Raw genomic sequence first — 127,051 nt, forward strand, 5'->3', positions numbered from 1 at the left:
GGAGCTGTGGCATGAAAGAGAAACAATCTAAGAAATGCTGCCCATTGTTTTGAGCAAGCTCAGACACAGGAGACCAGCTGAAAAAGATGTCTGTCCATGCTAAACAGATAATAACAGTGATGTAGACAGCTTTTCTCTTTTCATCGGAGTTTTACACTTCATCTTTGTGTTTGGCACTGCTGAAACAAGAATTAATGGTTCTCTGTTTTGATCCAAGCTATTTTAATAATTTAGTCATAAATAGTACCAAGGGCTTGAGAACAGGAAGACAGGGAGAACAGTACAGCTACCCCAGGAGCACTGACAGAGCTGTTGTACTTTGAGTTACTGTTAAGCAATACATAACAGCAGAACATATGACAAATTCATATGTATGATCCTATTGCAGGATTGGCTCCTAATCCTAATTATTCCTTTATTAACCTAATCTTTGTACATGGTTAATCCCTTTCTGATGTTATGATTATTTTATCTGCATGTATCCTTATGAATGGCCTGGATTGTTTTACAGATGAAAATATTAAGACCAGATTGGTTTTTTTAGAATCTGCACAAATGCTCTTATCCAGAATAGATTAAAAAAAGAAAAAAACTAATAAGGTTCTAACAGAGATAGAACCATAGTAGCACACAAAAGTGTTATCTGTAATTTATGAGACAATTATTCATAGGATTACAAAACATAATCAACAGCTTTTGAATCTGTAGGAAAGAGGTCCACTCTTTCTGTAGCCATTTCTGTATTTTCCCACCAGCCCCAAAGATTTCAAGATTTAACCAGAAATTTTGTTCATATAAATGGCAGCACAAGCACACAAGCACAAGTTTTGTGCAGAAAAAGTGGAATAAATTAACAAGTTCAAATAATAACTTTGTAAAAATTTACAAAAAGTATGCAAGCATAGATGACTTTGAGAATAATGCTAGTGTTAAAAATATCTTAAGGGGTTTCTTTATTTCCTTTAGAACTAATTCTGAAAAAAATCACTTGTAGTAGTAAAACCATTTTCTTGCACAATTTAGGCAAAAAAGGAAAATGACTGAGTTTTGTTTCTAACAAACAAAATTTATATCTTCTCTTTTCATCTTGGCTTTCAGATACAGAAAACACGTTAAAATGAGTTTTGCATACATGGAATGTACAGAAACCTGTGAAGTATAATAAACAAACAAAAACATATCTGTGCATGTAAATGGGTAAAGAAACCCCATTCCTTCAAGTTCTTTGTATGTGAGAAGCTACCTTTTATGACCAATAATCAGTACTCTACTTAAAAAGCCAGCTACCTTTCCTCTGGTAGGACTCTTACCTGCTTTTCTGAGCATTCTCACGCACATGTCTGCGTGTATCCATGCACACACACAGAGATTACAATGCTTTTATACATGCAGAATCAAATAGTTCAAGGGAATTGGTGACAAGATGCAAACCTTTCATATCTCTGCCATTATTTTGCTCATTTTAGTAATGAAAAGACATTACTATCTGAAGGCTGTTTGTCAGAAATGAATAGGCTCTCTCATTCCAGGTCACTGGACAACTATCTGCATCACAAATGCGCTTAGGAACTGAAGAATGGAAGACACTATTGAGATCCTGATGGACTGTCAAGTCCAACTCTCTCCATCCCAGTCAGCCATGCATTAGAAATTTTGTCCAGAACAGCCTATGGTATAAGCTTCCTTGCATGTCCTGCATACCCAATCTACAAAACACCTATGGAACTCTATCACTGAGTAAAGATTCCCTATAAACAAAAACCTCAGAAGGTATAGCTTGGGGAAGATGTAACAAATCTGGAAACTGCAAACTTTCCTTCAAAAGAAATTACCTTCTGGAGTGACTAAGTAGCCCTCTCCTTTACTTGCCTTACAAAATACATCTTCTGTAAGGATAATTAGGCATGCATGCAGATGACATACAGTTTTACTACTGAGATTTAAATATGAGCTGTTACAGTGTGATAGATCTCACCCTCATTAAAGTATCTCTTGCAGATAAGTATCTATGAGAGAAAATTAATATCATGATTGCCCTGTGTGACTCACACTGCCAGGCTGATATGGTTCAGGAGCTGCTTCCAGGACATGTCAGCTCTGCAGGCTGCATGACCACATGAGACACCTCAAAGTAACTTGTCCCTGTTTGAGTGACACTCCTTTTCAGATAACAGCTGAGACCTCACAGAGAGGCAAAGCCTGCAATACCTGTTCTGCAGATAAAAAGAACTTAAGTCTCCCACGAGGCAAACCCAGCTGATTCTACATGCAGTAATATAAAGCATATTTTAAATATAATTTTAATTATTTCTCTGGTATAGATACAAGCACTGAATTTAGTTTGTCACAGAATTCACCAATATTTATACATAAGCTGACACATAAAAAAAGAAACACGACCTAAGTTTGAATTGTACTTGCAGTACAGCTGCAATTTAAGTATTTTAGTTATTTCAGCCTAAGAAAGGTTTGCAACATTCCAGGGCTCTTAACTAGAACGTAAGAGATAAAATCTCACAAAGAAGAAATGGCATGACTACGTATTTACAGAACTGCTTCACCAATAAGTAAAAATAAATGTTAGATACAACTATAGGCAAATAATGTACTTCCCTGTCCAACTCTAAACAAGTTGATTTTCTGGATGCAGAGATCTAATGGCACTTTATGTGTGCATGAAATGTAGAATCACAGAATATTCTGAGTTAGAAGGGCCCGCCAAAGATCACTGAGTCCAGCTCCTGGCCTTGCACAGAAAATCCCAAGTCACATCCTGTGCCCAAGAGTATTGTCCAAAAGCTTCTTGAACTCTGTCACTCACCCAGCTTAGCGCTGTGACCACTGCCCTGGGGATCCTGTTCTGGTGCCCAACCACCCTCTGGGTGAAGAACCTTTTCCTGATATCCCACCTAAGCCTCCCCTGGCACAGCTTCAGGCCATTCTCTCAGGTCCCTCAGGTCCTGTCACTGGGCACCAGAGAGAAGAGACCAGTGCCTGCCCCTCCTCTTCCCCTCACCAGGAAATTGTTGACTGCAATGAGGTGTCCCCTCAGACTCCTCCAGGCTGAGCAGATCAAGTGACCTCAGCCACTCCCCATACGCCTTCCCCTAGAATTAAAGCATTAATGGAAATTTTTAAATGGCTAAATGGTAGAGGCATGAAGCACAAGGAGGTGTAGCAAAAGGAACAAGTATTTTTTATATTTTTGTTTATTGAGCTTCTTACAGATTTATTGCACAAAACCATGTAGCAAATGAAGACCACACACATAATCAGAACCCTTGGTCTTCCTACTTTTGTTCTGTCAGTGGACAAGGCTTTAATAAAACCACATACTATTTTAAATTTACCAGTAAAAGAAATTTTTGCAGTCTAGTTTATTACTGTGCCCATAAAAATTCATCAAAAGGATGAAACAAGTATGTCTGTATGGCCTTAAAATAAAACACTGTGTTCAATTTCAGGACAGGGATTTTTTTTAAAAAGCAACGGTAATTATCTAGGGAAGTCAAGGGAGGAAGGAAAGAATAAAAACGTTTTCCTTTGCTGTTATCAAAATGCTGGCTGAATATAGTAACGGAATTAAACTGCAATAACTCCCATATAGTCAGGAATGAAGAATGTCCTGAACAATTGCAGCTAAACAAAAGGTTAAACTAATTATGAGCTAAGTCTCAGTTTTTAATAATAATTAGGTAACTGTCAGTAGACAATGAAAAGAAATCATCTGAGGTGGAAAGGAGCTGGATTTAGATTGCCTAATCAGTATGGAATCAGGAAGAATGGACAATGACATTTTAGTAGGAAATGATTTAATGGAGAAGAAAGGAAGGACTGGATGAACTAACTGAAACATCCATACACACCTAAGGAGAGACTGGTAAAGAAAGGAAACACCACTACTGAGACAAACAGTATTTTTTTCCAGTAATTAACAGAATTCCAGGTCTGTCAAGAATCACCTTTTTTAGGAAACTACCCCTCTAGTGAATGAGTACAGCATGTAAAAATTTTGAAGAGAGGCAAAACCAAAGACCTACCTTACTTAAAATGGGTGACCTATGGATCATTTCAAATAGGATGTGACGATAATTTTGAAGTATTACGTTTCAGAGTAGTATTTTGCAATCGAGGCAATTTCACCATATTCAAACTACAGCCTCAAACACTGCATTGCAATCACTGATAAAACTGAGCCAGATAAAATAGAACAGCAATTTCTTGCAAAACCGTCCTCACGTGGAAGAGTTTTGAACAGCGAACATGGTGCACTCTTCCTCCTCAAGGGGGGAATACATTACACACGTAACAACCGAGGTATCGTGAAGATGACCAGAGACTAGCCAGCTTCCAGAAACATACCGCAAATTTAATATATCTATTCTAAACCACCTCCTTGTAGGGCAAACTCAGCGCACCATTAAACCGCGCAGAGTCTCAAAAACTGAAGTGTTGGACCCGCGCTGCGCTGGCTGCGCGTCGCTTTAGGACGCAGGCCCCGGCCTGGCCGCATTCCCGCCGACTCTTCCCAGGCGTTCGGCACTCCCGAGTGGCGGGGCGAGCCTCGCCCGCCGCCACTTCCGACTGTCACCCGGGGCAGACGGGAACCGCCCGGCCGGGCCCCGAGCCGCTGGCCCCGCCACCGACCGACCCAGGGCTGGCCCCGCCGCAGGAAGCGCCTGCGGGCCCCGGGCCCGTCCCGCTCCCCCCGGGCGCGGCGCTCACCTCCCTCCCGCGCAGGCGCGTGGGGCCGCGGGAGGCGGCGGCGGCGGAGGCCAGGCCGCGGTTTCCCGGCAGGCGCCGCTCGCTCCCCGCCCGGCCGGCTGGGAGGGTGGGAGGGCCGCGGGGCTGTAATGGCGGCTGGCGGCGGCTCCGCGCTGCGCTGACACCCGGACCCGCTCGGCGCAGCCCCCCCGCCCGGCCCGCCCCCTCCTCCCCGCCCCAGCCAGCGCCGCTCGCCCCCTCCCCGGCCCCTGCTCCTGGCCCCCGCCGCGGGACGAGGAGGAGGGCTCCCCGCAGACAATGGACGAGCACCCAGGAGCCGGAGGAGGCGGTGGGATGGCGGCCGCCCCGAGACCACAGCAGCCGCCGCCGCAGGCGGGTGGGAACATGAACCTGCAGTCGGGTGGGGGCTGCGTGGGGGCTGGAGCCGGCGGAGGAGGAGGGCAACAGCCACAGCCCCAGGGCCCCGCGGCCCCGGCCGGTCAGGAGGCGGCGGGCCCCGCCGAGCTGTCCCGGCCCCAGCACTACACCATCCCGGGGATCCTGCACTACATCCAGCACGAGTGGGCTCGCTTCGAGATGGAGAGAGCGCACTGGGAGGTGGAGCGGGCCGAGCTCCAGGTACGGGGGGCGAGGGCGATCTGGGACTGGCCCGGCTGGCTCCGGGGGCCGGGCCGCGCGCGGCGTGCGGGGGCAGCGCTGCCCGGGCGAGCGGGGTCCGCGGGGCCCCCGAGGCCGAGCCGGTCGCCGTGGCCCGGGGACGGTACCCGGGTGAGGTGCGGCGGGCGGAGCGGCGGTACCGGCGGAGGCCCGAGCCGGGCTCCCTCCCCGGGGCAGCCATTTTGGTTTGTAGCATGGCGCCCGCCCGGCTCCGGAGCGGCCCCGGCCCCGCAGGCCGCTCGCCCGGCGCCGCCGAGCGAGGCCCGGAGCGCGGCCGGGGAAGGGTGGGCGGGCGCTGCCGCGGCGCTGGGCTGTGACCCTCTTCCCCCTGCTACCCGCCGGCGGGGCGAGCTGCGCTGCGCCTTGACAGCTGCGGTCGGCTCCCGCAGCACAATGACTCCGGGGCTCCTCGGCCCCGTGCGGGTTACTGACAGCAAGAGCCTCCGGGCCTGGGAGGGAGCACTGACGCCTCCCTGCAGCTCAGCGAGCTCTGGCTTTGGAGGGAAAAGAGGGAGTTAGGAGGCGGCCCTGCCTCCCGGGCAAGGGCAGGACGAGGAAAAGGAGTTCAGGTAAATCGTAAGTAAAAGACTTAGGCAGGCATGCAGTTAGAGACAGGTCGAATCTGTTCTCTCTTTCTTTCGGACTCGCTTCTTTGGAGATCTCATATCGGAGAAGAGCGAGGAATCGATAAGTCTGCGGTGTGGTCATTTCAGTATACAAAAAAATACCAGCTTTGCCTCAGGAACGGAAACTGAATAACTTTTCAGGATAGAGAGCAAGTGTTGGAGTTGCAATATACATTTCTTGCCACTAATGTTTGCTTTTAGTAATAAGGTAATTTTACTAATTATTTTTACAAGTAAAAAAAAAAATCATGCATAGACTATTACCAGTTTATGAACAGATTGCGAAATCCACTGAATGGGAGGTATCCGCACAGGAGCCATTATCTTTTTATAGGACAGAAATGTACATAATAAAATATAAAAAAGTATTAGCAGACTTAATTGCTTCCAAAAAATTTTTTTGTGATTTTTGTACTGAGTGAATGTTTATGGTCTTGAAGTAACAGTCCATCAAATTGCACTGCAACAGCAGCCGGTGTTTGCAAGGCATTTCCTTTTGGGTTTCAGAACCAAGAAGTATATCTGAGCCTGGGCAATTCTCTAGGAACTTCTTGGCTCTATAGTAAGCATGTATTTGGCACTATTTTTGTTACAGCTATAATTAAGAAATAATTAAAACCCCAAACCACAATTGAAGAGGTTTTACTGTTTCTTTCACTTACTGCAAGCTTTACCATTTTAAACCTCGTGAAATGGCTGAATTTAAAATCCATGGTGAACGTGGGTGGGTGTTTTCAGCCGAGTGCAATTGGCTGTTTCGCCTGTTTTCTCTTGCGTGTCAGTGATATAGTGTTACATTTATAAATAAGTTGCTTAGTGTTATTCAGTACCAGACAAAACCACCTTGAAATATTTGTTTTAGGTATGAGCTTGTTACTTTAAAACAAGGTACTGCTGTACCCTAACATGAAGAGTACTCCGGAGACTTGAAAAGTTGTGTCTGACTAAGTGGTTCTTTGAACTCACGTGGCCTCTAGACTCCCTGATGCACTCTTAGCCAGCTCTGCTGCTTTTTATTTGTGGCTGCTGTTTGTTGTCCATGGCCATACCATTTCTTCTGCATGTCTGTGGAGGTATGGTAGCAGTTCTGACCATGATTATGTATGTGTTGATTCACATACGTGTGCAGATGTCATGGCACTGAGACAGCAAAGTTGCTGCACAGTGCCTTATGCACAAGGGTGTTTTTGGTTGGTTTTTTTATAACTTTGGAAGCCCGGGGTTGAAGTGGGGGAGGACATTACCCTTGGATTTTAGGTCTCAGCCTATACAATAGTGAAGACTGATACAGAAATGTGTGAATGTTTTTTGGAGATAGATGTTTGCTAGGTCTGTGGGGTTTTTGGTTTGTTCTGCAACTTAATTTGTGAAGTAACAGCATATTTTGTGGCCAGTAAAACTGTAATAGTTTGGACCCCAAACAACAGTTTTGTCCCTTGAAGCTAAGGAGAATGTTAATCATATGTCAAGTGTGAAATTTTGATGATAGAGGCCTCCTGGGTTGAAAGGAAGACAGGAATTCCATAGCATGACAGTAGATAATTTATGTGGAAGTGGGTGTTGGATGATTTAGCTGCAACTCTCCTGATGCAGGTAATTTCATTCTTATTTCTTAATTCTTTCAAGATGACAGTAAACTCTATGAACGGTGCTTCTCAGTGCTGGCCATTGCAAGTTCTTTATAACTTTGCTAATGATGCTTTATAAAAAGTATGGAAAATGAAAAGGACCTAGCAATATGTGTGATTTCATTTATGTGTTCTGAATAGAAGAATTTATTATTCTGAAGCAGAAGATACTTTCTTATCTGTGGTATGAAGTAATGGGTCTCCTGTGTGGTTCATCCACCCACCCCTTTTCTTTACATGTGTAGTTCAAGTGACTGGAGGAATTGGCACCCCTACTAGGAGTGCTCTTTGCATAGAAGGGTGATAGTGAAGGGAGAGAGGATCCGCAGTAACAGTTTATTCTTTCTGGGTTCTTGTAATGACTTTTTTGTTGTTCTTGTTCCACCAATGAGACATGTTTTTATAAATAAAGCACGTGGTACTTCATTGGGTTGGGGTTTATGCCATGGCTGTAATGACTGCTAGAGGGTCTCAAGCCTTTTGGATCTGAAGTCTTGTACTGGTAGATTGAGACCTACATTTACATCAGACTTTGAATCTAAAATGTTAATAGTTTTATGCTATCTTGCCAACTTTTCAGGTGCATGCTGTTCTACTTGTTTGCAGAAGTGAAGCAGCATAATCATTAGACAAATCTTTGTGCAAGCCAGTATCAAGTATAGAAATGTCAAATATCAGGAGTGCAGTACTTGAAACATAGAACACCTCTTTCCTTTCCCTTGTAATACTGGCTGCTGCAGTGACTTCTCAAGCTTTCATTGGTTGCTGTGTTGAAAATAAGCTGTCTGGCCTTATACAGTGTCTTTTCTTCACTGCAAGTAATGGACATGATCTGTTCACTGTTTAGTGAACTGGAAGATTTTCACTGTAGCAATGTAAGTTTGATCTGCCGGTCTAATGACCTTGATGTTGGTCAATAATGACCAGCTGTTACGCTGAGATAAATGGTCTTTTCTAAGACATGCATGCACTTTAGAGGAGTTACAGCAAGTCCATATTGAATGTTATGTATTTGTTAGAAATAACTGTTTGTTCAAGGTGATAAGTGGCTCCATAGTATCCTAAAAGAAAAAGAAACTTGGATGGGAAAACATTGTAGAGATGCACAGAAACTCTTTAGGAAGATAAAGTTGTGTCAAAAAAGGAGTATCATAGGAAAGCTTGTAACTTTGGGAGATCCACAATTGAGAGATCCACTTTCTTATGGGGCTTGCAGGCTGATAATGCTTGTCTGGAATAGAAGTCTAAATTGTGCAGTTTATTCAGGTTTTCTGAACTGGATGAAAAGTAGATTGAATATTCTCTGGTACTTCAGAATCACACAAGAATACATTGGGAGAGAATTGCCAGTAGATGCTACTTCCATATGCTTTAATGAATAGGTGGAATGATTAAGAAACATAAACACTCAGAACAGAATATATGCAATTTTGGTTTACACATTATACAGCCTCTCAGGTAATTTAAGTGTGCATAAAGATTACTATGACTGTTAATACATTTTCTGTCCTATAAAATGACACCTTTGCTGGTGAACAACTGAAGTTCCTAGTCTATCTTATTTTATAACTACTTTTTTCCCCAAATATTCAGAGACATTATGGAAGCATAGTTTCTAATATTCTTTATTTAGGTGTTTAAAAATTCCATACTACCAAAACCTATAGATTTCAGATTTTACTTGCATGCCTCCCCACTTCCCTTTCTGCTGGGAATGACGGAGCAAAGTAATTGAAAAAATTTTATACAGGAAGTTATTTGAAAAGAAATGTATCTTCAGATAACATATGTGAAAGTGTTGATATCATGACTAAAATGGGATCATGTTCAGAGTGTATATACAGTCATGCTGTACTTCAGCATTTCCGAAGTCTAGCAAGAATCAATAGCTGAAATACTTACCTGTATGTTCCTTGTTTAGTTTTTTACTGGTTTGAAGGAGGGATGAGGATAATGTTGGGAATGTTTCTCTCTTAAACTTGGAGGAACAATTAATTCTTTTCATAATAGACTTTGCCTTGCTTTTGGCTTGCAAAAAATTTGTTTTGATGGTAGATTGCAAGTAGAAGTGGTTATGAGGGTTATAGAGTGGTTGTTAGTTTGTTGGCCACAATCTGTGTCTCAGCAACTAGGGGGTATACAGTAAAAATTAGTATTAAAAAGAAAACCCTGGCTTTTCAGGAATTAGTGGCATTTTGTGCAGGGGACTGCTGTAAATGCTAACATTTTCTTGGGTCAGAAAGTGTTCGGATAAGTTCATGGAAGGAAATTTCCTGTGGGTGTCTAAAAGATACTGTCTTTTTGATTTATAACTGTTCAGAGATTTGAAATGTTTTGTGAGATTTTTTTCTTTTGTTTTTATGCTAGTCCTGTGGAACTGCCTGTTAGCCCGTGGTTACAAGTGGCATACTGAGGCTGGGGATCTATCGGTCTGATTAGACAAGCTGTTCTTGTATTGTCTTGACCAATAAGGTACCTTTGAAATGGAATCGTATAGCAGTTTTAGCTTGAAGGAATGTTAAAGATCATATGGTTCTAACTTCTTTGCCATGGGCAGGAAAATACTTTGATTGTTTGACAATATATTTAGTGCTGTTTCAATACTGTTTTTCTTAAAAAAACAAACACTGATTGATATCAGGGCCATTAATTGTGATATAATATGCAAAGGTAAGGCAGGAAATTCAGATGCTGCTGTTGTGAAATGCATGGTGTCTTTTAACCACATGATTGTTTATCAGCTGCATTCTGTGTTTATCAGTTGCATTCTAGATAGTTGGAACATGATAAACTAATAAACTGCTATTTCATTGGATCTTACAGGTGTATCTCTGTATTTATTATTCAGTTAGCTTAACTAAATCTAAATCAATCCTTTAAAAAACCCCAAGGGATACTAGATCAACACTGACTGAAAATAAAATTAAGTTGGTAGTAAGAAGTTGCTCAGCATTCTTATTTGTGGTAGTTGTAAATGCCATGAGGTATGTGGGTAATGCATGCATCAGAACTGTCTAACTTCTGTTTGTGCAAACTGTTCAGGTGCTTGCTGTAGCAGGTGTGCAGAAGATATCGTGGTCCAAATAACTAATGTTTACATGATAGAATATTTGACTATTTAATACCTTTTTTTTGTAATGACAATTTTTTTTCTGTATAAAATAGCATACATATAAGAAGTTAAAACCCAGAAGCTTCTGTTCATTAATCATTTTTCTAAGGTAATGGTGAAAACAGCTATGTATTTTATGGAGTTAAGTTTCTTTTAAGTTTAAAGCGCTGAATTGAGAGTTCTGTGTATTTTGGGTAGAGGGCAATTAGACCTAATCAAGGGTTTCCCTACTGTGGCTTCCATAGCTGTTTAGTCAACTACATTAACAAGCACAGCACTTCTTGGTAAAACTTCAGGTGCCTGTTCCCTGAAGTTTGGAAGTCTGTTCTGTGTGTCTGGGTAAATACTGTCTTTCTTCATAGGCTTCTTGGCAAGACTTCCAAATCAAAGTGTGCAGAGATGCTTCCTTTTTGTATATGGATAACCTCATTCTTCCGATTTTATTTTTGATTTAGATCTTTAACATTTCTATAAAATTTTCATGCAGTATTCACCTCATGGAGGCAAAACAATAAAAGAGTGCAGGACATGGAGTTACATTAAGCTCCATGTAAAAACAGGAAAAGGAAATACCTGGATAGCTCTGAGGTTTATGTACGGGATACTGGTCAGTGTAGTAGTTGTGTAACTTTTTCTGGAATATTGTTTCTTAAAGCTCCCTTCTAGCAACACTTGGTATAAAAGTGTTTTTTACTGTGTACTAATTGCCTTTTCATAAATGATTATTTGCAATAATAATACTCTTACTTAGAATCAGTGCACAGAACTGTCATTTTATAACAGTTACTCCGGTGAGGTTTTCTTTTAGGCACAGCGTAGAAGTATGTGGCAGATAAGTTATATAACACTTCCTGGTGAAGAATTTACTTCTTTTTTTTAAACACTGGGCATACATTTTACTTTTTAGTTTCATTGTAATTTTACCTGCGCATATTTAATAGCTTTTGGGGAAATCTCATTTTGGAGAATTTTTTGAGAGGGTTGAAGTATCTGTGGGTGTAATTATTTATTTCATGCTGAAAGTAGGTTTTGAGGTAGTGGTGGGTGTTCTTCATCCTTCTTGTAATTTAAGAAATTAGGGAAATGTGATAATGGATTTATTTTTCCTAACTGATGAAGAGATTGGCTAGGGAAGTTGGATCCTCCAGTGATTTGATGGATCTTCAGGACAAATGTATGACTTGCAAGAGCTTTGTTTGCCTATCTGATGATCGTTACTTTTTGTCACTCAGACTGTTCTTGAATTATCCTAAGCCATGTTTAGCAGGAAACTTATTTAATGATACCTTTATCTTCTTTGCCTTTATCAGTGCAACTCAGAGAGGTATTAAGAACTAATTATGAAGCTGGTTGTTCTTCAGTACCAATCCTGAAGGTACAGCATAAATTTAAGCAGCTTATAGGTTTTTCTACAGTATCTTCTACAGTATCCACTATAGTGTCTTTATAAAAATGTCAGATTAGAGGTAGCCTGTTGTTGGCAATTAGAGGTAAAAATACATTTCTATGATTCTGGAACAAATTCCACTTAATGGGAGATGAAGTGTATTCCTAGGTTTATTTGAAGTTACTGTGTATGCAAAAATCCTGCAAATGTTGGCTGTAACATTCGGAAAAAAATGTGCTTCTCTGAATGCTAATTGAAATGATCCTGAAATAGAGAATGACCTTCAGTAAGTCCAGATGCTGAGGTCTTTCTGATTATATATTTAAATGGGTTGATTGCTCTAAAATTTCTTCCGGTTGTTCACCTTGTTTTCTTTTCACCCAAAATATGGTCACTTCTTAACCACTGCCAAATTTGAGGTTGATGATCCGATAGTACTCCTCCTAGAAGGAAAAAAAACCCAAAGAAAGTCCCTTGACTTTATGCCAGTGACCACTGTAAGAAGCTGGAGAATGCTTGACTCCAGTATTTAACTTGAAACTGTGGTGGTTTGTATTCCTTGAGGATGAAACCCCAGTGTGCTGGAACAGAATCTTGCTATATGCCTTGAGACCCTGGGAAAAGAAAAGATCCTGCTTTGGCAAACAGAAGTCTCAGAAGAAAGTTTAAGCAGAGCATTTAAACAGGTTTACAAATTTTATAACACCTATTCTGTTTCATATCTTCAGGCAGGTTAGTACAGTTGTATTGGTAGAAGGCAGGACTACTGTCTCTGTTAACTCCCCGATGAAGTGGTGTAAATTAGTGGTGATGTTCTATGCCAGGAAGCCAGATTAACATTTAGGAGGTGCAAAATACCTGCTCCTTGTCAACTTTCTGTCATGCCTCACTGAAAATACTGCATTATACACTTTTATTTTAACTGTCTGACTCTTCCATAACTTTTATTCCATTCACTTGATTATATTAAATTTTGTTATTGTCACTGTTGCCATTGCCTTAATGCAAAGCTCTGTACATTCTGTAAGATTGTTCTTTTATATATATATATATGTGTGTGTGTGTGTGTATTTTTTTATATGTATGACTTCTTACATTCAAAGACTTTATTAGTTCCTTGGTCCCTTAGGAATGTGTGCTACTGAGGTACACTGATATGTGTTCATCACTAGAACAGCCTAAGTCAGTTAGATCGCTGTGTTCACAGTCTGCTGTGGATTATGCTTTTGTCTTTATTCCTAAGTAACAAGTAGGTGTTCCTGATTTTGGAGAGGAAGGGTACAGTCTTGAGGACGTTTTCCACACTGCAGATCCTCCCTTTCCTTTTGAACTCTATAGTGACTGTAAGAACCTGCCACACTACAAAGTGTACAACTTCACTCTTATTTATGTGCTCCTGTACTACAAATACTAATAATGGTAAAAAGAATTAGCTTGATATTCTAATTTCTATTTAGTATTAACTATCTAATGAAGCTCCAAATGTGGCATTTTGTCAAAAGTAGCTTCATGTTAATGGAATAATATGTCAGCATAGTGGTGCTGACAGTAAAGATATTTTTAATTTAACTAAATTCAAATACTGTCTTTTGGTGTATATATATAATTAGTCTTATTAATTGTAGTTGTGACTTTATTGGAAAGAAATTTCTTTTACTAGCAAAGTGTATTACCAAAAATGTCAAGTGGTTTAAAAGACTGTATGTGAATCCTTTTAGGTAGTGGTAGTCCAAGGTGTGTGTAACTACTTTTGGGTTTTGTTTCAAAGATGTTATTTGCAAGATTCAAGCATTTAGGAGGAATACAGAAAATAGAGATGATAATGACAGAATGAGCAACTGCAACTGAAGATGAGCTTGTGCTGAAATAGTCATGCTGAGTTGTTGTCTTCCAAAACTTCTGTGAATTTCCTGCTAAAAGAAATTAATAAAACCTCTGAATAATCCTTGGCTTTATAAGTGCTATAAGGGAGCTATAAATACAGAAATTGGGAACTGATTTCTGTCTTCTGATCTGTGCAGAACTGGCAGAATCAACATGGTAATATAATGTCTCATTGTTTAGTAACAGTTTTGAAAAGAATGCTGAAAATTTGACATAATACCAGTTTGAGGTCTGGCAATAACATCTTGAAAACCAATCCATTTAGAATTCAGTCTTCTTGCTAAATCAAAAAGCAGTCTGAGAGGTAGCCTTATTAGGTGCATCACTGGATTTTACAGTTATTCAGAGTTTTTTTTTAATTTACAGTACAAATAGTTTGATTTAAGGGCTATGACAGAGCAGACTGGAACTTCACCTTAAAAAAATAAATCCCAGTGAGAGTGTGATAGATGTGGGAAGCTGGGTAACTGCTTTTTGTTGTTGTTTCTTGTTTTCTTTGTGTGGCATTTTTTGGGGTGGTTTTGTTTTGAGCTTTTATTTTTTTGGAGTTCTTGTATTTTGTTTTGGTAAAACAACCAGAGAAATAATCAGGCAGCAAGTGCAAAACATACTGACATAATTTTTATACAATGCAAATTTATGAATCTTTCTGCATGGAGACACAGAGGAAATTGAAATGGATTCACAAGAAACTATCTGTTGCTGTAGTCTAATCTACTGTTGTTGAGTTTGTGTGTTCTTCCCATGCTTTTTCTTAAGGCATCACACTTAAATGAAGAACTGGACCCTTGGAACTAAGGGATTTCTTGGTTTCTTGGTTAAATGAGAGGGAAACCAATGCTGTAATAGGTGGAATGTAGTTAACATAGCTAGTTCTACTAGGACAGGCAATGACCTTTTTTTTTAATAACTAAAGCAGAGACCTCAACAGGTTATAGAAAGCAAGTGTAAAAGAACAAGTAGTTTAATAGTTTGTTGCTGGATTGTTGAATATACCTGTCCAGGGCAGGAAGCTGTTCTTGAAAAATTAAAAGTCAAAGAAAATGTGCAAGAACTCTTGCAATATAAATTCTAAGACTCAACAATTGCAAAGTAATCCTGACCTTTCTTGAAGAATTTTCCTTACAGTTGTTCTGGTTCCATTGCGCTTCAGTCTGTTTTTTGCAATCAGTTTGTACCATAAGTTGGGGACATTCCATAGCATTATGTGAAAATTGCAGACCTATTTTGAGTACCCTTATTATTTATATTTCAGTACTATAGAGAGAAGATAAAAGCATATTCAACAGTTTCTTTTGAATCTCTGATTATTGTTGCATGGTTAAATATGAGAGGTTGGGTCTGGACAAACAACTACTTTGGAGGCTTCAAAGTGAAGTGAAATTTCTTTAGGCATTATTTTAGCATTACTTTATGTTGAACATGTCATTAATAAATGACATCAATGATGATGCCAAATGTTTTCAGGATACATGCTGCACTGTGGTGACACGGCCTGTGATGGCCAGGAGTATTTCTCAAGTGTTTGAAACACTATGTAATCTGTGGTTACAGGGTATTTTGCTGTTGGTTGTCGAACCTGGTGCCTTGACTCATCCTTGTCTACAAGCTTGTCTTTGTTTTCATTAGTTTTTCATTTTATTTATTGGAAAAACTAATGTGAAACAAATTAAAATTCCATAGAAAGTCTGTTAAGAAAATATATTGAGGATTATTAATTTTACTTTGTGACTCTAACTTCAGGAAATTCTTTGAGGAAGGATACTTATATTGTCAGTCTGAATTGTAAAGAGAATTAGTTTAATTTGTGTTTGCTTGCAGAGCTTTCTTAAATTACTATTAGGAACATGACTACCTTAAAGCATTTGGAGCTTGCTTTCAAACATGTTTCATGGATTACTTAACCTGCTTACAAAATGCAGTTGAAATATGGTGTTCAGACTCTTGATAGAGTAGTGTTTATAACTAGTAAGTATTACTTTTGCTGCTTATGTTTTACTTGGCTGTTTGATTATCTTGTGTGATGGCATTCGATATTTGAATGGAAAGATTGTAATTCCTCAGTAGAATTACATTGATAGTGGTGAAGAACACTTGGAGATAAAAATGAGTGAGCATTTTTTGAAGTCAAAATGAGCATTTGTGTCCACTTAGATTGTGTAGTGGCTTCAAGCATTCCTGTTAACTGTCAGCTGAATAAAAAATAATGCCTGTTTAATGGCCTTCAGATAAAATTTGTTGGATCTCAGGTCTGATGTGTGATTTTGGGGAGAGGGGGAGAGCTTATATGTAGGGACAGTGACTGATACTCTGGCATTGTGACATGGAGCATTTTGGTAGTTCTTTTACAATCTGTTGATGATAATGACCAGATTATTTTCTTTTCCTGAAGTTAATGTTATAATTGAGTGTTACAGAGTAGTACAGAGTGCTTTCAGGAAGGTGAAAGTTAGGCAGGAGCTTACTTTTCTGAAGGAGTATCTCTGGGACTGAAATTGAAAAGGAAGACCAATTTATAAATTAAACTGTGCTCATTTTTTCGTAAGTTTTAAACTGAAGCTAAATATTATAAGCCTGTTCTTGCACGAAGAACACTACTACAAGAGTGGTCAATGAATGATAAACTCCCAAGGCCACTTGCATTTGTTATTGAAAAAAAAGGTTTTATAATTTCCAGTTTTTAGTCCTTGAGGAAAATGCTACCAAAGTGTGAATCCATTGTTTTTAGTGCCTTCTACTTCTTTTGGACATGTAGTCTCTCTTTTTTTCCCCCTTACATCCATACTCCATACTGGATAAAAGTTTATGAAAAGAGAGTTGGTTTACTTCGTTTAAAAACCATGGTATTTAGAGGGTTGTTAGACTTTAAAAACATAATTATGAATTGTATGAGTTTTGTTACTGTACTGTTCTAAATACCACTTTGGTTAAGAGAGTGGCTGTAAAAATCCTAAGAAAAAATTATTCAGTGAAAAAATTCTCAGGAAGAGTGACAGAAGGAAGGCAGTCATACGCTGAATGTTGTAACTTACAAGTTTGACCCTAACACAGAAGAGGATGGAATTTATGGCTGGATTTTCTCCAAGTTGGTTGAAGAAGCTGATTAAACTTGACAGTACTGGCCCTGTAGTGAAGAGGCAAATCTTTGAATGGGATTCATGTGGTGAGAGTTGGAAAGAGGAAGGACAGGTTAAGGACTGGAGAAAGTTTTGCAAGCCTGGTCTTTCCCATACTCACTGCAGGACTGATGGGGACTTAGGGATGAGTAAACCCTCTTGTATGTCAGCTGTGTCATTAACCTCCTTAGAGCTAGCTGGGTTTCTTGTTTCTGCTGCTCTTGTCCAAAGGTTGCTCCAGTTTGCCACTTTTCTAGTGGTTAGGATTTGCTTTAACAAGCTTATCAGAAACTGATCACTTGAGTCTTTGAAAAAAGTGTAAATTGGGGAGTGAGAAATGATCATCAGCTCAAATGGAAGAGATCTGTAAAAATGTAACCTTCAGGAAACAGCTTTGCTGCTCTTAGTAGTTCACTATCTCCATATTTAACTGACTGTTCATAAGGTTGTGCAGAAAATCACCTTCTTTGTTTGCAAATGTTGATCAGATGTACACTGGTATTAACTAGTTGTTAAAATCTTTTTTTTCCCCACCTCTTTAACCTGAGCTTATTTTATGAAGCAAAGATCTTCTGTTAAGATATGAGGCGTTGTTTCTATTTTTCTTGTCTTCCAGTTATTTTTTATTCTACAGGGTCTTTAAAAGTAGTATGTCTTCGAAACACATATAATCCTGATGTTACCAGTGACATCTGTTGTACTGTACAACTTAGTAGAGAAGGAATCTCAAGACTTTAGTTTACAAAATAAAGATTTATTTTTATTTTTATATATATATATTTATTTATAGTAGTCAAGGTATCTTCTTTTAGTCCTCAGTTGACAGGTTAAGGATTAATTGCATTCACAATAAATATATAAGCATAATCAGATCTGTAAGAATACACTAAAACACGTGCTTTTAGTTGTTCTGAAGGAATTGGAGTTTCAAACTGTGCTTGTTGAAAACTGAAGGTGAAGGCTTCTCTTGCGTTCAGTTTCCCTTTTATGAATGGGAACTGGAACTTTGGTCACTGCACAGATGTGTTCACTCTTAAATGACTGTTAGGAGTCAAATCTTCCACCTCCCTGTATTTTTTAGTTTTCCAAAACTGTTCTACTTCACTTTCAGCAGAATAAACACCTAAAATCAAGATTAGATTAATATTATTGTGTGATAAAATGTTCCTGTTGTTTTGAGGTTTGTGACATGCCCTCCTAGGATAAGCATACGCTTAATGTGTGCACTGAGTAGTTTCCATGTATTGCACTTCTTTCAAAATTACTGCAGGCCTTTCCTACCATCCTCCTAGAAGTCTGAGTGGACTTCAGAAAAACAAAACACAAGTGGTGCCATAGCTGGCATTACTTCACATACAGTTAAGTTTTTTCAAAATAAATTTATAGAGACTAAGAGTTTACAATGTTTAGAACTGAAATGGCAAGGAAGTATTTTCTGAGTGTGGTCCTGTATTGGTAAACTCATTAGAATTTGATTGTTTGAATTGTACGGGAAAGTGTTAGTGTTTCAACAGCTGAGGAGGGGGCTCTTGATGAGTCTTCAATGCTTTACCATCCAGGTTTCTTTCATGCCTCTTTTTCCCTTTAATACGTTTCACTAGGTTTGAGATGCTGAACAAGTATTTTAAATACTGCATGTCAGAATTCATTAATAAAATAAGACTATCAAATCCTATCTGGATATCCTAACTGCTATATAACCTTTAGGTTATGTATGCAATTTTACGTCCCCAAAATGCTGTAATAACTTCCCTCTTTTTTCTCAATGGCTTAGAGAAATACGTTTAATCAGTGTGAAGTTTGTCAGGCTTTTCTGGGCAGTTTAAACAATAAAGTGCATTTTTAATGTGAATGCTGCCATGGTTGGCACTGTATGAAGTGTAGGGAAGAATTCCAGGAGTTTCTTTCAAAATAAGGGGAGGAAAAAAAATCCTCATTTTCTTCCCAGGAATCTTTTCCTTTAAATTTTGATATATGAGTTTCCAAATGGTATGCAATATTTTTAATAATTTCAAGTTATGTGTAAGTAATTTAGTAAACTAAGTATTCTGTTACACTTTCATCAAACAGTATAATTGCATACTAGGGATGTGGAGTATCAGTAAAATGTGATTTTAATTATTCCTATAATTTAAGGGAAAGTTTCTTGTTTGAGGTCTTAGAGTTTCGGTGAAAGACTGTTGATTGTTTTGAGTATGGTCAGACTTCCTATTTAAAAGATGAAACCCCTTTCAACTACAAAATGCATGTATGTCTTAAATGCAACATGCTGTTGAAACAATACTAAGTTTACAAAGTGTAGAATATTATATATTAGAATTTTTATTTGTTCCTTTCTTTTTGTGCATTTTGTAGTTTTTTAACCCCAGACAATTCTTTGTCCTGGGATCCATACTGTTCAAGTAGCTATTCAGTAATTCTTTTTATCATTGAATTCTATCTTGCCTAGTTTCAGGCATTATTTAATGCATCCTTGCACAAATACAAAGTATGTGTCACTCTAACTACTTCTCAAAGCTCCCTGAATTCACTTACATAATAAAGCTGAGCAAGTTGGTGTGGTGGTACTCTTACGTGCAGCTGAGGGCCAAGGTGTAAAGGGAGCCCAGAGGTGTTTAAATGTCAATTTTGTAGAAACACAGTAGATCTCAGGGCTTTGTGAAAATACTGAAAATACAAAAATCTACAGGCTGGTAGAAGAGAAGGAACCTGCCCTGAAAATTAAAGCCTTGGTTTAGCTTTGACGAATTGGAAATGCAGTCCTTACCTGGGTTGAAAACTGTTCTAACAGAATCTGTGTACAACTAAATCCAGCTGGATTTTTGTAAGATGTGAGTGGCCATATTTTTACTTACAGGACTATTACATGCTTTATAAAAGAATGTGGCTTTCTCCTCCTTAAGAAATGTTCTTGCTAATACATATTTAAAAATGCATTTTGATTGAATTTTCAATTCAGAAGAGTTAAGACTTGTATTTGACTTTCTTAGTCTCTCTGCTCATGTTTTTTAAACCCTTCAGCCTCAGATATGCAGGTTATGATGTTATGGTCAGTTTAGGCTGAACTGAGACAATGTTGTCACTGAAAGGGGTTGTTACTTCAGTATCCTGTTTGCGCCCCTTGTGCCAGCCTGGTTACTCCCGTGGCTTTACAGACAGAGTAGGATTAGGAAACTGATGTGAGTCAGAACCAAGTAAAAAATAAACAGAATGATTTTCTCAGTAGACTTCATGTGTGTCAACACAAGCAGCTAAGTCAGCACAGTAAAAGGAACAGAAATAGGAGCAGGAGGAGGATTGTTCCTCTTGTATCAGCCTGGGGACTTGCAAATCAGTTTTAGGCCGTGGGAGGAATTCTGTTGTAACTGGAGAGGGTGGAGTATGGGGTGGAAAGGTGAGTACAAAATTGTTGTGTGCCATTTTGTTTCCCAGTTTTTGTGCTACACAGTCTTAAGTCATCAGTATATTTACAAATTGTATCAAATCTATCTCTCCTGAGGGCTGTTTCAAAGGAAATGAGTATGTAAGGATTGTGAAAGTTGTATTATGTAGATATATTTTTTGAGCATTTGTCTTTGTGTATAGAACCTAAGTTCATCACCCCTGAGGGCAATTTGTTTACTTTGTGCTTTTATCAACCCTGAGATTTACTGCTTTTCAAAAAAGGAGGTGTGTTAATACGTAGGGCTCATGGTCATGCAGTGTATCAGGTTTGACACTTGTCCTTTCTCAGTTCAGAAGGAAGGCTGAAGGAAGCAAGCTGATTAATTCTAGAGCAGATTTTTGGTGATCTGATTCTTGGTTTTGTATTGAAGGTCTTGATGACTAGGTATTCCTCAAGTCTAAATTGATTTTCTGTGTTTCTCAAGAGTGAGCTCTTAACTTCTGCATGGCTAACTTGTGCTGTGTTTTAGCCATGTGGTGGTTACAATGAGAAAAAGTAATAAATCCCAAAATCAGTCAAACATGTATGCAAACAATTACAGAAAGCAATTCTGATAAAAGAAGTCTGATAATATAGACAAAAATGTCAGAGTCTCAACTGTAAAGTGCATTCTTCTGTGGTAACCTTTCTGTTCAACCTATTGGACTCTGTAAAGATTGTTATAAATACTGTTGTATAGAAAAGTGGGTTTTGGGCTCTTTTTGTAAAGCAAAATTTTGGGATTTTATTTTATTTTTTTAGATTTTATTTTTATACTGTTATTCTGTAGTATATTCTCAAGATCATGTAGCTCATTAAGCTCTTTGATTGAAAAGTGTGAGGTCTAGGCAATACTTTCAAGTATGGAGACTTGATTCTGTGTGGCTAAGTACTCCAGAAGCATTTCCATCATGAAAAAGTTTGGCTGTGAGCATTTAGGAAGCAGATGCCTCCTTCTGTGTAGGTTACAGTTACATTATTTTCCTCTCTGAGGGTGAAATAAGGGTCAACAGTTGCAGCTAAGATTTGTCACTTACAAAAGGGTGCTGGCCAATGGAAGAAAAGTAAAGGGGAGAAGCCCATCACTTACAGAAGACCTTAATTTTGGAAAGCGTTGAGAGCTGCATTCAAGTTAAAGGGCATAGGAGCTTTCATAACCCTCATTAGATAACTACCAGAGTAGTTCTGAGTTTATTTTTGTAGATGGGGTCTGTGGGCAGCCAGTAAACTCCCAAGTGTTTGTAGTATGCTGTTGTGCATATATGCAGGTAACATTTTTTAAAAAAACCCACATTTGTAACTCTTATGTGTGCTGTGGAACAGCTGTGCAATTGAGATAGTATGTTAGGCTTGGAAATTGGTCAGTTGCTGCCCTAGGTACTAGAGGAGTTGAAATTACATGTAATTGTAGTTTTCTGTAGAAGGCTGTTGAGTTTCTATTTGATTAATTTTTGGAGTGTTTTTTCGAATCTAGCATAGTTGCAGTTGAGTATAGTTGGGTTTGCTGATTCTGGACCTTGTTCTCTACATATCTGTGCAATCAGTACAGTCTTTTTGGGTGTGTTTGGGGTTTTTTGGTGTCAAGTTGGTGTTGTTTCCTCCCCAGTCCCTCCTCTCTTGCAATGCGCTTTGGTTCCTTACTGTTTCTCACCAAGTGCCAGTGGTTAGTTGAGTGCTTTCATGACAGACTTTTAACTGAAATACTCATAACTGCCTTCTTCTCACTAGGATTTTAATTGATTAATCAGTCGTTAGCTTATGCAAGGTAAAGAAACATATTTTAATTTGGTTCACCATAGAGCACAAGGCCAGAGTGGCTAAAATCAGGGTTGATGTGTGAAGTCTTACAGGGTAGTATCACACTTGGGCTCAAGAAAGGAGCCATGCAAGAATACATCTTTGCAATCACCGTGGTTAGGCTGTTTCAGGCTGTAACCACTGAGTAATGAAACTGTGCAACCACGCCCTTTACAAAAATGTTCACGGATAGATTGGGTATAGCACTTCCTCCCTTATCCCCATGCCTCCTTTGCTAATGAAATGGTGGTGGTGTTCTTGGTCTCAGTAGAGCAATGTGGTCTCTCCTTTACTTTCCTTATTCTAAATCCCTTTTCCAATAAATTTTATATTGAATCTAGTACTGAATTAGCTATTCAGTGGCTTCAGTCAATTTAAAGTCATAGAGAGGACAAATGCGTTTGTAATGAGGTTTCTGTAATGATGGCCAATCCACTAATGTCATTAACTGTTTAAATTTTGTATTCCCACCTGCCAATTCCCTTGTCTTCCTTAAGATTTTGGCTTGCAAAAATCAAAACACAAGTCCTTTCACTTTGTAATGAAGAGACCATTTTTTTTTCCTCTACAAACTTACTGTGTTTATTTTTTAACTCTAATTTTTTGCGCTAGTTGAGATGGCTTATATATTGTGCTGAATTTATTATCTTCTACTAGGATAGGAGGCAACTACGAATTTTCCTTGTTTCTTTTTAAGTTCGGTGGGTAATGTGACTGATGCTTTGAAAAAATAAATCATTATTTTTCTTCATATAGAGCAGCACACTAAACCCAGTTGTCCCTTGATAGTTTAAAATTCAGCTGTTTTCAGTACTAAATAAAATGTGAATCCATAAAATAGTTGTTTCCTGTATAATGGATTTGTAAATTCTGTATTTGAATTTATGTAATAATTTTTTAATCTGTTCAGTATGGTGGCATTAAAAGGTGAATTACTAGTTGCAGTGTACCTAATTTAACATAGCTTTTGGTTTGGAAGAAAATGTATAATAGAACTTATGATAATAATGCTGTAAGGACACAAGTGTGTGCATATATCAAAATGTTTCATATGGTTGCCATTTGTGCCTTGTAGAGTTACTACACAGGCTTTAATACCTGTTCATCTTGAACAGAAAATAATACTCAGTCTAGGGTAGAAATACTTTTGTTGTTATTGACTTGCTGAAATAATGAATACAATACAGTTTTTTTTTTCTTTTTCTTCCTTCTTTTCTTCCTTCTGTGACAGACTTTGTTGCTTTATTTTGGGTACAAAAGGGAATAAAATATGTTTTTGCTTTTTTTGTGTGTGTTTTCAGGCTCGGATAGCGTTTTTACAAGGGGAAAGAAAGGGCCAAGAAAATTTGAAGAAAGATTTAGTGAGAAGAATAAAAATGTTAGAATATGCATTAAAACAAGAAAGGTAGGTATACAAATTGTTTAGTTTTTTTCTGACCTGAAAAACTTAATAGACTTAATAAAACTTAATAAGAAAGATGAATTCCCTTACATTAAGTGAAATGCCTTATTAGATGATTCTGATTTACTTTATGTAAACTATCTTTAAGGTTGGTTGTCTTCACCTTGTGTTTTCTAACAAACTTTAGGGTCTTCTATAGTAAAAAGTTGCATAATTTTCAAAATGTTTGGACTTGTGTCTTAAATAGACAAACAGGATAGTTTCTCTTTTCTGGGCTCAAGTTATGGTATACTGTGTAAGAGTGAACATACCCAAAGGGCTCATACCTTATTACTATACCTTTATCTGTGATTCAGTTATATTAAATTGGAAAGGATGAAAAATACTGCTCTCTTGGTCCTTTTCAACAATGTTGTATGTGTTGCATGATGAAAACTATATTTTGTGAAGGAACAAAATTGTTTAAAAATAGTTTTTTTCATTTTAAAATTGGTGGGTTTTTTTCATTTGGTAGATGCTTGCATATTTAGCCTCATTAGGTGTGTTTTCTGTAGCATTAATTTCCTGCTTAAAAAAAAATAAAATTCCATTCAGTCTGTACAGGCTAATGTCCTTCAAACCTACCTTCTTTTGTTGCCTGATTATTTCATTTAACCAAAATTGGTAGTTAATTTTGTAAAATCACATGGGAAATTATCTTGTCAAGTTCCTATACCTTCAATAGAGGACTCAGTTCATATTTTTAATTTTATCTTGCCTCTAAAAAATAGCTGAGTCCAATGGTGAAATATCTTGACAAATCAGGCAGCAAAATACATAGGCTTTATTTTTGTATTTTGATTTTGGAAAATTTCTGCCAGAGTAAACTTAAGATTTTGTAGCAAAATGTGGTGAGGTTTCACCTGGATATTTTTAAGTTAGTTGTCCAAGCATAAGTATGTCTAAATATATTTTACATTATGGATCACTATTATGAGTAAGGGACTAGTATAGAAATAAGTTTCAGTTGTTTTTATATTAAAACCTAATGTTTTGGCAAGATGGCTTTGTTCTTCTGTGTGAAGTGTCCAGTGTAGAGGTGCTTCAGAAAACATTGTATGTTCATACAGAAGGCCATATCAACACATCATATATTTTCTAGTGAAGTAATAGGTAGAAAGGATCTATTACTTCATTCAACCCTGTCCTTTTAATGGAAAGTAACTCAAAGTTTCCAGCCAGTGTATGGCTCAAAGTTGCACTGTCATATGGATATCTACAGGTAATGTACAAGTCACTCCGGGTTAAAGGCAGATGAAAGATATGCAGGGTCTTGGGGTGTAAAGAACACTGAGCATATCAAAGAAATAATATGCTATTATGGCAGATGCAGGTGTCTTGCATGTAAGTAACTTTCTGAAGTTGAAGGAAAAGCTTTTGCTTATTTTGGCAGTAATGAACTGTGTGCTGCATAGGGACTTTTTGCAAACGTACACCATTAAGCAGTGAGAATTGCCTGCTTATTGAGATAAATCAGAGGCACTTACCTTCACTCTGCAGGTGAAATTATCCTATAACAGGATGCATAATTTGAAGTTGAATGGCACTGGTGAACCCTCAATCCTTTCCTGAAATGAAGCTGCCTTTATAGTCTTCCCATGAAATTCTAAAATTCATCTGATGGCTAAGAAACTTGTAAATATGTACACCAGAAGAATAACAGCAGGAACATACTGTTTGCTTTAGTTCTTGTGGCTAGTGGGTGCAATCCAACACTGCAGTAGTTTTCAAGAGGAAGATCCTGGCTTAAGTTCCAGCCATAATTCTCATGAAGATTGCTTAGAAGTGGGAATTGAAACTTGAGTTGACTGGTGAGTGTGTGGGAGGCAACGAGGAAGCTACAAATGCTCAGTAGTTTGAGGGGATCTAACTGTGAAAGCATGATGGATTGAGTAATTGAAAGCAAGCAGGTACTGACTTAACAGTAAATCATCCAAAAATTATATTATGTTAGTTTCGTGCTTGTTGCACTCGGTATTCGGGATAATAGACTTTATTTTTTTGTCATTGTTCCCCTGAGTGAAGAATCACAACTAATGAAAATACACCAGCTCCAAAGCAAAATAAATTCTGAGAATTTCAGACCTGAAGATTGTTGACAGCAAATTTCAGTGTTGTAGCTGATTCCCCCCACCCTTTTTCTTCTTTTCTTCTTGCTAGCTCCCTGATGCCATCAAAAAGTTTCATGCAGTGAAATACCAATTAGAAGGAGTCAGGAACAAACTTATTCAGACAACTGTTGTGATTTCTCAGAAAAAGGTTATGAAGCAGAACATCAATGTGTGCATTAAATAAAATGCAGTAGTTGTTACAAAGTAGTTTGATATTTCTAGTATTTATCTCTAAGTATGTATAATACTGTTTAAGACAAGTAAAACTTTATTATTTTAGTGTTCTTAAATGCTTTGATAGTTGATAATTTTTAGTAATAAAATAAGATCCTATGCAGTTATGTGCATGGGGTTTCTTTGTTTTTTATCTAGTGTGTGTTCTTTTATGGTGCTTTGCAGACCCAGCCAGATGTTTTCTGTTGTGTGCTCTGAGCCACTCTGAGCTTTGTTATCATAGTCTTTAATGAGACTTGCTGAAATCATAAAGCTGTGGCTGTATTTTGGCTTCGTGGGCTTTGGACTGGAGCTAACTTACACCTTTGCAACTGAGTGGTGTGATTTAACAGTTAAATAGCAGGAAGCAGTTAAATCAAGTTAGGGTATTGTTTTTACTCATGGAAACCTAGGCTTAGATAAGTCAATACTCCAAAGACTGAAACACTGCCCCTTGTAGAATTTAGTTACTCTGTGGTGTGGAGTGACTGACTTGTCAATGACATTGTAGCTTGTTAGTTTTTTAAGGTATTTAGTAATGGCCCCAACAGGGAAAGGAATAGATGTATGACTATATAGTTGATTGGAATTTAATGAGATTAATTTTTGCTGTGAAATTGAAGTTGTGATGTGAAAGACAACTGGTCTCATTGCATACAGCAATATATTCTCTTACTTATAGTGGCTAGTCATTGGTATAATTCTAGATCAGATACATTGTCATCTGTGCTAATGACCAGTTAAAGTAGAATTTAACTAATGTTTTGTAATTGTAACTCCAAAATGGAGCAACTGCTCCTAAATAGTATGTCATAGCTCTAAATTGAACAAGTTTAGGTTGCCTTTTCAATTATTGGTGTGCTTTATTGGCTTCACTTATGAATTGAGCAAAAAATATTTTGTCACCTTTATTTGACTTCAATTATTTTCATTTTGGTTGTTCAGGGTTGCTTGGGGTTTTTTACCCTCCAAATGGACCAGTACTTTATAGGGCATATAAATCGTAGTACATACTTGTAAATCCCCAGCCTAGCTTGGCGAGTTTCTTAAAGGGGTTTAGGTTTTTTTAATATCCTGAGGCAGGTACATGGGAAAACATGACAAAGTTCTCAGGAGATTGAACAGCAAACTTTAGAAGGTAAGGGCAAATTTTAAACCAAATATTCAATCAAGAGAAAGCATTTCACAAGGCATTGACTTAGCAAAATCTAGCCCATCCAACTTCAAGTTAACCAGATAGACTTCAGTTGTCTCAAGCCAATAATCATTTTCTCCAGTCTCTCACTGTACTTCTCATATTTGAAAAGCTTGGTGGAACATTGCCTTATTACAATGTGCCATGAAGTTTTGTCTCTCAGTTTAAACAGAGGACCTGAGCTAGACAGTCTGACTAGTGCAGGGATGAGCTATGAACATATTCATAAATAGTTTAAAAATATGATTTTGTTTAGTTGGCAGTCGTATCCAGGTCACAAAAAGTCTTCAGGAGCTTTACAAGTTTTTAGTTACAGTGTGATTGTCATGAAATGAGGGATTTTATGTTACTAAAAAGGGTCAATAGTGCCATCTACTGACAGTTTGTTAATGAGACTTCCCAATTGCAATTTTAGCAAAAATTTGTGTAATCTTGAAGAAAATCCTTGCCATCAAATATATATAAGGCACCATTTGAGTGCCAACCTGTACTTTCAGTTTGAAAAGACTTTAAATAATGGCCCAGGCACTGGAGAAGGTTTTTTGGAAATCCTTCATTTTGTCCAGCACATGTTCCATTATGTGTCTATACTTGAGAAGTATCATATTTGAGAATAGTTTTTATGATTGATGGGAGCTAAGTGTTGTTCAGTTATTCTTAAACCTGTGGTGAAATGTTTCATTTGGAGTGATAGACAACTGTATTGCTTAGAGGGTTCTTCAAAATATGGTTACTAATGTTTTTATGGATATTTTTCACTTTGGCTCTACTGCAGAACACCCAGAGCTCTGTACCTTGAGATTTTGAGTATTTTTGCAAAGGATCTCTGAGGTAAAAATCAAACTGTGAAAGTTCAATGATAAAGTTTGAGAATTCCAGGGTATAGGCATAGGTATTTCAGATGAGATTCCTGGTTGTAAAGGGAGCTGAAGATATTTTGATAAGTAACTTGGGTAGAGGATATTCAAAGGCTCACACGTACTTTCATGGAAATAGTATCCCCAAGACCAGTATTTTACAAAGTGATGGTGTTTTGCCAGTTGATGGGGGTGATGGGATGGACACACACCAGTGGAAAGAATAATCTTGTTTTACTATTAATATTGAGGGAACGCAAACATAAGGGGATACATTTGATAAAACAGTAAGCATATTACTCATTTGGCTTCAGCAACAAGCAAAAATAATCAAGGTAATATGTCTAATCATTACTGTATGAGAGAGAGAATAGTGATTGAGAAGGATGCATCACCAATTGCCTAAATACTTCACCATCATCCAGAGTCACAGTCCTTTTGCAGTGAGGACCTGGAGAAGTCTTCCCAGTAATTGGGGAAATCCTATGTGGTGTGTGTCCACTCACAGGAGAGGTCTCAGGTTTGTCCAACAAGGGGTCCAGCTTTTACAGTCCCAATTCAACAAGTCCAAGTGACTTGTTAGCCTTTTGTGCAGAAAACATCTGGTTCTGATGGCACGCTTCCTAACCAGCCAGGGCGAGGGCACAGGCCATGGCTGGGAGGCTTTTTGCCTAAAATATTCCACTAACAAGTGTCTATGGATAAAGGTTGGGAGGATTTCTCCTACTAACAAGCCTTTAGGGACATTAGTTGGGAGAATCTCTTAATATATCTTACACAAGGTTATACAGATGTCTCTACAGCAGCCAGTTTGGCATTAAGAACAACTAATATAAATATTTTGATCATCTATTTTTAAATCAAGAACCTGGATGGTATTAATCACATCATGCTCAAGATTCATCTTTTAAGTCAACTCAGGCCTAGGCCTGCTGTTGAGGCCTTAGCATATCAGATGGAGAAGGAGAAATTAGGGTTAGGGAATCAGAGATCAGAAGATGGGAAGGACTGAGGCGCATTTGTATAGGAGGACTAAGTAGAAATTGGAAGCTAAGCCTCCAGTCAATGAGGAGGAGAAAATCCAGAAGAGAATACAGGTGATGGGAGAAAAAACCACTCTAACATGGCTCTTCTGAGGGATACATATCATAAGCAAAGGCAGAGCAGGAGACAAATAGAAGTGGAAATCAAAAGTGGTAGGGTAGGCAAGAACCCCAAATAAGTTCATTTGTTGTGATGTGATTGGCTACCTATGACAGTGGTAAAATTACAACTATGACAACTGGAAAAATTATTTCTGCTAAGTTCTTAAATCTGCTGGTTTTTGAAAGGTTCTTTTATTAGCTGATACACAGGAAAACCCCACGTTCTTGGAGAACACACTAAACGCTTGTCTGTAAGTTACTTGATAATTGTGAGAAATTGTCAAAATACTATCTCAAAACTGTGTTCTTGAAAGACTAGAAATAATTGTTTGATGCAAGAATTATCACAACAATTCTAGCTGGATTAATTTTACTATGTTGGTATGGTTGCCTTAAATGGAAACAGTAGAATGTTTTGAGTTGATCAAAGTCTTGTCTACTAATTAGATAAACATCTGCATACTTTTTCAGGGCAAAATATCATAAATTAAAATATGGCACAGAATTGAACCAAGGTGACTTGAAAATGCCAACTTTTGAATCAGGTAACTTTTTAACAATAAATTTTTGTCTGTTTAATTTATTGCAGCTTTCTTCTCTGCACCCCCCTCTTAGATCTGTTATAGGGACTATATCTGGGGAAGCTATGGGGTAAATGGGGTAAATATTTTTTAATCTGAAAATCAAAATTAATTGACTTTTTTTAGTGGAAGCTCTGAATGTTTTTATTGTAAATCAAGGAAAAGACTCCAAAGAAGAAAAATTAGGCTATCCTAACTGCTTTTCTGGAGTGCATCTGATTTTGCTGTTGTAAATATCAAGTTGATAATACCAGTTTTGCTCTTCAAAGTATTGCAGATGGAAGAAAGCATTTCTCCTAACAATACTGGGCTCTTTAATAAGTTGAATTGCATTTTACTTCTTTTGAAATGTTGGTCTTTGGGACGTCTTTGGCCCTGTATTTGTATAGTGTGCCTTAAAATTGTGTTCTACAGATTTGTAAGCTGGCCCCTCCCTTCCCTCCCACCCCTTCTGCTTTACAAGTACCACATTTTGGGTACATCTATACCCAGTTGAAACTAGAGATCATTATGAATATTTCTGACTTGATGGGAATTTTTGTTTGTGTCTAAAAGCAGTATAAGTTAGATGTTAACTATGACACTGTGTATTTCAGAAGATACCAAAGATACAGAGGTTCCTGCAGTACCTCAGAATAGCCAATTGACCTGGAAGCAAGGCAGACAGTTGCTGCGACAGTAAGTAGCATTGTTGAATATTGGTGAATTCTTACTTTTCCTTGCAATTTGAGGAGCTCTGTGAAACAGAGTAACTGAGGTGGGCAAATAGTGATTTGTTCTTCAGGACCTCAGAGTCCTAAGCTTTAAACAGTACAGAGTAAGGTTTTCCATGTGAGAGGGATAGCGAAGCTTATTTTTCCTTAAATGATACAACAGTGGCATTAATTTTTACAGTGAATACTAAGATTCCTTTTTCATCAAATATCCTTTCCTCTTTCTTTCTTTCTTCTCTTAACATACCTAGGTATCTTCAGGAAGTAGGTTATACAGATACAATATTGGATGTACGCTCCCAGCGGGTAAGGTCTTTGCTTGGGCTCTCCAATTCAGAACCAAATGGTTCAGTAGAGACAAAGAACTTAGAACAGATCCTGAATGGGGGTGAATCTCCTTCATCAAAACAAAAGGGACAGGAAATCAAAAGGTAAGTGAAGAGATAAGAAATGCATGAAGTTCGTTTTGCTTAGTCATTGATATGTACTGGTCAGTTTACACTGAACTTTTGGCTGCAGAGTCTGTGAACACCTGTGAGTGTAGCTGACCACAAACAATTATCAACTTAACTGAAATTGATTATGCATAAGAACATACATGCCTATTACATACATACATGTATGTTATAATAGCATGATATACAGGAAAATTGTGTGTTGATGTTAAATTATGTAATATAATCACTTTGGAGTTGTTATTTTAAGGCAGAAGTCTGTTGAATGGTGCTTTTGTAATAAGGACTTAAGCAGATGTAGAAACTTCTTCATTCAGCGATTTCTTGTTTTGCTGGTTTTTATGTTCTTAAGCTGTCAGGTAGCAATTTTGTTTAATCTGGTTAAGCTTCTAAATCTCTTCAGAAAGTAAAATGGATTCTCTCTTAATGTTTTTATTTATATAGGAATTCTGGTGATGTTCTTGAAACATTCAATTTCTTAGAAAACGCGGATGATAGTGATGAAGAAGAGGAGAATGACATGATAGAAGATATTGCAGAAGGAAAGGAAAAGCATCGGATAAATAAGAAACACAAAGTAAAAGATTTTTTTTCTTTTTATAATAGATCTGAAATTCCCTTTAAAAAAGGAATTTTTTTCTCCAGAGATTATAGAAATATGTAATGTCAAAGTATTTGTTGCACTTTTGTTATCTGAATGGATTATACACAGATGCATTACTAATAGATTTGGTGATTTACTTAATACATTACATTGCAAACTTCAAAACAACTAACCAGGCTATTTGCACATATGAATGCTCATTGGATTTTCCTGAATAGTTGGCAGTATGAGCTTGGCTTGATGCAAGTCTTAAATCTCCAAACTGATTTGTCAGGAAGGGGTTTTCACCGTACCTTGGACTTCTGGTAAAAAGATTAGTAAAGCTTTGACTTGAATCCCTTTTTTACTATAAAAGTCTGATAATAAGATTATCAAGTAAATCTCTAAGCATATATGAAGATCTTACACTTACTTTTTGACTTTTGACAAAGCTTTTTTTTTAATTGAAAGCAAAAGGATAATTTACAATTATCTTTATTAAAAATGGTCTCTTTCTGCAAAAGTAAGAACATTTTGCAAATAATGTCACGTGGAAAATTTCCTGAACTGAATAATAAAATAAAACTTTTCACTGATGCCTTAGTAGAGAGTTTGTTTGTTTTGTTTAAGGTGAAGATATGGTTAGAAATAGTAAAAAGACAGTTTTCTTAAAATGCTCTATATTCCAATCTTATGCTTAACACTGAAATAGAACTTTAAAGCAAAAAGAAGGAAAGGCTTCTGGACCAGTAGAAAGCATAGTTTGTAAGCTTTCTTTGCAGAGCTATTGATAGGGCAAGAAAATCAACAAAGTTGTCTAATTCTTGTCTTAAATAAAAAAGTGAAGGCTGAGGTGCATGGAATTTTTGTTGCTAAAGCTAGTGTCAGTGTTCTTTTTATTTCCTAACTTTCAGCAGACTGCACCGCTCTCTTTTTTGTTTTGATAAACCAACTGAGATCACAGTTTCTTCTACATTTTAAATTGAAAATATTTTCCCCTGCAACAAATTACTCAGTGAGAATAGCCTATATATCTTGTAACATAATTGACTAGAAAATCTGTTTATGATTCAAATGCAGGAAAATATTTATCTTCTTGCAGATTGGTAATGAAGGTTTAGCTGCTGACCTTACAGATGACCCTGATACTGAAGAAGCTTTGAAAGAATTTGACTTTTTAGTGACAGCTGAAGATGGTGAGGGAGCTGGAGAAGCTCGAAGTTCAGGAGATGGAACAGAGTGGGGTAAGACACTAATAAAAGCATTTAAAAATAAAGGAAAACTTGTTCATGATACTTCATGAGAGTTTTGTAATACTTACTAAAATGGTGTGGATGTGTGGATGAATGCGGTGATAAAACATTGATGCTTAGAAAATGATAGATGGTATGGTGAAACTTTCAGAGAGATATATATTTGTACGTATATACCTTGTTGTAGGAGAAAGTACAATTGTAGTTACATTGCTTTCAGGTTTTGTTTCTGATTTCAAAACTAAGAGGAGAATATTTTTTTTTTCGTTAGATAAGAAAGGCTAGGAAGCTAGGATTCTGAATGTTTTTATACCTGGATTAAATTTGCTTTCAAATACAGTTTTCTTTTTTTTTTTTTTTTTCCTTTTTTTTTTTTATATATATATTTGTTTCTTATCAGGACCTTCAAACTTTTTGTACCTAAGTTAAATTAATTCTTGGGTGTACTTGAAAAATGGACAATTAGTTATTTTATTTTTCTGAGATTTTTAGATATTGTTGCTAATATGGCTTGTATTACCAAAACAAAAAAAAAAACAAAACTATTTCTAATAGCCCTACCTTTTATTAGTAACTTGATGTGAAACAAAATATGTTAAGTCAGTAATTTCTGCAACCTACATGTTTCAAAAGAGGAGATTGAAAGGAGAAAATTTGTATAGGAAAAAAAATAGTGATCCAAGTAATGGATATCTGCCTTTAAATGGTAAATTGACTGTCTTAATTTCTGAACTGTGATACAAACAATTTTGTATTTACATACTGTAAGTCTTAAATTGTAAGCCCCAAACTGCCATTAGATCATGTTGTTTGAGCATTTTATGTGACAATGAAGTCATACTTCAATACACATCCCAGTGAGCAAAGAAAATATAAAGATTTACAAAAATTAAGTAATGGCCCATCTTCCAGGAAAATAATACAGTCTTGATTTTGAAGGTAACAAGGATTTGAAACCATTCTTTCCTAAAAACTAGTATCAAAGGATTAGTCACCTTTATTTTTAAAATTCAGTCTTATTTCTAGTTGGAAGATGAAGCTGAACAAGTTGTTACCTTTAGTTTTAGTAATAAATGTCTATTTATAGTATTATTTTAGTTGCTTGCTGTTCCCTTTTGAAGTTGATGTTATTTGAGCAGTTTCTTGCTGATTTTTTCATTTAGGCACACAGGCAGATCTCTTGGTAAAAGATGTCTAGTAGCACCTGAAGCAAGAGTTTTTGACTTTGCTTGCAACATCCTTTCAAATATATAGTGATGTGGAAAATTGTTGTTCTAGTATCAGTCTTACTATTATATATAAAAGACAAGATAGTTTGATACTGCAATTCATGCAGCCAAAGATTTATCCATGGCAGACTGCTGAAACCTACTGTGTTGAACTAGCTTGTCCATTGAAATTCCAAGTTGTTGTTTCCAAGGATTGCTTTCCTGTGTGTTCTGTGTCTGGCATTTTCTTAAGTAGTTACCAAATTTTAAGGTCTCTTAAAAATCTAATTGACCCACCACGCTTTTCATAGAGCTGTTTGAATGTTTTATATAACATTTTAAATGAACCCATAACAAAGTGAGGCAGAGCATTTTGGGATCTTGTACACACTTGTGACAGCTGACTAACTGCAGCAATCCCATTGCTACCAAAAAACTTGTATCTGAGACAAGAAAATGGGAAGGAGGAAATAAAACATAAACTTAGTTTCATCTTGCAAAGTATGTTCTCAGTTTTCCTGTATGAAGACAATTTTAATAAGTTTTTAATATTTTGTAGCTTACTATTTAAATCAGTCAAAGACATGCCTACAACTGTAGTAGCAATATTTTTTTCACAGGATGTCACTGATTTTAGTACAGATATTCTTTCCTTAAATGGGTATTTAAGGATACAGTCCATCAGATCTTGGGATTGTGTTAACTTTCTAAAGATCAGTGTAAATATGACAAGACTTCTTTGTTAACTATCACAAATAACATTATAAATACTGTCCCACTTAAATAATTTCTAAAATAATGCACGGCCTAAACCGATTTATTTTTTCCTGTCATGTTCTTTAAAACTCTAAGAAACTTGTTATTTCAAATATCTAGATCCATCCAGTTAGTTTTTTATGTTGAAGCGAAATTTAATTGAAATGAATATGTACTATTACTTCCTGAACAATTGCATCAATTATGAACTTGAATATTTCCGTTAAAATCCAAATTTTACTTCATAATGTTGTAGTTGCTCTGTTCTGTTTTCATAGTTTTTTTCTTTCTTCCTGTTTCTGTTTTCCTGTCATTAGCCTCCTTCTATCACTTCTTACCTTTGCAAATATTTAAACATTCTGAAAAAAAATTTAATATTTACTTCTCTAACTGGCTATAATGCTTTTATTTCATATCTGGAAAACATCTGATGTATAGGCTCTAAATATATTGCCTAGTTTTGCTTTAGTAATATTTACAGTACTTAATTGCAGAGTATTAGTTGTAGGTCCAACTTTCAATATCCTAAAGTATTTCAGCACCAAATTTGATAGTTACATTTTTGCTGTTGATGACTTCTTCACACCTGTTGTTTTGAAGTTTGGATTGCATTTCTTTTCTGCTGTATTATGGCTTTTTATGGACACATTATATTTCATGTAAGTGCCTTAGTTAACATACTTTGAGTGTTAAATTAATTCCAAACATTATGATTTAAAGTGTCCTGTCATGCAACATGTTTTACTTAGGAACAGCTTATCTTCAAAATAGTGAAAGATGAGCAAGTTCAAGCAGTGTTAAATGAAGAGTCAAAGTGATGTGACATACTAAAAAAAAAAAAAGTACAGTTTTAGATTAAAAAAAATATAAATTCCTTGTGGTGATTTAGTATCAAGAAAAAATGCATTTATAACTTCAGTTTGCTTAAGCAAACAGCAATATATACATATTATTAAATATTGTGCTACATATTGCAGATGGCACTATGTAGTTTCTTTTTTCTGCTTATGGTTTCATATGTTCATCTCTGGATTTCTCTTCCCCATGAAACACAAAAGTTCTCTTTACAGATGGACTATAAGTCAGAGAATGACTGTGCCCAGAATTCTGGGTGGCAGTGTGTGACTGAAATTCACAGTCGCTTGGGCCATCTTCAAAAAAATTTTAAAAATAGAAAAATTTAAAGCCAGCATTTCTCCACCCAGTTATACAGGTCAGTGGACATCCTGGGTCCTCTGTGCTGTCCTGTGTCAGTGTAGGGCAAAGAAGGTTACTCTTGGGGGCAATTGCAGAGGTCTTCTAGTTACATGGCTCTGTTCTGAAATAGCCTAATATATCTAGGCATGCTGGAGAAAAACACTGCTGGGTTTTCCTGAAAATCTTGTTTGAAATTTATTTCATAGCCTACCCAAATATTCCTGGATATTTTATCTAGTTTGCTATTTACAGCCTACATTTTTGCAGCCAACAGTGTTGGTTTTGAATATTTATGTTTGCAGGCTTGCGCTTTTCCTGTTTTCTGTTGACTGAATGAGCCCAGTTCCTTCAAATTGTTTGTCTTGATATTCAATGCCCTATTTGTTTTGCACTCTGCAGACATTTTCTAAACTTCCAGTGTAGTACACAGACTGAACATGTTACTTCAATTTTGTCTTTATCTGCACTGTCCCGGTTTAATGCACCACACTTTTTAAAATGTACCACAATTACATTATTTAGAATAGCATTACATTGATGTTAGATGTGGTCATCTTCTGGTTGAGTTTAATTCCCTAATCCTTCTCTGAAATGCTGCAACCTAGCTGATTTTTTTTCATTTTATTAATGGTGCTTTGGAATCTTATTAATTTGTTTTAATTAGATTTTAATGGAATTTTCTTTTAATTGAGTTTTAGTGGTTTTGATTTTTTTTCCTCTTTGATTGGGCATGTTCTCTGACTTATCTTTCTTTGCTTCTTGTGTTTCCTGAGTAATCACTCTTCCTCTCTGTCAATGCTTAGGCTCAGTGATCAGAAAGATTGAGGTCTTTGTGTTAGCAGTTTGGTAGATGTAGCTGTAGTTTGGTGTAGGATGTCATTGTTCCCTTCTCATTGCCAGAGTTCTTTGTGGACAAGGTCAGGGGCCTCTGCCATTATGCTGCCATTTCATGTTTCACTGCCTTTGCTATCTCTGTATTCCACTTCTGATCAAGATTGTCATTGAATGATGGTAGATGCATCATTATCCTAGGGTATCTGTCTGCTCATTCCTTGTCATGTTTTGTCATGAAATATGTACTTGGAATAACTCCTGTTGTTTTTATTCTAAATGCATGTTGCTTTGTTTCTGCAGTGTATGACTCCTCTTGTGTACTTCCATGATTGTAATGGTTATAACTTCAAAAATGGGTACAATCATATTTACAATATGATTGTAATAGAATATGATTGGAAGTTGGGAACTGAGGAACTAAATCTTGTGATTTTATGCCTAAAGCATTTGTGAGTATAAAGCTGAACTGGCCCACAAACCAAGTTTGGTTACTGCCTGGTTGTCTACTAGCAAAGTGTTTCTGCAAATGTTATGTTTATCTTTTTAGTAATTCTAAGTTTCCAGAAATGTTTGAGATGGATAGTTTAGAAAAGTGGAGACCTGACTTTTCATAAAGAAAAATTAACTCTGCAGTATTTGTCAAAAAGAAAAATATATGTCTTCTGAAACTACTGTGGAATGTTGTATTTCTACTAATTATGATTTAATTTCTGGAATGCAGTGGGATGTCCACCTGTGCAAATTACTTTTCTTCATCTTTATGTGAAAAACTGTATTTATAGACTTGTTTCTCTGGTTATATGTAGGAGCAAGATTTCTTTCTTTTGCATGTAGAATGAATGCGAAAGGATGCATGGTAGTCTTCATGAATAAACTGGCACTGACTTACTCAGCTTGCATTTTCATGAAAGATATAGCATGAATGCTTTTATTTGCTTATTCAACACTGGCTGAATAATTTCTTAACTCTGTCTTTCTAAAGATGCAGTAATTGTTTCTGAATACCAATGATTTCTTGTGTATTTTGAAGTATCTAACATAAACAGTTACTTATGAAGTTTAATTTGTTTGCTCCTTGGTAACAAATTAACATACAATTTTCAAATATGTAACTGATAATATACAGTAACTTGGAAAACTGTATGAAATGGAAGTTGGGTCTTTTATAAACTTAAAACGGAGACTGCACCTTTAAAATAAAGATTTATTAATAACTTTTATTAATGCTCTTATACAGCTATGACAGTAAATCACCAACAGCTTGCATTGCCAATTGCTGATTTGTTTTCTTTTAATAATATGCTGCATGTAGACAAAGATGACCTGTCCCCAACTGCTGAGGTTTGGGATGTAGACCAGGGACTAATAAGTAAACTGAAGGAACAGTACAAGAAGGAACGAAAGGGGAAGAAAGGGGTAAAGAGTAAGTGCAGATTCTGAATCTTGTAATACAACACATTTTGCCTATTTAAATAGAAGACGTTTTTTCTCATGAGTTCTGTTTGTTGTTGTTTTTTTTTTTTTTCCATTAAGCATCATTTTCTGTAATGGGGGCAACCAACTTTAACTTTCTACCTGCTGAATGTGAATATGTCAAAACCTGTGACAGCCATTTCATAAATGAGAAAAGTTGAAAAGACAAAAATTCAGGGTTAAAGAGGTGAAGAAAACTAAATGCAAAGAAATGTTAGTGTAAAAATAATTAACAACTTGCATTTTGAAGACATTCCTACACTTAAGAAGTTTTCTGAAAGATTAAAACTTCATCTGTTTCTTAAAGTATAATACTGTGATACTGTTGTGGGACTGGTGATTATTGGGCTTTTTCTGTGGATGGTAGGGTGGGTTTCTCTATTTACTTTTTGGGGTTTTTTTGATTTATTTTAATATGAGCTTGAATCAGTTCCTATTTATGGGCTTATAATTATTTTTACAGCCCCAGGCATAGAGAATTAGGAAATGCCTGTAATGTAAATACAAACTTTTTGGTGGCTTTATTTGGGAGATAATCTTTATTTTATAATGCCTTTCACTTTTCTGTCCATTTACCAACATTTTATTTGATATCCCTTTACTCCCTAAGTTTTCTGACCAGTTGACCTATTTTAACTATGTAGTTTAAACCAAAATTCAGGGTTGAACTACGTGATAAAAATGCTTTTGGAAATTGTTATCAACTATAACTATAAAGTTCTTAGTGCATAAAGTGGTATTAAATCTGTCATGATAGAATGGTTTGGCTTGGGAGGGACATTAAAGATCATCTAGTTCCAAGCGCTCTGCCATGGGTAGGGACAGCCACCTGACCAGGTGGCTCAGAGCCCCATCCAAGCTGTCCTTGAACACTTCAGGAATGGAGCACCTACAGCTTCTCTGGACTCCTGTTCCAGTAGTTCATTACTCTTACAGTAAAGAATTTCTTCCTAATATCCAATCTAAACCTATCCTTTTAGTTTAAATCCATTCCATGTATCTGGACTCACTCCATGTCCTTCCTGTGCTGGCACCCCAGAGCTGATGCAGCCCTGCAGGTGGGCTCTCACCAGAGCAGAGCAGAGGGGCAGAATCCCCTCCCTGGCCCTGCTGCCCACACTGCTTTGGATGCAGCCCAGGACACGTTTGGCTCTCTGGGCTGGGAGTGCCCATGGCTGGGGCATGTCCAGCCTCCCAGCCAGCAGCACCCCCAAGTCCTTCTGGGCAGGGCTGCTCTGGGTCTGTTCATCCCCAATCTGTGCTGGTCCTGGGGGTTGCCCTGACCCAGGTGCAGCACCAGCACCTGGTCTTGTTAAACCTCAGGAGATTCCTGTGGGCACACTTCTTGAGCTTGTCCAGGTCCCTCTGGATGGCATCCCATATTGCTTTAGAGAAGCTCCCATGGTTGCTATGCTTTTATTTTGGAAGTATTTTTTAACAATTTCTGGAGAGAACTAGTAAAAATTTTTTTCCTCAGTTTGAAAAACTGTATGGGTATACACTAACTAAATTACATGATAATTAAAATGCAACACTTCCTGATGACTTTTGTAATTATTAAGATTTTAATTTAACAGTTACTGGTCAGTTAGTGCATGTTGGTTATTTTTTCAGCATTTTTGCATGACTTGTACATACACATAAACATAAAAGCTTTGACAAAGCAAAGATTTTTAGTCTTTGCTTTAATGAGAGCCTGTATTAGTCATCTGCATGCCAATGTGTATCAGCACTAACATGTAAATCAGCCTTAACATGATATCAAATTTGCATGAAATATTTGGTAGGATTAGATATTTATTTTTAATACCAAAATGGACTTATTTTACTTGACATTTTCTTATTAAATTCTTTACATTTTAGACATTTTGAACAACAGTGACTGCAAAGTAACAGAAAGTTTTGTTCATCTAAAGGAATTTAGAAATCTTTGGTTCACAGAAGACAGTATTTAGGAGACAACTGTGTGTGACGGTGCTGAGAAGTGACATAAGTCATTATTTAGCGTTTTGAGTTTGAATTCTCCTTTGGGAAACCCTGAACACATATAGTCTTAAAAGGTGGTTTGTGAGATTCTTTGCTTGTCACATTCATGATGGTTTCTGATGAAAAATTAGCCTCTACATCACTGAGTTAATTGGATGAGAGACCTCCATACACAGAGTAAAAGTATGCATTCAAGGTTGGGCAAATTTATTTAAATATGATTTTGTAGACTTTTTTTCTCAGGTTTTTAACATTCTGAAACTGAAAATAATGTTGAAGGGCTTTTTTATTCCTGCTGCTCATGTCTGATCATTTGGGGTCTTCATCCTGAATATAAATCTCTTCCTTTACTCTTCATTGTTTTGACTTCTATCAGAATTTGTTTTGAGTACCATCAGAGCTTATCTGCATGGTAATATATATCATCATAAACATCAAACAAATGTACATTAAATGTCATCTTTTGCAATTCTTTGAAGACAGCACAATAAGACATTCTGATGGTTTCTTTTGTTGGATATGCATCTGTAACTGCCATAATCTGTATTTACACTGTAACATAACTGGGCAGACGCAGCCCTGGCCTCAGGTATGGAAACTTTTATTCCACATGTACACAGAAATAAGTGAACAGAAGTAGATCTGATTCTATATGGATGCTTCTCTAGGCAGTATCTCTGTTTCCTTTTGGGTGGAATATCTTAAGGTCGTCTTCTGTCAGCGCATATGTTTTTGTTCAGTAATACTCTTGTTTGCTGGGGAGAAAGAGGGTGTGTCCAGGTAGTCACCATGTTATGCTGAACTACTACCTCTTTATAAAAGGATCTTTAAAAATACCCCACCAAAACAATAACAAAAATCCACCACCTCACAACTTTAATTTCCTTTATAATGTCAGCTGTAAAATAATGCAAAATCTGTTTATTGAAGAGTTCTTTTGTTAAAAAACCCCAGAAGCAGAGAAACAAACCACACCTATCTAGGACTTGCTGTGATACATAGCTAAGGAGTTAGGTTTGATTTCTACAAAAGCAGGCTTCTCTTTTTAGTAATATGCTGAATTTAAGGCCTCTTTCTTGCCCAAATTTGATAAGATCAATTTTGGCAGGTAAGTCAGGGGATGACTGTTTTTCAGATGCAGCCTGTCACCTTTGCAGGAGAGGAGCTGTTACATAGCTCATTTCATTCTATCAGATCAGCATGATGTGTTCTCAGTTTGAAAGTTTTCACATCTTGTATATATGTATATGTATATATCACTGTTGAAATGAAGATACTTTTACTGTTTTTCCATAGCTTTTTGTGCTTTTTTTTTTTTTTTTTACTTTCCTGCTCTTTTCCTTCAGTTTAATTTTTCTTACAAAACAGTATCTGTCCCATTCACTTTCCTACCCTTGATTTCTGGAAATAGTTTAATAATTGATAGGACTGAAAAGAGATCTGAATTTTACCATCTTCATTACCATCACCTGTTCTTCACATACAAGGTATCTCTGTGTTACATTCAGACTTGGACTAATACATCTTGGACCTAATGGAGCTCTGCTTAAGGCTTCTCAGACTAAAATTTTTCATCACTTAATATTCAGTTATCTGTTTCACTTTTGATCTCTGAAGGACAGTACACTGAGATGGTACTGTAACTTTTGCTTCTGTTCATACCAGCTCTATCAATTTTTTTGTCTTTGGCTTTTTTTGAGGGTAAAAAAGGGTCATTGCGTTTTGTGCCTTGAACATAGCTGCTTATGCAGAGACGGCACATTCTTTTCTTTAAAAATCTCCTTGTAACATTTACAATACTTGAACAGTTATATGAGGGTACACTTGCACTTACTTGAAAGCAGAAACTTGTACAGTCTTCTGTAGTGGTGGTACAGTCCTGAATATTGACACATTTTTCAGCATGAAATGCAGTTTGGAACAGCAGCTGCTCCTTTGTAAACTCTCTGTATTGTATGATGATTGAGGACTGCTCTGAGGTTATGCCTGAAGCACAAGAAGTGCCCAAACATACTGAAAAACACTAAAAGGCAATGCTATCAGTCTCCTTATTAGTGACAAACTAAATGAATGGCTGCTTAAAGGTAGCAGAGCAGAGGGGCTACTTCTAGTTTCTTCTGAGTGTGCTTTGAGACAAACTTCTCATATGTTTGGCATGAAAGTACCTTGAGAAGATTCTTTCAGTTCAGATAGAGTAAGAGCTTGTGAGCCATTTATGGCATTTTGCATCAATGTGTTGAACAGTGCATGCATATCAATGTGGAGAACACAAGTGGTGTTTTCTTGTGGAAAGCAAAGAGTTCGTTAAAGTAAACAGTTTAGGGTCCCAGTCATGACTTTTATCCTGTCATTTCATTGATTGCTCTATAATAGCTTCAAGAATATATCTGCTCCTGGTCACCGTAGGTGCCTGGCTGATGCCTGACTGTAATAAAGACAAAGACAAGCTTTGTAGTCTGTATGGTGTAGAGATCTGTCCTTTTTAAGAGCGACTTTTCTTATGTGACATGTCACCTGCTGGCTGCAATATTAAGTACTATACTTTAGAAATGAAATCCTTTCAGTATAGTGCATGTTAGAAAAAAAGTGTGTTGGTTCAAAAGAGATTTCTCATTATTATTTTACATTCACTTCATCAGCTGGGATCACAGGTTTCTAGACATTCTCCTAGAGGAGAGTGAAACGAAACTAAACTGCTCAAGTCATCTGTTTTGTGAGGAAAGCTTTTGGAAGCCAGTTTTATTCTCAGATTGCTTCTGGGTAGCAGTCTTTGTATATTTATCTAGAATGCTAAGTATTCCATGAAGGAAAGAAAAAATACCAAAAGCAGAAGAAGGAAATATAGGGAGTTTTATTACTTGGCAAGATGAGAATGTTTTGCAAATATTAATGAGAATAGTTATATAGCATTGTTTTAGGGGTATGTGGGGTAAACTTCCTGTAATTCTTCAATAAATACTTTTTGTTGTCATCCCTCTCTGCAGGGAATTCTCCATTATCTTTAGAGAATTCTGTTATTCATAGACACTTACTTTTGAACACATTGATTTGAACCAGTAAGATCTAAATTGATCATATACTTTATGAAAGTATATTTTAGTGTTTAACTGTTCAAAAAAAATGGTTCTGAGTTTGATAAGTCATTTGTAATCATAGTGTTTACATTTTAAGTTTTTGGCAATAAAGGCTTTGGTTTAGTTTCAGTTTCCTCTTTAATAAATGTGAGACATGTCACCTCAATATAAGAACTTGTTCACTAATGCTTCCTTTACTAAACCCTGCTTGCAGTCCCAGGAATGGCTGTTTTACTGGTTGAAATGTGGTTATGACTTTCATCATTATGGTTTGTTTTCTTTAAAGAGGTTCTCTCTTCAGCTTTATAATTGAAGCTTGACTTTAGGACATGGAAACTATGAAGGTGAAAGCAGGAGTGGATTTAGTAATTCAAAGATATTTTAAATTATACTTTTTTTGTTTGCTGATGTCTACATATTAATTAAATGTGCATATAATTCAGAATGCTTTGTTTCTAGAAGCTTGCTTTTATAGTAATTTTAATATAATATACATCTACAGTTTCATACAGTGGTGGAAGCATTCTTGCTGCTGTGTTTAACCAACACTTCATACAATTTAAACACCATTCAAAGCAGGGAAAGTTAATTGTTCGTTGCACCCCCATTATGAGTTGTCTGTACTTTTGCTCTCATTTTTAAGCTTATTTTTAATTAGCACTCTGTTTTTTAATGTTAAATTGTTTAGTATAGTTAAAGTTGTGTAATATTATTAGAAAATGTTTAATTCATATGTTTTTTGTTTAATAGTAAATGTTCTTTTAGTATTTGGCTTGACTTTCCAGTAGGGCTGTAAGATGATTTTCTCTTTCCTACAGGAAATTGTAGAATAGATCTACAGAACACAAAGGAGTTATTCTTTGATTTAGTGAATTAAAATTGTTTGCATGTAGTTTTCAGATCTGGTGTATTAACTCCTGCTTTTGATTTCCAAAATATTACTAAACAAAAGCAAAGCACTATTTATTTTAAGGAGGTCCCATCAGTAATTATTCTTATTTAATGGGTTTTTAGACTTCAGTCAAGTCAAGCGGTAGCAATCAAATGAATTTTTGCTGCTGACATTAATTTACAGGAGTCAACAGGACAAAACTTCACGACATGATAGCTGATCTGGGCGATGATGAGATACCCCACATCCCTTCAGGAATCATTAATCAATCTAGGTCACCCTCTTCTAGAATGACTGATCATGAAGGTGCAAGAGCAGAGGAAGGTACAAAAAATTCAGCTACTTACTATATTTCAGGAGATTTCTTTTAGAAAGCACACGCTTTAATTTATTATCCCCTCTGTAAAGCTGAATGCTTTACAGAGTTGCAGTTGCAGATTGCCACATTATTATTTTACTTGCAATTCTTCCCAAATGGTTTTATGAGAATATGGCTTGAGTTTCTGTGGCTTTTTATAACTCACCATTATTTCATGAGTTTTTTTAAATAACTTCATGTACAGCAGTGTGTTCTGACACTATTCACTATTAAATCCCTGTTTGGAGACACCCCCCGCCTTAGCAAAACCTTTCACAAATAGGTTGTTATTTATTGAGAGAAAAAAAGGTGAGTATTAAGATTTGATGCACAGTTTGGATTTTAAAATGAAAAGTGGTGATTTCAGTTATGGGACTAATTAGTCTCTTTTCCTCAAATTTAATGTTCTCTTTTATAAAATTCCCTTGGTGTACATACACAAATTTACAAGGACGCTATGTATTTAAGTTTCAGGATTATCTTTGGCAATGAAAATTAGTGGCAAGCTATTATATATAAAGTCAAAAATCTTGTATTTCTCTTTAAAGTTTTTTGTTTTAAAAGAATGATTTTCCTGTTATTAGATTTGAAATTAGAATACCATTATGTAAATTTTCCTCTGCTTAGAACATACTCATTCAAAATACTCCAGTGTTTTCAGATTTGGCTCTTTTAGGATGATCTGTGACCCATAAGCCCCAGCATGGTATCAACTGTAGCAGAAATAGAATTTGCTTTACTACTGATTCCAGGAATCGGTTCGTTCTCCTGTTCTATTTCACCCTTGGCCTCACAAATACCTGTCAACAGGCAAGCAGAAAACAACCCCAAACCACATTTCAAGGAGGCTTTTTTGTTGCTCTCCCAAACTGTCATTTTACAACAGTCATCTTATTTACTGCCTTCCTTTTCATCTTTGTTTTTATTTCCATCTTCAAGATGAAGCAGTATCAAATTTACTTGTGGAGTGCAATTGAAAAAGCTACAGATGAAAATCCACTTGCTAAAACTTGTAGACATATATTTAGGTTGCTTTTAGGTTTAGTATTTACATGCTTTAGGTTGCCTTTTAGCCATGTTTAGGTATTAAGGCCATGTGACTCTACAGTTACAATTTTCTAGGTCTGTCTTAGGCTGTTTTTCTTAGGCCATACATGTCGTACAAAGGAACACAGACACAGACCTTGTTACAGACAGGGATGTTGTCTCAGGTAGAGGCCTTACATCTAAAATAATACTGAACAAAATATTTTTGAAGAAATAGATACTAGATTTGAATTTGATAGGGACTAGCTTTTATTGCCTGGTTCTTGTAGCACAAACACTATGTTAGCCTTCAAGTAAAGAATGTTGATATTGTTCAAATAAACTGCTTTCATGTTTATATTTTCATGCTGCTTAACGTGTCCATGTGTTTTTAACTTGTCAGTGTAGTTTGCTCTTTATTTATTAAGAGTAATAATATTAATATCTCTGTCATCTTATCTGCTCATTTTGGTTTCTGCATAGTTTTAAATTTGAATATTAGAGTGCAAGTTCTGCTATTTCTATCCTGAATGCTATGTGACTTTTGAGTTTTCGTCTGTACCGTATGGTGCAAAGCTGCAAATAAAACAGGCATTGTTGTATTTGAATTCCTTCTAGGTGTGTTACTAGGCCAAATACTTCATTATCATAAATTATAGATTTTGCACCATGCTGTACAAATACAGGTTTTACTCAATTATTTCTTCAGCTGTGTTCTAAAGGCTAAGATTTTGCAGATAACTTTAGGCTTTCTTCCTGGGATACACTAGCCTATGCTGAGGAATTTTATCAATCCATAGTTTTCTTGTGACTGTATGGAAGTTTTATGCCACACTTCAAAATATTACAGTTCTAACATAGTGGTTGATAATTTTTTCTTGAAGGGGGTTCAGGGAGGAACTGGCTCCAACTGGTTTGGAATATCTCTTTTATACCTCTAAAGGTGTGAGAGTTTGGGTTTGCATTTTTTGTTCTTGTTTTTTGTCTGTTTGTTTGTTTTTCACTCTGAACTCCCTGGTTAAATATGATGTTATGCCATAATCACACTTGATAATTTTGGCCATGAGAAATTGGAGTTTCCATTTCAGCATATTCTGTTACTTTCAGAAAAGGTATCAGCATGATTTTCCATCCGGTGTAGAGAGAATTACTTTCTTCACTGGTTGTTTTTCAGTTTTAATATCTATCTATTGCAGGGCTGTCAATCTACAGATTGACAGAAAAAAAGCAGTAACAGCTAATTGCTTGGGTATGAACAGCTGCTTTTCACGTACCACATATTAACTTTGTGGGAAACAAGGTTGAGTTGTCCCTGTTGTACAGTAGACAACAACAGCCTATATGAGCATACATATCTGATCAGAGATTAAAGCAGTTTCAGTTTGTACAAGTATTACTGCTTGATTTTGACTTAATTATGTATGATGTCAAGAACTTGAAGGAAAGAAGTGCTGGTAACGATTGGCTAAGCAAATATTTAATTATACGATTTTATATTTAAATATTTATTTCACCTAGTTTCACCTACAAAAGGACTTGTACAATCACATTTTAACTTTATATTTATTGATTGCAAACTCAGTTAAGCATTTATATTATGCTATGAGAATAATATTTTATTGTGTGTTAGAAAAATTTTATTTAACTATCATTTGCATATATCTATTGATACATTGTTTTGGTATCTGAAGATCTGGGTCTTTATTTTTAGTAGCTGTAACATCATGCATTTTTCATTGTGTTACTATTCTGCCTTTTCTTTTTTTACAAAAGCGGTTTGCAGCCATTTTTTAAACTTCTCAAATATGCCTGACTTTAAAATATGAAATTCACAAATAAATTATAGAACACACTGTACATACATACGGGCAACTTTAGTATTGAGAAGTAGTCTTCTGAATTTTGACTAGCATTAATTTTGGAGCTTTAAATAAAGAGATAGTGACTCATGCAAACAAAACTTGATGAATTTGTAGGTTCTTGATGTGGTGGTCCTTAATTTTTATTATAAAGCACACGAAAGTTGATCTGTTAAGGTCAGGTGACATTAGTTTCACAAAGAATTAGTATGACAAGTTACCGGCCTTACCTAAACCTTGTGGGCCTGTCCTAAAGGAGTAACAGGAAAGTAAATATGTGTTTTGTAGGAATGTGTCTTTTTTGAAATAGAAATGGTTTGTAGTAGACTGTCAAATACAGGTTTTTAGTAAATTACTAATGGAAATGAAAAGCTTTTTCATATAAGAGCATGGTAAGCCATTTTGGGCTGTTAATGTAATGTAGCATTCTTCTAAGTCAAACTTGTATAGATTGTGAATATTTTTAGAAGAGGTGATTGTGCATAGTTAGAATATTGTTTGCTCTTTTAATTTAACGGTTGTATTGGCTATGCTAATGAAGATACATTTCTTAATAGTGTGATAGTTCCGAAGCATTAAAACCTGTTTTATTCTTGAGAAGTGATGTATTTAGATCTAGCTAGACTAGACTGGCTTCTCTTTGCCTAGCCCTAGCAGTGGTGCCAGGCATCTATAACTTTACACCTGGTTTCAGTCACTTTTGTTCTGTGGGAGTGGATCAGAGCTAGGTTACCATTCAGATAGTGGCCATACAGAATAAAGGAGATGTGTGTTTTAAACAGGAATGTGTTAATCATTAGTCCTCTTGCTTGGAACTACTTCTAGAAGACAAAACACCCAGGAAACTGGAAACTCTACTCTGAGATTGAAGGGTTTTCTAGAAGGATAAGAAATACGGAGTGACATTCAAGTGAGGCCATAACTCAGTGAAATTCAAAAGATCAGAAACACTGCCAGATCAGTGAAATTCAAAAGTCAAGCAAATTTCATTTTTCAAGATGTCAAGTATAATTTAACATATTTTGCAGATGCTTATACTTAGCTAAAGTTCACACAGACCTTAATTTTACATACTCTACTTAACAAGTGTTGCTGTTTCTGAGTGGAAAACTGGGAAGTAAAAGTGGCTTCTAAAATGTGGTGAAGCATTGCAATGTTTAAGCCTTCATTCCTGTTCCTTACTGCTAAGTAGATATTTGTGGGTTGAGGGCGATTTACAGAATCATTAAGGAGGGTAAAAAATATGGGTGAATATTTTAAACTTTATTATTCAGATGTGAATTCATAGTGAATAGCTATATATAAACTTTTATTCATTCTAAATGATAATTAACAGAAATGTTAAATTTTAATTTGAGGAAGGCATAGCTAGACAACATGCGTATCAATTGAGTGTACTTTAAAATTAGAATCCAAAATTATGCTGAGAAACTCAGAGAGGAAGTGAATAAATAATAGATGTTTTCATTTTTTCAGTTGTCTGAGAAAACTCAGAACGGAAGAGATTTTTTGCAGGAGTCTTTTGCCTGAGTGATTAAAAATATTCAGTGTACAAGTAGAAATACTTGACTAGTATAAAACACAAAGACATTTGCAAGTGGATAGAAGGCAGGAAGCATGGTATAATGAATGAAAAACTCAGCTGAGAATTTGGAAACTTGGGATGTACATTTGGTATTGCAGTGTAAAGTAGTGTCAGTCAAGTCACTTGTCAGTATCAACACCTCTGTAAAAGTAAGATGAAAACAAATGATGAAGCATGATACAAGAGTTGTGTATATAATGTGTGTGTGTTTGCACATGTGTGTGTGTCTTCATGCTCTTGGTTTTTGTTTTTTTTTTTTAGTTGGGGCTGTATGTAGTACATGCAAGTTCAATTTTAAGCTCTCTTTTGCTGTTAAGTGATGAATAATGCAGCTTTTCATCAGTTTGAATTACTCTGTTGAGACTTAAAGAAATTGTTTTGTTCTTTGTAGCTGAGCCAATAACGTTTCCACCTGGAGGAGGCAAGTCATTTATTATGGGTTCTGATGATGTGTTGTTAAGTGTACTGGGCCTTGGAGACCTTGCAGACTTGACAGTAACAAATGATGCAGACTATAGTTATGATGTAAGTGCAATTTTATTTTAAAATTCTTTATACAGTTTAACCAATAGTAGTTGGGTCCCCTCTCCTCAACCCTGAACATTACTTATGCACTTCTTTAGTAAAAGATGTTACTTGGAATGGAAGAGCGCCTTGCGAATAAGCTAAGTAATTTGGGTTACCAGAATTGAGTGAGATGACTTGGGTTTTTTTCTACATTAATAATTTAATTCAGATTTTGTCACTGGGAGGGGAAATGTATTGTGACATAAAATACATACTAATGTCTTAACATGACCAAAATGACAGTTACATATTGAAATGGAGTGTTGAGTAGGCATGGCATGAAACACAAATATTGATATTAATTTATTTATTTGCTGTCCTTTGATGAGTAAGTAGGGTTAACAGCATACACTGTATATATAGTAATATATTTCAGATGTAAGCTTTTAGGGGGTATTTTTATTATAATCCAGAGTGTTCTGACATTCCTTTGACTATATTCATTAAGCTTCTACCAATAGTGTTAAACGAATTTTTCATTGGCTAGTAACATAGGATGGCTGGTTAGGGAAGTGTTCAGGTAAGTTTTGCATGAAGTATTGTATTTAAAAAGTCTTGTATTAGCTTGACTGCAAATTGCAACTTCATAGTGTATTGCTGTATTTTGTGAACTACAAATTCTTTATAAAACAGTGTGTAGCCATTTTGCTTATTCCGAGATGGAGGGATATTTAGCGGCAAGCCAGGACTAAGCTCAGAAAGCATTGCATTTATTATAACTGATGCCAGATAACAAATGTGTTGCATGAGAATCTGTGCTACTTGTGACAAACCTGACAAAACAGTTTTTGTGGTGTGAAGAGTGATGCAGAATAGAGGTTACCTTTGCTCTTGGGAAACTTGAAGCATACAATAGCTGATGAATACACAAATACGAAGTGCTGCCTGAGCTAATAAGAAATATGCAGTGGCAGCACACATTTGTTAAAGGTTAGAAGGTGTTAATCATCCTGTAGATTAAGTTGATCTTACTTTTTCAATGTAGTTGAATTTTCAAAAATTTTTCACTGAAACCCTTAAACCCCTGAGGTTCTTTAATTTCAGCTTGGTTTGGGAGCTGAGTGGGAAGACGTTATTTCATGCTCTAATATCTGGTGTATAAGGAGACAAAAGATAGAAATAGAGTTTTTCTTACTAGACCATTTGCTGAAAATGAGTTGTGATTGACTATGATTGTCACTCGGTTTCCCTGCTTCTTGTCCAGTCCTCCTTTCCCAGTACTCATAGGATATTTTCTTCCTTTTAAAGCATAGCTGAAAAATGCACAGTGGCTTCTGACTGTGTGTGTCAGAAAAAAAAAAAAACAGGCATAAAATAACACAGATGGCAACTTTTTTTTTTTAATATATTTAAGATGACACTGTCCTGTTATGACTTTGAAGAGGCTGGAATTCAGATGCTATTAGTTTTTCAGGACAATGTTTCTTTAGGTTAAAAATTCCATTATAGTTTTTAATTGCTGAAGTTGTTACCTCATAGCCATGGATTTGCAGCACAGTAAGACCATGTCTTGCACCTGTGATAGAGTACAAGAGCATGGTAGTCTAATGCCCTTGTAAGCTTAGGTGAAGTCACCTCCTTTTCCAGTATATCTTCAGACAAGGAGGTATGACACTAAGTTTATGTGTAAGTAAAACAAGAACAACGGAAAAACCTCAAACCAGAACACTTAATGCATTTGCTCCCAATAGGTCCATGCTCTTCAAATAGCTTTTGTGAGCCATTAGAATGCATTAATAAATAAAGCCACACAGACTTCCATTAGCTTTCATGCATCACTCCTTGATGAGTGTTGTATTTTGAAAAGGAGAGGATATGAATACAGGATGGGGGTTAAGTATAAATCTTAAGAATTTCAGCTATAAGTCAGAAGATTTCTGTATGCTTGGTTAAATTCAAAGATTGTCTCCAAGACTAGTCATCTGGTAAACAGTAGTCATCTCAAGTCATGTCTTTTTTATTATCTAGTTACTTATATTGACCTCAGTGTATGTAGTTGTTTGCATGCTGAGGGAATAATGGTGCCAAATCAAATGCCCGCATTTGTATATTATTTGATTCCATAGCACCAGAGAATGGTGTTTTTCTGCAGTATGACTGACTAAAAAATGAAAAGCTTTCCTTTATCAGAGCCTGTAAACTTGGAAATCTCCAATAAGTTACAACATTATGAAGGAAAAAAAAGTAACATTAAAACATAAAAAGACACTGACTGCAGTTATTAATTATTATTCTCTAAATTTTTTTTTTGCTGTTGGGGAGTACTAGTTTGACATAGGGAGATGCATGTCTCCTTACAGTGTGTTAGGATTCTCTTGACTGCAGGGGCAAGGAGGATCTTCATTCCCTGATACCTTTTTTTTGGTGGGAGGGAGTTGTTTGTTTTTGTTTGTTTAGCCTCAGGTGTTGTTTCAGTCCAGTTTGCCTGTGCTTTACAAGGCAGAATGGGTTGTTTGATCCTTCTTGGTCTTTAGAAAAGTCCTCTAAAGTCCATGGAAAAAGGGAGGAGCAGCTAGTGAAGTAGTCTGTCTTCTCATTACTTTGATTATCTTGACAGTGTGTGTATACATAAATACACACTTAGAGTAGAGCATCCAGACTCCATGGGTCAGTGTGTCCATCTACACCTTATGTTTTGAGAGGCTTTGGAGATGTCACATTTTCAAACATTGATATATACTGTCCCATTTCACTACTTTTCCATTATTCCTCTGGCCTACTTTGTGAAATAATCCCACATTTATCCTTTGTAATTATCAAATCCCTTTTCCAAGTCCTTGACTGTGTTTCTGTGAGGCAGGGTTGGGTTTTTTGGTTGTTTCTTTTTTGGAAATACATTACTGGTTTACTTTTTTTCTTAGAGGTTGCAAGGACCTCGTTGAAGATGTATCAGTTGTTCTCTTACTCTTGCAGTAAGGATATCAAAATCCAATAGAATCATGGATAGGGAAAAGAATTTTTAAAAATTGGTTTATATATAAGTAGATTTATAGTAAGTTGTAGTGGTGTCTTCTAAAAGAACCATGATGTTTCAGTCTATTTTTAAATTAAACTTCAAAGCTATGCTTAAGATAGGAAACGTACCTTACTTTTCATAATTTGTGTAAATTCTATAACCTTGCATTTTAGCAGATTTTTCTGTACTGCTGAAAACAAAATTACCCTTGCAACAGTCCTTTAAAGGAAAAAAGAGAAAAAAAGAACAAATTATTTTCATGTTTTGAAAAATAAGGATCACTGTATCCAGTTCTGATTCTCTCGAATGACTTTTCATCACAACTGTGGTAGATATTGTTGGTGGATGCACATTGCACCCAAAAAATCGAGTCTTCTGCATAATCTGGAATATATCATGCGCTAAAATTAAGGATTGCTATTTCAAGATTTTGGCTTTAATTTCTCTAAGCCCCAGATCACCGTGAACAGATGAGGCAACAAGTTAGCTAGGTGGGTGAATGCGTTACGTAATGAGGATTTAAAATATCAAAGGACTCTATTTGCTAGGAAAATACCTTTTTTTTTTCCTTTCCTTTTATCCCCTTCTCTTGTCCATTTGGGGAGGGAGATAAATCAACAGTTCGGTCCAAGTTATGTTTAATGCAGAACTCCAGAATTCCACTCTGTTCTATTTCCTAAAAGAAAAGATTATTCTTTATATGAAGGTTGTATATAACATGCAGTGTAGTGCTAAATAACTTAAATCTCAGTAAAAATATTGCAGTATTCAGTGTACTCTGAAGTAGGAATATTGCAAACAAAATGCTTTGTAAAAACAAATGCCTTGTTAAAATGTATGTATATTTATTTCTTGGTTGGTATTTAAAAAAACCCTAAAAATTCAGGTTACATGTCTGGTATAACAAGTTTCTGTGACTTGGTTTGAATTAGGTAAAGTTTGCACTTAGGACAAAAATTTACAGTAATATAACGGAAAAGCAAGTGTCTGCACATCTGTAACTCAGAACAGTGAATTTTATTGTGTGAACCTCTTTGTTTTGTTGGTTGGATTTGAATTTGGTTTGAGTGAGTAGTGATAATTCAATCCAGATTATAGACTTGGTACAAAAATAGTTACTACAGTACATGTTACACTATTATCTGAATTATCTGAGTATCTGTCATTTTCAGTCCTGACAGATAAAAAGTAGTAAGATTTGATTAGCTGTGGGAGATTTTAATTTCCTATTAGTGTTTCTGAAATTAGTTGGAGATGTCAAGCTCTTCTGGCCTACAGTCGATAAACATGCTTTAACAATTACATGCTGAAATAGATAGTGTGTAAGATGAAGGATACAATTAGCTTCCATTTGTGTAAGACATAGGATACAATTAGTTTCCACTCATTCTTAGTTTGCTTATTTTGTTTATTTTGTTCATCTAATTCAAGTCAAATTTCTAATTTTGTTCATCTAATTCAAGTCAGATTTCTAAACTACCTTTAGGGGAAAGAGAAGTAACCAGATATGTTCTTTATGATGGAGGCTTAGGATGGGATGTAGTCTTTTGAGGGTCTGTTTGCTGCATAAATATAAATTGTATTCAAAGCTGTAAATTAGTCTTATGGAATCACTAGAAGGGCTTGAATTTTTCTGGTAACTCTTCTGGGTTACCTATAATTACTATTATGCAGCTGTAATTATTGTATTTTAGCCTAACAGTCTACAGGTTAAGAGTATGAATTGGATGTTCACAGTGTGTAAATGTAGAGTTCGCATGTATTGCTTCACAAAGCAGCTAAGTTATTGTCTCACAGATACATTTGAAACTCATTAAAGACTTAAATATTTGTGTAATGTTATGTTTAAAATCATGACAAATGTCTCTTTAAAATTTTGATTAGCTATTTCTATGTATATGACTTCACCTGTGGAAGTATTCAAGAACTATGTATGTTTCTTGTCAGCCTTAGTCAAGTTATTCATCTGAGGAAGATCATTCACCAAGCACCTCAAGTGCATTTTTATTGTGTTTAAGTGATAAATAAGCTTTTGACAGCTATAATCTCTTCCTTGGATGCAGATGACATGATACACAATAAGACATTTCTCTTTCTTCAGGGAAGAAGAGTTAGTGTCATTGCACAAAAGGATTAAAATCTGTTCTGAAAATCAAGGCTTTTCTGTGTGTTTGACATTATGTATCATTCCAGCCTGGGTCAAAGGAAACTGTTATAACAGAAAAATTGGCTGATTGTCTGGCTGGCCAGATAGGGTTGTAGATGTATACAGATAAACCAATAGATAAATACATACATCAGCTAATATATTAGCTGAATCAAGCATAGGCTGTTTTCCAAAAATATGAGGGGATATGTATAAAATCCATATTTTAAAATCCAAGATAAAATTACTCCTTTCGTTTTCTCTTTTTAAGTTGCCAGCTAATAAAGATGCCTTCCGAAAGACATGGAACCCTAAGTATACGCTACGCAGTCATTTTGATGGAGTGCGAGCATTAGCTTTTCATCCTGTAGAGCCTGTGCTGGTTACAGCCTCTGAGGACCATACTCTAAAACTTTGGAATTTGCAGAAAACGGTTCCTGCCAAAAAGCAAGTATATGGGTTTTATAAAACATCAGTTGTGTTTTAAATGCCTTTGAAATTGATTAAACTCTTATATTTTCAAGTTTTTCAGTAGAGATTTCATGTGGTATAATAACTCTTCTTTTTCTTTCAGGAGTGCCTCTTTAGATGTAGAACCCATCTACACATTTAGGGCCCACATGTGAGTGTTTGACATTATTCATGGCTGATAAACATATTGTCATTCATAACAGTATATTCTCTCCTGTAGGCAGTTACCAATCAGCTTTTTTCTCTGTCTCTCAATAGTGGACCGGTATTGTCATTGGCAATTAGTTCCAATGGAGAACAGTGTTTCAGTGGTGGTATTGATGCAACCATCCAGTGGTGGAACATGCCTAGCCCTAGTGTGGATCCATATGATACCTATGGTAAGTACCTTTTAAAAGATAAACCATTGTCTTGAGCATTATTTTTCCACTTGATATTAATCTATTTGCTAGAGCTTTTGTGAAGTATTACTGTCATTTCTCAGCTACGCTGTATGTTTTCAACTACTTATGTGTGGCAAACATTAGTTATTTATTCCTGCTTGCACTGATGATGTACTTTGTGTAAAACAGTAATAGGGAGACCTAACAATTCCTAAGATATATGCAGTAAAGAAAAAAAATAATCATAGCTTATATTTTTGAGAAGCAAAAAATTTTTGTATCAGAATTACAACTTCTTAATGATTATTCATTTCTTCTGATGGAAATTTGCCAGAAAACACACAGGTGTGCTCAGATTCTATGTCCCCTGTTTCTGACTTGCATCTCAGGTCCCTAACTTTAGATATCTTTTATTTTAGATATCTCTAAAATTAAATAGCTGATAACTGCTTGGAAAACTCTGCATTGATTTAAAAACCCTCTATAAAAGGCAACTATAAAGTATCAGGGAGATGAAAATAAGATTCCCAGCTCCACAAGAAAAATTGGTCCTATTTTTGTTATTAGCGTGCTTGAGAGTTTTAGACCATACCTATGTGTCAGCAGAGTATGCTGAATAAAAACTGCATCAAGTAAGCATCCAGTGTTCAAGTAGAAATCTGATTTTCTGCACCTTGTGTAAAGGAAGGGCTGTGATCAAGCATCTTTAAGATGTTGAATTTGGAAGGAAGAAATAAGAGGGGAGGTGGTAACAAGAATGTACAATTCTGGGAAAAGGAACATAGTAGTTTGAGTTGTTTCTGGACTTTTTTTCCTTGGCTGGTTTGGTTCGGTAGGTTTTTTTGGTTTGAGCTTGTTTGCTTGTTTTCCTGGTTAGATGGGTTTTTATTGAGAAAGATAGCAGTGGTTGTGCAAAATGACTTGTGTAATATTCTAGCTGTTGCTTAAACAGGAAGGGCAGGGGAAACATGGTTTATGTGGAATTTAATTTATGTTGAGGTACAAGAAATACTTAATGCTTCTTCACTAAAAAGGTTTCTTTTCTGAATTTTTTTCCAGAGCCAAACGTTCTAGCTGGCACATTAATTGCTCACACAGATGCAGTCTGGGGTCTTGCTTACAGTGGTGTAAAGAATCACTTACTCTCTTGTTCAGCAGATGGCACTATTAGGTTATGGAACCCACCGGAAAAAAATCCCTGTATTTGCACTTACAATGGAGAGAAAGGTAACTTTTTGCAGTGGTTTTGAAAATCTCTTATGAGGCAGCTGATCATGCATCCAGGCTCATTATCTCCATTTATCCAAACCAGGTAACATAGCTAAAAGAATAACTTGTAATAAAATAATCATGGTGCTGTAGCATTACTTTAAAGAAAAGAGCAAAAATCTTCTTTAAGTATGACCTTAAAAGTTTAAACTGTCAGGAATTTTTAGTGTTTTGTTCTTTCTTAAGATATTTTTTGCTCTTTCTAGAGCATGGAATACCCACATCAGTCGACTTTATAGGTTGTGACCCTGCTCATATGGTGGCATCTTTTAACACTGGCAGCACAGTCATCTATGATTTAGAAACATCCCAGTCAGTGGTAATGTTTTCATCACAAGTAGAATCTGGTAAGTAGAGCTCTTCTGTAATAAATACCCATCTTGAATGAGGTACCTATTATATTATTATGGTACCTCATTGTATGGTGTAGTAAATAAAAAAGTTTTACTCCTCTACTGCATCATTAAGTTTGAAAGATGGTTAGAGGCTTAGAACAAACACTATGGAAAGGTCTTTTAATCCCTCTATTCTGCTCTTGTGAAACCCTGCCTGGAGTGCTGCATTCATCTCTGGAGCCCCAACATAAGAAGGACAGAGACATGTTGGACTGAGTCCAGAGCAAGGCCATGAAGATGATCCCAGAGCTGGAGCACCTCTCCTGTGAAGACAGGCTGAAAGGGTTGGGGTTGTTCAGTCTGGAGAAGGTTCTTGGGAGATATTATTGTTATCTTCGAGTACCTAAAGGAGCCTACAAGAAACTTGGAGAGGAACTTGTTTGTACAAGGATATGTGGTGACAAGACAAAGGGGAATGGCATCAAACTGAAAGAGAGTAGATTTAGACTAGGTATTAGGAAAAAATTCTTTACTGTGAGAGTGGTGAGACACTGGCACAACTCACTGAGAGAAATTTGGGATGCTCCATCCCTGGGAAATGTTCTAGGCAAGGTTGAATGTGGCTTTAAACAATCTGGTTTAGTGGATGGTGGCCCTGCCTGTGCAGGTGGGATTGGAACTAGATGATGTTAAAGGTCCCTACCACTCAAGCGATTTTATTACTCTATTAGCAGGATTTGAAAGTAGTTAGAGGTAGTGAAAGCAACAATTACTGTTCTCTAAGATTTCTTAAGATTCAGTTTTCTGATTTGTATATTAAACCACAGTTTTCATTATATAGGCTTGACATGGAGGATGTCAAGACAAGTAGGTGAATAATAGGTGAATTAAACAGAATATTTAATTTAGTGTCAAATTCTGCACAGCTTGGGATTAAACACACTTTCTGGTAGAAGTTTGTATAAATCCTGTTGTTGCAAATAAAGTTTCACAAGAGAGGTAGCTCATCAATAATTAATTGCATGTATTTGATGAAACTCTATATGGAGGAGACTTCTTTTTGTGAACCTCCAAAAGTGTTTTGTAAGGAAAACCTCCAGTTTGTGCTCATTCCTTTCTATAAAATGTGATCTAAAAGAATAATGCAAGGGGGGAATCTGCTTCTCCCGTCTAAGTAGTGTAGTTCACTTTAATTATTAAACTTACAGACTTCAACACAGGTTACAAAACTGTGTAAAAGCTATCTTATACATATCTTCTGCAAAGCCTGGCATTGAAGAGAGAAGGAGCATCACAATTTGGAGAAATACCTTTTCTAGTTTGAAGAAAGGCTTTTACATGGATTCAAAAAAAATTAAGCACAGAAATTAAGATACCAAGATAGTTTTTTTAAAAGAGTATCCTGTAGACTTCTGAAGAGATTTTAAACCATTCATTGCTTAAGTTGAAGTCACAAATGTACGTGACAGAATCTAAGAGGGTTAGGTTGACTTCAGTTACTTGGATTCTCTGGTCTAGTAGAAGGTGTCTCTTCCAACCCAAACCACTCTGTACCTCTGTTTTGTTTTTTTTTTTTTTTTTTTTAATCCTGCAAATGAAATATATTTCGATGCGGAGGTGTAAGACCTGTGTGCTAAACGTAGATTACTCATGCTGCAGTCTGTTTCTACTTGGCTAGTGCTGCCCTGCAGTACTTGCTGGGTTTTATCTCTCAATAATCTTTCATGGGTGTAAACTACTTGTAAGCTTTAACCTTACAGTACTTTGGCTAGACTCTACCTCATTTTGCCCCATCCTGTGAAGCAAGAAGCTTTATTTCTTAGGAGATACATTGGTCCTAAGATATTACTTACATAATGTTAAATAATATGGTAATCTAAAGTGTAATGCTAAAATGCTGTCATTTTAACTTTAACATTTTCTTCAAGGCAGATTAATATTCTTTTATTTTATTTTCAGGTGTACAATCAAATAATCATATTAACAAGGTAGTAAGTCATCCCACACTTCCTGTAACTATTACAGCACATGAAGATAGACACATCAAATTTTTTGACAACAAAACGGGTAAGGAAAAAAGATAACCTAATTTGTATATATGAATATGTTTAAAGAAATCTGGGTGGCATAGGGAGAATCCGTTTGTAGAAAACTTACATAAAACAGAACTTTTGGTATTTCTAAGATTAAACCTTTTCAGTACCTTCTCTGTGAAATAGTGATACCTGTTGCAATTGTGACTTCAGAAGTCAGAAAACACTCTCAAAACAGGCAGAGATAGTTGTAAGGGAGAAGAAAGTGGTCTTTAATTTAGAGCTTTCCTAATCTATAGAGATACCTGTGCTATGTTCCTTGTTTGATCATTTCCATGCTTTTAACTCTAAGCATGTGTCAGTTACATTTTTCAACACTCAGTAGTACAAAAGATCACTTAGTAACTATTAGGGCAAGGAATAACCCTAAAATTCATAGTGGTAATGAAATCCTGTGTTATACATAAGTTGTTGATAAGGTTTATAAAGCAGAAAAGGATCTGGAAGAAAGAGGGTAAAGAAGGCTATAGGAGAAAGCTGCACTGTCTGTCATGACAAAAATTTTAAAATAATTGTAAGAACAAACTTAAACTTCGTATTTGTGAAATTACCTGTCACTTCCTACGTGTTACCTATCAAAGTTGGAAGGAAAAAAAACCATTAAGCTCACTTTAAGTAAGCATGTGCAAAACACCTGTTTGAAGTGTTTTTGGTTTGGTCCCAGGAGGGGGTGGTGTTCCTGGGATTTTTGTTTCCTAAAGCAAAAAAGCTGGACATTTTTTCCACTTTGCACCTGCCATGAATGTATGTATTTGAATTGTGGTCATTAAATGCATTGCATTGATGTTGCTGAAATTAAGATTTGTTACTTCAAAGAAGCAAAGAGTAAGGAAAAAAAATCTGCATGAAGAAAGAATTGGGTCAAAGACGAGAAACAGAGGGTAGAAGTAAACGGTCTTTTTGTGGAATAAAATATCTGCGTGTCTGGAGGTATCAGCAGTATTTCAACATAGTCATCTGAACAGCGAACAGTATATTGGCAGTTAACTGACGTTCATTAATTCAGGTTATTAAACATGAAGGCTGACGAGGAAGAACTGGAGATCTTAAAAGACAAAAAAGCAGGAAAATTAAATTCCATGTGGATAAATTTGAAATTATGCATGTAAGGAAAAAGAAACATTTTAATATAAAATAATAATTACTGGACTAACTGGTCTTATTCAAAGTAAAACCATGGAGTTATAATAATAGGTTAGATAAAAATATTAGTTTGTTGCTTAGCAGTCAGAATAGCAAAATGCATATTAGAAGGAGTGAAAGGAATAAAAGGCAAAAGGGAACATTTTTAATACCTTTGTATGAATATTTGAATGAAGTCTCCCTTATCTCAAAGCCAAATTAATATGTTTCAGAGAATGTTTAGAAAGATGATCAAAGATCTTCAGTAGCTTTTAGCTTCTTCAGGAAGAATATTAGAAACTGAATAGGCTGAGATTCTTCAGGAAGAGGAGCAACTGAACAAAGCTGATATATGTTCTTCATGTTGGTCATGGTCTTACAACAGGGATGTGTTTGCTCTCTTTTTCAACACATGAACTGAGGTTAAGTTGCTAATCCCTAACAGGTGACAGACTCAAAACAGGAGAGAGGTAGTGATTCTTTTGTGTGGTAAAACATTCTGGAATTCCTTCCAAAAAGCATCATGAGGTGCTAAAAGATGTTATTAGGAGTCCAGGAACAGAGGTCAACATAAAGAAGAAGAGTACTTGCATTAAAAGTACTTGAATGCTGAGATAACTGTTCTGGTTTGTGACATAACCAAACAGTTAATTATTAGAAGCTGGAGAGTATTTTAGGCAAGCATCATCTTTAGTTGCTTTATTTTTTTCTCCTAGCAATGACAAAGATGGACCATTGATATGGCTTAGTAAGTCTCATTTTACAAAGCTTCATCAACACTCTCCTACTGAGGCAGTTATTAGGACGTTTGAGACAAAGGTTCTCACGTAGTCATTTTAGGTCTTCATTGTTGATGCTGCCAGTAAAGATGCCAAGTGGATAAAGATTGTTTACAATGGGAATACCTTTTTGAGAGTTGTGTCATTTGCCCTTATGTTTATACAAGAGTCTGCAGTTGAAACTTCCTAATTTCTAATGGAATAGGAACATTCAAATATTACTGGAATCTAAATAAGCATGTTGTCTTATATTGTGTTTAAGGGAAATGGGTTGGTGATTTTTAAATAAACAGTACTTCACAGAAAATTCACTGTTTGTTTTTCTTTTAGGTAAAATGATCCATTCTATGGTTGCTCACTTGGATGCTGTCACAAGTCTAGCTGTAGATCCTAATGGAATCTATTTAATGTCTGGAAGTAAGGAGTTTTGTTTTTTTTTTGTAATCTACATGTTCTATATAAATTATGCATTTATAATGCACTGAATTTCTGACAAATATAACCTTGTCTTTTTCCTTTCTTTCTTTCCTAAACAGGCCATGATTGTTCCATTAGGTTGTGGAATTTGGACAGCAAGACATGTGTGCAAGAAATAACAGCTCATAGGAAAAAGCTGGATGAATCAATTTATGATGTAGCATTTCATCCATCAAAAGCATATATTGCCAGTGCAGGAGCTGATGCCCTTGCCAAAGTATTTGTGTGACATAGTAGAACAAACCTGCATCATAACAGCAGGTCTGTTTGGACAAAAAAAGAGGGAATGCGTCACTGCCATCAAGTATAAGGTTACCAATAAGACACTACATCTGATCTGCCTGAGTGGAGGCTCTTAAGTGGGGCAGGTAGAAGTTGGTGAAAAGTCACCACATCCTGAACAATGTCAGGCTCATTCATTTAACTGTAATTACTGTATTTGGGGGGGGGGTGGGGACAAATACAAAAAAGAAAACCAGTATTTGTAGCCTTGACTGGATATGAACTGAGCGTATGTCTGTTCTTTAGGTGTCTTTAAGCAAACGTGGAGTCTGATCTTACAAAAGACTTTTATTTTGGACTCTGTGTGCTGCCTTAGGGTTAGGAATGTGGTGCTCTTGTGGGGGGAAGTGAGCTCCAAGAGTAGCTTTCTTTTCATCTCTTAGTAATCTTCTGTTTATCAGTTGAATGCCACAGATTCCCCTTTTAAACTTTTATTTTGCTTTAAAGAAAAGGAAATTTAACTTAAAATATTTTAGCATTAGTTGCACAAAATGTTTGGATAAAATTCTAGTTTTTATAAGTCTTTTTATATATTTAGCCTGTCACAACAGTGCTCAAGATTGTATTGATAATGTTTTTCTGCATTATAGAACCCTAAAACACAGAGATCTCACTGACCCGCTGCCGTGTAACCACAATCTTCCCTTCTTTTGCCTAATACAGCTCAGCTAAGTCCTTGCTTAAGGATGCTAATTCATCATCATCACCACATAACTGTCTTCATAAATAAAGGACTGTAAAATGTGTTCAAATGAAACACAGAGGGGTTAACACCCCTGAATGAACTCTTAAAAAAAATTAATCTTGGCATCCTATCACTATGTGATATTTTGTACATCTTACTGTATTTACGAGTTTATTTATCAAGGATTACCCATCTTGCTAATGGCCTATTGTTATTTATTTCACTTTTTGTTGGTCTTTATATCCTTTTATGTAGTGTGTTAAAGGGCCCTGTATTTCTGTTATGGCACTCTTTGAACAGTCTAAAATAGATGAAAAACTGGGACATTTGATAATTCTAAAGTTGCAAACCAAGAAACTCTTCTTCCTCTGGTTAAGTACCTGGAGTGGAGTTGATTCCAAAAAAAGAATCTTGTTTCAGAACTTTTGGAGTGAAAATTATTTTTATTTGCATTTCAAATAGAATACAAAAGTAGTTAATTCAAGATTCATAAATCTGCTGTGTTTTGACTAGTTACTCCCTGCTTTTATTTTATTTTTCAGATGTGCTTCAGTTTATGGTGTAACTAAAAATTTTGTTTGTGTAATGCATGATTAATACAAAAAAGTATTTTTTCTAGTCTTCCACAAAACTTTTCTGATCAGTTTGCGAGTTTTGATGAGTTTTGTAAGGTTTCTGTTTTACAAACTATGAATCAGCAAATTTTTAAGATTGTACCGCATAGCAAAAGTACAGCTGTTGAAAAATAATGTATATAAAATGCATATAATAAATATTAAATGGTGTACCTGTATGTTACTGTTGGCTACATTATTTTGTGTTGCACAATTTGAAAGAGTCATTCTACAAATTACTAAATTAGGTTGCAATTTTAGCAAAATGACCATTTGTTTATTACGCTTATAAGCTGCTTTGCTTTTGCAAGATTGTAATAGTTGTCTGGATATTGAGCAACTGTTCAGTTTCAAGCAGCAGTACCCACATATAAGAACATGTTTTCACAATGTTTTAAAAGATTTTTACAAGAACAAATTGAAAATTGCTGGTGTATTATTACAGCCCTTCTAAGATGATAATCTCAGTATTTTTTTCATTAGCTTTGCATATGAAGTGATTCTGAAGTGATTTGGGAGCTAGAAAGATACTCTGTTTTTATTTCAAACTGCCACTGAATAGTTGTGTTGAATTAAAAAAAAAAAACCAACTAATTTCTAAATGCCTAAAATTTGCCCATATATCTTACCTTTGTCCATTTCTTTCCAAGTCCTCCCATAAAGTTGATGAACAAAAAACTAAACCTATTCTGTGATGAGTCACTTTGCTCCAAGTGTATCAGCAGAAACAGACTACCACAATATGAATATTTTAATATAAAGCAGTATGTTTAGGTATAAGGTAACTAAAGCTAGAACATGTTCCTATAAGTGGTTTAACTGCATTGTTACATGTAAGTTTCCAGTTTTTCAGTAAGAATGTATTTCATGCCATCTCATGTCAAGCAAATTAGAACTAAAAAAAAAAAAAGGAAAAAGGTGCTCATGATAGTCAGTTATATTTTGGAGTTAATTTTGTTTTAGTAATAATGTTACATTGCTTGAAATGTTACAGTAAATTATAATTGTTTAGGACTTGGAGAATTTTGTCCTTTATCATGAAGATTGGGGTGAGGCCTTCCAGTAATTGCTTGTAGGACACTAAGACTTTACTTTTGAAAATAACATTCAGCTGATTTGCACTTTTTGTTCTTTCCAGTCTAAAGCATTCAACTAATCAACAGACAAGAGAGTCTTTGAATTTTATTGCAAGTAATTTAATAATTGCCTTTTCTGAAGCCAAACATTGTTTCTGGCAGCTTTTCCAGACTGCTGCATTTTAATGCTTAAATAAAATGTGATTGTTTAATAAACATTACCATGCATAACATTTACCTTTTTTTTAATTGTATTAAAATTGAAATGATAAAAAAACAAAATATTTGCTTATTTTTCTTAACTGAAATCTTAATGATCATCTAAGTTCACTAATGCATAGTGGATCAAATGCTGTAGTGAGGCATCAGTTATTGAATATTACTGATAATTTCTAATACATCTTAGTTTATTTGTTGTGGGGTATAACATGCTGAAACCTTTATTTGTTGGTTTTGCATTTTTTGAAATGGAAGAGCTATAGTACTGGTGATGGGGAAAATGGTAGTGCTGAAAGAAATGGTTTTATTTAGCAAAAACACCTCAGCTTATGAAAGCATTTACTTCTCTTTTGTGAGACCCAAAGGACTGGTGCTCAGAACCTGAATGGAAAGATATCTGAATATATTTAATAATACCTGTAGCATTTAGGGTGTGATTGATAAGTCTGTTACCAGACTTAGTCTCCATCTTGCTTTTCATTGTAGGAACTGCTTTAAGCAGATCAGTGGTGACTGTAGTCCACTGTAGCATAAACAGTAGTATGCCATCCACATAAATAGCGAATACACATGAAAATGTGTAACAAGCCCTGGTTAAGGACCTTCCCTAATTTAGAAATACTAAGGACAAATTTATTTGCCAGGAGAAAATGGGTAGATTTTCCAAGTGGAAAAACTGGGCTTGAAGTTACACTATCAGTGGCCATCCATTTCACATATTGTTTGCTAATTTATTTTGAAACTGATAGCACACTCTGTCCAGGCATGCTCTTATTGTTATGTGTTTAATTTACTTTGAAACTCATTGCACTCTGCTCCAGCACTTCCCATCTCACATCAGTGGAAAGCCCCTTGCTCGCACACTGCTGACTCCTTGCATTTTTGTTCTGTTTGATTTCACAGACTCATAGAAAGGCCTCGGAGGGAAGGGACATTGGAAATAATCCAGTTCAAGCTTGTATCTCCACCATGGACAGGGGCAGCTTCCACTAAACAGGTTTTTTATTGCCCCGTCCAACCTGGCTTAGAACGCTTCCAGGGCTGGGGCATCCACAACCTGTGTGCCAGTCACTCACCACCCTCACAGTAAAGAATTATTTTCTAGTACTCAATTTAATCTGTTCTCTTTGAAGTTTGAAGCAGTTTCCCCTTGTCCTGTCACCACATGCTCTTGTAAAAAGTCCCTCTGGCATTCTTACAGGCTCCCTTCAGCTACTGGAAGGCCATCGTTAGGTTAGCCCAAAGCCTTCTCTTGTCCGGGTTGGCCAGTCCCAACACTGACACATGCTCCATCCCTTTGATCATCTTGGTGTGATCATCTTCCTCTGGAGTCACTCCAGCAGCTCCATGTCCTTCCTGTGCTGGCACCCCAGAGCTGATGCAGCCCTGCAGGTGGGCTCTCACCAGAGCAGAGCAGAGGGGCAGAATCCCCTCCCTGGCCCTGCTGCCCACATTGCTTTGGATGCAGCCCAGGACACGTTTGGCTCTCTGGGCTGGGAGTGCCCATGGCTGGGGCATGTCCAGCCTCTCAGCCAGCAGCACCCCCAAGTCCTTCTGGGCAGGGCTGCTCTGGGTCTGTTCATCCCCAGCCTGTGCTGGTCCTGGGGGTTGCCCTGACCCAGGTGCAGCACCAGCACCTGGTCTTGTTAAACCTCAGGAGATTCCTGTGGGCACACTTCTCGAGCTTGTCCAGGTCCCTCTGGATGGCATCCCATGGTATCCCTCAGGTGTGTTGACCACATCACTCAGCTTGTCACTGCAGTGCTTGAGCATATATATCTCTATATATACTCTTGAGTGTATATATCTCTATATATATATACACACACACATGTATTTATGTTCTGCCTTTAAGAACTTTTTTTAAAAAGAAATAACAAAAGCAGAAGGCTTCAGAATTGTTTTGAAATGCTTGTTCTGAGATGAGCGTGTATAAGAATGTTCCATTTTCATACTTGCTCTGTTGATACTTTGACCATGTGCACCCTTGAGTCTAATGCAGATTAAATTAGTAACAGATTTTTTAAAAGCAATAGTTCAAGCTACAACAACTTTAAAATGTCATAAAAATGTATTGGTTTGTTTTAAATTTTTAATATAGAAACAAACATTAAGTTGATGATATAAAACAACAGGCTTTCTTTTTAGTCTTCCTCTAACGTCTTTCTCCTGGAAGGTCATGTCATATTCCAGATGACTTGAGTTGAGAGGATGACTTCATAAGCTCGGTGCACTGTTGTTGCCCACCTGCTGTGGGTGGAGGGAGTTGCTGGGGCTGGCTGGGCTGTGATAGCCACTTCTGGCCTGGAACAGAGCAGGGCTGCAGGAGTCCCACAACAAGCTGAGAGGAGGCAGGGTGGGAGAGTTTTGCCCTCTGTGCCTTCAGACATCATGGTGTTGGCAGAGAGGGAGAGCTGCTTGTGTTGTCACAGTGTTCCCTGAAGCTTGTCTCCACCTTGCCTTGGCTGTTGGGAAGCTGTCATTGATCCTGGTGTGTCTGGAGTGGTCGATTGCATCTGGGCACTTCTCAGACCGTGCCTGATGACTGCTGGAGTTTTGCTCATGCACAGCAGTTGGCCAAAGGTATGTGATTTTCCATTATGAAAGGAGGGCTGCCCAAGGTGATGATACTCTTGAGTGACTTTGTGGTGACTGGCCTCATTGCCTTTTTAAGCACCTTTTTTTCTATTGTTTCAGGTTTAATTGTTTTTTCTATTTGTCTCAGTTGCTCTTTTGGACCTTGAAATGGGTGGGTATCTGTTTTTTTTTATTTGTGGGCAGCTGGGGGCAGGAGCTTAAAACCAGAAGCTCTTGGAAGGGCCCTCAGCTGCTCTGCATGCACTGGTGCTATGTTGGAGTCTGAATCATGACTCTGTCTTACGAGCCTTGTGCTTTTGGTGGACTGGCTGGTAGCCAGAGGTTTCCCCTGGATTCCCTCTGCTGGAGTTTTCTGGTGTTAGAAATACTATTATACCTTAACAAAAGCAAGTCTTTTTAGAATACTGATACATCCCAGGTGACTGACTCTGCTAATTTTAATAAACATTGTTTTCTATTAAGTTTTAGCTGGCAGGTGCTGTACAGAAGAATTTATTAGAGGCTGGAAATATTTTCCACAGTTTGAATGGGGAGCCCTAACACCTGACAGTTTCCATGGTACACATGCATATTCTGTCAGAAATATTTTTTTGGCAGATATTTGGGCATAACAGAAGCAACTGATCCTGATCACTTTCTCCTAATTGTTTGTGTTAGTCTAGTCTCTGCTCAGATTTGAGCAAATCTGACCACTGGAGATTAAATTCCACGTTGAAATATTTGCTACCAACATGCTGTGCCAGACAGGCCTGAGTTTTTTTTTTCTAAACTGGCTCCTAGTCCTCACCAGAATTTAGTTCAACAAATTTGTGTATCTCACCTAATTTAGAGTGTTTAGATGAGAGAAAGCTGTTTTCCATCTAGCTTTTCTGAACAAGTAATATATTCTTAAAATGCCCAAGGGTGTCGAGAATTTCAGAAACTACATAATAGTGAATTTGGTTTTCATTTGAAAAAAATACTATTTTGATTATGTAGTTTGTTTGATTTGGAACTTATCAAAACTTTCAAAGTAGTGCTAAGTTAGTAATTTTTCTGATTTTCCCATCTAATTGAAAGTATTTTCTTAAATCTTGCCAGTCTTTTTCTCAATCTTTTGACTTCTTGTTGTCTCTAACTTGTATTCTTTGGCAGATAATTGTTTACCATACTTGTAATCCGATCACATCCACCAGGGCAGAAAAATAGTTTTATATCCCTTTGCTTACATTCTGCCATACTCAAATTGCTGTTAAGAAGTAAAGGCCGTATCTGACCTCGGCAAAGGTTGGAAAAGTTTAGTTAACATTTGCTAGCAAAAACAGCAGTGCAGGATTCCCATGCTGGTGTCTTAGGAACTGGTCCAGTGTGAAGTTCAGCTGTAGGTTCAGTTCTGGCCCGGGGCTGAGGGTCTATTCAAGCTGACAGCGCCGGGCTCCCAGGAGCTGCTTGGCAGCAGGGAGCGATGCTGCCTGCTCCTTCTGGCTGTGGCAAACCCTAACCCTTCCCTTTCCTTCCCTGTCCTGGCATGGCTAAAGAGTGACCCTGCTGCCATTCACAGGCAGCTGCTCTGGGTGTGGAATGCAGAGACAAATAAGACACAATATTTGTTTGTGTATAGATGCAGATGAATGTAAGTGAATCAGAAAGTAATGTAATAGTAAATACCCTTAATTTCATGAAAGCAGCTTATGATCAAGGACACTTCACTAAGCAGTCTTGATTGTTTGAAAGGAAAGGAAATTTTGATCTTAATGAGATTAAATTTAAAGTGGTCATTTGCTTCAAAGCAGAGATTAAATCCTGGGATTTAATCATAGACAGCAAATTTTCAGAACCTATTCTTCCTTCAGCTGAAGCTAGATGCAAAATTTTTGAGGCCATTGAGGGCAAAAGAATGCGTGCTTCAGTGAGTAGACATATATAACTGAGAAGTGGCTCATACTTCAGTTATAAACTGTTTGCTGGAAGTTTCCATGTGTTTGGTGTCTCTATTTGGATGACAGGTGATCACAAGATATTCAGCCATGTTCTGCTTCCACTTCCCAAAAATACCACTTATGTTTACTGTCCCAGGACCAAACCAAAACCATTGAATTTATTAGGCTGTGGATTTAAGTCCCCAGTTTCCAGGCAATTTGCTTAAGAATAAAGTTGATTGTCTTTGACAGTGTGCTCAGGCCTTCTGTGACACTTGCATGGAACAGAGATATTTTCTGTCATTTTTGTGGCTTTGATATTTTCTGGAGCTGACTTACCCTTCAAGGTAGTGAAAGGAAGGAAAATGCTGACAAAATTGATGGAGCTGGATAGTGATATCAAGAATTGCTCCATAAGGAAAAAAGCTTAAAAGCAAGGCATAAGCAGTTCTTCCCACTTCTCTTCTTCAGAACAGGGAAGGTAAAAATACTGTATTTTATGGGGCATGCCTAATAGAAGGGAGAGCTTACATGGCAACACTAATATGAAAGGCAAATGGAAGTAATTAAAATATTTACTGGAGAATCTACTGTTCTGATGAGACTATACTAATGTGTCAAAAAATCCAACTCTGTTCTTTCTCTCTTCCCACTTCAAAATTGCTTTGTAAGTTGTAGAGAATTATAATTGTTGCCTTTTGATGCAAATTATTTTGGCTCATTTCTGCATAGCTCTTTATTGGCACTGATTTTAAAAGGCATAATACTTTTAAAGTGACTGTTTTCTCTTAAGAATTTTAGCGTGGTCTTTCTTTTGGGTCTTTCTCATTCCCTACCAATTCAATATTAATAGTTTCACAGTGATAATAAAGGTTGGTCAACTTCTGAGACCCATTTTGCATTCTGCTTAAGGATATAAAGCAGAAGGCTTTTGTTACCAGGTTGCAGGTCTGGCTATATGAAGACTTCTCTGCAGTTTACTGACCCTCAGTCCTGGACTGTATACCTGCTTTTCATATATATACTGCACTTGTCAGAGCTAGAAATAGCCATGCTATCAACAGATGTATATACAAGATGATTCATGGTAAAGACAGGACATAAATGCCTAAGATTTGTGCAAGGTGCAAAATTTGAGATGCAGAAACACTGGCCTAAGTTTCCTTGTGAGACTGAGAAAGACATATTGCCAATGACAAAGGAAGTCATACTCCTTTCTGTTATAGCCTGCAAGTGGAGAATTTACCCAGGAAAGATCTTGTGGCAGGGAATGCTTCTAGTGCTCAGGCATGTGTCCTAACCAAAGCATGGCTGTAGGTTGTAGCTCTTCCTGGAAGTTATCATGGTACAAAAAGGGATTTCAATTTATTTAGGACAGCAGATTTGTAAATTTAGATTGCTCTAAGTGGGAAGGATGAGTTTTGAACTGTGTTAACTACTATTTCATGTAAAATTCCAAACAGCTGCATGGGAGTTACAGTTAAGTACCTAAATCCCTAACCTCAGAGTTTTCTACTCTTTTCCCAATGAAGGAATCCTGATTTTTTTTTTTTTTTTTTTTTCTTTTTATATTGATGTGATATGTCATCAGGACTGGGATTGCAAATCCGAGGCCCCCTGAGTGTGAATACTGTTCAGAGAAATATGGCATAGAAAATCACGAAGTGGTTTCAGTTGCAAGGAACCTTTTAAAGAACATATAGTCCAGCCCCTTTACAATGGTTTTCCTTAGTCTCACAAGAGAACAGAATTGATCTCCTGCAGTCTGAAATCTTGACTGACAGCCCTAAATCTGCAGCAGTTTTTCCCACTGGAGTTTGCATAACTGATGGTAGCTGCAGCTCTCTTCACATTCTTTGTACTGCTTGGTCCGGCAGCATAAAACTGAATCCTTGTCTGTGGCTTTACTTACCTTGTTTTACAAACCAGAGCTTCAGCCCATGTCTGCTACCTTCTGCCATGCTGTTCCTCCTCCAAATTTGCCTTCTACTTACAGCACAGTCCATATCCCTTCCACCCTGCCTCTGTATCTCACCAGGTCTCAATCCTTTTGTCTGTATCCCAGCAATGTTTTTCCCAGATTGAAACTGTGCTCACAAATGCTCGCTGGCACATAAACATTGTATCTTTAAAAAGTACTTTCTATACTCCCTGAGTGTAATGGGAGTGTATGAAGGGTGCAAGTAACATGGCATCAGCACTCCTGTGAAATGGAAATATGTGGAGACTTAGCTCTGCAGCTTTCTGTGTCCCAGGGATGTAAATCTTCTTTTTGTCTGATGAATGAATGATGTGAGTTAAAGCTGCCTATTTCTTTGCAACAGTAAAAGCAAAGTAGTAGAGAAAATGTGCTTCTATCAGCCAGCACACAATTTATATTCAGATGATTTAACTCGGGTCATAACTAGTATGAACAATGACTAAAACTTTGATATTGACTCAATCAAATTAAAATATTTGTAAAAATAATACCCTTATTATTTGAGAATGATTGGGAATTTGAGATTATACAGTTAGGAAGTATCACATACCACTTATTCAAGCTAAACTATTTGAGGTTCATAATAAAAAGACTTCTGTGTTATGAGATATTAAAACAGACAGCAGCAGTCCCAGTTTTCTTGCAATAGGTATTTCTATAAAAAGTTTATAAACTAAATTAAATTTTTGCACAAAGTTGATACAGCATATGAATTTATACAGCAAAAGCTTAATGCTCTTACCTATAAACACGTAACAAAATTAAGGATAACAATTACTAGAAAAATACAAGGCATCTTTGCCATTTATGTTTAGAGTAATATATAGCCAGTTATAAGTTATTAAAAGTGCACAGCAAAAGCCCAATGAATGCAATCCTTTCTGTACCACTCCATAACCACTAGAAATTTTACAATCGATAGTGGGGGAGAGGAAAAAAGGGAAACCCCAGATTGATAGGGAAAGTGCTGTTTTGTTTTCTACTATACATTTTATTTGCAAACCCCCTTTATTTTCTAAAGAATACTTGGAGTACGTTATTCACAGCAGGACTCTGGAATAACTTGATGAATAAATATATCAACATTACTAGGTATGTAATCAAATTAAAGCCTTTTTCAAGAAAGCTATTCTGTCATCTTCAGAAAACCTCACACATCTATAAAGGTGTTTTTACTACCATTATGAAGCTGTTATTCTCTAAACTACTAAATTCAACTTAATGTGTCTGCCTACTCTTTTCTGACCATGTAATCTGATATAAATCCATTAGGTTTGAAGGTTTTAGATACCTCTGGACTTGAATTTGAATGCTTTCAGTTCCCACTGTGTGGTCTCATTTAATCTCTTGGCCCAAGATTCCTGTCTCTAACTGTCTGGCCAATAACAACTTTGTCAAATCAAGACAGTACAAGGCAGCAGACAGGAAATATCCGGTTGTTGGTTGTATTTGGAATATCGCTGTTGACTTCAGTGGTGCAGGAAGCAGCAGTAGTAGCAAATATATTAGGATCCAGATTCTCAAAGAACTACTGTGCCTTAAATACCTTTAAAATTCTGTGCCAACAGAACCAACCAAATAAATCCACAGAAATCTGTGGGCGTAAGATTTGCCAATATTGATGTAAAATTTGCCGCCCATATCCAGCAAAACCCCAACTAGTAAAAATAGACTCTTTCAGCTACAATCTGTCATATCTTTTCTTAAGCTGCCTGGCAATAATGGATGTTGCACACCAGGAGTGGTGAAATTACTTTGTGTTATCAGAGAACTCTTGGAAAAGATACAGAATTGTAAGCTACAGAAAACTTATAGAAGGTAGTACCTTGTATTTAAAGCTGTATTTTTTTTAACTCCTAAGAAGGAATCTAGCAAGTGTCAGAAAAAATGTCAGAGCTGTATTATTTCCTCCGAGTATCTGCTATTCTTAAGTGCACGCTATGCAAAGCTTTGAACTTCAGGCTGCTACATGCTTGTTGAAAATATGAACTGTTGGCCAAATTCTGCACTTTTGGATCAAGTACAACTTCTAACAAGCTCACAAGAATCTTTGATTAAAGAAACAAAAAGTAGCCCTTCTTCTTCCTCTGTATTATGATAGCATATATAAGAATAAAACATCTGTACTTTAGAGGGGCCATTTCAATTTCACAATTTTTAGTTTCAAATAGTAATAGTGAACAGCAGATTTTTTTATTGTTTAGAGTCCAAAAAGTCTTTACAGATGCCTCTAATAATATCAGGAACCATCTGCTCCAATCCTGTGAACTCCCTGGTGAAGAAAGTGTGAGATTCTCTTGGTTCAGAAGCCATTTCTTTCAGATCATCCAAAGGTGCCCAGGCAACACCAACAGAGAAGACTGTTATTCCTACAAAAAGGAAATTTAAAAAAGACCATTTTGACTGTAGATACAAGAAAACCAGCCATTTCTACATTAATGAATCAATGTGGATTTGAAAAGCATGTTTCAACACCTGCAGTCTGTCAAAGATAATTAGATTTTGCTACTAAATACCAGGAATTAGATTTGTCTCAGGAAAAATCCTGAAAGAAATGCGAGGTATCATAAGAGCTAATGTCTGAGTTGTTCTTGTAGTAACACATAGGACTGTAGCAGTTACCATGTCAGTCTTGAAACATAAGTAACACTGTAAAATGATTTTGAAAGTAAGTTTGGTTCCTTTGTGTATACTTAGTGCCTTTACATACTCATACTTCAAGCATCATCAGCTCAATGAACTTTTTGACCACAACTGCTTATTCCCTTCCTAGATGATGATGGAGCTACTTGGCTCATTATTCTTACTCTGCTGTTTGGGGAAATGAGACTGGGTATATGTTGATCCCTAAGCTGCCATAAGTGAGTCTAGTCATACCTGACTCTGTATTACTGGTTGCTGGGGTCTTTTTCACCCTAATGGAAAACAGTTCCTAGGGGCTTACATCTTGCTGAATTCAAAGTATGATACTTTGCAAACTTTAAAATCTTAACATTTGCAGTGCAGCAGAAATAGGATGGATCAACTTCCACTGCTTTTCAAAATACATAATTTACCTGCTTTTTGTGCAGCTGCAGCAGGTCCTGTAACATCATCATAAGACTGACCATCAGTCAGAACAATGAGGAAATTCTTGTTAGGTCCATCTTTCACTGGCCCAAACACATTCCTGGTTGTGAAAGAAATGGCATCGCCAGTGGCAGTGCCGCCGCTCATGTACTGGATGTTGCGGATGGCCGAGAGGACCTTTTCCTTGGTGACGTAGTCTGTGAAGCTGAACTCGGTTCTCTGGTTGTAGGTGAACTGCACAGCTGCAACCTTGGAGCCGATGTCAGAGATCTCAAAAGCTTTTGCCACGTTGCTCACAAACTCAAGCACGAGGCGGAAGTTGGTCTCTCCAATGCTGCTGGAACCGTCTATCAGGAAACCAATGTTGACGGAATTGTAGCAAGTCTTGCTACACAACATCTGCTCATGTGAGCACAGTTTTTGGACAAGAGGTTTTACATATTTGGTAGTACCAAACCAGGTGGGCATTTGGTAAGAGAAAAAGCCATTGTTTCGGCAAACAGCCTGTTTGAAAACATAAATGGAATGGGTGAATTCCAACTGAGCAGTTCAATAGATAAAACTCAGACAACTATGATTTTTCTTTCAAAAGCAGCTTAGAAATGAAGCCTCATGGTGGGAGCGTAGGATGGGTTTTTATGTGCTTATCTTTAAAGAAATTGAAACAGCTGCACTCAAAGTCAATGTAAACTATGGTACAGCTTATTTTATCCAGTAATAAAGACAACCCTGCCCCTCAAGCTATGAAAGTTTTCAAATAATTTAGCTTTGTTCACAAGAAGTGCAACAATTGAAAACTGTAATTTTGTTCTGTGTACGTGAACAAAGTCATGGTACTAAATAGCCAAAGGATTGAAATTTCTGTATTTTTGCTTATACACTGAAAATTAACCTCTGTGTTTTCCCCTTGAACTTGGTAACACCTCTGGATTTTTAATCTATAATATGTCACAAACACAGACAGAGTTGGGTAGAAGTATAACTCCAGGTCATTCAGAGTAAAATTTCTTTTCCCCTAGCTTCCATCAGATGCACGTGAAGTACAAGGTAACTGAAAAAGAGGTTAAATTCACAATCAGCTCTCCAATTAATCCAGCTAAGATCAAAATGTGGAAGGTAGGACAGGCCTCAGCCACTAAAGGTCATGTCTTCCTGGGCCTGTACAAGGCAAAGAGATCTACAATAGGAGAGATCTAGAGTAGATATTGGGAGGAAATTCTTTACTGTGAGGATGGTGAGGCACTGGGACAGTTTACTCAGAACAGTGGGTGCCTCATCCCCAAAAGTGTTCAAGGCCAAGCCTGAGCTAGCTGGTCTATTGGGTGGTGTCCTTGTCCTTGGCAAGGGGGTGGGAACTACATGACATTTAAGGCCCTTTCCAACCCAAACCACTCTGTGGTGTTTCTCTAAGTGCGTAAGGGTTGGACCTGCCTGCAATACCTCTGGGGTCAGCAGCTAGATATCCCTAGAAGAAGCAGAGCTTCATTCTGTTCATGCCATTTCTGCTGAAATTAGACATCTGCAACCTCCCTGTGGAAAATGACCGGCTTTCTCACTGCAGAGTAAGTAAAGACCAACTGATCAGAAAGCTCATGTGGGAGTAGGTGATTGGTATTTGAATTCCTGCTTCAACTCAAAAGGAGCAAGATCCAAAACTCTGCATACAAGATCAAAGTCCTCTGCACAGACTTGCTAGGATGTGTTTTTCTATATTTTCTGTCCTCTTAGTAATGAAATAAGTAAATAATTATCCACAGAGCAGATAAGAAATAAGCACCTCCCTGTCTGCTCTTTCAGGAGAGAGAATGTATCACGTCAGCATGACATTGCTCTGGCACATTCAGCCATACCTGAGATAGGGGAATTTCCTGCACTGAGAGTCTTCATGCAATTACAAATTCCAGGAGATACAACTTGGCCAAACTTCTGAACTGGTAGGACAATTGTACCTTTGTGTGTCCCCTTTAGCAAGGAAAAATCTCCAGTGTTTCTTTAACCTTCCTTCTGCTCATCTTTTAAATCACTTATGAGCAGGGATAATTTAATCAGCTGCTTTGAGAGAATATTTTTATGTCTATACATCTATATGAGTTATTGTATATACATATATTAGTTCATTAGAATTTTACTGTAAATTCTCCAGAATTATATTCACGACTGAAAACCAAATAATAGCATTCTTTCTTACTTTGTCAACAAAACCAATGTCCTGTACCATTCCCAGCTCCTCTGTTGTGGGCTTTGCTACAGACACAATGAACACGTTGACTCCAAATTCTCTGGCCACTATGCCGGCTTCTTCTAGATCATCTGAGGGCCAGCCATCCAGAAACACTACAATGATCTTAGGAATTCCCTTCCGTGCTCCATTTTCCAAAGAGAAGAATTTCTGAGCTGTGTACTTCAAAGCTTTGCCTTGTTTTGAACGGGAAAAGAATATGAAGAAATAATGCATACAGTGATGGTACATTCTGGGATCAGCTTCCCATCTGGAATTTATGTTATAACTACAAGACTAAGCCAGTGTAGCGTTGAATTGGTGCCACAGGAAATTTGATAATAATGGAGCTTGGGCAACCTCTAAGTCAAAAACAAATCACCCCAAATCAACACCCCTCCCCCTCAAAAAAAAAAAAACAAAAAACAAAACAAAAAAAAACCCACAGATAAGCTGAGGTGGAATTCCCTGAGATATTTTTTTTGCTCATGGGTCTAGTTTTCTACTAGGAAGTAGGTATATTAGTACCTGCCAAATGAATTGGAAGAAAGAAAGTTCAGGAGCTACCTAAATTTAGCTTGTGAAATGCAACATCATTAGATGCTTAGTTTCTGTCTGGCTGGTTTTGTCTGTGATAATTAATTTTCTTCAGATTAGCTAGTAGGGACTGAGTTTTGGATTTGTGTGGAAAACTGTGTTGACAATAGAGGGATGTTTTTGCTATTGGTGAGCACCTCTTGCACAGTGCCAAGGCCTTTCCTACCTCTTGTGCCACCCTGCCAGTGAGAAGGCTGGGGGTGCACAGACTTCTCAAAGTGTATTCTCAATTCTCAAATTCTCAAAACAGTATTCTCAAAGTGTGGATTCTCAAAATATCCCAAAGTGACCACAGGGATATTCCACACCATATAATGTCATGGCCAGCTGTGGGAAAAAGAATGAAGGAGAGGGGACATGTGGAGTGTTGGCATGAACTGTTTGGTGAGCTGGAGCCCTGCTTTCCTGGGGATGGCTGAACACCTACTTAACCATGGGACATGGGGAGTGAATTCCCTGTTTTGCTGTGCTTATGTGAGTGGCTTTTGGTTTCCCTAATAAACTGTCTATCAAGCTACAGATTTTCTCATTTTCCTCTTCCCAGTTCTTCCCCCATACCACTAGATGAAAGTGAGCCAGCAGCTGCATAGGGCTTGGTTGCTGACTGGGGCTAAATCATGATGTCTTCTCCCCACCACTTACTCCTTACTCCTAGTCTAACTCTTTAATTAGCCAGCCAACAAGAAAGAAATACAAATCTTTTTATGGATTTGTCTCAAGATATCATTCTGTTACTAGTGAAAAGTCAATTACTGTTAAAATGCAGGAAGCATTATACAAGTATAAACACTTTTACTCTAATTAAATGTGTAACAAGCATGCCTAACTTCTAGAAATTAAATGTGAGATGTGACAATGTTCTAGTGGAAAATCACTGAACCTGATTAAGGTAAGTGTGGCATCTAAAACACTTTCTGACCTATGTGAATTATAGGAACTTCAACATTTACACACACACATATACATATATATATATACACACACACACATATATATATATATATATAAATACATAGAGAAGTAATTTCTGTTTTAGGGGGAATATGAACTCACCTGTATTGGAATTGCCTCCTCTGAAGCCTAATTCCTTTATGGCAAACAAAACTTCTTTTGTAGCAGTAAAGTTTTTCAGATAGAATTCAATTTTTGGATATTCACTGTGGAAAAATAAAACGGAGTAATAAGGTTCACTTTTCATACTAGCATTAGCAAGCTAAAACACACTTGGAATAGTTTTGCTCATGATAATATATAGTCTTCTCTGGATTTTAATACTAAAATGTAAGTATGCTTCTTGCTTAACAAGTCTTGCAATCCTTAGCAAGAGGAATTATCTACCTGAATGGATAAATTAAGGACAGCCTGATTCTCATGCTTATCAAACAGCTGAAAACATTAGGTTGAAAATACATAAAGAAAAAATATGAACATGCCAGATGTTAAACTAAATGCATCTATGTAATTCAAGATTGTCTGGTTTTCTACTATTTGTATGACAAACACCTTCCTCATAAAAAATTCCTGCATAATGCAGTTTGAGTTTTTTGATTTGAGAAGTTCAACGTATGCTAGCTTATGACTAAGAAATTAAAGACTTTAAGTATTCTGTGTTCAGATTTAATTTTTAATTTACAGTAGAAAGCAAAAACAAGTGACCAGTTACAGTTTGAAAAATATCAGCTGTAATAATTTATCACTTGGTAAGAGCAGGTTTTTGTTTTGTACATGTACATAGCCATTAGAGACTATTCTCTCACTACAATTTTTAGAAACTGGCATCTCTTTTGCAGGGTGTTTCCCGCTGTTCCATGAAGAGATGCAAAGCTACAGCAGAAGGGCTGTGAAAAGTCCAGCTGCTCTCTAGTCAAATATCAGAGACAGAAGATGTTCAAATTTGTCATGTCCTCTCAGATGCACATCTCAGCATAGCACAGAGCAAATGGTGCTACAGCTCAAGAGTTTCTTTCCCTTGCTATTCATCAGCCATTATTGAGTGATATTGTTCTGCAAAAGGAGAAGTGATACATTAATTTATTTCTTTTATCAATTACTCCATTATACATTGTGTAAATCTGTTCTTACCTGGCCTGTACAACTCCAACATGAGGCCCTTCTGTTCCAATTCCCAACATTACAGCTACTTTTCCAACAAAGTTTTTCTGCAAGTTAAATCTACGTTGGCCAATGTTGTAGCTTCCATCAATGAGAAATGCAATATCAGCTTTACAGTCTGTGAACATCCAAAATAATTATACTTATTAACACCAAATAAATGTTAGGATTCTGCTTTGCAAGAGTTAAATCTGTGTGTTCTTACCTTTGTTTCCAGCCTTTTTATCAAGAGTCTTCTTAGGTCTTTTACCTTTGGTGAAAAAAACAGCATGGATCACTTAAGAACAAGAAGATGAATGGACTGAAGTAAAACAGAAAAAGCTCTGACTCCAAAAATTACAGTGCAATCTATCTGCAGTAGGAATTGTCAATCAGTTTAATAATTAAACTTGTGCTTCTACTGCTTTGCTCCATGGAGAATATTCTTTTTCAAATGAAACAGCTTAACTTTCCTTTCTATACCTGTCTGACTGATTAGTGAGTTGTACAAAGCCAGGTGAATTCTGTACCTCACCTTCCCAAGTGCTACTGTTCATCAGTTAGCAACCCTGCTGTACAACGGACTTTTAATGGTTTGGAAGCAAACCATGACTTAAACTGTCAACCAGGTGGTCTATTCACAAGCAACATCTAAGTCCAGTATTTATACTGCACTAACCTTCATAAAAAGGGTTTAATGCAGCAACTTTCTGTGGTGAAATACACATAACAACTAAATTTCTGCTATGCATGTCCTGACAGCACTCAGCTGTTCAGCAATTCTGTCAGAAGGAATGCATTAACTCTGTCTTCTCCATTGCTTAAAAAGAATGAACATTGCCTGAGCTCATGAACTCTTACCTTCCTCTGTGTTATCTCTATTACTTTTCAGAAATCATTCTATTTTTTAAAAATTTGCATGAACATTAGTGAGATCAGAATCAATCTCCAAGATTACATATGATTCCTCTTTTTTTTTCTGGTGAAAGATACATTGCAAAACCAGATACTACATCTGTTTTCTTCTTCAAAAACAAATGAGTCTCGTGAAACATGTTCTCTTAGCCAGGGGCTTGCACGCTGCAGTGCATCCTATCTCGAGGTGCTTCCCTTGCTGCGGACACCACGTACCTGTGGAAGGACGGGCTGTTGACACTGATCGCCCAACTGCTTCAAGAGCTGCTTTCTTGGTGCCTGCTAAAATAAGAATACTTTTACTGGATTTCAGTGTATTTAGATGAAGTTACAAGTGCTTGAAGAATTACTGTACTTTCTTTGTCATCTGCCATTACCTACTCTGGGAGTAGGACACGAGCCTTTGGTGTAATCCAGTATTGCGGTCCTTGTTTTACAGGTAATTAATTTCTGCATTTGAAACAATAGCAGCTGATGAGCAATTATAGCATATATATCTGATAAGAGGTTTTGAGCTGTAGTAGCCATTATTTCCAGCAGATAAAGAGAGGACTTTATCTGGAGAACTGGATTTCACCTTCACCCTCACCAAAAGCACCTCTAATTCCAAGTTCTTAGCTAGCAACTGTCAATGAGCACTATACAGGGAATACTGGTATCTTAGAGATAGTAGGCTGAATTTTAACTTGTAAACAGTAAGAGCACATTACAGAGATGTGCTTCACAAATTTTCTATACTAGCAAACACACACCAATATTTTTGAAACCACAACAACATACACAACCAATATGTTTCTGCATAGGATTTTATGAAGGTGGTTTAGCCTCATCTGTGTGGCAAAGCATGACAACTGGTTTGCAATTAGGCAATTAATAATTAACAACTACCTCAACAATGGGAACAGAAACTTCTGGACAAAACCACTACATTGCACTGTAGCTTAATTACCATACTACATGTAAGTTGATGTTATTACTGTTTTTGGAGGGTCAGTTTTGTCTTTGCATGGAACGGTGAGCAAGGTATTTGAAGGGCCTGACAAAGTGCTGTTGCCTGCACAAAAGCAGACAGAGGGAGAGAAGGGATAAAACTAAATGGCTGGAAGTGGCAGGAGGACTGGACTGCAGTGGCAGGACTGAAGCACTGACTTTGATCAGCTTAAACTGTCATAGAACTGTCAGCTGCCTGCTATCATGGCATTATATTCTAAATAACTGACCCATCTTTATGTATCAGCTTCTGTTACAGACTAGCTACTCTAGCTGGAATAGTTTCTCTTTAGGTAAAAGACGAAAAAGGAAGTTAAAATAATGAATTAGAAGTGTAAACTTCTACTGCTAAACAATCACTTTCTTTATGCATACAGAAGCACTGAGAAAGTGTCCCACAGTTCTGCCAGAGCTTCAAATATAGTTTGCAAAACAGTAAGTGCGATCCACCTACCAGTCACTGAGAAAGATGAAGCCCATCTAGAGAGCACCTGAGACTGGATCCCATTGGCATTTACAGCAGGGTAGCTTTCTTGTCCTGGGAGAGACTGTACCCTTACAGCTCCTCCTGTGTTGGTAATCACCCCACTAAGGTCAAAAAAGAGTTGGTATAAATCAGACATTTTAGTCAAAAGAAAATGCAATACAGGTAATACCATCATTAGAATTTTTGTCACTGGCCTTCTCAAAAAGATGCAACAGAGGCAGGCAGTTGTGTTCAGGCTAGAACAACCTGTAAATTGCTGAAAAGACTTTAGAAGAAATTATTCTACAGAGTATCATGCAGATTTATTTTAAAAAGTCAGGAGAGCTTAAAATTCTGGCATTTAGACTAATGCAGAACAGTGATGCTTCAGGCCATATCAATTCCTAAGTGACAATAAGAAGCATCAAAACTGTCAGATCTCTTTTTATGTGAAAGAGAGAATAACTGAAAGAACAGTTATTATTTTTAGAGGCCAAAAGTCAAAGCTGAACTTCTCTAAGGGGGAGCAAAACTTGATGCCTCGTAGTACATGGGCAGGTACAGCTCAGTGGGAGACAAGCAATCATTTCATGACTATTTAAACACAGCAATGTGTGCCTTTGTGTTTACTTTTTGAGTCTGTTTGGCTTCCTGTTTGAAAAGACAACATGGCCAAATCTGATTTAACATATTGTGAAAATAGAATAATCAAGACCACGGTTTAGAAAACTTTACATATGTTTCTGATGAGATCTGGATATCTGTGGCAAAGGCAACTTCCACATAAAATTCTATTTGGAACAGTGTTAAAAGACATTAATTCTTCATGGATGTGACTTGCATTTCTAAATTGAACCATGATTATATACATTTAATTCTTCAATTTCAAAATATACAGGTATATTCTAATCTAGGAATACTTTATAGAGTATATAGACAAAGGAGCTTTAGTAAGATTAGCCTAAATTAATTTAAAATCAGATTATAAAGCTAGCAAATACAAACAGCACTTTCTAGTTCTTCAAAAAAACAGTGAGATAAAAATCAGATGAGAGCCATTAACTGGTTAGTTTTAAATGACAGGAAAATTCAGTAAGTCAAAATTATCTTTGAGAAAAATGACACCTAAATGTACTTAGACTATTTCACTCTACTTAAAACATAAATGTCTTCTCCAGTACCTGGTTCTCTTATGCATTCAAGCCTTCACTAGTGTGTCAGTCTTGGTGGATAAGGAAATGTATCAAATAGAATGTGTTTAATTGGAACAGTTTCTATTTGAAGTTTGCACTTGCAATTTTAGTGAAGATACTTTGGGCTTACATCAGCAAACCAGATCCATGCCCACCTTAGCTCCTAAGAGCTCCATATCTCTTCTACTTTCTTGGACTCACAACTTTGAGTGCTGAACTGAGCTCAAGAAAAACATTCAGATTAAAAGCTCAGCCTAAGAAGCATTCCTGGAAACAACTATTTAAGCTTATTATAGGCACAATTTGATCAATGTTGTCTACATCATTCCATTTTGTCTATTGGTCTTTACATTTTAATTGCAACAATAATAATTAATTAAATGTCATTGAAACTTCTAGAGGAAAAATAATAATCTACCACTAGGAAAATTCGGAAGCTTTACAGTGAAGAGGGAGTAGATTTATTTGCTCCTTATCTACTTGTTGGAAATACAATTCTGTATTTGAACACAAGTCAAAGTTCCATGCTGCCTTCTGAAGATACACACTTTCCATACAACAGTTCTGCTATTTTTAATGCAAGTGGGGGCTGATATTGGATGTGAATGTAACATGACCTGTAACATTATGAAAGCTATTCCGTCTTTCTTGCTATTTTGTTCCGTAGGTGAAATAACAGTTTAAGGCCATCTTTTACAATCTGATCAGTTTTACCTGGGATGTTTCTTCAGGTAGGCCTACTCAGAGTGCATGTTTATACCTGCTGACATGGAGCAAACCATATATTGCCAGTTTATCTTTGTATTTTGAAACAGATTGGCATATTCCTTTCTGCAATGATTTATGATTGACTTTTAAAGGAAGATTCATCCTGTGTGGGTCTGCAATGGTTTTTAAAGGGTGAAGAAGTGCCTCTGCATTCCTCAGAATGACTTATGTCACTGCAATCTGCTTTGCTTTTCACTGCTTTGCTCCTGTGTGACTGACTTGCATACCATGGCTGTTTTGATTAAACTGGAGCTCAGATTTTCCAGGAACAGCTTTCACTTTGCTACTCATTATGTTATATGCTGCTGCCAGTGCTGCTTATCAGGGGCTTTATGTAAAAGCTGTCAGTCCATTCTCTTGCCTAGCTTGTTAATAACAACCTGTAATTTATACCTAAATGGTATTTTTCACTCAAAAATGGACACAAACACAAAAGCAGATACACAAGGCAGTAATCCTGTACCTCAGTGCACAACAGCTTGTGAAAGAAAGAGTACCAGCCAAGGGTAGAAGAAAGGTCTTATAAAATATAGGAATTTCGGCTAAAACATACTTAAAAATCTGAACTGAATCAAGAAAAATCACATTAAATGCAAGGTTCTTAAGATCCCTGTGCACTTCCTCAGTGTGCAAGAACTGTTTCTTTGCACTATTGGAGAAAGAGATACAGGGTGTTGCTGAATTTTGAATTAATTTTTCAAGAGGTCCACACATCAGATCTGATGCCTAGACCACAAAGAGAGTCTTCTGGCCATGGGAGGTGAGCCTTATAGATGTAGCTGTGGTCAGTTTATCCTCAGGAACTTTAGGCAAGACAGCCAAATTGCCTGAATTCCCATCTTTCCTTCCTACTATCACCATCTGCAAACTTCTTCCAAATAATCAGCCTTTCTCCATCACCCCAAGAATCATCCTCCTCATCTCCAAACTGGTGTCCTGCTGCTGCCCGATTGCCATCAATCACCGATGCGGAGCCACTCAGCATTTCATGCCAGCACCCTCTGGACCCCTAAGCTCTGTTCTTTCATTCTTCCTTTCTTTCTCTGCACCCCTATTGCTTTTGGCAGGAAAGAAGTTCAACAGCAGAAGCAAGCATGATATCAAAGTTTCCCAGGGATCTACAGCTGCTCAGAAATCACTTTGGCCAGACAATCTTTTTGTCAATATTCTTCTAGCAAACACTGGGGCAGCTCAGCCTTTTGTTTTTAGGGCACTCTGTGCCCAGCTTGGTAATACAATGATATGCTTTTGTTAGACTTGAGTTCTGAGACCCCAGTGCTTAATGGGGATTGGTTTTACCCTTTGACAAGTTAGGAAGAAAAAATTCACATGCCTATGTAACATCTAACTACCACATTGGGCTAGGTCTCCATTTAGTGGAATTGGCACTGGAACAGAACTGCACAAGCTGAGAACCTAGTCCTTCATCTGACCTTCTGATTATTAATCCAATTTATCACTCAGTGGTAGATTTGACTCAATTCTTCATGCCTACATAGTGTCAGCCTGGTAGGAGGTTCTCCATTCTTCTCTTGGCAAATAAATCTTTTATCCTTCTGCCCAGAAAAAGAATAATATTAAATAAATATTTTGTTTCCTGAGAGTAATTATACATAAAATGAAAGAAAAAGCCAAATATAACAAGCTAAAACAGGCAAAAAGATTATTCATCTGCAGTACACAGAATTATTTGTAGTTGAATTCTGCTAAATTATTTTCATTTATTACATAGTATTTTCTTGCATTAATAACTGCCTCAAAGTAATGGAGCTACTCATAGGACTAAGCACTATTTGATTTATATAAAATTAGGGAATCCAGCCTCAATGTAGACCCAGCATGCAAACTGAAGTGCATATGGAAGGGGGAAGAGACCCACGCTCACACAACCATGTTCAGTTTAAGAAGCTAAAGGAGCCCTGCTCCCACAACTGATGTTTCCTGAAATGTTGGGTGGGTGTCTGACACATGGTAGGTGAAACAGGGCCAGGACCCAACAGTGCTAGAAGTACAGAGCTATCTGCACTCACCAGGCAGTGAAATGAAGAGTACACCTGGTTTGAAAGTTAGTTCAGTTATTTGGAAGAAATTTACAAAATTTTCAAAGCACAGATCTTCTTATGTCACAATAATGGCAAACTCTGATTACCTATTTGGAATGTCTTCTTGAAGTTTCTTTCATGCCAATATGGATTTTAGACATTGCAACACAGGGCAAGAAGGAGCAAGTATTTTCTATGTTTTTGTTGGATTTTGCGGCCTGCACTGAAATTAGCTGAGAACTAAACCGCTATTGTCTCTCCTCCATGCATCAATCCTTTTTTTGCCAGGACTAGTTATGGCTGTTAACAGTTGCAGCAAAGCTACCAAAACATTCTCATGCAGCAAATTCTGTTTTGAGTATGAAAGGCTAGCAGAAATAATAGCCCCCAACTTAAAGGCAGTCTTCAAAAACAGCAGTTCTCCTAAACAGATAAATGTTCACCTTTAGTCTGCTTTTTCAAAACACCTTACTACAGTCTACCACAGTCAAAGACTTGAACAAGATTATGATGGCATCAAAAGGCTAAGATTTTTAAGTGTGGCAGAGACTACATAAACTCACTTAGCACATGGATTAGCAATGATCTGACTTACCTATGTATGGCAGCTCCACAGACACTCGAAAGAGAGGCATAAACTCCATCCCCAAAGACATAAAATTGCCACAGAGGACAGTTTGCTGGGCAGAGGACATCTTCTGTCCCCTTTCTAAGGTCAAGTCCTCTTGTAAAGCACGTGATAGCACTAGAAGCTAAAGAGAAAAGAAGAACTTTCGACCTGAAAATCTTAAGGGTTTGTTGTTGGGGAGATTTTTTTTAAATGTCTCTACAGTTTCCAAGTTTAAAGCAATATCTGAATTTGAAATTAGGTACAATGCCTATAAAGATGTCTTTGAAGCTTACAAATATACAGTTATGACAAAGAAGCACACACTTCAAAATTATTTATGGGAAAAACGTGGCAGGAAATAAACTTCCATGAACAAACAACATTAAAATAATATCAAGGAACATTATACAAGGAAAAGCAATCCATATCTGTAAATTTACTACAGAGACAGAAGGGCAAGGGGAAGACCTTTGAGGGTTGACAGACCACAGATGCAGGTGGCAGTTTCCAAGGAAGAAAATAATCACTCTGACATCCCCACAGAAATCTCCAGCCGTAAGACACTTATGAGTCACTTGGGAAATTCTGAATCTTCTCTCCAGTGGCATTCATGAAGCAGGTTGACAGCAGGATTTCCCTTAGCCTTTTGTAATAATTCTTACTGAGGCCAGTGTTAAAAAAAAAGGAATACACATCTCGTTGCTCCAGTAATACAGTAGCATCTAGAACATTGGTATCAAGTCATTACAGTGACATTTACATCATTATCATTGTGCAGAGGACTGTCAGATGCATGCAAAAAGTGATACAAAAGTTATTTATTCGGCTGAGGCACATGCATTTTTTTATGTAGAACTCTGCCTTTTTTCAGAAGTTGCTCTCCAGGTTACCATCATTAAGCTTTCACTATGCTTGCCTGTGTACAGTGAAGGCACGCAGACACAGATTAACATCAGTACACAATTTCACTTGGCAAACCGGTGCTTTTTCTTCTGAAAACATAGAGGTCTTTATCCTGCATGGTAACTACCATCCTCCTACTACACAAGATAGCACAGTCCCCTGCTCTGTTGCACAGCTAATTAGAGTTTTGGCTTAGATCATTATCAGTTCAGCAGCACAAGTCCAACCCATATCTAGCTGGGTTTTTTTTTAACTTCCTAAGGCACCCAGAAGGTGCAAGAACCTTTTCTAAATGCACCTGGAATGCTACCTTTGCACAGTGTTAAGATAAAAGCTGGCAGAGGCTGGCCAAGGTATCAGTGCAGGCACCACAGCATTATATGCCAAGGACTGTATGTTTCAGGGATCAGTGATCTGTCTCTCACCCTGTTTTTCTGCCCACTATTTTCATTCTTACCCTGGGGTGTTTCCTGACCCCAACATATGCTGTCTATAGATGAAAGCACTTGGAGCATATGCTGTTCTTCATCAGGGGATGGAAAAGATACCTTCAGCTAATCTGTTAGAGGTGAAAAGCAGAACAGCTGCAGCCAGAAATGCAGAGGGAAACACATCTGTTCATTCTGACTGTGTAAATTGAACACACACATTCATCAACTATGTATGCAATTTTACTCTTAATTATATACAATAGTCTTTAATGCTATACTGAAACAATGTTAAACTACCTAATCACATCTTCCTGAAAAATCATTGCTGCTATTTGTTAGCACAAATATGGGACTTGCATATGCTGAATCTGCCTATATAGCCCAGAGTAAGAAGAAAAGAAAGCAGTAAGCACTTCTTTATTTCTTCCCTTCTCAAGATAATTAACGTTGTCTACCTAGCAAGAACTAAAGTGATTTAATCTGATTCTCAAGTATTCTAATAAATAATAATGTTCCTTTTAGGATTTAGTCTTACCTACTCACATCCTAGCCATGCTTACATCCTAGCCAGTCTTATTTAACTGCCTTGAAAACAAAGGATGGAAAAATCAAGTTGAATCAGGGCTTATACCTAGAAGCTCCATAATTTCATTGTCAAAAGTGCTATATTATTGGTATGCTACAAGAAGCTGATTTGCTTTCGTCTAATCCTTTGATGGAAGTTCTACAAGCGTGTTTGCTAATTAATGGGCACTGAACAAGTAGTATCCACCAAAATGACACCTAGCAAGACCATCAAAATCAAACAGCAGCTGGAAGGCTGGAAATCCTTGGAGGAGTAATTGCAATAAACACCACTGGTAATCTCTGCTCTCACAGCACTGCTTGTGCCTCTCACCCTGCAATATTTTTCCAGCCTCTAAAAGTGCAAGACACCACAGGAAGTTTTAACTCCTGTCGTTTCTAATGTAATGTACTTGACTGAATTCCTTGGCTGGCTGTGCATACAAAGACAATAATTAGATGTGTCTAGTTAACAAACCCTGTATCGGTTGGAGATCTGTATTTCCCTCATCACCAGGTACTTACTAATTACTGTCATGTGGCAGGCTTTTGCATAGCACAGAAGTTGGGGGAAAAAAAAATATTTCTGTGTTTTCCCTGGCAATCAAAACACAGAAATCCATTGTAGCCCAGCCACAGGATTTTTCTGTACTAGCAGCCTAAAGACTGTCACGATCCTTGTCTCAGGCTTCCAAGGGAAGGGTGCATGTTGCTGCTGTGTGAACCGAAAAGCTGGCATGCTGGAGTTCGGGGATTTAGTAGTTTATACCTCAGCTGGACCAGCACTGAGGTAAAAACACACACTTGGAGGAAAATGATGTTGTTAATTAAAACCAACAATTTAATTTTAGTTTTTTCTGTAGGTAGATACAGTTTTGTCTAAGCCATAACTCTAAAACAGAGACTAACATTAGAAGGTGTTTGGTGAAGTATCAAAATGAGAGCTACTCTTTTGTTGACTATCAAAATTAAGACTTACGATATCAGCTCTGCAGTGGTTTTTGTTCTTCCCTGTTCGTTAATGCATCATCAGCTATCCATCCCATAAAACTTCAATGATTTCATTGCAAACATGAAAATGCATTAATGAGGTCAGAATACTAGAATATATTAAATTGTTCTTTGACAGCTTACATACTCATCATTCTCACAAATTTCATATATGATATTACTAGTGCTTGTTTTTGTTAGTGTATCCAAGATACTTCAACATGGCAAAAACTGCCAAAGACCTGTATCTATATATAAAGTAACTGAGATAAACCCTGTATGTTTTAATCACTGTAATTGAAGAATGCAAGAGCGGTAGCAGTGGAGGCCTTTCTTTCAATACTTATGTGATGCAATACTCTAAATCCAAGTATTTTTGGAAGAAATAAATATAAGCTTACAATTTATAGGAAAGGATTCAGTTCTAGACTCCAACCATTCTGGACTCTGGTGAAGATGTGAGACCTATGCTCTGTTACATTCAGTTAGGCCTTTAGAACAATAAAGCAACTATCACCCCATCCTGTCAAGACACACACCCTTAAAGCTTCACAGAAACACATTACATCAGAGTTCCCTACAAAAGTGTGGTACAAAGAAAATAAACCATAATTCTTCCCAATTTAGGCCATATTTAAGGGTAGGGACGAATGTCTTCTATCTTTGTTCACCTAAAAAAGAAAAAAAAAAGCAAATATTCATCTCTTAAAACAACCATGTTTTCAGTCATTCCATCAGTTTCCATCTTTTTGGTGCTTCTTCCCATGTGCTCTGATTTTGCCATGAATAGCTGCCTCTTATGTCAATCTATAAAAGTTCTGACTTAATTTTTAGCAGGAGCCACTGCTTTAATTTACTGTAGGGAAATAAAACCCATAAGCAAAGTCTGACCTTTTCTAATCTTGAAACTTCCATGCGTTGCTTTGGGAAAACAATTTGTTTATGCAAAGTAAAAAAGAAATCCTATGTACATTATTACAAAATTAAAAATAGGGGTTCCTACATGAAAAATAGCTTTATGAGTTGTAATATAGAGAAGTATGTGCCTATTATGCTTTCTGTTCTTTTAGTATTTTGTATTTTTTTTTAATAGAAAGATTTTGGGTCCTTTTTTACTTTGAGGCTTCAAACAAGCCTGCTTTTTCTATCTAATGCAAGGAGTACCAACAGTTGGAAAAACAAAGGACACATTAGTAAACCAACACTTCATATTTTGGAAAACATGTTTACAGATTGCATACTAATTGATGTAAATCTTTAGTACATATCCTGATCTGGACAGGGGTAATGGGATTTAGAGAAACCTGGTCAGGGCTATATCATTCATTTCAATCTGAGACCTGCTCTTTTCTCACCAGCGTAAGGCCCCTTGCCATCACATGGCAGCGTTCACCCACCCGCACAGACTCGTGTGTGGCAACCAGAGCTGCTGAACTTGGCAGCATTTGTATCCATTCCAGTGGGAGTATAAAGAAAGTTTTGAGAAGCTCCAAGATCTTGACAAACATTATGAACCTAAATACAGTAGATTCCTGAGGAAATTAATGCCCTTTCATTAATTTGTACAACAGAATTTAGGCCCTTTTATAAATGCAAGTTTCTAGTTCAATAACCAAATGCTACTGAATTTAGGCTCAGAATAATGGTAAGAGGCAATATCTTACAAAAACTGTTCACATTAAAGATATTTTAGCTGGTTTCAGATACCTTCAGGTTACAGTGGCTTCTCCAGCCCTGAAGGAAGCATCCCAGAAAATATTCATTTTTTTCCTGCCAGACTGTCAGCACTTCCTCTATAATGCACCTGCAAAGTAAAAAAGGGAAAGGAACTAGGGGGTTAGAGTAGGTTTTCCATTGCCGTGCATTTTTTCCCTTTTTTAGGCATAACAATTATGTCACAGATAGCTTTTATCAGTTTAGCACAAAAGAATTTTCCAAATATTTGGTTCAACACAAAATGAGCAGCAAATCCTGATTCCCAATAACTGTGAAATTGTTAATAACCATTCAGAAAAGCTTGGGGTCACTCACCTTCTGCAGGCCAGGCCTGCATCTGGAAATATGTTCTTCTGGAGGCTCTTATCCTCCTTTGGTGAAAGGTTCCACTGAAAGGGGCAGACAAACTGCTTGCGTCCTTCTGTCACATAGTTCTCCAACTGCTTCCCGTGGCTCCTGGATCCCATGGATTTATTCTGGTTCTAGGAGAGCCTGCTCTCCAGCAGCAAGGATGCAGTCCAACACAGGATGGTACAACAGGCAATCCCTGCCATAGCCTGCTAGGCATTCTAAGCATGTTCTTTCGCTTTCCAGGTTGAAATAATGGCAGGGCAACTTTAAAATGTTTTTAATCAATTCCATGGTCTAAAATATGCCAGAGATCCTCAAATTGCCAAGAACTGTACGAGTGCCTTTATAACACACACAAACACTCCCACTCACTCTTGCTACTGGCACTCCCCTCCACGGGGACACTTGTCACCACGGCGCTGCTTCAGCCCGTGCCAGCAAGGAGCTTTCACCCCCGTCTGGAAGCGTTCCCAGACATGCTCCGTGCCCCTCTGCAGTTTCCCACCGGCCGGCTCCACGCACCCTTCCCGGCGGCGGTGGCCCCGCGGCCCGTCCGCACCTGGCGTGAGCTCCCCGCGCATCCCGGCGAGAGGCGGCCGCAACCGGGCGCGCCGGGCAAGGGCCGAGCCGTACCCGCGGCCAAGCGCTCCCCGGGCACTGCCACCTCCCGCCGGGGCGGGGCAGGCCGGGCAGAGACAGTCCGAGGGAGAAATCCCCACGGGATGTGGAGGGGGAACAGCGGCCAACTCACCCGAGCCGTCGCTGCCGCGCACCGGGCCGGAGAGCAGGAAGGCGCCTGCGAACAGACAGGGAGTGGGTCGGGGCGCTGCTCCGCGCACGCCCCGCCGGCCCCCGCCGCTCTCCGCGCTACCCACCGAGGAGCAGGACCGAGAGCCACATGGCGGCGGGGCGCGCCCGCACCGCGGGGCAGCTCAGAGCTGAGCCCAGGAGAGCGGCGTGCCGGCCGGGTCACCGCACCGTGCCCTGCGCGCTGCCCCGCACCTCCGCCGAGCCGAACAGCCCACGGCAGCCACCGCTCCCGCTTTAAACCTCCGGCGGGCGCATGAGCACTGGGGCGGGCGGAGGGAAGGAGGGCGCGGGCACGGGGCTGGGCAGCTCCGCCGCCGGGCCCGGCAGGTGCCGCCGTCCCTCCCCCGCCGCGCCCCCCGCCGGCCTCCTCCGCCGGGAGCGGCGGCCCAGCGCTGCCCTGAGCAGTCGGCTGCAGCAATTCTCCTCCCTGCTCGGTAACTCGCCCGCTCCGGACGGGCAGTGGCGGTGTGAGGACGTTCCCGTGCCCGGCGAAGCGCCTTTGCTGTTTGCCTTCCCGCCCCTGTCCGCGCACCCCTGGATGTCCCCTCCAGCCACGGTTCTCTAACACCTCATGGCAGGTGTTTTTACTCCAGATGTCTTGGGAAATGCGAGCGAGGTGTTAGCTACGTCGCCGCAACCTCTACCCCTTGCTCGAAGTTGAGGGAAGGGACAGAGCGGTCATGGGTGCTGCGAGGTGCGGCGAGGGGCTGCCGAGCTCGTCCCGCCCGCCCCGGGCCCGCCGGCCGCAGCCGCCGCCGTGCGAGGGCCTCACCTGGCCCCGCTGGGCGCTGCAGAGGGGAGAAATCAGCACCTAACTGAATCACTCGAAGAGATGGAAATACCCGAACCGGCGTTTCGGCTATCCTGTTTGATCTAAAGCGTTATCGCAAATACTGCAGGTGCCTTTCATTTAAGTAAAACTTTGCTTAAATTAAATTAAAGGGGGAAAAAAAGCAGCAAAACCAAAACAACCACCACCCTAAAAACCAACCAACGGAAAACCAAACCAAACTAATCAAACCAAGCCCCCCACTTGTGAGCCCGAGCCGTTTCCACAGCTGAATGCACACACGCACGTGTGCTGTGAAGTACCGGCTGGCGCTGATGTGCCCGGGACAGGTCACTTGGGAATCGTGGGCAGAGGGCACAAGTGCGTGTATTTTAACGAATGCCATGAAATCGCATTTTGTGGCGGCCGTCAGCATACACCGTTTGATTTCTGCTTGGGACAGCTGTTCCCTAAATGAACTTTTAAATATAACTAAACCTCCAGACTTCATAGGAAGTAGGATTTGCTGGGGCAGAAAATTAAGTGCGGGCGGGCGTTGTAGCCAGCCCTGAGAATGGCCGGCTTTGGGAGGCAGCTGCTCAGGGCAACTCGCTTTAGGGATTGTTTTGAATTTTTTTTTTTTTTCCTTAAGGTCGCATAAAAATGCCCTTTGTGAAATATGTCTTCGTATGATTGAAAATAAATAGATTTGAGAACTCTGCAATCCGTTCAGAGATATGTGGCCCTTAAAAGCAAAATAGGAAGCATGACCGGGTAAGTTATTAGTAATTTATTGCTTTTCCGGAGTTTAATTCAAGCAAAACACAGAACTGGTGGGAACATGATACCCCTTTCCCCCACAGCTTTGATCGTCCTAGCAACACATTTTTGTGCTTCCCACACAGGATAAAGGTGGCGATGCTTTCCTCATGACAGAGTCTTCTTCTACGGGAGCATCTCAAATGCAAAATTATGCAAGGCGGATGATGCAGATGTCAGGAACTTCTGCCGGCGTTTCTCTCAGCTTCTCAGGATCCCGAGATCTTGTCAAGAAATTCCTGCTCGTCAGCAGGCTCCCTCCACAGCAAGAGGTGCCCTCGAGGGGATGGGTCACATTTCGCCTCCGTGACAAAGGCCGCCAAAAGGTGTGTTCCTGAGCTCTCCTCCCGTGCGGGGTCTCCCGCAAATGCAGTCTACTCGGCACAATTTTTGTGGCGACCCTCGGTCCCATTTCCTTAGAGCTGAGTTATTTAAGAGAGAAGGGACATTTGCTCGATTTTTATTTTTAAAGATAAAATCTATGCAGCCAAAGGGCGCGCAGGGGGCGATGGCAGCCGTGGGGCGTCCCACCTCCCTGCAAGCCGACGGGGCGATCCCCGCTCCCTCCCCGGTGCCCGCCCCGCGGCTTCCGCCGCCGCTGCCCCCGCCAGCCCCGCTCCAGCCGGGCGTACGGAGGCGGCACGAAAGCGGAGCTCAAACCCGGCCGGGGCGGAGGAGATGGTGTTGGCTAGTTCTGGTTAATGTTTCAACTTCTCTGGTGGCGAGAGCAAATTGCTTCGCAGAAACTTTTGTCACACGGGCTGGCGTGTTTGCCGCAGTGAAATGGCCCGGGAATACCTTCCTCCGGAGGTCGAGGGACAGGCAGGAAGAACAGGGAGAGGCATCCCATTTATGCCGGGAAATACGGGAAATGCCTGAACCGAGGGAGACTGGCTGCCCTGTCACACAGCCCCACAGAAACCTCTCTGTCCTTTGTGTGAAGAAAGGCTTTGTGCAAAGATCAAAAAGGACAGAAGAAAGCACTAATTAAATTTTAAGCCCTATATTCCACTTGGGTAGGAAGGACCCTTGCTGTGCCTTGCAGTTTACTCTCTGGGAAAATGCATTCACCCATCCTCATTGCTGTTCTCCATTACCTCCTTTCTACATTTTTATTTCCTCTAATTACCTTCGTTTTCTGGAGGTTTGTGTTTCTGGCTTGTCCCTGCATTCCTTTCAAACCTATAATGCTTTCCTTTACACCTTCCTCACAAAGGCTACTTAAATCATCTTCCAAACTGTTTGGCATTGTCTTGTGCATGTCACCTTCAATTTTACATTCAAGAGGTTCTGAGCTGTACTTGAATTTTTTTGTTTGAAACCATGCTGTCTCGGGAAAGGCATTAAGGAGTTGCCAGGAATGCTGGTATGAGACAGGCAAACTTATGCCAAGCTGATGGAGCACACACATGTGCCTGGTGCTGGGTAGCCATCTGTAGCAAGGCTATTTGATGCCTTAGATGATTTGAAGGGACTTTAGAGGGGTACATGCAAACGTTGCATTGCCTGAGGACACAGTCCTCTTCCTGACATGGGGCTCAATTTGCTAATTCACACCATCACCTCAGTTAGGCTCCTTTATGAAACATTGGTGTTTGTTTTGTTCCCAAATGACTGTCTTGCTAGTAAAACAAACAGAATCTTATCCCCTTAAGAAAAACATGGAGAAAAAAAAAATAAAAGCATTCAAGCCAGAAGAAGGAAGCAAATGATTGTGGAAGCAGCACCTAAAGCAAAGACTGTAACATGGGATTTTTTTGATACCCTCTGTGCTGGGTGGCAGGGGAAGTGCTTGTTTAAGTAAATATAATGCATGCATTCAGATATATAGTATTAAGCATTGGAGCTCTACCACTGTTCCTGTCCCACTGCTGAAATGCTTCTTGGCAGCCCTTTGTCCCCCAGCACCTGCTATGCTCCCAGCACAGGGGTTTCTCCAGCCTGGAATCAACGCTGCCTTCTTCCTTTGGAGGCAGAGGGTGCTCACACGCACGGACAGGCACCAGACCAGGGCAGAGGGCCAAGGCCTTTGGGGACACCCCGGCAGGGGCTACAGGGACAGCAGGCACCTTGCCTGGCATTGCACAGCCTGGAGTACACTCCAGGAAGGCTTTTCTGGAGTGGGCTCTTTACCACAGCCAGAAGCAGTGTGGAGCCACCCTCCAATGCACCAGCCTAGCAACCTGAGCACTGAGGAAGATGGGTGCCTGCATGCAGGCCTCCCCTTTCAAGAGTTCAAGCATGACTGCTAGCAAAAACTCCCTGATGGGCAGCAAACCCCCATCTACCTGCAATTTATACCTTCTATACCTTTTAGATCTGCAATTTATTTCATACAGTAACTGCAGAGATCTGTGAGTAGGGATGTAGATCTTGGATGCTTAGCTTGGGATCTTATGAAGACCTTTGTCAGCTTGGAGGTGTATTTTTATTACATTTTGAAAACTTCTTTTATTAAAACATTGAGGACTCTTAAATAATTAATAAAGACAACGATGGGGCCCTGCTTCCATTTGCTGCCCATTCACTCTTGTGTTTCACTTGGTGCAGCAATGCCACTGTGTGCAGGAGTAAACTGCCAGTCAGAAAATCTCTTTTGTACCCTGAGAACTGGGGATGCTGGTATCTGTGGTGAAACACAGAGAAAGGTGTGTGCTTTCTGGAAACAGAATTTCAAACCCTGTTTCTGTAGCCAGCACCTGTAGTCTGAGGGTTCATCCATCTGTTCAGTCAAGAGGTTGCAAGTCCTGCTTCCTGTTCCGTGGGCACACACTTAATGGAGAAATATGTGTCTTTCTGTAAGAGAGGCACATTTTCCTGTTTCATATAAGCATTATGTTAACCCTGGATGGAAGTGCCTGATCAGAGCCTGCCTGTAGTCATATGGCTGTTGTTGAATGTGTGGCTTCTGTTATTCCTGGCTCGGTAGTTGGTGAACATGCTGTTCCTTCCACTTCCTTCGGTAACGGTCATCTGCACATTCTGAGGGTAATCCAGGGCACCACACACACACACACTGTAGCCATTCTTAAAAACACGAATTCTTTGTCTTTCCTTCATGTACACTTACATTTGCATGCAGTATTTGCAAGTCTTCATAATGAAAAAGAAATTTTTTACTAACTTTATAAAGTGAAGATACAGCCAATTCAGCTTACCCACTTTCACCCCTTGTAAGTGACATCTAAAGACCCTCTGTAATGTGCTTTTATTGCTACTCCATCCAGAAAAGTACATATTGGCCAAAACTAGCCAGTACTTGGCCACTTTGACAAGCAGAAATATGTCACTGGTGAATTGCCCAAAATCAGAATCATGCAAACCCATTTGTAACCCTTTTATTTCACTGGGCTTTTGATTATAATAAACTAATGGAAATGAAACCTAGCTGTATTTCACTAACTGAATGAGAAAACTCATAGTTTTGCTGAGCGTGATTTAATATCTACACAGATGGTTGAAAAGAACCACTTTTCAACCACTCTAGAAAAGAGCAGACATTATGATACCTGTATCTCTGTATTATTGTAATTTTTTGTTTAAAATACTTTTTGCAGAATTCTAATGACAGTGAAGAAAACAGATTTATGACATCTATTTAGGCACCATGAAACAATTATTTAATATTGAGATTTTGATAACATTCAGAAATTTCAGAAATAATTCTGTTTCTGTCATGTTCAATGCGATATAGGCTTGTAGGAGAGTAACAGCTGATCCAGGGCAGTTTGTAGTCTCTGGAGATGAAATGTCTCTTTTTAAAAATCAAGGGCACTATTATCTATCACTTATAGGGATGATTTTTCAGTTCTGATTTCACTTTGGCATATATTGTAAGCATTTATGTGCGTTTAAAATATTTTTATAGTTTCTATTTTGATGATTAAAAAAAAATCTGACACTTGTTGTTAAATCACTATTTTTTACACTCAGAGCTTGATTTATTCTCCAGAATTCAGCTCCTTTAGCTAGAACTCATATCAGTCTACCAAGTGGTAGACTTGGCTTTTGAATTTTTTGCAGTTGAATTACTACCCATCTCCAGCAACAGATGGAGCTGTAAGTATTTTTCTCTCTATTAGTCCTTCATTGTTCTTTTTTTCCCCTTCAGTAGTTATTTGAATATATTTTCTTAAAATGGGAATTATTTACCACAACACTAATTTACCTCTAATTCCAAGTTATGTACTGCCAGAAACACAACTTCTCCAGTAACTTCATACAAGGTATGGAAAGAGTGGGCAAGTTACAGAGCTGAAAGCAAACTGCTTGCATTTTTCTGTCTCTGAAGGTAATGGCAAGTGCCAGCAATTTTTCTTCTTGCAAAAGTAAAGAGCTGTGGAGAGTTTTTGGTATCAGAGAATGGTGGCTAAGGATGCTTGGGTTTGTCTGGTGGCTGGTTTTGTGTGAGGGTGAAGGGGTGCTTGGTAAGATAGTTTAACTCTTCTTGAGTCGGGCAAAAAAGAAGACTTCACCCTGTGCATTTCCTTTGCAGCAAAAACGATGGTTTAAAACTAGAAGTATTCTGAAACCCACCTGAACTTAGCCAGGTTCATCATTCACCTCTACTTGGGCATACAAGAGGAGGGCAGCCATGGATGAGAGAGTAAAGATGCCATCTACACAGGGATGGCTTCCTTGAAGTGTAGTGGTGTTAGTCTGGATGGCGGAGTATCACAGCCACAGACTGCCTCTGGGGGTGGAATACACTCAGTGCTGAAACCTTTCTTTTCAGGGGAATGCCTAGTACTGAGGGTAGATGGTTTTAAGGTCCTCTAAGGGTGTACTGAAGGCTTTTTATATTTTGAGCTCTCTAAACATGTATGTTTGGCCTTTTGTGAGGCTGCTCTTTGAGCCATTTCAGCATATGCACTGGTGGGGGAAGAGACAAGCTTGTTCCTATTGAAAGAACACAAGTTTCAGAGGAGAAAGCAAACAGTATATTGGCCTTTAGCTCTGCCAGTTCCAGTCAGTTCAGGGAGATGATTCATTGTACAAAGAGTATTCAGCACAGTGTTGGAGTAAATAATTAATTTCTTTAAAACTTGTTCAAGTGAATGGTACTTTTGAGCTACCAGAGATTTCTGGATTAATTCCTTTGGGTTTTATTGATTTTTATTTCTGTCTTTTAACACTGTATTCTGTCTTGTTAAATAGGTCCTAAAAACTTATTCAGATATGAAATCAAAGAGAGGAAATATTTTCCCCTCCAAAACAGCAGAGACTAAAAGATAGAAAAAAACAATGCTTCTTTTATTTTAAAAAGCCATGTTGAATAATGAATATAGATTCTCATTTTGGTGCAAAACTTTTTTCCCCTGTCAGCTATTGCCAGTTTGAAAGAGATATAAAATATTTTGAAATAAAGAAGCAGTTCATGAATTAATGGCCATTCATTTTTTTTCCCATGGAGAGAATTTTTAAAAACAGGTGTTGTTGTAAACCTTTGTGATAGAAATTCAAGATACTTTATTCACATATAGCTAGTATAGTTTTGTAGGACTAGGGTCTCTCTGAGCCCCTAAGTTCGGAACTGCTTGGAAATATATTAAGAATAACATGGGTTATGGTAGAATTGCTGGAACTGTTTAGGATGACAGTGTTTACTTTGATGTCTCTGAGACTCACACCCTGTAAAGGATTTAAAGGCCATAAACTCGTACGCTTTGTTCTCAGATTTTTGTTTTAATTCCTTCAGTTTTACTGGTATTCATTTCCTTTCTTTTGACACTGCTGTCTGTATTGGCTCTTAAAATCTTACTCAGATCATGATATCAAAAGAGAGGAAGTATGTTCTTCTATCGTCCAGCTTGGCAGGCAGATTGGTTAATTCTGAAAATGGGACTGTGGCAAAGGATTTGAAGTTCCTAATTTGTTACCTCAAGTATCATCACTATTCACTATCTCTGAATCACACATTTATTTGTATATAGCTACTGTGATATAAGTAATTTCTTTTTGGGTAACTATTGTGACACAATTTCATTATTGTTAGAGGAGAAAATAATAGATTTTAAAATTTATATCTGAACCTGAAATTAAAGCATTTTATTTCAATTAGATCACAAACTAATATTGGTATTTTATTTTACAATAGGGTTTCAATTTAAAATAATGGAATTTTGATTGCAAATGTGAGCAATTTTATTTTTAAAGCTTTGAAAACCCCCTGATTTTCTGAAATTAAACATCTGATTTTGATATATTAGAATATTCTAATATTACTAGTAGTTAAAAGTATCAGATTTTTTCACCAGATTTAATCTTACTTTCTAGAATGTCTGTCTGCAGTTCTGTTTACTGAATAATTCACTATTCATAAAAAATATAGTTCTTCAGGGTTTCTTTTCAGTTTTATGCATTTGCTTGTGTGTGTGAAATGAGTACTGTAAGAAATATTTACATATATCCCTTGATAATTAATGGTCAGTACAGATAAGTTAATCCATAGTTAACCCTTTTGAGACAAAGTCCACAAAGCCATGTACTTTTTGTTACTTTCTTGCCAGTGGCAGACATGGCAGTGTCACCTTTTTTTCCCCATGGATATGTCTCTCCAAGATATCTGCTTTTATTAGCAGCATTTGATTGCTCTCTAATAAGGTGACCACATTGCAGCTTTGTCAAATTCCTTCCCAAGAATGGTACTTCATGTTCAGATGCTTTGTTTATGTCACACAGTGTCACAAAAAGGGCTGCTGCAACCCTCAGATGTTGATTTATTGCAAGTACTTCTTGCTGGGAAAGATTGTTTTTGTTTTTTGGTAGTGTACATATTTTTAACATTCACAGGGAAATATTAAAGTCTCAATTTGTTTGTTTGCTTATACTGCAGCCATTTAATTAACATTAATTAGTTACATTAAAATTAAGAATGTTTTCAATGAAACTATGCTAAAGGAATGCTTAAATACACTTTTTAAATGTTTCTGATCCAAATACAGGCAATTTCTTAAAAGAACACTAGTAGGAGGTCCATTCTTCAGTTTTATAAATATTTCTGTGCCTCACTAAGGCCCACAAGACTTGGGATAAGGCCAATGTAGACCAAATACAAGTTGGCTGATAAATGTGCAGGACTTAAGGCCAATATAAATGCATCTATGAAATGTGTGTGTATGAAAAATCTGGGGAAAACAGTTTGAAGAAGACCACCAACAAATAGATCACACATGAACATTTCTTTCATGTGCCTGAAAGAGAATCATTACAAATATATTTAGACGGTTTTATTTGTAGATTGTAATTTACCACAGGGCAGGAGAGAAAATGTTTTTTTACAACTATGTTCAATCCAAGAGATGGAAAAAGTAACCTATTATGTCCCTTTATAGAGGAACATATTAATTTTTTAAAGACATTTTTGGAAGTGAAACAGCTGATAGAATGGAAGAAATAAATGTCTAAATTTATGATGTTACTTTGTAATATGTGTCTGAAGAAATCTTTAATTATTTAGCAAAAGTTACACACAAATGCTAAGCTGGACTGATAAAATATGTGCAAGTTACCACTATGAATGTTGTGCTTCATCAGAAGATTTTAATAATTCCTTAGGTGCTTGAAAGATAACCCAAATATAAGAAAGAAACAATTCCATCTGCTAGGTAGCAGCTGAAAGTGTGATTGGTAAAAGACCCGGGGGCTGCAGTCCGTAATCGTGTTCACGAGTTATTCTGAAGTCTGTGACAGCGAGCACTGCTCTGCCTTAGCGAGGGCTGCAGATTTGCACTGTTTGTTAGGACTAATTCCGTATTCTAACTTTCAAAGGGAAATGTCACACTAATGCCAGCATTTACCGGTATCCAGCAAAATTTAGAGACAATGAACCCTTGCTCTCTCAAAATCAAACACTCCATGAAGCAATACTTTCCCCAGAAAGGGATTTGAACTCAATGTCACATCTGGCATATGCAAAGCCACATCTAACTGTTTCAGTTTTTTTCTTTGCTTCCAGGAAAAAAAAAGCAAAAAAAACCCAAACAAACCACCTCGCTTCATAACCCTAGCTACAAAAAATATATTGTGCTGCAGCTATCCCTCCTTTCCTGAGTTTCCCCATTCTGTCCTTTGTTTTTGGAGATAATGCTTTCTTTTCATTGTGAACAATTATTAGATTCATACTTTATGCATTTTCATATTGCAAATCTATTAGTTTATTTGAAAATCTCTACAAGTTTACTGACATTTAAGTTTTTAATTTTTAATTTTGTAATTCAGCTGTCAGTAAAAATTCAAAATACAAACTGTATAATTTCAAGGGGACAATATGTAGTACTGAATTAGGTAAGTTAATTTTCTCATTGGGAAACACACTGGTAAGACATGCTTTAGGTATTTGAATAAAATATTGAAGAAAATAGAATGTATAGATTGTATTTTGTATGTTATGTCGCATACTTAAAATACAAGATGACGCCCTAATGATGTCAAGTTATGTTAAATGGCATGCATGTGCATGCTGTTGGTAAGTAGAAACTGTAATGGGAATGTTGGATATTACTGTCTGGGAAATATTCATTACCCTCTTACTTTGGACTACAAACTCATCTGATAATTTAGAAGTTGATTTCCTTTGCCTTTGTCTGCAGATACTACAAAAGGTAAAGGAGTAATTTCATTCAGATGTGCTTCATTGAAAAGGGAAGGGAACAAATGGAGCCTACCTTCCTTTTAATGTGGGGACCCCTCTCTAGTGTGACTGATATCTGGCAGAGATGTACAGTATGAATAATATGAAGTTGAACAAGGCCAAGTGCTGAATCCTGCCCCTGGGTCACACAACCCCAGGCTGCACTGCAGGCTGGGGGCAGAGTGGCTGGAAAGCTGCCTGGTAGAAAAGGACCTGGGAGTGCTCGTCAAGAGCAGCTGGACATGATCCAGTGTGTGCCCAGGTGGCCAAGAATGCCAACAGCATCCTGGCCTGTATCAGAAACAATGTCGCCAGCAGGACCAGGACAGTCCCTCTGTACTCAGCACTGGTGAGGCCACGCCTCAAATCCTGTCCAGTTCTGAGCCCTTCATTACAAGAAAGATGTTGAAGCACTGGAGAATGTCCAGAGAAGGGCAACAGAGCTGGGGAAAGGTCTGGAGGGCAAGTTATATAAGGAGCAGTTGAGGGAACTACGGGTGTTCAGCCTGGAGAAAAGGAGGCGCAGGAGGGACCTTATCCCTCTCCACAACTGCCTGAAGGGAGACTGTAGCCAGGTGGGGATCAGCCTCTCCTCCCAGCAACTGGGACCAGAGGAACTGGCAACAGGACCAGAAGAAATGTCAAGCTATGCCATGGGAGGTTCAGGTTGTACAACATAAGAATTTCTTAATTGAAAGAGTGGTGAGGCGTTGGAACAAGCTGTCCAGGGAAGTGGTGGAGTCACCATCCCTGGAAGTGATGAAACGACCGGCCATAACACTTGGTGCTGTGGTTTGGTTGACATGGTGGTATTGGGTCAAAGGTTGGACTCAATGATCTTGGAGGTCTTTTCCAGCCGTAATGGTTCTGTTCTATGATTCTCTTCTGTGATTCAGGAGATGACAATCCTCTCTTCCATAAGTAAGTGCCTTTAATAGTCTTGTACCTGGGACCCCAGCTGTTATTTTCTGCCATGCCACGGAGGTCCAGGCATTCTGGCCACTCGTGAATATACTATCTCCACAACTGATAGTAAGTAAAGCATGGATTTGTTTTGCACTCTGTGTAAAACGGAGTTCCACATATCAGCACTGATGAAGGTTATGGCAAAGGCTGTTAAATATGTGAGATGATTTTGCATTGAAAGTTGAAGTCAGGATGATGGTGTAGCAGCAGCCAGGTGACAGTTTTCATATGCTGGGGGTAGGTTGGATGTTGGTGGGTAGAGGAGCACTCAGGAAAACCAGAGAAGAATCTACAGGTGTTACACAGTAACAGCAGGCTGGAGGAAGTAGTCTGTACATGTCAGTGTACATACATGGATTGGCTTTTTTGGGTGGGAGTGTTGTAAAACTGGTATTTGTACTTATATAAATATGTCCATCTACACATCATATATAGACATTTATTTATAAAGTGTGGTAACATTCATTTATAAAGTGTAGTAACTGCAAGGGTAAATATGATGGGTTAGGAGAAGGCTTTAGCATGTTGAGGATAACAAAGAAAATAGCATGCTGTGTAAATGTTAGCACTGAAAATTTTAGGAGCAAATTCACAAGTATGAGCATTGTAAATGACTTGTATTGCTACAATCTTCTGCTGGAACAGCAGTTGGTTGCAGAAGTGATTTTTATTCTGATGTTGCTGTGGCAACAAGATGTCAGCTGGAGTTCAGAAAAAGAAGCAACAAACTCTTGAAAATGAGGGTGAGACCAAGTGAGAAAAGCCCAGGAAAAGGAGGAGGCAGGGAATGAGGTGTTGAAAAAATATGACAGGTGGGATACAGAATGAGAGAAAAGACAGGAAAAAGAGATCTGACTGGGTAGCTCTATTTCATGTTTTTTTTCTCTGCTTACCATTTGAAGCACTGATTTTATTGAACTCTCCTCAAATGCTTTGAGGCTTTTGTCCAACCAGGAGATACAAGAAGTAGGCAGACATGGTGAATATTTATTGACTCAACTGAAGTATAATATTGATAACAAAGCAAAAGCCTTTTAGCTACATGGCAAAGAAACAGGATTAAATAAAACCCCAAATCCTCTTTGGCTGCAATATCAATCTCAGATCAGTCTCGGAGTGCAAGAGTTGCGAAAGTATAAAAAATAATCTTAAATGAAAGACTAAAATAGCTAATATTGATGTCCTGTTTAGGTACAGAAGTACCAACTGAATCAACTGAACAATAGTTTGTTTATACAGCCAGTCCTTCAAATAGGCATCTAAGAGCAAAATGACTATTAAACAACACATGGAAGTGCTGAGAGAAAAGACAGTCCAGGGAGTGGGCTTTTCCTTTGCTGCTGCTTTCTGAGCTAGGAAACGTGCTCCTTATTAAAAAAAATTCCTCCTAGCAGCTAGTTCCCAGAAACCTGGAGAAGAGAGATGATACTGCGAATGAAGTGTAGGACTCATCAAGCAAAAAGTAAGGAAGAGAGAACTTAGGAAAAAGATTTCTCTTCCTCCTTCTGGTGTTTATTCAGTGTTTATAAGTAATGTAAGTACATGAACACCTTCTTGGTCTCTGTGGATGGGAAAGCACTGACAAGTCTCAAATACAGCTCCACTCTCTCATTTTTTCAGAGCTGTCCCCCTCTTCATTCCTGATTGAAAATGTCATATTTTTATCAGTGTGCACAGATTTTTACTTTTATCAGAAAGTTACTACTATTTCCTCTCTGTGACACCATCATTAGAAAAGTGGTCTAGAAGGTGCTGTGTCACCACCACTGGAATTAAGTTTTTCTGCTGTGACTCATGGCCATCAAGTTTATTAGCAGAGATTTCTCTTGTGAATGTCTCTGACATCTCAGGACTCAGGTTTGATGGAAACCTTTAGAAGAGGCAGTTAATTAATTACACGGAGAGGATAAAAAAACTGAGGAAATAATTATTTAACACTGCAAGATATCTCTCTCTGTATATTTAGCTATGGGGATAGAAAAAGAAAGGGAAAATATTCTGATGATTCTTAAGCATTTTGGAAAGTCATTGCTCTCTTATGGCTATGACAGAAAGACCAGTATTTTTCCTGCTCTGTGTATTGTACCTGCAATTGTTAACCCTGGATGTGGCTTCACAGTTCCCCCCCTTCAGGTGGAAAGGCAGATTAAAAGGTCCTCTCCATCCTCCACCCCCAGCCATGCTCTCAGCAACTCATTATCCTGCCCTTCTACAACTGCCCAAGTGCACATTGGCTTGTGATGCCACCCTGACAAAATCTGAAGGGATCCAGGTTAAAAATAGCTCTGCTAAGGCCATTAGCTGATTGTTATTTTCAGCCATCCGGTTGACCCTGTGCTCCTGCGAGCAGTTGTTGTGGCATGGCTGGAGAGGGGAAGCTGCAGAGGAAGAGCAGGACCACGCAGCCAGAGGTGGGAAGGAGCAGCAGAGCCAACCTCCTGTGGCAGGATGAACTCTGCTGCCATTAACACCTTTGGAGCCACGGGTGTGATCCTGCTCTTGCTGAAAACAATAGGGTTAACCAGGGGCACGAAGGAGGTGGTCTCGTCTCAACTCCCTAGAGCTGCAAAGGTTGTTTGTTAGTGGCTTTTTCTCTCTGAGAATCGTTTACTGTATTAATAGTTCTACAACTAGTTAATTAACACTTATTAATAGTTCTACAACTGTCTTACATGAACCATTCCCTTCTGCATCTATGTATTGGATTGCTTATGTCAATTGCATATCTGCATGTAAAATTAGAAATCTGCAGTCAAAGATTAGCAACTGAGACTATTCCAACACCAATATTTAATATTCCATATACCAGTACAAATTTCACTTCTGATTTGGGTACATATCTAAAGGATATGTACCTAAATTTAGTAGATGGTTTTGGATGTCTCCAAGGTATTTGAAACAGCTGAAGGGGTTTTCCATATCAACATTTTTTTCCTGTTTCTGAATCATAAAATTGACTATATAAAAATAATTTATAAAATTATTTTTAAAAATAGTTTTCAATATACAATTTTTAATTTTCAAATTTTAAAAATAGAGCTTTTGGGCATATGCACTTAGTCACTTATTAAATTAAGTGGAGATGGTTTATTCTCCTAAAGCTTTTTCTCTTAAACTGTGAATCATGGCTTGCATGTTGCTTAAGTGCCACAGGACAGTTTATTTTTACAATATTACATTTGGGAATATTTACAGATAGTCCACTTGGCTGGGAATAGGAGGCTTGTGAAGATATGCAAGAACAAGAAACATGAATTCACCCAGTTTGAGTGAGCCCTTAGTGAGCAATGCCTGCTTTTCAACCTGCCCAGCAGGGCACACTTAGAAGCTGCTGCACAAATCAAAAGATTTGGGCCCAAAGGAAAAACAGCAGAGGGAGATGCATTTCATTTCATTATGAGCAGAAAAATTATGTGGTCTTTTACTTCTTCCCTTCTCAGTTATTTAGAATTAGAATTAGTTACTAGAATAAAAACACTGCTTGAATTAATCATGTTATAAATTAAGAACTGCCATAATTTCCAAGTCTTCCCAGTCTTATAGTCTTGTGGTTACAAGGTCTGGTTACACTTTCTCTTCTGCACCTCAGCTGTATTAATTCACGAGCTTCAATTCCTAAAACTCTTCTGAATAATTTTGATATCCTCAAACCCCTTCCTCTGGCCTCTGCCCTTAATCTGCTGTGGTGGAGACTGGTTGTTCACAGGCACATCCAGAACCTGGATACAAGGAGATAAAATTTCCTCCTAGTGGCTGCATCAGCTGTCTCCTACATATTGACCTGTTTCACATTTCTTGCACAGCAGCCTCTTCTTCACAGAAAGTCAAATTCCCTTGTATCCCTATCTTGGATCAGGTTGAACATGTCTGCTCTTTCAGATCTGCAACAGCTGTATCCTGATGATATGTATAGAGCAATCAGAAACTGATCCTGGGGATTAAAACCAGTGGGTTTTGTGTTTAATAGGTGTCAACCTACACAGGGATGAGTTTCCAGCCCTCGGACCACCTGACTCTCCCACCAAATGCCATGGGAGTTAATAAGCTTCACAGGATTTGGCCCAAGAATAAGAAGATCAATTTGTAAAATGAGTTGTCAGATGTGAATTCCCCATTGCACATGGAGACTGGTCTGTAAATCCTGTTGTGTGCAGAGAAGTTGAGATGCTGATAGAGAACTGATCCTTATGCTACAAAACTGACTGGGTATTGGTTTGGGTATTAAAATAATTTCTGTGGTGCTTCCCTTGCACTTCAGCAATATTTAATGAGAAAATTAAAAATGTAAACTCTACTAAAGGCAAATTCAAACAAAAATTGCTGATAAATTTTTGAAGTTGTAGTTGATGCGTTTCTTATACCTAGAAAAATTACTGACATTCCAGTGAAAATGGGGTTCATTTTGCTGTTTTGTCATTATTGGTACAAGGATAGATATAGCTTCAGTAGTGGGATAGCTTGATACTTGTCTTAGTGCAGATGCTTCTTCATGGAGGGAGCAGAGATACAGAAAGCTGCATTTCCATAGACTTTAAAGTATATATTAATACAAGAATTGCATGTTTTTTAAGGGAGAATAGCTGGCCAACAGTGGAAAGTTAAGTGTCTTAAAAGTACTGTTGAAACAAGAGATGTATGATGTTGCCATTTTAATGAATGCCAGTAATCCCTGCAAAAATAATCTGTTGACAGACACTCACAAAAATGAACAGGAAGAAGCCAATAATCACTTATAAAATACTATTTTTAAAACCACATTTCTAACACTGAGTTTTTAATCCAAAACAGCAGAAGATGCTAAGCCCCTCTGAGATTTTTCCTGATATTGAGAATTTCTTGGAAGGAAGTTTGAATTAACTTTTCAAATTAAGAAAACTTCACCAATGGAATGCCAGGAACTGGGAATGCTGAGTTCTGAGATTTTCCTGCAATGGTAGGAGATGATACTGAATATAAGTTTAAAATACATTGGGTTTTTTATAAAAAATTATGCTTCTGATATCTGAGAGCATCTCATAAGGAAGCACTGCAGCAATATAGGGGTGATTCAGCAGAGTTTTGGACTTTCTCTTCACATAAGGCAAACTGACTTTAATGCAGCACAGCTGTAGTATTATCCTAAGTAATTATACTCCAGATTTTAATGTTACATTTCACCTTAATGTGCTAAAGCCTGTGGCCCATCTTGTTAGTTGCATATGCCTCTCTTGCTCCAGTTTCCTGCCTGGAAAGGTGACTAAGTGTAAAAATAGATAACTATAAGTGTATCTAGATTCTTGTAGCCAAATGCAAACCACCCACTACATGCAAGCTGACTTGCAGCCTGTAGCAAGCCAGCTGGATCAATAAGCAGTGAAAATACATCAGGGGCAAAGGAAGAAGGGGAACAGAATGGGTCTAGTTCAAACTGCAGGGTGTTCACACACATGGCTGTGCTCCTGTCCACAGAAACAATATGAACAACTATGTGAACAAAAGTCATTAAAAATATGGATGTAGTCTATATACCTAGAAACCTCACCCAAACCATATAGAGACTTGAAACATGAGAGAAAGAAGTTCAATTTTCTCAACTTACATGAAGATTTTAATACTCCATTTTCAAAAGTAAGATCCAATGACATTTCTCTTCTTAGTCTTCATAAATAGAGACAGATTTATATGCAAATCTCCTCTTGTAACTAATCCTGACTAGAGCTTCATGTCTGCCAAACTGCCAGAATTTTGTCCAACAGTTACAAGTCTTGGCAAAAAAGACATACGTACACACATACATATAGGTTTACAGAACATTCTGCCATCCTGTTACTCTGTGGCCTGGAAAAAAGTGGTACTTGGAAGTTTATGAAATTTTACCAAGAAAGTCTTGACTTATGATGTAGACAGATTATACAACAGAAATCAGAACTCTTTCACAAAATTTTAGGGCATGATAGGTCAAGATACATTTTGCATACATTTGTGAGAGGTACAAAGTAAGAGGTGGAACAATTAATTTGCAAGAATACAGAAAATTACTAGTTTCTGTGGTTTTTAATGACCCTTAGGACAAACTAGGATTTCTGAGAGGGCCAGATGGAGCTGGGGTCTGGACTGGCAGCATAGATCCTCACTAACACTGTAGAAGTCTCTACTCTTGTTGGTCTTGATCTCTTGCAAAGCTTGCATTAGTTCTCTCTGCTGAACCACTCAGTCTGCTCTGAGGAGATCAAGGCTTTGGTAGGCTACTAGCTTTTTTAGTTTTGAGAAAAAGTCAGTTACTACCTCCCTATATCCCATTTTCTGACATCTAAAATGGGGATATTAGGTCTTTGTTTGGTGAGGTTGCTGTAAGACAGCAGCATGTGTACATGTTGCTGCTGTTATTATTTGTGAGTTTGGGACCAGCATGATGAGAGTACTCAGCAAGACCTACAAACCAGGCAAAACCTCAAATCTTTAAACATTTGCTTATCCTCAGATAATAGACAATTTTTCTATTATCTAATAAACCCCAGACATTCACTAGTTCATTTATTTTCTAGTCAGTCCTTAATTATATGATGATGCAAGCCTGATGCCACATCACTGGTCCTGAGGGTTTTGGTGACTCTTCCCTCTGAGACTGCGATGAGTAGCCTCAAAAACTTTTCTCCAGGGAAAGCTTTAAGCTTTCCCAAGCTCCACATTTTTTCACTGACCTGTGGGTCAAGATCTGCCTGGTCCAAAGGATTGTTTTCTCCTGTCAAGGATCAGGCCCTGTCCTGGTTTTGTCAAGGGATGTATTATCAGCTGAATGCCACCACTTGTGTGTCAGCCTATTCCAGCTTGTGCAGAGCAGAGCACCTGCTGGCAGGTGGTGTGCCAGTTCTCTGATTCCTTTCATAGTTGTGGAGTGGTTACTGTTAACTTAATTTTCACAATTTTTATGCACTTATGCCAAATAAAAGACACAGTTTGCTTCCTACTTTAAATCATAATTGCAAGTCACAGTAAGTCTGGGTATGAGAAATCCAGAAAAAAAGTCCAAATGGACCTTCATGCTACATTTAGATCATCTGATGTAAACACCACAGAAACGTAAAATGCTAGTGTGGCAGCATAAGACTATGACATTATGATTAGGGATATAAGACACTTATTTTCAAAATCCATTAGAAGATGAAAATTCAGTAGTGCTTGAAATTGATTGGCATGCAGAGCTACGACGCTGCTGCCTTTTTGAACATACATACTTTTTGAATACTAGCAGAAATACTTCATACTTTGTGTGGGGAGAAAGAGATGCACTGGTACTGTAGAGGTACCAAATCTCTGCAGGTTTGATCTCTGATGTGTTCTGTCTGTGTCCCTGGCAAATTGTGAGGGTGTGCACTATCCCATCACACATTCGGTATTCCTGCAGAAGGAATCAGAAGCACATCAGCATGGAGGAAGATAAAATTGTCTCTAATAGTTCCTCTGGATTGTCAGTGGACCAGGACTGTGGAAACCCACTGGCCCTAATGCTGGGCTGTGCCCCCTACCCCATGCACCCAAGTCAAGGACTAAGACCTGCCCTAAGGCACAGCTGCTTTACCTTGCAGAGAGAGCCAGCACAAGCTGCATCACGGTGATGACCTAATGTCCTGGGGTGATGTTACTGTATCCCCCCTCACCTCTCTGCTTCTAGGCAGCTTGAAAGTGTCCCTTGTTCCTTTCTTCAGACCAAGCACACCAGCATACCAACGCCACAGCTGCTCCTTGCCCAGAGGCCCAGGTCAGTGGGCTGCCAAGTGTATGATTTCAGGGCACACAGCTCCTTGAGGCTGACATAAATGAAACAATTTACTCCAGCTGAGGCGCCCATTTGTTTGCTAGCTTGTTCCATAACCTCTTCTGTAGTTTGGCTAATTAGTTACTTTGTGTCTCAAATTATTTCTTTTTTTTTTCAACTAAATCTCTGTTGAAACCATTGCTGTATCTAAGGACATTCTGAAGACTTGGATATAAACACCCAGAGCAAGTAGATGTCTGTTTTACTTGTGTTGTATCACATTGCACTACATCTGTTGACATTTAGTCATTCCAAATACACTTTTTTATGCAAGCAGAAGATGTAAAACACGTAGTCAAGTAAGAGAACATGTTGTATATTTTGTTGTATTTCAGTGAAACTCTATACCTAGAATAAATAAATGTAAGTGATACTTGTTGGTTTTTTTTTTCCTTTTGGGCCACAGAATGAAAAGCTGTAGTATTCCTTCATGCCATTTCTATTTTAATTATGTAACATTCCTAAGGAAATGGGCAGCTAATTTTGGCAGATAAAGATAGATATTGTAGATAAAAATAGGTAGGTATTGTAGGAAAAAATACTATTTTAAATGGTGGTTTTACAGCATTCAAAAGCTTGGGTAAAAAACCAAATATTACAACTGGGAAAACTGATATTCATGACTGACAGAACCATTTATCTGAGTGTTCAGGTCCTCTGGTACTTAAAAATTTCCATCACTAATCTGATTCATTCAAAAGGCTTCAGTCCACGGAAGCTAGAAATCGTATGCTTAGAAAAAACACACTAAAGCATTTTTGAAAAAGGGTTGAGAAGAAGAAGTAACATGGCAGCATAATAGGGAGGACTGGAAGAAAAGAGTAATGGGAAAATTATGTGATCAAAGCTTAACTTTGTTTTAGTCACTTGTTTTGCTGGTTTCAGTTGGCAAATTGCTAGCGTAGTTTCCAGGGAAATATTCTCTTACATCAAGCTTTGTTTCTAGTGACAATTTAGCATGTGAGCTAAACAGTAGATGGAATTATTGACTACAATCTTCTCTATGTGAAGAAAACATCTGGGCCATGATACCTAGGAAGACAGGAATAAATAAATAACATTGGAGATATGGGTGCTTGTAAATAAGGGCTTTTTCTTTTTTTTTTTTAAAGAGATGTTTGGAAAGGATCCGAGAAACATTTTGGACTATTTTGAAGATTAAAGGATTAAAATAATTTTATTAGAACTGCACCAGTCTTGGAACATTTACCTAGCACATAATCTTCAACTATTTTTTTAATGTTTCCTAGGCTGGTAAAGTAAATGAAGAATTTCACCAGCACATTTATAAGTGTGAGAGAAGTGCTAGTGAAGAATAAGAAATAGTGAGTGTGTTGGGTGGGCTGTGTTTAAACCAGCTACAGGCAGGAGTGAGTGTTGGTAAAGGAAATTTACTGAAAAGGCATTTTCTGTGTGGCAAAGGTGTGTCATCATAAACAAGGAAAAATGACCAGTCTATGCTGTATGTCCTGGTGTGAGGACACGTCCATTGCTCCTCAGATCCTTGCAGAAGTCTTGCTATAAACCCATGAAAACCACATTCCTGACTTCTCAAGATGACTGCTCCACTAACTGTAATGCACCTCTGATGATCTCTACCTGCATGACAGCTCTGCTGGGAGCTGGTCAGGTATCGGCAGAGATGGCATAGCAGAGTTTGCTTGGATGGACTGGAGATGAGGAGGGGAGGTATACAGGAGTAAGTCTTTACTAAGAAGAAAGATGACATCTGCATCACAAATACACAACCCAGCTGTGATCAATCAGCTTTACCTTTGACCTACCAGCTCCTTTTCAACAAGTATCATCCTCACCAGATTTCATGGTGTCAGCCAAAATACTATCGAGCCACACTCTTCTGAAAAGCTTCCTATTTGAAAGAGATTATATTGAAGTAAAAATAAAAACCTTGCAAAGACCACATTTCAATGGGTTTCATTGTTTGTGCAAGCCAGTCAAAGGCAGGTTTGTTTGAGTTTTCAGGAGATTAATCCAAGATATGCTATGATACTGTTAGTTATTTGTTGCATTTTACTGCAATGACATCCTTCATCAAACTATTTATATAATATATTTAATAGAGTTAATTATTCTCTTTGAGTAAGAAAGATAAGGATGTAATATTAGTCTAAGACCAGTGGGACTGAGGGAGAGGAAAAATTAAAATTACAGTTTTTAGAGTTCCACGCCAAAGTCCTTTCTGATCTTCATCTATAAGATTTCTTCTGATGGGACTCCAGAGTACTCTGTCACCAGATCTACTCTAGTTACTGTAGAGGTAGCCCTGAAGTCTGCAGGGTTTGGGTATGTGCTCTGAAGAATGTGCCAGTTTTTGAGGAAAGTGATTTGGATTAGGTTATACCCTTCTTGGAAAGCCTTTTAGTGCTGATGGAAGTACTCCACAGTGCACAAGCGGCCCCACAACTCCTTATTTTAGCAACAAAATCTTGTTTGACATTGCCTTTCCTGCCTCTTTTGTGGCCTGTGACCACAGCAGTGAGGCATAAGGGACTAAGACTTCCAGTTTTCCAGAGACTCCTTTGTATCTGCTGCATTCTGATATTGTTGCATCTGGTTACTATGGTGTGAACAGCATCTCTCAGAGCTTCTATCACCCTGGAGAGCAAAGGGCTCCAAGTGACCGATGGTCTGGAGTGCAGGATCATCAGTCTCTTCTTACCCTAGACACTGAATGCAGATATTCTTGCCCTGTATAAATCTGCTCAGCTCTGCCTTTGTCCCCAGAAAGTTTGATTTGCAGAGTCTAAGTCTTGGTTGCCACCAGCCATCTTCTGAGTGGCTGTCAGCTGTAGAAGAGGAATCAGTGTAGAATGTATTAAAGGACAAATCCTTTGCAACGCCTTGATGTGCATGTGATCAACGGTTTTGGTGTTAAATCAGACAGAAGAAAAACTGCAAACAAACTTGAAGAAAAAAGACAGCGCTTTGCAGGGTGTGTTGAGTAACATCAGCAACAGGGTTTATCTGGAAACTGAAGCAGCGTGGAAACATAGGATTTTCCTGTGTATTAATATGTATATACACACCAATACTACCCCCTGACAGCACTGGAAGGGTTGTCATGTAAATCCTCTTTTCTTCTCATATCTTCCCCAGTATGCTTATCAACCTCATAGTTAGCTCATAGAAGCAATTTAGGATCAAAGACAATAAATTTGTGTAAGTAGAGGGGTTTTATTTTTGTAATCTGGCTTTAATATCACTCATGCTGTCAAGTAGCTTCACCGACAGTGGCTGCAATGTTCACTGTGAGTGTTATTAAAAATTCACTGCCATTGTTATGCTAATTAAGCCTTAACAGAAAATAGAACACTTTTAGGATGTTGTTGGGATGAAAGTGTTAAAACCATAAGAGGAGGAGAAAGGAGTAATTTCTCTCAAAGTGACCTTGATGCTGGGAATGCTAAAAATGTCAGTGTGGGAAAACGCTTTTTCTTATGCCTACTGTTGCTCATCCTCTGGCTGTTTTGAGAAGTAGAACTCCTGTGGAGAGATAACACACTCTTACAGACAGGCTCGAGGATGAGGTGAGCTGGTGTCCCCATGTCTGTGCAGCCTGGCTTTGTTAGGGAGGTAATGGAACAAATCTGTTCATTACATTTCAGCTGTGCTTTAATGGTTGCTCTTGGGTACTGGTATGTGTTGATTCACACAGATACGGGTAATTCCAAATTCATGAGCAGCCAAAAAAAAATGGACATTTTAAAACCATCATCTTTCAGGAAAATTTCAGGTAGCCCTCTATCCTGATTTCACTGAGCTGTTTATTTATTTGATTTCTGTCTTATTTCTCAGCAAACGATTTTAGTTTTTAATTATATTGATCCAATATTATTACTATTAGATTATTAATAAACTTAATCATTTTCAAGCAAATTTTGAAGACTACTCACCTGACTGTCTCAATGATAACTGTTCCTCCAGCAAAAGCTGAGCAAGATTCCTTCCTTTACTGTAATAAATGCTACTTGATATTTTCAAATGAAATTTAGGAATGCTACCTGGTTTGCACATCATCTAGTAACTAGGTTTTTCCCCCGACTTAGTCCCCAAAAAACTCTTGCTTTATTTTAAGCATGATTTAAATTTAACATCCCCTTCTCAGGTGATCTCAGGCTTAATCTTCCTTGCCACTGGGGTGGTGGTGGGGGGGTGGTGGACAGGCAAAAAAGTCAGAGGCCAAAGGCCTCTGGAAGAGAAGAGATCAATTTCCTCACCTGAAACTTAAGGTCCTTTCATTTTTCCCCTTTACCCAGCCTGAATTTTCAGTAAACTCAAGGTCTTGGCTAATTAGAGGGAGAGAGTACCTGATTCTTGTAGTATTTCTGCTTGCTTACCTGCTAAGAAATTAATCTTATTTTCTCTCTCCTGTGGTTTGGGGTAGTAGGTATGGAAAATTTCTGTGGATAGTGTTTTATGCTTATAAATAAATTTTCTTTTGTTTTTATTCCACATTTACTGTTCAGGGATTGACTTTACTTCCATGTTTAAACATATCTTTTCGCTTGTCAAATTCAGTGACTTCACTGTTACCAAAATAATTAATCTGGTACATCTGTAAACTTTAATTTTAAACTAAAATTTTAAAAAGGGTCATTTTATTTTATAAATATTGCGATAAATTAGAGAAGGCATTTGGGAAATTTTTCTACTTCAGAAAAATAAGATTAACTCACTGCTTGAACATGTTCTGTTTTAGCTCATTGTATCTCCAAAATAGCTCAATATAGGACTTCCAGAGGAGTACATTGGCCTAATCTGTTAGCTTTGGCAACAATTAGTAGTGTTGAGTGGGCTCTCTTTTCACTGATAATGGTTAAGCAGTTGTGGTTAAAATTACTTTGTTGACAGAAAAGTTTCCACATACATAAAAGACTCTGAAAGGCTCATGAACAAAGCCATGGGTAGTTCAGTATTTAGAAATTCTGGAAATTCTGTAGAAATGTCAAATAGTGTATTTCCATGTGTTGTTTTTGATTATTAGTTTTCAGTTTAGACTGTGAACCTTCATCTTCTGTTTTTGAATTTTTGAGTTTTGTCCTAACTTTAAATTAAGGGCAGGATTGCTGGAGGGTCAGGAAGAAGCAAAACAGTTTTTACCGCTAGAACTTTACCTTCTTATTTTTAGTGTTTTAAAGTGTAACTTCAAAATGAATCACTTGTCCTTTTCAATATTTAAAATATTTAAAATTCAAAGTGTTCCCTTGGCCCTTCCTTCTTTATGGCCTCATTATGTTACTGATTTTCAGGCTTTGGAAATTAAAGAAACTCTTTCCCTTCTAGCATGTAACACACTTCAAACTTTGGAGTCTCCAACCATTTGTGCTTTAACTGTAGTGAAAATTTAATTGAAATAATTAGGTTGTTGTGGCATGGACTAGTCCCCTTGCCTGAGAGGAGGTGGTATCTCTATGGATGGCTGTGCAAAGAAGAAGGGAAGAAAAACGCATTGTGACCCTTGCTTGTCTCAGAGAGGAGTTTGAAGGCAGAGGATGTATTTTAACATTGCCATATCTGATGGCTCTTATTTGAAGTGATTGGATTACTAGTAGATACTAGTAAAGATCTAAATAAAAATAAATATTCCTATACAAGGATGCCAATAATTTTTTTATCATTATAGTGAATGCCAAGTGGCATTCATAGTCACAAGTGAGTGAGAAAGAAAATACACATGTGTGTGGTAATCACATATCCTCTAAATAGAGAGAGAGAGCTCTTCCAGGATTTTCCTGGGAAGCTGTGAGAAAGCTCAGAGAAAAGAATGAGAAACAATTCTTATCTTCACTTGCTGCACCTGTTGTTGTGCACATGTGGAATGTATTATGGAGATTTGTGTACCAAAGGGTGATTTCTTAATTGGCCACTGGTGATGGTGTTTGGATTTTCAAGGACCAATCTGGTCTGTTTGTACTGGACTGTCTGCAAGAGTGATGAGTGTTTCTTATAGTATAGTATAATGCAGTACAGTATAGTACAACAAAGTGATTGTTCAGCCTTCTGGAATCATGGAGTCAATGCTAATTATTACCTGGCGGGGACCCATGCTACGATACGTGTGAAAATTGTCTGGTGAGTGAGCAGAGAAAAGAGAGAACAGAACTTGGTAGAGTCATTTGTCTGGAGAAAGTTAGCGAGTCAGCTATGGGTGATACCATTAGCTTTACTAAGGAAATAATTTTAGTACTACTTCTTAGGACATGGGCCTGCTGGAGTGAGTCCAGAAGGCCACAAGATGATAAGAGGGAGGCAGTAAGTTCTTCTGTAAGGAAATGCTAATGGTTTGGGGCTGTTCAGCTTCAGAGGAGGCCTTGGGGTGACCTAATTGTAGCCTTCTAGTACCTGAAGGGGCCTAAAAGAGTTCTGGAGAAGGACCTTTTACAAGAGCAGATAGTGACAGGACAGGTAGTGCCCTCAGTGTTTGCAAATGCATAGCTCTGAATTTGTAGTTGGTGTTGTAGTTTCCTTGGAAAAAATGACTGTGTGTTTTATGCATGTATATTACAAATTTTCAAGAAGGACTTAAGTCGGGCTCTAGTTCGACTGCTACCATTAAACCTGTGATTAAAAAAAATTCAAGCAAGCTAGGACACAGCTGCCCTCTCTGCAAAATATCAGTGAGATGAAATGTTCAAACAGAGTAATCATAATGACAAGATTTTTCGGCTATGAAGCATAGAATTACTAAGGCTGGAAAAGACCTCTAAGATTGTTGAGTATATCTTATGAAATACAGGTAGCTTGGACTAATTTGTTGGCACCAGTCAACGGTGGATGTGAACCTGCATTAGAACCAAGTTCTGGGCTGCAGAAATATTTTATCTCTGAGACTGCTGGTACTGACCTGGCTGGAGGTGCAGAACTGGACGGATGCCTGATCTCTACAATATGGTTGTTGCTGTTTCCTGGGTTTTTCTGACTTCACTTGCAGTAGAATTAAGCTAATAATAAGCCCTTTTGAAAATCTCATTTTATATAAAGCATGTGCATGCTTTAGTAAAATCAAAGTAATTTGCAAATGCCTCTCAACTCACAAGACTTTAGAATATATGATACCTGGGGACAATGAACACAAACCTGCAACAGATTTGGCTGAAAACAGTTTTAAGTTCTCTTTGTTATTGCTAAGCATTTAAGGTTGTTAACATTTTCTTAGTGAACTTTTTGCATAGATACCAATAGTTTGGAGTTTTATTTGGTAGCGGTGGTGTCTGTAACTACTTTGTTATTGATGGCAACAATCAAGCTGACCATCAAAGGTTTTAATAGGTGCAATAATTTAAGCATTTGTGTAGTTTCTAACTGACTTCATGGAGAATATGGTGGCTGTGTGTGTGTCAGCTTGTTGCAGTGCACGCTGGTGCTTACCAAAGAGGCTGCTGGAAGTGGAACTTCCTCAGGAGCATGGACACCGCATGGGCACATGCAGCTGGGCAATGTCCTGTTTGTGTCAGGACTGTTTCACCCCTCAGACAGAACTATAGAAAAATGTCTTTCTCTTGTGATTTGCATTGTGGTTGCAATTGCTGGGAATTGAAATCGATTTAGCTCAGCTGCTTATTCTCAAATGTTTGGACTTCTTACTAGAAACATGATGCATTCAAAAGGTCATGGCATTTACTCAGGATTTTGGATAAACTGAGTGTCTTCAGCGATAGCTCTACAGCTCCTGGATAGTGTCTTTTCATAAAGGCACAGCTTGAACATTAAACAGCTTTGTGTGTTTAACCTCAAAAAGAAAGTGCTCTTTTCCCAGTGGTTGCTGTAGACAGAAGTAATAGTACAACAGTAAACACTGCTGGTCATAATAATTTTTTTCCATAAACACATATCTTCATTTTAAATTATAGCATATGTATTTGAATATTTTACTACTGCTGGTGCTTTAGAGGAATTTGAAGTTATGTTATTTTAATATTTTTCTATAAAAGCATTGATCATTGATGGTGGAACAGCATTAAAACAAGATTTTTGGGCAAGGATTTTTCAGGCAGTGGTGGGCAAGAACAGCTCTGAAAATTGTTCAATCAAATTGATGTCAAAGTTGCTACTCAAGAACAGAGGCTTGTCAGCAATACATTTATGGTGGGCTCCAAAGAGTCAAATAAAATGCTTTTTTGCCCACAAACCCACAGAGGCTCTGGGTAGGACTTGGACACCAACTGCCCACAGTCTGAGCACTGTGGAGGTACCTGCAGATTGGCCCTGCAATCACTCCCAGGCCTCTGTCACATAGGAGGAACTAATGAGATGGGGGAATTTCTTTCTACTTAGATAGCAGTTCATTCATTCATACTTCTGGAAGGTAAGTTCATGCTGAGGAACCTTGCTTGATTTTTTTCATTGTGAATAGTGCCATTGCTTCAGTGAAGGCCTGTTTCAAAATGAAAGCTGTTTAAAGGTCAGACATAGTTTATAGCATCATTATTCACTTCATGTGCTCATTCTTTGGGAAGTGCATTCAGATACCTAATTGTTGCAAAAATATTTTTGCAAGGCAAAAGTTCTTTTTCTACGTGCTAGAAGTGTTAGTTTTGAATTTGAGTAAAATATGCTATTTTACTAAGGCTGCAGATTGATGTGTCTAAAACCAGATAAGATTAGTATTTTTTGTGCATTCAGATTTGATAAAGCCCCTTTTCCTTTTGGAGGTACCTTTCTTGGCTTCCTGCCTCAATTCCTCAAACAAAAGTCTTTAGCTACACATAGCTTAACTAGCTTAAGTACACTTTCAAAATGGTAATTTAAGAGCCCTGTATAGCCAAAATAGCTCTGTTCCGGAACGACTCACAGCATGGTCTTTAAAACAGAACACCAAGCCACTAAACTGTTCTGTGTCACCTCAAAACATCTGCTGGAAAACAAGGCTATAATAGATACATTGTTCTCAGATCCTTTTTTCTTTTTTTGTTAAGTTCTATTAAGTAGCCAGTATTTCATTTCAGTAAAATAGGGCCCTTTTCTCTTGAAGTAGGAAAAACTTTCCTTCTACAAGGATAATTTTGTATGCGTGCGTGCCAGTTCTTTCTTCTACATCTTTGCTTTTAGAGTTTCCATTTAAGAGCTATTCTAACTCAAACAGTGGCTGTTTACTCCTCTTGGATGTTTCTTTCCCACCGTGCATATGGCTCTCTCCTTTGCTCCCACTCCTCTGTTGTCCCAATGCTGCTGCCTCACTGCCTAAAAAAGGGCAGGGTTCACACGGGTGAGTGTGTGCATTTTCCCTTTGCTCTTTACACCGTCACGCGAAATGTTCGCTGCTCTTTGGGTTTTGTTATGCATCCACAGCTCTCAAAACAAGTAATTTGTATTCTTCCTACAAACATAACCTCTTTTGTGGTCCATGGGACAGCACTGTCCTAAGGGGAGATGTCCAGATCAGCTGGGTATTGACCCTACAGCATTGGCTTCCATCCATGATTCCCCTACCCTCTTTCCTCAAAGGTAGTGTGTGAAACAAGATGAAGTATGCTTATCTGCAAGGAAGATTAGTAGTTTCTTTTAGGTCTACAGGTCTAGATATTTAGAAGATAAAAATAGAAACTACAGGTAGCTTTGGGATTCAGAGAGCTCATAACCCGAGAGGAGCCTTTGGAAGTAGTTGGCTGAGAAGGAATCTCCTGAGGCCTTTCTTTTTATTCATCCTTTGATCAAGAGTGCTTGCCTCTGAAATGGCAAAATTTGAAGACTGCCTACGAAAGCATCTGCTATGAGCCCTAATATGACTGTATCTGTAGGCAAACTGGAAACAATATTTCCATTGCCAGCTGAACTTTCAGACAGTTACATTTTGATCACAGTGGGGAAAGGAAAGGAACACTGAGTTATGAAGAACACTCTTATTAAAATAATAATAAAAAATCTATTTCAAGTTAATTGCACTCCATTTAAAGTATAGCCCATAATACCGACCTACCAGTCAGATTTAAAGTAAATAGCAAGCAAAATAACTTGATGTAATTTGATGAGTAATAATTTTATTTTAATTCACATCATCATGTCAGTTCTTCCTGTTTCAGAACAACTGACTACTGACTTCCTAAATTTAGTTGTGGGGATCTTTCAAACGTGTAATGAAATAAAAGCACTTCAAAAGGAAGGCAACGCATTAATCTAATTACAAATGTGATATGGAAAATGTTGTGATTCTTAAAACCTTATTTTGTATTTAATAATGAAATTTGAGCGTGAAAATATATATTGCAGGTCTGCCATTATAGTACATAAAGTATTGATGCTTCTTATGAGTTTTGACAAATTTAGGGATTAACAAAAGAACATACAAAACAGCATAAGGTGCTGCAGTCAGATATTCCTTGATTGTTGGTCTTTCATTATTTTGATCCTCATAGAATTGTGTATGCTTGTAGGAGAGTCAGTGTCTTCAAAAGACTTGTGAACCTGATTGTGTGCATTGCAAGGCATAAACTGATGATTTCATGTGCTTTCTTTCATAATAGCTGCAGTGGTATTTGTAGCAAAAGATGACTTTAGTTTATGTCCAACTTTTGTCTGATATGTGGACATGGCTGAGATTTTGTTTCCTTTTCAATCTGGTATTTCCAATAAAACAACTGTAGGATAGATCTCATGTTTTTTGTCTGCACCTTTATTTTGTATACCCACAAAGTTTTATAGGGTGGAACTGGAGTTGTGGCACCAAACAATGTGCAAGATTTCAGAGGCACCTGTAGTTACTTGAATTGCATTTTCTTTGAACTTATATCTAGACAACAAATGCTCCTTGAACAGGCAGCATTCGTCTTTTCCTGGTATTCACTACTGTGCCTAAATATGTGAATTTATTCACTAGCTCCTTGGGAACTGATTCTTCTGGTGCAGAATGCCAGTGTGGATCCGGTCTCATACCTGGCTCAGCAGGGTGTCATTTTAGATGCTGGAGTTTCCCTCCTGGCTGTTTGGTGACCAATGTTACCAACCATACATGGTCACTTGAGGTTCATGACTTAGTGCTTTGCTCTTCCCCTGGCCATCTTCCTGTGAAGGAGAGAGAAGGAAGGGAGAGAGCAGGTCTCTATCCTGGGACCACCCCTGGGATGGAGCCCACTGTTACTTTGTGGTCCCCTGCTCATGGCTGTTGTAGGAAGGGCATGGGAGTCTGTGTAGTGTCTCTGTATGTTTGCTGACTGGTAGGATTACTCTGTCTCTCCTTTACTTTCATTTTAGGGGAGAATCTCCCCCTTGGACTTGTGCTGGAGTCTTTTTACAATCCCTCCCCCTTCACACACTGCTGCCCGCATGATGTCTACACCTTGATGCCTTGGGAATGGCCTTGTTCTCTGTTTTCCTTCTATATGACAGGCTGAAACCGCTTCAGTTACCAATCCTTATCACACTGGACAATGAAAATTGCCTTTAAGTGAATACCCTCAAAAATCCCTTAGATTTTCTATTGCCATTGTAGAAAAAGTAAATATGCATATATATATACATATATATGAACACTTCAAAATGTGGCATATTAACTAAATTATAGAGACATTTGTCCTTAATATCTTACTGTGAAAATTTCCAAAGAATGCAGTCCAGATCTCATCCTTTCTGTAGTCAGAGTTGCACTTATTTTCTTAGCACTGTTTTTGTTCCCAAAATGTGTGTTTATTAGAAATAGGTAACAGAAAGCAAGGTCATGTTGTGCCAAAGGATTCTTCTAAATGTGATGTGTTTTTGCTTCAGGAACTTTAGCTGTACAAATATTTCTGTGGGTTTGGGAAGGGAACTAGTTGTTTCCTCTGAGGCATCACTACAAGTATTTTGAGGCTAAATCCTTGTCTCTGCTGGGACATTGGAGCCTGGCAGGGATACAGGTGAGCTTGGCACTTGAAGCCCAGATCTTGACCAGACACAGAGACTGCACACAGGGAGGCCAAGCCAGGACAATAGCAGAACAAATTACTCATGACACCTAAAGGAGGAAAAGCAATCTGGAAAGTATCACTGTTCATGATTTGACTGCCATGATTACAAAACATCAGATTTCATGAAGTTTTCACAGATTGTTTGACAAAGCAGGATCCAATCTGACAGTATAGGGACTGTTCTTTTGATCATTGATATTGCAGTGAACTGAGAGAGAGAGATAAGAAAAAGACAGAAAATTAATTCCAACTAATAAGTGAGAGGTATTATCATTAAAAAAACCCTTAAACTGGCTCTGCAGAAGAGAGTGACCTCTTTTAGGTTCACCTGTTTTCATATTGGGCCCTGAGCACTTACAAATTCAGCTTTTCCAGTGAGGAGAGAGAATGAGAGAATGGCACCATTCTCCTCCCTGAGAGCCCTGGTCTGGTAACAACAGCACTGTTCCTTGTCCTGTGCATCTGTTGACAGACAGATGTCTCCCCTGGAGAGAAGTGTGATCTGCAGAAACATCAGAAAGCTGGTGATGTGGTCAGTGAAGACTTGTACAATCTCCCTGTAAGAATTTCAGAACGGTGTTTTTCCTTCCTGTTCTCCTTCAAACTATCACTTATCTCTCGTATGATAAAGGTGATTTCCAGCCTGACAGAAGTATAAAACCTACAGAAGGTAGATTTATATAGTTGTAGTGTTATAGTGTTTATCTTCACATTGTTTGCTTTCAAAGAGCTCATCAAAGCATGATCCCAGTGAGGGAAGGCTGGCTAGCCAAAGCTTTTCTCCTTGGGAAGTCAAAAAATAGCAAAAACTATCCTCAGTACTGCAGCTGGACAGACTATGACATTTAGGAGTAAGTATCTTTCCTTGTGAGTTACCAATTCAAACAATATCTGAATGGGGCCCATAGCTGATTAGTTATCTATGGGAATGGACTCATGTTCCAGTTAAGGGCGAGTTTACATCCCAGCTGGAGCTCAGCAGTTTAGCTGTCAACAATCCCAGGAAAATGAAGCAAGAGACATCCTCCGAGATGACTGGAACATACTGGTAAAGGAATTTAAAGAAAAAGTGGCACCAGCTTTGTTTCACTTTGACATATGAGAGAGTTTATTTCAATGCTAGCAAAACTGGCAATACAATCAGCTTTGCTATTACACAAGCTCTACAAGAAAAAAGTGTGCTTGCCTGTGAAACATTTTGTGTCATAATCCATCATCTCGCCCTCATTTTTTTTCGGCTTTGTGACCTGATCTGAGAGTCTTTGTTATGGACACAGAGAACACACTGCATACGAACAAACCAAGTAGGAAGATACTGATCCCAAGGGATTTGTAGATGGAAAAAAAAGTTGACCTTATTAAATCTATTTCATATGATGCATACTGTGGTACAAAAAAAATGTGCAAACATCGGTATTTGCACTTGAAACACATAAAATATATATGTGTTGATTTGTGGTTTAAAAAGTCTTTAGAGAACATATATCAGATTGAAGGTAACAAACATTTCAGTTTATTACATTCAATCTGAAGTTTATTCAGTTCCCATTGTGATTTGGCAACTTACACAATGTATTGCAGTTCTTCCCCTGGTTTAGAGATGCAGGAAGAGCCCAGGAAGCTTTGCCATTTAGCTGAATGTACAAATGGTCCTAGGTCACTTCAGGGAGTAAATTAAATAGTTCAATTAAGTCTATCACACAACAAATTATTTGACCCGACCTGCATAATTTTACTCTGAAAAATGAAATAGGAACAATCCTACTATTTGTTAAAACTGTATCTTCAGCATGATTTGAAAGCCTTGGAAAGTCTATATGTAGAGAGAAGATAATTTATTTTGGGAAAAAGGTGGGGGAATGGTTTTAGCTGTACGAAACACTATGGACAACTGTATTCCTATCAGAAATTACTGAAAGAATCCATAGCAATTATTGTTAAGGGAAGCTACATACCCCTTCTGGGACTTAAATTTCATCCATTAATTTTCATCCATTGATTTCATGCTACCTGCATAATACAAGTAAGACTTCAGAGCAGTAAATGAGTTGTAGTACCTGCCTATGCTGAGGTGCTAAAATCAATTTTCTGTAAAAGCAGTGTGCCTTTGATTTAGCCCTTTTGTATTGCCAGAAATAGGAATGCACACATGAGATGGGGAGACTGAAATAGGACGTGTAATGGATAGTTCTGACGCTTTTGGGCATATGAGTCTGTTTTCACAGGACAAAGATCACTCTTCCTTTACCAAATCAAGCAACTCAACCTATGCAATTATGAGAAGGAACTGGAATAACATTACATTTTGGGAATATGAAATTTAGTCCTGCTTTGTTTACATAAGGGGAAAGACACAAGCAGGTAAAGATACAAAGTTTATAATTAGATTTTAAAATTCCACTGGCAATTGAACTACTAATGGTTTATAATTGTAGAAAAAAAATGGTGCATTGGTGGATTCAATATGCAGGTTTTTGTATGCTGTTGAAGGATGGTATGTGTTGCATGACATGTGACCATATTAAGGAGCAGAATATATCTGAATGTTGCTGAAAACAACTGCTGCAGGGAATAGGGTTACTAAGCCACTTCCAAATAAAACAGAAGTGGGTCAATTAATCTACTGATTCACTGTAAGAAATATTAACATCTTCTCTGATTTCTGAAGCTACATAGAATTCACTGACACAGTGGCTAACTTTTCTGTACCACTGGAACACTGGCCAGGCTTGGCTTTCTCTGAGCCAGAGCCATCTGTCAGCAACAAGTTACAACTAATGAACGATCCAAACAAAGATAGGGAGTGGGTGTCTCCACTGTCAGCAAATAAGGGATATGATTCTATTCCAGTCCAACACCTTTTATTTCAGATCACAAGAATGCAGTTGTAGTTTTGAATTAAGTTCCCATGTACCCTTTTATAAACCTTTTACCTCCTAAACCTCATAGGACTGCTCTAGCCAACACACTGAACTAACCATTAAGCAATTCAATTTTGGAGTATATCATTCAAGTGGAAAGAGAAATGCTGCCCTTTGTTCAGCTCTAGGCCTGAAGCTGTGCATGCACAGCTGGGTTGGCTCTGTAACTGTGACTGATAGCAGTGCTCCCATTCCATGTAGAATCTATGGATTTTGGGAAAAACCTGCTATTTTACATTCCATTCAGATTGATGTGAACACCATCAAACAACAGCAAAATTTACTTCTAGCCTAAGAAAGATTTCTATCTGATTTGCATCAGAGAGTATCATACAAATAAGGCCATTTAAATGAAGTGCTGGTCTCCAGAAGCTTCTTTCCTGTATTCTGATTTATTTTTTTTTTCTTGTTATGTTTTTAGAGTGTCTAATTCTGAAAAAACAGAATTTTCACTGAATTAACCATTAAGTCACAAAATATCCACCTAAATATTCTAAAACCTTCAAATTAAAACAGGAAAGCAAGCAAAGGGCTATAATTTCAAAATGTGCATTTATTCTGAAGTATGTGCAACTGTTTATAAGATTTGTCCATAGTTCCTGAAACATTGACTGTGAATTTTCCACAGCTGAAGACCAGACTGCTAATTTGCTCATTTTCTTCCTGAGAACAGGTACAACACTTGACACTCATCATTGTGTTGTCTTTACTTACCTAAATGGGAAAGTAGATACCAATGAAGAATTGCCTGTCCTGAGATGTGGAAGCTGGCACTGCTGTTGATGCTGCCTCACCAGCTGGCCCTGTCAGAGCTTTATCAACAGAGAAGGGGCTAGAGAAGTTCCAAATCTCATTGGTCTTCCATGCAGCACCTAAAATATTTATTAGCAACATGAATGCTGCAATTTTACTAGAAAGACTCACTGAGCCAGGCATAACCTCTCCTGTAAGCACAGGTCTTTGAGGGACCTTTGAGGCACTGTGACAGCTATAAATTGAAGCAGCTTACCAAAGAGAGAGCTTATTTTTAACATTGTTTGCCTCTAGATTAACCAGAGACTTCTTGAACAACCTTCCACATTCCTAAATCCAGAGGTACTTGGGGAAAAGGGCCATGTAACAAAAACTTGCATGCCATAATTCAGGTTTTGTTAGCAAGGAAGAAGCATGAGGTATGCACACTGTTACAGGGACAGAGCAGTACATGCTTAAAGGTACAACTTAAAGGTAACAGAGAGCTTCAGGACTACTACTACTACAACTAAACCAGAAAACTGTATTGGAGATGAAGGAGAAGAATGTTTGGAGTACAAAAATTGTTTGGGTTTTTTTTTAAAACCTGGACCCCAAACTGACCAGGGCGTGCTCACACAGCAGACCTGAAGATCCAATTATAAAGCTGGGCATGAACGAAACTGTCTCC

General features: G+C 38.0%; 2 protein-coding genes across 8 annotated transcripts; one reads left to right on the forward strand and one right to left on the reverse strand.

The window, feature by feature from the left end:
• Positions 1–4,806: 4,806 nt before the first annotated feature.
• STRN3 (striatin 3) lies at positions 4,807–68,856 on the forward strand. Of its 6 annotated transcripts, none has more exons than XM_068192988.1 (19): positions 4,807–5,343; positions 23,658–23,761; positions 29,790–29,863; positions 30,496–30,577; positions 30,864–31,043; positions 31,512–31,644; positions 32,753–32,894; positions 38,211–38,321; positions 44,507–44,647; positions 49,543–49,676; positions 55,092–55,267; positions 55,395–55,442; positions 55,550–55,671; positions 56,734–56,901; positions 57,150–57,290; positions 59,238–59,345; positions 61,603–61,689; positions 61,809–62,010; positions 65,827–68,856. In XM_068192988.1, the coding sequence occupies exons 1-18, from the start codon at positions 5,023–5,025 to the stop codon at positions 61,976–61,978; spliced, it is 2,442 nt and encodes an 813-aa protein (XP_068049089.1). In that variant the 5' UTR covers positions 4,807–5,022; the 3' UTR covers positions 61,979–62,010; positions 65,827–68,856. The 6 variants fall into 6 exon arrangements, with proteins under 6 accessions (XP_068049089.1, XP_068049088.1, XP_068049090.1 ...); XM_068192987.1 differs by lacking the exon at positions 65,827–68,856 and adding an exon at positions 64,469–64,639; XM_068192989.1 differs by lacking the exon at positions 65,827–68,856 and having other exon boundaries at positions 30,499–30,577; positions 61,809–64,247.
• A 2,875-nt stretch (positions 68,857–71,731) lies between these two features.
• Positions 71,732–92,104, reverse strand: COCH (cochlin). Of its 2 annotated transcripts, none has more exons than XM_068192999.1 (11): positions 91,892–92,104; positions 91,768–91,812; positions 86,047–86,203; positions 81,437–81,570; positions 80,209–80,271; positions 79,304–79,348; positions 79,069–79,216; positions 78,040–78,143; positions 76,360–76,586; positions 74,159–74,675; positions 71,732–73,471 (listed from the first exon to the last, which is right to left on the reverse strand). In XM_068192999.1, exons 1-11 carry the CDS (start codon positions 91,914–91,916, stop codon positions 73,296–73,298), a joined length of 1,641 nt encoding a protein of 546 aa, XP_068049100.1. In that variant the 5' UTR covers positions 91,917–92,104; the 3' UTR covers positions 71,732–73,295. The 2 variants fall into 2 exon arrangements, with proteins under 2 accessions (XP_068049100.1, XP_068049099.1); XM_068192998.1 differs by having other exon boundaries at positions 80,209–80,274; positions 91,892–92,103.
• Positions 92,105–127,051: the final 34,947 nt, after the last annotated feature.

This window comes from Anomalospiza imberbis, chromosome 6, assembly GCF_031753505.1.
Source record: "Anomalospiza imberbis isolate Cuckoo-Finch-1a 21T00152 chromosome 6, ASM3175350v1, whole genome shotgun sequence".
Lineage (NCBI taxonomy): Eukaryota > Metazoa > Chordata > Aves > Passeriformes > Viduidae > Anomalospiza > Anomalospiza imberbis.

Coding starts and splice junctions, on each gene's coding strand:
- STRN3 (XM_068192988.1), top strand. CDS start 5,023: ATGGACGAGCACCCAGGAGCCGGAGGAGGCGGTGGGATGGCGGCCGCC. Junction 5,344..23,657: donor TGGAGCGGGCCGAGCTCCAG/GTACGGGGGGCG, acceptor GTGTGTTTTCAG/GCTCGGATAGCGTTTTTACA. Junction 49,677..55,091: donor ATGCAGACTATAGTTATGAT/GTAAGTGCAATT, acceptor TCTCTTTTTAAG/TTGCCAGCTAATAAAGATGC.
- COCH (XM_068192998.1), bottom strand. CDS start 91,916: ATGTGGCTCTCGGTCCTGCTCCTCG. Junction 81,571..86,046: donor TGTGGAGCTGCCATACATAG/GTAAGTCAGATC, acceptor TTTTGACCTTAG/TGGGGTGATTACCAACACAG. Junction 79,217..79,303: donor TAAAAAGGCTGGAAACAAAG/GTAAGAACACAC, acceptor GGATGTTCACAG/ACTGTAAAGCTGATATTGCA.